Source organism: Botrytis cinerea, chromosome 12 (genome assembly GCF_000143535.2).
Source record: "Botrytis cinerea B05.10 chromosome 12, complete sequence".
Classification (NCBI taxonomy): Eukaryota; Fungi; Ascomycota; class Leotiomycetes; order Helotiales; family Sclerotiniaceae; genus Botrytis; species Botrytis cinerea.
In genome coordinates this window covers 823,487-938,014 of record NC_037321.1, presented here as the reverse complement: position 1 = coordinate 938,014, position 114,528 = coordinate 823,487, and the positions used below count along the sequence as shown (strand labels likewise).

General features: G+C 42.4%; 38 protein-coding genes across 43 annotated transcripts; 18 read left to right on the top strand and 20 right to left on the bottom strand.

Annotated features, from left to right (window-relative positions):
- Positions 1-3,908: 3,908 nt before the first annotated feature.
- Bcjen1 lies at positions 3,909-6,191 on the top strand. The gene is made up of 4 exons (XM_024696332.1): positions 3,909-4,286; positions 4,356-4,574; positions 4,630-5,283; positions 5,348-6,191. The coding sequence occupies exons 2-4, from the start codon at positions 4,371-4,373 to the stop codon at positions 6,038-6,040; spliced, it is 1,551 nt and encodes a 516-aa protein (XP_024552140.1). The 5' UTR covers positions 3,909-4,286; positions 4,356-4,370; the 3' UTR covers positions 6,041-6,191.
- Positions 6,192-6,595: 404 nt separating this feature from the next.
- Positions 6,596-7,855, bottom strand: Bcaim7. Its single transcript, XM_024696331.1, has 4 exons — positions 7,727-7,855; positions 7,567-7,669; positions 7,215-7,348; positions 6,596-7,162 (listed from the first exon to the last, which is right to left on the bottom strand). The coding sequence occupies exons 1-4, from the start codon at positions 7,727-7,729 to the stop codon at positions 6,968-6,970; spliced, it is 435 nt and encodes a 144-aa protein (XP_024552139.1). The 5' UTR covers positions 7,730-7,855; the 3' UTR covers positions 6,596-6,967.
- Positions 7,856-9,770: 1,915 nt separating this feature from the next.
- BCIN_12g02660 (hypothetical protein) lies at positions 9,771-11,059 on the top strand. Its single transcript, XM_001558076.2, has one exon. It carries the CDS (start codon positions 10,041-10,043, stop codon positions 10,890-10,892), a length of 852 nt encoding a protein of 283 aa, XP_001558126.2. The 5' UTR covers positions 9,771-10,040; the 3' UTR covers positions 10,893-11,059.
- A 335-nt stretch (positions 11,060-11,394) lies between these two features.
- Positions 11,395-12,418, bottom strand: BCIN_12g02650 (hypothetical protein). Its single transcript, XM_001558075.2, has 2 exons — positions 11,820-12,418; positions 11,395-11,713 (listed from the first exon to the last, which is right to left on the bottom strand). The coding sequence occupies exons 1-2, from the start codon at positions 12,130-12,132 to the stop codon at positions 11,541-11,543; spliced, it is 486 nt and encodes a 161-aa protein (XP_001558125.1). The 5' UTR covers positions 12,133-12,418; the 3' UTR covers positions 11,395-11,540.
- Positions 12,419-14,490: 2,072 nt separating this feature from the next.
- Positions 14,491-17,537, bottom strand: Bcapl1. Its single transcript, XM_024696330.1, has 5 exons — positions 17,208-17,537; positions 16,770-16,954; positions 16,638-16,713; positions 16,221-16,585; positions 14,491-16,171 (listed from the first exon to the last, which is right to left on the bottom strand). The coding sequence occupies exons 1-5, from the start codon at positions 17,244-17,246 to the stop codon at positions 14,719-14,721; spliced, it is 2,118 nt and encodes a 705-aa protein (XP_024552138.1). The 5' UTR covers positions 17,247-17,537; the 3' UTR covers positions 14,491-14,718.
- A 78-nt stretch (positions 17,538-17,615) lies between these two features.
- Positions 17,616-18,814, top strand: Bcemc4. The gene is made up of 3 exons (XM_024696329.1): positions 17,616-17,932; positions 17,990-18,336; positions 18,387-18,814. Exons 1-3 carry the CDS (start codon positions 17,795-17,797, stop codon positions 18,457-18,459), a joined length of 558 nt encoding a protein of 185 aa, XP_024552137.1. The 5' UTR covers positions 17,616-17,794; the 3' UTR covers positions 18,460-18,814.
- A 284-nt stretch (positions 18,815-19,098) lies between these two features.
- BCIN_12g02620 (hypothetical protein) lies at positions 19,099-19,773 on the bottom strand. Its single transcript, XM_024696328.1, has 2 exons — positions 19,461-19,773; positions 19,099-19,401 (listed from the first exon to the last, which is right to left on the bottom strand). Exons 1-2 carry the CDS (start codon positions 19,530-19,532, stop codon positions 19,207-19,209), a joined length of 267 nt encoding a protein of 88 aa, XP_024552136.1. The 5' UTR covers positions 19,533-19,773; the 3' UTR covers positions 19,099-19,206.
- Positions 19,774-21,837: 2,064 nt separating this feature from the next.
- BCIN_12g02610 (hypothetical protein) lies at positions 21,838-23,304 on the bottom strand. The gene is made up of 3 exons (XM_001558070.2): positions 23,066-23,304; positions 22,819-22,946; positions 21,838-22,750 (listed from the first exon to the last, which is right to left on the bottom strand). The coding sequence occupies exons 1-3, from the start codon at positions 23,111-23,113 to the stop codon at positions 22,678-22,680; spliced, it is 249 nt and encodes an 82-aa protein (XP_001558120.1). The 5' UTR covers positions 23,114-23,304; the 3' UTR covers positions 21,838-22,677.
- A 27-nt stretch (positions 23,305-23,331) lies between these two features.
- On the top strand, positions 23,332-24,854 carry BCIN_12g02600 (hypothetical protein). The gene is made up of 4 exons (XM_001558069.2): positions 23,332-23,826; positions 23,931-23,992; positions 24,048-24,395; positions 24,483-24,854. Exons 1-4 carry the CDS (start codon positions 23,684-23,686, stop codon positions 24,767-24,769), a joined length of 840 nt encoding a protein of 279 aa, XP_001558119.2. The 5' UTR covers positions 23,332-23,683; the 3' UTR covers positions 24,770-24,854.
- Positions 24,855-25,205: 351 nt separating this feature from the next.
- BCIN_12g02590 (hypothetical protein) lies at positions 25,206-26,642 on the top strand. Its single transcript, XM_001558068.2, has 4 exons — positions 25,206-25,407; positions 25,467-25,709; positions 25,762-26,018; positions 26,103-26,642. The coding sequence occupies exons 1-4, from the start codon at positions 25,304-25,306 to the stop codon at positions 26,189-26,191; spliced, it is 693 nt and encodes a 230-aa protein (XP_001558118.2). The 5' UTR covers positions 25,206-25,303; the 3' UTR covers positions 26,192-26,642.
- Positions 26,643-26,890: 248 nt separating this feature from the next.
- Positions 26,891-27,925, top strand: BCIN_12g02580 (hypothetical protein). Its single transcript, XM_024696327.1, has 2 exons — positions 26,891-27,010; positions 27,069-27,925. The coding sequence occupies exons 1-2, from the start codon at positions 26,955-26,957 to the stop codon at positions 27,700-27,702; spliced, it is 690 nt and encodes a 229-aa protein (XP_024552135.1). The 5' UTR covers positions 26,891-26,954; the 3' UTR covers positions 27,703-27,925.
- Positions 27,926-28,725: 800 nt separating this feature from the next.
- Positions 28,726-30,316, top strand: BCIN_12g02570 (hypothetical protein). Its single transcript, XM_024696326.1, has 2 exons — positions 28,726-29,566; positions 29,681-30,316. Exons 1-2 carry the CDS (start codon positions 28,785-28,787, stop codon positions 30,204-30,206), a joined length of 1,308 nt encoding a protein of 435 aa, XP_024552134.1. The 5' UTR covers positions 28,726-28,784; the 3' UTR covers positions 30,207-30,316.
- Positions 30,317-30,785: 469 nt separating this feature from the next.
- BCIN_12g02560 (hypothetical protein) lies at positions 30,786-32,498 on the bottom strand. The gene is made up of 3 exons (XM_001558066.2): positions 31,715-32,498; positions 31,123-31,652; positions 30,786-31,075 (listed from the first exon to the last, which is right to left on the bottom strand). The coding sequence occupies exons 1-3, from the start codon at positions 31,971-31,973 to the stop codon at positions 31,001-31,003; spliced, it is 864 nt and encodes a 287-aa protein (XP_001558116.1). The 5' UTR covers positions 31,974-32,498; the 3' UTR covers positions 30,786-31,000.
- A 156-nt stretch (positions 32,499-32,654) lies between these two features.
- On the top strand, positions 32,655-34,115 carry Bccdc21. The gene is made up of 2 exons (XM_001558065.2): positions 32,655-32,912; positions 32,986-34,115. The coding sequence occupies exons 1-2, from the start codon at positions 32,734-32,736 to the stop codon at positions 33,875-33,877; spliced, it is 1,071 nt and encodes a 356-aa protein (XP_001558115.1). The 5' UTR covers positions 32,655-32,733; the 3' UTR covers positions 33,878-34,115.
- Positions 34,116-35,927: 1,812 nt separating this feature from the next.
- BCIN_12g02540 (hypothetical protein) lies at positions 35,928-39,027 on the bottom strand. The gene has a single exon (XM_024696325.1). The coding sequence runs from the start codon at positions 38,226-38,228 to the stop codon at positions 37,068-37,070; it is 1,161 nt and encodes a 386-aa protein (XP_024552133.1). The 5' UTR covers positions 38,229-39,027; the 3' UTR covers positions 35,928-37,067.
- Positions 39,028-39,212: 185 nt separating this feature from the next.
- Positions 39,213-42,655, bottom strand: BcBem1. Its single transcript, XM_024696324.1, has 4 exons — positions 41,927-42,655; positions 41,730-41,828; positions 40,882-41,655; positions 39,213-40,832 (listed from the first exon to the last, which is right to left on the bottom strand). The coding sequence occupies exons 1-4, from the start codon at positions 41,930-41,932 to the stop codon at positions 39,834-39,836; spliced, it is 1,878 nt and encodes a 625-aa protein (XP_024552132.1). The 5' UTR covers positions 41,933-42,655; the 3' UTR covers positions 39,213-39,833.
- A 6,457-nt stretch (positions 42,656-49,112) lies between these two features.
- On the bottom strand, positions 49,113-51,649 carry Bcthp3. The gene is made up of 3 exons (XM_024696323.1): positions 51,386-51,649; positions 50,033-51,311; positions 49,113-49,981 (listed from the first exon to the last, which is right to left on the bottom strand). Exons 1-3 carry the CDS (start codon positions 51,465-51,467, stop codon positions 49,768-49,770), a joined length of 1,575 nt encoding a protein of 524 aa, XP_024552131.1. The 5' UTR covers positions 51,468-51,649; the 3' UTR covers positions 49,113-49,767.
- Positions 51,650-51,738: 89 nt separating this feature from the next.
- On the top strand, positions 51,739-54,025 carry Bcvps36. The gene is made up of 3 exons (XM_001558059.2): positions 51,739-52,047; positions 52,110-52,245; positions 52,299-54,025. Exons 1-3 carry the CDS (start codon positions 51,947-51,949, stop codon positions 53,970-53,972), a joined length of 1,911 nt encoding a protein of 636 aa, XP_001558109.1. The 5' UTR covers positions 51,739-51,946; the 3' UTR covers positions 53,973-54,025.
- Positions 54,026-55,954: 1,929 nt separating this feature from the next.
- BCIN_12g02500 (hypothetical protein) lies at positions 55,955-56,842 on the top strand. The gene is made up of 2 exons (XM_024696322.1): positions 55,955-56,127; positions 56,180-56,842. The coding sequence occupies exons 1-2, from the start codon at positions 56,065-56,067 to the stop codon at positions 56,798-56,800; spliced, it is 684 nt and encodes a 227-aa protein (XP_024552130.1). The 5' UTR covers positions 55,955-56,064; the 3' UTR covers positions 56,801-56,842.
- A 486-nt stretch (positions 56,843-57,328) lies between these two features.
- On the bottom strand, positions 57,329-59,636 carry BCIN_12g02490 (hypothetical protein). Its single transcript, XM_024696321.1, has 4 exons — positions 59,343-59,636; positions 59,117-59,259; positions 57,825-59,032; positions 57,329-57,663 (listed from the first exon to the last, which is right to left on the bottom strand). Exon 3 carries the CDS (start codon positions 58,706-58,708, stop codon positions 57,854-57,856), a length of 855 nt encoding a protein of 284 aa, XP_024552129.1. The 5' UTR covers positions 58,709-59,032; positions 59,117-59,259; positions 59,343-59,636; the 3' UTR covers positions 57,329-57,663; positions 57,825-57,853.
- A 926-nt stretch (positions 59,637-60,562) lies between these two features.
- On the bottom strand, positions 60,563-62,077 carry BCIN_12g02480 (hypothetical protein). The gene has a single exon (XM_024696320.1). The coding sequence runs from the start codon at positions 61,832-61,834 to the stop codon at positions 61,172-61,174; it is 663 nt and encodes a 220-aa protein (XP_024552128.1). The 5' UTR covers positions 61,835-62,077; the 3' UTR covers positions 60,563-61,171.
- Positions 62,078-62,393: 316 nt separating this feature from the next.
- On the bottom strand, positions 62,394-62,865 carry BCIN_12g02470 (hypothetical protein). The gene is made up of 2 exons (XM_001558054.2): positions 62,674-62,865; positions 62,394-62,608 (listed from the first exon to the last, which is right to left on the bottom strand). The coding sequence occupies exons 1-2, from the start codon at positions 62,787-62,789 to the stop codon at positions 62,497-62,499; spliced, it is 228 nt and encodes a 75-aa protein (XP_001558104.1). The 5' UTR covers positions 62,790-62,865; the 3' UTR covers positions 62,394-62,496.
- Positions 62,866-63,669: 804 nt separating this feature from the next.
- On the top strand, positions 63,670-65,616 carry BCIN_12g02460 (hypothetical protein). The gene is made up of 4 exons (XM_024696319.1): positions 63,670-64,273; positions 64,341-64,431; positions 64,493-64,888; positions 64,942-65,616. The coding sequence occupies exons 1-4, from the start codon at positions 64,076-64,078 to the stop codon at positions 65,331-65,333; spliced, it is 1,077 nt and encodes a 358-aa protein (XP_024552127.1). The 5' UTR covers positions 63,670-64,075; the 3' UTR covers positions 65,334-65,616.
- Positions 65,617-66,285: 669 nt separating this feature from the next.
- Bcbio2 lies at positions 66,286-68,340 on the bottom strand. The gene is made up of 2 exons (XM_024696318.1): positions 67,632-68,340; positions 66,286-67,486 (listed from the first exon to the last, which is right to left on the bottom strand). Exons 1-2 carry the CDS (start codon positions 67,997-67,999, stop codon positions 66,610-66,612), a joined length of 1,245 nt encoding a protein of 414 aa, XP_024552126.1. The 5' UTR covers positions 68,000-68,340; the 3' UTR covers positions 66,286-66,609.
- An 82-nt stretch (positions 68,341-68,422) lies between these two features.
- Positions 68,423-70,726, bottom strand: BCIN_12g02440 (hypothetical protein). Of its 2 annotated transcripts, none has more exons than XM_024696316.1 (2): positions 69,701-70,726; positions 68,423-69,612 (listed from the first exon to the last, which is right to left on the bottom strand). In XM_024696316.1, the coding sequence occupies exons 1-2, from the start codon at positions 70,533-70,535 to the stop codon at positions 68,996-68,998; spliced, it is 1,452 nt and encodes a 483-aa protein (XP_024552124.1). In that variant the 5' UTR covers positions 70,536-70,726; the 3' UTR covers positions 68,423-68,995. The 2 variants fall into 2 exon arrangements, with proteins under 2 accessions (XP_024552124.1, XP_024552125.1); XM_024696317.1 differs by having other exon boundaries at positions 69,704-70,726.
- A 207-nt stretch (positions 70,727-70,933) lies between these two features.
- Positions 70,934-73,794, top strand: BCIN_12g02430 (hypothetical protein). Its single transcript, XM_001558049.2, has 4 exons — positions 70,934-71,273; positions 71,434-71,668; positions 71,753-72,854; positions 72,907-73,794. Exons 1-4 carry the CDS (start codon positions 70,995-70,997, stop codon positions 73,721-73,723), a joined length of 2,433 nt encoding a protein of 810 aa, XP_001558099.2. The 5' UTR covers positions 70,934-70,994; the 3' UTR covers positions 73,724-73,794.
- A 458-nt stretch (positions 73,795-74,252) lies between these two features.
- On the bottom strand, positions 74,253-75,753 carry BCIN_12g02420 (hypothetical protein). Its single transcript, XM_024696315.1, has 4 exons — positions 75,610-75,753; positions 75,392-75,534; positions 74,919-75,332; positions 74,253-74,865 (listed from the first exon to the last, which is right to left on the bottom strand). The coding sequence occupies exons 1-4, from the start codon at positions 75,735-75,737 to the stop codon at positions 74,447-74,449; spliced, it is 1,104 nt and encodes a 367-aa protein (XP_024552123.1). The 5' UTR covers positions 75,738-75,753; the 3' UTR covers positions 74,253-74,446.
- A 637-nt stretch (positions 75,754-76,390) lies between these two features.
- Positions 76,391-78,781, bottom strand: BCIN_12g02410 (hypothetical protein). Of its 2 annotated transcripts, XM_024696313.1 has the most exons (3): positions 78,480-78,781; positions 77,555-78,394; positions 76,391-77,501 (listed from the first exon to the last, which is right to left on the bottom strand). In XM_024696313.1, the coding sequence occupies exons 1-3, from the start codon at positions 78,641-78,643 to the stop codon at positions 76,547-76,549; spliced, it is 1,959 nt and encodes a 652-aa protein (XP_024552122.1). In that variant the 5' UTR covers positions 78,644-78,781; the 3' UTR covers positions 76,391-76,546. The 2 variants fall into 2 exon arrangements, with proteins under 2 accessions (XP_024552122.1, XP_024552121.1); XM_024696314.1 differs by lacking the exon at positions 76,391-77,501 and having other exon boundaries at positions 78,043-78,394; positions 78,466-78,781.
- A 66-nt stretch (positions 78,782-78,847) lies between these two features.
- BCIN_12g02400 (hypothetical protein) lies at positions 78,848-81,098 on the bottom strand. 4 transcript variants are annotated; one of them, XM_024696310.1, is made up of 3 exons: positions 80,549-81,098; positions 79,288-80,495; positions 78,848-79,005 (listed from the first exon to the last, which is right to left on the bottom strand). In XM_024696310.1, exon 2 carries the CDS (start codon positions 80,218-80,220, stop codon positions 79,366-79,368), a length of 855 nt encoding a protein of 284 aa, XP_024552120.1. In that variant the 5' UTR covers positions 80,221-80,495; positions 80,549-81,098; the 3' UTR covers positions 78,848-79,005; positions 79,288-79,365. The 4 variants fall into 4 exon arrangements, with proteins under 4 accessions (XP_024552120.1, XP_024552118.1, XP_024552117.1 ...); XM_024696312.1 differs by lacking the exon at positions 78,848-79,005 and having other exon boundaries at positions 79,081-80,130; positions 80,178-80,495; XM_024696309.1 differs by lacking the exon at positions 78,848-79,005 and having other exon boundaries at positions 79,081-80,495.
- A 565-nt stretch (positions 81,099-81,663) lies between these two features.
- On the top strand, positions 81,664-84,016 carry BCIN_12g02390 (hypothetical protein). The gene is made up of 6 exons (XM_001558045.2): positions 81,664-81,878; positions 81,934-82,056; positions 82,109-82,322; positions 82,371-82,460; positions 82,510-82,956; positions 83,004-84,016. The coding sequence occupies exons 1-6, from the start codon at positions 81,826-81,828 to the stop codon at positions 83,868-83,870; spliced, it is 1,794 nt and encodes a 597-aa protein (XP_001558095.1). The 5' UTR covers positions 81,664-81,825; the 3' UTR covers positions 83,871-84,016.
- A 60-nt stretch (positions 84,017-84,076) lies between these two features.
- On the top strand, positions 84,077-86,442 carry BCIN_12g02380 (hypothetical protein). Its single transcript, XM_024696308.1, has 3 exons — positions 84,077-85,473; positions 85,522-85,914; positions 85,973-86,442. The coding sequence occupies exons 1-3, from the start codon at positions 84,259-84,261 to the stop codon at positions 86,006-86,008; spliced, it is 1,644 nt and encodes a 547-aa protein (XP_024552116.1). The 5' UTR covers positions 84,077-84,258; the 3' UTR covers positions 86,009-86,442.
- Positions 86,443-86,489: 47 nt separating this feature from the next.
- Positions 86,490-88,225, top strand: BCIN_12g02370 (hypothetical protein). The gene is made up of 5 exons (XM_024696307.1): positions 86,490-86,898; positions 86,948-86,967; positions 87,021-87,122; positions 87,170-87,555; positions 87,606-88,225. The coding sequence occupies exons 1-5, from the start codon at positions 86,688-86,690 to the stop codon at positions 88,153-88,155; spliced, it is 1,269 nt and encodes a 422-aa protein (XP_024552115.1). The 5' UTR covers positions 86,490-86,687; the 3' UTR covers positions 88,156-88,225.
- A 993-nt stretch (positions 88,226-89,218) lies between these two features.
- Positions 89,219-91,090, bottom strand: BCIN_12g02360 (hypothetical protein). The gene is made up of 6 exons (XM_024696306.1): positions 90,859-91,090; positions 90,685-90,800; positions 90,557-90,636; positions 90,107-90,489; positions 89,949-90,044; positions 89,219-89,890 (listed from the first exon to the last, which is right to left on the bottom strand). Exons 4-6 carry the CDS (start codon positions 90,460-90,462, stop codon positions 89,578-89,580), a joined length of 765 nt encoding a protein of 254 aa, XP_024552114.1. The 5' UTR covers positions 90,463-90,489; positions 90,557-90,636; positions 90,685-90,800; positions 90,859-91,090; the 3' UTR covers positions 89,219-89,577.
- Positions 91,091-91,969: 879 nt separating this feature from the next.
- On the bottom strand, positions 91,970-94,735 carry BCIN_12g02350 (hypothetical protein). Its single transcript, XM_024696305.1, has 3 exons — positions 94,155-94,735; positions 92,642-94,101; positions 91,970-92,594 (listed from the first exon to the last, which is right to left on the bottom strand). Exons 1-3 carry the CDS (start codon positions 94,620-94,622, stop codon positions 92,330-92,332), a joined length of 2,193 nt encoding a protein of 730 aa, XP_024552113.1. The 5' UTR covers positions 94,623-94,735; the 3' UTR covers positions 91,970-92,329.
- A 76-nt stretch (positions 94,736-94,811) lies between these two features.
- On the top strand, positions 94,812-97,362 carry Bccds1. The gene is made up of 5 exons (XM_024696304.1): positions 94,812-95,576; positions 95,635-96,004; positions 96,054-96,400; positions 96,451-96,897; positions 96,946-97,362. Exons 1-5 carry the CDS (start codon positions 95,418-95,420, stop codon positions 96,982-96,984), a joined length of 1,362 nt encoding a protein of 453 aa, XP_024552112.1. The 5' UTR covers positions 94,812-95,417; the 3' UTR covers positions 96,985-97,362.
- A 659-nt stretch (positions 97,363-98,021) lies between these two features.
- On the bottom strand, positions 98,022-100,341 carry BCIN_12g02330 (hypothetical protein). Its single transcript, XM_001558038.2, has 7 exons — positions 100,088-100,341; positions 99,922-100,026; positions 99,267-99,831; positions 99,068-99,200; positions 98,857-99,003; positions 98,292-98,616; positions 98,022-98,222 (listed from the first exon to the last, which is right to left on the bottom strand). The coding sequence occupies exons 1-7, from the start codon at positions 100,145-100,147 to the stop codon at positions 98,121-98,123; spliced, it is 1,437 nt and encodes a 478-aa protein (XP_001558088.1). The 5' UTR covers positions 100,148-100,341; the 3' UTR covers positions 98,022-98,120.
- Positions 100,342-100,631: 290 nt separating this feature from the next.
- BCIN_12g02320 (hypothetical protein) lies at positions 100,632-103,052 on the top strand. Its single transcript, XM_024696303.1, has 5 exons — positions 100,632-100,859; positions 100,911-101,085; positions 101,142-101,730; positions 101,777-101,859; positions 101,913-103,052. The coding sequence occupies exons 1-5, from the start codon at positions 100,801-100,803 to the stop codon at positions 102,888-102,890; spliced, it is 1,884 nt and encodes a 627-aa protein (XP_024552111.1). The 5' UTR covers positions 100,632-100,800; the 3' UTR covers positions 102,891-103,052.
- Positions 103,053-104,486: 1,434 nt separating this feature from the next.
- BCIN_12g02310 (hypothetical protein) lies at positions 104,487-109,367 on the top strand. Its single transcript, XM_001558036.2, has 4 exons — positions 104,487-104,964; positions 105,014-105,107; positions 105,166-107,379; positions 107,434-109,367. The coding sequence occupies exons 1-4, from the start codon at positions 104,682-104,684 to the stop codon at positions 109,181-109,183; spliced, it is 4,341 nt and encodes a 1,446-aa protein (XP_001558086.1). The 5' UTR covers positions 104,487-104,681; the 3' UTR covers positions 109,184-109,367.
- The last annotated feature ends 5,161 nt before the right edge of the window (positions 109,368-114,528 follow it).

Genomic DNA, 114,528 nt, shown 5'->3' with positions numbered 1-114,528 from the left:
ACGATAATTGCTTCAATGTTGCCTTTTTGAGAGATTGTTTATTGAGCTTCAATATTTCCGTATCTTTTCAGTAATTTACATTATCATTGATAATTGTAATGGCATGATATTCGATGAACAATCGAACACATTGAAATGCAGAATTGAAATTATAACATGCTTTACTATCAGCTGTTCAATATAGTGAGGTGTATATAAAAAACGTCGTACACTTCCCCAAGTATCAGGCCTAACAGCGAAATCGAAAAAAGAGTCACCTCTAGGCACGAAATAGAAGAGTATAGGCCGAGAGTTTCTTATGAGTAAAGTACCGTGCTTGGAGGTAGACATGATAGTTTATCATGCGCACCTTACCGTAGAGTTGTGCAACAACTATTATGTTGAATCACACTATTTTATTATAGCAGTCACCAAACTTCTTATATAGAAATTGTTACATCAACGATAACAATATGGTACTTTGCATAAACCTCATCTTAAGTATCCATATTTACATAACTCATCTTATCCAAAGTCAGTTTGAACTTATCAGCATTCAAACGAGGCAGTTCTGAGGCCTCAGAGCCCTACGATTCTCTAGCTGGCGTCGAGAGATTAGCTCTATCAAGTCAGATGATTTTACATTATTGATAGATCTAATTTATAACATCTATCTTGAGCATACGTAGCTCTGATTGTCCCCATTTTGAACAAGAGACATAGATTATTGCGTTTCGTGGGTAGGATAGAACATCTTGAGCGTCTGAATTCACTTGATTGATCGACCGTTCCTGTTCTTTGCTCCCTTACATAGCATTTGTGCTGTATTTGACTTATTTGATGCTTCGGTAGAAATAAAAAGTACATAAAAGCTTGGCCAAATTTTTGCCAAACTGATTACCCAAATTCTATGAACATTGCGGTGTATGGGGTTGCACTCCTGAAGTTATTATGGGAGAAACTAGAGTTAGAATGCATAAGAAAAACCGCCGAGTTCAAACTTTATTGAATCACAGTCTAAATGTTCAAGTAAGGATGCAGGCTCGCGATGTAAATTCAAAGAACAAAAGGTGCAAGAAATATTTATTATCTGTCCATTGTCTCAAGCAAATCATTGAGACTTGTCAATTGATCTAAGCTTTAGTAGCTGGAACCGACTCAATATTAAGATAAGGTTTATCAATGACAAGGCCTGTATGGCGGTTCACAAGAAACAGTCTTAAAGCTCAGACTGCTGAACTTATGCTTGTAGCTCTACTTATTTTGGGAGAAAACATACACCCATCTGCAGTCTTTGCTGACCGAGTTTTTCAATCACTCAGAGATCGAGAAATTGAAGATCAACAATACATTGCAGAGACACTCAAGTATGATGAGTTTCCATGTTTTCTTCCTCGATTCGTATTCATGTTCATGAGCGTGGCCTTGACTTTAGTCAAACTTTGAATACGGCCCTGTAGATGCAAATTTTCCCGTCCTCGATATGATTGAGAAGTTAAAGAAACGGCTTTCATCATAATTCGCGCAGGTGGTATGGCATGGAGCTTCCCATTACCGGGTCAATGATTGGAAACAATGGGTAGATATGTTTTTGGTTCTAGACCACGTAAAGGTGTGCGCAGAAATTTTTCGAACAAGAAATATGACGTTAGCTGTGGTAGAAACGCAAATTGGTAATCTCTGAGGCAAAAAAAAAAAACTCAAATTTGATTCAACTGCAGGTAACTTCCCGAAATGGCGTTCTAGATGTGGACGGTTCTAGTAACACCTACCCATCGATTTCGGAAAGGAGTAACCAGCCTTACACACTAATCGGGTAGGAGCTTTAAGTTCAATAGAAGGAGTGCTTGCCCGGATGGACGTCGATTTTGGATCATGTAGAAAAACATGATAAGCTAGACCCCAGACAGCGACATTCCGGTGCAGTATCTGTGACTACATGGGTGATCTACAATCTCCATAGTTCCGGAATTCATTTGGGCAACACAAAGTCCACAACTCCAGACTGATATCCGAACAAAGCAAATCCAGATTGGGGAGAGTGATTGTAAAACTTCAGTACTTACCGCTTGTACTCGATTCCAGAATTGATCCAAGCACAGTCTCGTGTTCTAAGATCACGTGACTTTACGGAAAAACTACATGATCGCGTGCTGGTTTCGTCTTATCTTATCTGGAAGGTAGCCAGCGAGCCAGCCCTATTCGCTTGAAGTTACTTGAAATGAAGGGGAAATCGGATGACATTTACGCACGCGTACACTGGTGCAAAATGGGGGATCTAATCGTACAATTAACTTTTATATCTAGAACCTAATTGACGTGAGTACCACGTTACAATATCCATACGTGTGGTAATATTGTGATGACACTGTTGTTGTTCAACTTTGATACTTGTGATCAAATTTCGATATAGTTTCAAAAATTCCTTTGAAGTTCGAATATTGAGCCAAGAAAGAAGAAACACTGCTGGAATTATGAAGTTGGCTCTCTCGGGTCCCAAGACACCGCTAGAGTATCCCCAGACTCTCAGAGTCTCCACGACCCACGCCGAGATTCTTGACCGAAATCTTTACCCCGAGCCCCTCTGCCCCAGCTTTTTGCCCAGCAAATACCAAGACGCCAGAAGAGAATGAATAAGAACGCAAAAAACGTGTCAAACACACTCTCTGAAAGATCATCCTTTACCCCTCTACCCCAGATTTTTGCCCAGAATTTACCAAGACGCCAGAGAAGAAACTGAAAATGAACGCAACAACATATCAAACAATACCCAAGAGGATCGACCTCTGTCCATCTTACTTTTAGTACTAAACTGACATGACATTTTGACACATTTTGACACTCGGAAATTAAGAAGCTATCAAACTTTGGCAGGCAGTGTATTCCGACGTCGGCCCAAGACTTGTTTAATTTCCCAAAGATCTTTTAAGGAGTTCTTGGTTCGTCGAGCAGTAAAACCCTTCCTGAACCACTTCCAAAGCCTTCCGTCTTGGTGATAAAAGCTTGAAACAATTCCAAGATACCAAGGTGAATTGAATCATGAAGTACCGAAACTATTCAGCTTTCTCTCGCTCACACCGCAACGCCAATGCTGACTGGGTGTTGAGGACGGACGCCATCAATAGCAGGGGTGTCACCGGATTCACAATATCACCCAGTACAGTACGACAGCGAGGTCGAAAGGCGTTTGCCAAAGAAGTGTGCACTCCGCCGTTCCATTAGACCGTCGGCATCCCAATTTTATATACTGGAGAAGAATTTGGAATCTTCAACCTATTTGTAATTCCGAGGTTGTATTGTTTTCACTCCGTATTAGGCGTTCTCGGTAGACTTGCCTTGTGTGTACGGTACCTACCTAATAAGTACAGAGTGAGCGCGGATGCATCGTTCCATTCGGATCGGACAATTAAGACTTGAGGTAGCTCTTGGAAAATTTGCGGCATATTGTTTTTAGTCTCCTAAGTAAGCCTCAAGCCAGGGCAGTGGCCAGTTGAATCCCCACACTTACACAGATAAAATGTCAGTAAAACGACACCATTTTAGAGAATTGGTCGTTAGAGATAAAGTCTAGACATATTTCTATTAGTCAATAACTTCAAAATCTGGTGTACAGAGTGGGAGACTTGGTCTGTGTCTACATTGTCGCCGTTTCGATCATGCTCGCCATGCAATGCTATGATACTGATCATCGCAGGAGTCCATGCCATATGTCAAAAAAAATACCCTAGTCAGAAGAAAAGAAGATATTGACACCCAACTAGCATATGGCAAGCCCGCATTCAGCCGAGGAATAGCAACCAAACCAGGACCAAACAAGCTCATTCACTGGATTACGTTCCACTTTTCCCCCATTCTCCATGCGGGGAGCGCTAGGATTTCCTATTGATAATGACTGCGCTAAGAACAAATCAAACATTTTCGAACGCTAAGATCATCAGCTGATGAATCAGAGTCCTAGAGGAGATGATGGAGGCATGCATGTATCCATGGTTAGCAGATGGAAGATCGTAAAAAAAGTTGGTGTCTAACTATCGCTGGAACGTTTCCTTGTGCTACTTGTGCGGTATCAATGAGAGACAGATAAGTAGGTAGCTCCCCGCCTCTTATTTCTGAAATAATCTCATCAGCTCATCCTCATTCTTCATTTATTTCAAGTCCAGCTTCGTGTTGACACGTGCTATCACTCCTCTGTTGGAGTGATTACTGAACATTGTAACTCTACTTTCCAATTGGCAACGACCCCAATCACTTAATTGCTTGGATACCTTATCTTAAGACTCGAACCAAGAAAATAAGGGAATCGACAGGTACGAACATAAATTATCCTGCTAATCGCAGCAGGAATTTCACATCAAAAGCTAACAACTCTGTGGCAGATATCAAAGCTCAACATGGCAGACCAATACGGTGCTGCAGGCTATGATGGCCGGACAGACGAATCTGAATCTCCCCAGAAGATGTCCATTGGGGAGTATTGCAGGACCCGAGTTTCCACACTCAAGCCCCCTATGCACAAGGCTCCTAACCCATTCAAACTTCTGGCTATGTTGAATGGAAAACAATGGCTATTCTTCCTTGTGGCGTTTGTTGCTTGGGTATGTTCTGAACTATTGACACCATTAGCTTCCTCCCGCTAACTATTCTGCCTAGACTTGGGATGCATTCGATTTCTTTACAGTTAGTCTTACTGTTTCGGACCTCGCAGAGGAGTTTGATAAGACTACTACGGACATCACATGGGGTATTACATTGGTTCTCATGTTGAGATCTGTTGGTTCTATTATCTTTGGACTCGCAGCAGATAGATATGGTCGAAAATGGCCCTTCATTGTCAACAACCTTCTATTCATCGCCCTCGAACTCGGTACCGGTTTCTGTCAAACCTACAAGCAGTTCCTTGCGTGTAGAGCCCTCTTCGGTATTGCGATGGGTGGATTGTATGGAAATGCTGCCGCTACAGCACTTGAAGATTGCCCCGAAGAAGCTCGTGGTTTGATGTCTGGTATACTTCAACAAGGATACGCTTTTGGATATCTCCTCGCAACAGCTTTTGCTAGAGGATTAGTAAATACTACTAGTCATGGATGGAGACCTTTGTTCTGGTTCGGTGCAGGCCCACCTGTTCTCATCATCATATTCCGTCTCTGCCTTCCAGAAACAGATGCGTACAAGGAGCGTGTTCTCGTTCGAAACGAGCGAGGTAATATCGGAGCTACCTTCATTGCTGAAGGAAAGGTAGCATTGAGGGAGCATTGGCTCTTGTTGATTTACTTGGTACTTCTCATGGCTGGTTTTAACTTCATGGTAAGCTCTCTCCTCACCACTGATCGCAAGACACTTTACAGTATTCATACTAACTCAAATCCAGTCTCATGGTTCCCAAGATCTCTACCCAACCATGCTTAAAAATCAATACAATTTCTCCGCAAACGCTGTAACCGTCATTCAAGTTGTCGCCAATCTCGGTGCTATGACCGGTGGTACTTTGGTCGGTTACTGTTCCCAAATATTTGGTCGTCGCTTCTCCATAATTGTCATATCCATCCTCGGCGGTGCTCTCCTCTACCCCTACACATACACCTCCTCCAGCGCCATCATCGCCGCAGCCTTCTTCGAACAATTCTGCGTCCAAGGGGCCTGGGGTGTTATCCCCATCCATCTCATGGAACTTTCTCCCGGCTCTTTCCGAACCTTCGTTGTCGGTACCTCATACCAACTTGGGAATCTCGTTTCCTCCGCTAGTTCGACTATCGAGGCCCAATTGGGAGAAAAATTCCCTCTTCCACCTAAAGGCAAAACAGCTCGTTTTGAATACGGAAAGGTAATTTGTATTTTCATGGGCTGTGTGTATGCCTATGTGATCTTATTGACATTTTTGGGACCGGAGTATCTAAAAAGGAGCTTTGATGTTCAACACGATAGTGATTTGGCAGCGGCAGCAGGCCATGATACAATTGAGAAGAGCATGAAGAAGATGAGGGGAAACGGGGGCGTGGAGAATGAATCAATTGAGGATATGGATGCAGGGTTGGAGAAGGGAACTGCGCGGAACATTGATTGAAGAAAGATCTGGAGGGAAACGACGGGTGAAGTGGAACGTACGAAAGGGATGAATTGCTTTGGACACAGTTTTTGAATTATTGTACAGGTATATGTCAATAAATAGCTCCACTACAGGATAAATGAATTATGACATAATGAACTATATCTTACTACTTGTAACGTGCCAATTTCCATCTTCTCTGCCCATCATGGCTTGCAGTGCATTTATATATCTTCTACCACCCTTTACAGACACAACTTGAGTGAAGACTATCGCGGTGAGTTGCCGGGTGGGGTCTGAAAAGCTGACTGGGAGGAGTCTGGCTCGAAAAGAGTTATAGTATATAATTACTAGGTGTACACTTGACCAACTCTACCTGGTGGTCGTTATCGAGGAGTTTGACAGGGTGAGGAAGAACCCTTTGCCCAAATAGTTCAGTGCCGAAAATGTTAGTCTCATTGTCGAATCATCATATTCTTCAGAGTGGTCTTGGTGAAAAGAGTGATTCGTACTAATGGTCAAACTTGGCCTGATGAATATAGAAAGAAAAGGTGTAATGTCAACAGTTGAGAGTGATGGCATGTGTGTTATTCATTACGTAAATGTTGTATTTATAGTTGGATCTTGAGATCTCTTTAACCCCCCTTTCCCCCCAAATTGACAAAATGGTATATTATGTCTTGCAGGTCTCACCCGCACTCCATCATGTATTCCCTGCCTTGGGGAATTCCAGATGCGAACTACTCACAAAAGGTCCTTAACCTAGTAAACACAAGGTTGGACAATAAAAGTATCCAATATCGAGGCTCCACTGATACAGCTCGAACTGATACAGCACGAACTGCCGAATCATTTGGTCTCCGAATCATTCCAGGAGTCCTTACTCGTCCAAGATTCATCACTATCCATTATCACCCGTTTCATTTCCTATCCAAAATTCATCCTTTATCTCTCATCACCCTTCAATTTACCAGGTATTTCTTCTAAATCTTCCACACTCTCAATTTCCAGGACTTTCGAAACCTCCGCAGTATTCCTCATCAGCTCCTTGGCCCCAGCATATAACATTCGCTGCTCGGCATTGACTGTAGGTGGGAGGTAGAAGATGAGGACATATGGGACGGAGAGACGGCCGGAGGGCTAGGGTAGGTTAGCTTTTGATAGGTAGAAGAGAAGGAAAGGGATGATATACCAGTGTGCAAGGATAGCTTAGGAGGATAAACCGAGGTGAATGATCTGGGAGGTCATCGCCTATAGATTCGAGATCTTTATATACAGTTCCATCTTCATCCTGTTTTATTTCGAGATTGCTTTTATCAATAAAGTCTAAGGGATAAGAGGGAATCAGCAGACGTTCCATATCGCGTAATCCTGTAGCAGTTTGATGATATGGTTTATCCCATACTCATTTAAATAATGTCAAAGTTGTTTCTCAGCAATAACCCGAGGGCTATATGAAGGTGGTGGTGCAACTGGTGTGTAATCATTGTAGGGTTTGGTTGGAGGAACATGCAAACATTTTGAAAGAAGAGAGGGAGACAAACATATAACAGCTTGAGGATCGCTTGCGCGCGAAGTCCCGAGTCTAAATTTACGTAGATGTGCCTTCGTCTCGGTGCTGAACGTATAGAGGCGCGATTCTGACGACTAGATAGATCGAATGGTTAATCGCGCGTTTTGAGGAGTAGGAAGAAGGTATGTTACCATTATGAAGTTGCCGATGTATCACATATACGTGTCTGGTAGGAGTGCAAAGGAGAGAGTTGTGGTCGAGGTTCGAGTAAGGGCTGGGTATTTCCTTGTCTGTCGAGGTATGAAATAGACGGTCAGACCAGGAAATTACAAGTTATGGGTGACGAGAGGTGGGCTGTTTAGCTTCATTTCTCGGATAAAACTCGGATACGTAAGCAAAACACGAACGAACAACACCAAAAAACCAACACATTTGGAAGATATGCAACAAAATGTCAAATTTGCGTATGCTGGTCACATGAACCAAGACTGATTGGACCAAGCAATATCATGTATGGTGATAGCAATTCAACATTGAGGTACTAGCTGAGAAATACAAATTGCTACCCGTTTCCATCACTGGGCAGTCAGACTATCTATCAGGCCCAGTATTCCGGATCGGCCTTTATGGCCATGGCTGGAGTGTCAATGTATTTGCGTGATGTTGCACGCAGTTAGTTCTGTGTAATCGTCAAATTCAAGGAGAACCTCTATGATTTTCAGTCCAATATCGCTCGGTGACAGACTCTCACATCAGCATCATGGTGGTTGTGACTGTGGCCGGATGTAATGGCACGATGAGCAAATTGGTAGTCCAAAAATTGATTCCGTCCAAAAATGATGAATTTTTGACTCCACACGGGATCAGGAAAAAGTCTGATTCTTTTGCTTGCATTGACCAGCGAATGATCTACCGTCGCCATCTTGCCAGCTACTCTTTTGAAATTTTAGAAGATCGGAATCTCGAAATGCTTACAGGTTGGATCTGTTTGTGTTGACAGTTCCAGATTCTATCGATGTGAAGAGAATTTTGTGGAGTATGCCTGCTCCATTCCAAAGCTAATATTTCATATGTCTCTATTCACAAGTCTCATGCGACGATACCCACCTTCCATATCATCAACGACGCCCGCAGTATCGATGCAACAAAACCCCATTAACGCCTTTCTCGGACATACTATCCAGCATTTTATTCATTGAGATACAAGATTAATCATTCTCTCCACAACTCCGTTCTTTCATTTTCAGGCGAATTATGTTATCTCTTTCATCATTCACTGAAAAATCTCCAGTATATATGTCCATGTAGATTTTCTTATGGGAAAAGTCTCCATTCCCAAGAAACCAGAATACCGGACCAATTTTAAACTAATTCTACGTTTCTCTTGGTTACGCTTTAACTAACATCATTACAGGCACTCATCACAGCATGTCTCACAACAGACATCGCACGTCAACCAGTGGCTATCATTGAACTTTCCTTATGACCTCGACAATTGGCAATCATCGGATCAGAAATCAGTTGTGTAGATTTCAGACTAACACTCGAACGTGCTACGGATAGAGGTTGGGATAGCTGTACGAGTCATTGAGGAATTGTAGAAGAGGGAAGCTATGGTGCCAGATAGTAATTGGAAACTAGGTAATGTAGTATGCTTGGCCGCTAAGAACGGGGGATTTGATCCTAGAATGGCCAGGTGCGGAGTCTGTTGAAGCAGGAGGAATTTTCGGTTGAGGGGGCCATCGGGTGGGCTAGAAGACTTTTCAAAAGGGAGATATGGAAGATAAGAATTTTAATATCCTTTCAGCTACTCTTATGATCGAAACCGTGAGTGATCCCTAATTCTATCCCACAATACTACGTTCACTTCTGGGTTTAAAAAGAACTCTTGAATTGTGAGTGTGTGTGTACCCACAGGTCTTTAAGTACTGACAATTGGATAATTCGAAATGTGGAGTGCAATGCGAGGTCTCTTCTCCCTCAGTAGCATTCAATCGTCCTTGCCTGTACCGATATTGAAATGAATCTAGAACATCGCGATCCAATCATCTGAAAAGATAAGCCCAGGAGTGTATCCCCTCCATTTACCACGTGACCGGGACAATTTCAGCTCACGCAGCTAACTCCGTACGGAGTCGGGGGAATGTTACGCACAGCCACGGCAATTCCACCACTCAGTCTTACCTCTCTGACCCACTCTTAGAGGGTTTTGAGTAAAACCTCCTTTTGACGTAAGGAATTCGCTTCCTCTGCGCGCGTAATATACGGCTGGTTTACGTGCGTAACAATGTGCCTCACGACGTCGTCCTAGAATCTGACCTGATCAGCGATATGTCTAATTATAAAACTGTACACGACACTAAATTAATTGAGTATAAAGTGAGGTATGTTCCTTTCATTGAATTTCGATATCATCACTTCATTTCACAGTTCAACTACAAGAATCTCAAGCTTGTTTCTTCACATCACCCGGTCTTCATTTCATAAACCCCAAATAAGATTCTTATGTCAAACATGTCTATCACTACAGCCCAAGTTAACCCCTCAATCGCCCTTTTTGGTGCGACGGGCGGCACGGGGCTTGCAATACTCAACGAAATCCTCTCTTCTTCATCTACCACTCATCTCAATGTCCTGTGTCGTACCCCGTCAAAACTCTCTCAATTTTCCAATAAAACTATCTACCCCAACCTTCACATCATTCAAGGTGACATCCGCGATGCCACCGCCTTGAAATCCGCACTTATCGACCCAGCCACCCATCTCCCCGTCGATATCGTCGTCTCTTCTCTAGGCATGACTCTCATCCGTTCCTCGACTTTCTCAATGAAATGGTCAGATCCAACTCTCTGTCAGGATGGTGTCAAAAATATCTTGAGCACATTGGATTCCCTAGAAGTAGAACATGGGCCAAAGAACGTGAAGACAAAGGTGATCGTGGTGAGCACGACAGGAATCAGTAGGAAAGGAAGAGATATCCCTTGCAAGATGAGACCGCTGTATAGTCTTGGAAAAACTCCTTTTGAGGACAAGATACGAATGGAGGAGGAAATTGTGAGGTGGGCGGGAGAGGGAGAGGGAAAGAGGTGGATGGCGGTTAGGCCGAGTTTGTTGATCAATGGCGAAGCGAAGAGAACAGTGGTTAAGATTGGATGGGAGTTCCCTGGGGCTGCGGATAGAAAGAGCGAAGACGAGCGAGAGAATGATGTGGTAGAGAAGACGGAGGAAGGGGAAGATAAGTTGGAGATTGGCTATCAGATAACTCGAGGAGGAGTTGGAAAGTGGATTTATGAAGAAGGCATTAGAAATGGAGGGAGGAGTGAATGGGAAGGAAGGTTTATGAGTTTGACATATTGATATTCTTGGGGTTCTTTCTTGCGGGCGTTGTTTCTTAGCTTCCTTACTCTAAATACCCTGTTTCTCGGCGAGATTCGACGTTATAGCTGTGTAGTTTAGAATACTCTCTTTTCGAATTTATGAGTTTCTTTCAAAGCCATAGTTTGCTCTTCAGCTCCAATTTCTCATGAATTTCACTATTAAAAGAGATGTGTGAAACGTCTATAAACATAGGAGCCATTCTACTTCCATTTCTGACAGTACTCGGACACGTAGATTTCGGCACCCGATTTTAAACTGGGTATAGATTTTCCTTCATGGACAAATCTAAGATAAATCTTCATATTTATAAGCTGAAAATCTACTGATTGAGCATTGCTAACAGTTTTTTTTATTTAAAGACCTGGCTAGAGTTGTAGAACTAGCAAGCTCTAAAGGTATTGCTTCATCGCGGTTGTTCAAAATGACTCGACTGCATCTGAGTAATCACTTGCCTGAATGGCACAAAACTTTGACTTGAATCTGAAGTAATAATTCAAACATACCTCACTACTATTTCCTCATCTACACAAGGCTCATTGAAACTATCCGCGTCGACCATCTCATGATAACTTACAGCCACTTAATCGACTCCTCTACCATAAATTCTTGTCTTTTCAGATTTGCCTCTCAGCAATAAAATTGAATAATCACCATAGCCAAGACCAAAACAGCGATCCCAATAACAACACCGTTAATTATCACCAGCCCATAACCTGCCATACCAGCGCTTTGCAAAGCCGCGAATACACTACCAGCAGCAACGTTCCCGAAGATCGATTGAGTAAGCGAGGCTATAGATCCTATTGTACGCATGCGTTAGTCGATCATCTCAAACGAAGGGACAGTTTGCAAAAGCCAATTAAGAGGGACACGATGGAAGCGTTAGAAGATTTTGAAGTTAATTACCAGCAACAGGGCCTAGAACCATAAAACCCAAGAGAGCAAGAAATGGTGCGGTAACAATGCCAGGCCAGATAATCACGATGATGCTCAGAAGTCCAAGGGCTATTGAAAGTGGGTGGTTGTAGATGAACTGAACAACGGGTGATGCGAATGGACGCACATGAATAGAGTAGAGACGGTTGATTGCGGAAATGATGCCCTGGAGTGCTGGCCTAACTTCACGACGGAACCATTTTCTGAAGGTGGAACGGACGGAAGTCAAGGAGGTAAAAAGTGCTTTACAGCCACCTCGAAATATTGAGAGAAAACCGGCCATTTGAATGGTGATTGATTGGTTGGCTTATTTGAAGAAACTATTCTCAGCATGCAAGTTGATCGAGAGTGAACGAGGCACAATTCACGTTGTGCTTATAAAAACTCGAGTCGAGAACTTGAGATTAGATCTTTATAGATATCCCTGTGGTGGCAGAATCCGCGATTGACGAAGTGGCCGCTTTGTCAGCCCCAGAAAATATTCAATATTTTTATAATGTATTGAAAAAAGCGTTTTTCAATTATTGATTAGGGGGCTTTTTCTTTCGTAAATGATTAGAAAACTTTACTTAAAAGGGATTTAATGAAATTCTTGAATTCTAGTTTGAGATGATCAATACTTTATTCATATTGAATTCGATTAGTAATTGAATTGAATATGAATATATAGATTAGAGCTAAGTAGAAAATGCATATAAACAGTACATTCTGTATGGCATGGTATAGTAATAAAGCTTCTGATTGAAGAAGAAATTGAGAGTGAAGTAAGTGAGTGATTTACCCCTCACTTCCCCTCCCCTTTAAGCTTTCGGCTAATGCCTTTCACCCACTTCATAGCTCTTACGCTCGCTCCCCCCCCTCCTCCTAGCTCTTACGCTCACTCCCCCCTTCCTCCTAGCTCTTACGCTCGCTCCCCTTCCGTCCACCTTTCCTCCAACTCTTTTACTCATTGAATTCTGAAAGCTCTAAGGCTCTTCAGGATCCCCATTTTCTTTTTTTCTATTAAAAATCAATACTAAACGAATCCCATTTAAAGTAGCGAATATTCATTAATAATAAAAGAACTATTTCATTATTAACAAAAAGAATATATTATAAATGTAATATATATATTAAAATTTGTATGGGGATTTATATTGAATTTCTTTTCGTCGAAAGTATTAACTTGGCCACCACAGGGTATATAGGGCTTTCTAGAGCTTGAGAGAATACCATGACTTTCTGGACGGATCAGACTGTTTCCTAATGTTATCACAAGTATTGAGGATCCGCAACCTTTGTGGTTATGTATGCTTCCGCTCCCAACATCTAAGCAAGTTTTACAATGTAACATTCCGTAAAAAGTAAACATTTGCAGATTTCAAGGATGTTATGCCATGGCTACTTCTGTTTGTTACGGGAAACTACTTTTGGAAAATGTGTGTTTGTATCAAAGGTCGACTACCTCTCAGGGAATACACGCACACACTCTACGGAAAATAAAATTCTATTAGCTTTAATCGAGTTGAAGACTGCATGCCCTCTATGTTGAGGTATCTTTCATAATGCACAGTTCCGTTCCGAGTTTCTGTATCGGAAAGCTGCATCACATACCAGAGTTGCGCGTTTGAAAATTGCAGTTTAGAGACCAAATTAGTTCCACTCCTCCAAATCCTTTGTTCAAGCCCTCGCAGAACTTATTGAATACCTATCATAGCGTTTTCTGATTGTATAGGGACCGCAGAGCGATCAATTGAAAAAGCAGGCAGGGCTCTAAATATCAAGATAGGATATCGGGGCATTTTACCGTCGTCATTGAAATCGCTGTCCGGGGTTTCATTGTTTCCAACTCGCTCCCCTTAAGACAAGGTATTAGAAAATACATGCCCTGGAACCTCAAATCCCTTACTAAGAGGCAAAGAATTCAAACAAGCGCAAGATGAGCCGAAGTCCTGGATGAAGAACTTCTAGAACTGGTCATAGGAAAGACGGAAACTTCGCCATCAAACATTGCTAATGGCTCTAGAGACTCAGCCACGCGTTCACAAGTCGCTATTGGAAGGGACAGAGTCGTAATATTAGGTAGATAGACTGCCGGAAGAGTCGATGGTGGAAAATCCGCGTTGCTTGTTGCAAACTCGCGAATGTACAGTTTTGCAGAAGAATCGCAATTCGCACGTGGCACGACTACAATTAAAAATGGTATCCGCGCATGGGGTGAGTGCTGAGAGGAATTAGAGGAGTGGGTATATCATGACTACGGTCGCTGCAAAAGCTTTTGAAGTCGGGTCCCAAATAGGAAACTAATGCAGGTTAATGAGCTGAGTGAAAAGTGATAGAAATTCCATGCGTTAAAGTCGGCTCTAGTGACGGAAACTACTGTGATCAACGCCAAAGCTATGCATCCATGAAACTTGGAAGGATGATGTGGCGGATGCTGGTGGCACTGAGACCTCCTGTGAGAGGATGAAAGGGTTCAGCTCGGTTAAGGAGAACGCTTGGCCAAGAATAACAGTTACACACGTTACACACGTTACCAAATACCCCGGTCAAGAAGCTTCTTGTTGCATATCGCAGGTTTCGTGGTTCCGCGGGGTACTGACTGCACAAGTATTATGAAACTTCCATTCAGACGTGGAGCATTGAATACCTTGATCACATTTCTTCGTTTTTCATTATCGCTCACAACCATAACAATCTGACTATTGATACCGATCCTAAGTGTGCTACTCGGTTAATTATTCGAAATTATTTTATCCTAAATGTTAAGAACAGTAATTGAAGAAAAAAGAAGATTCCCATTTATTTAGTATAACATATCGAGTACAAATATGTTTGGCCTTAAAACCCTTCCCCGAATACCATGGCAGAAACAAGTCGCTAAAAACTTTCAATTAAACATAAGTAAATCACCGTTGGAACCCTGTCCTACTGCAGGTTGATAAACCTGCTCGGGTGCGTTCTGATTAACCACATATTGCATCTCGCCTCTGCCAACGGTAGGGCTACCACCAAATCCTTCATCCTGTCCATTCAAGTTCATGCTTGCCATTTGCTGACCAACTCCGGCAAAGAACGCATCTGCTGCATCGACTGCTGCAGCGAGATCACCTTGTCCACCGGGTTTCATCATAGGTTGAGAGTTTCCAAATGCAGAAAGTGATTTCTGCGCGTCTAAATCCCCATTCGGAAGATGCTGCTTTTGTAGAGCGGGTGAGTCTGTAAGGCGACGCGGACGAGCGGAACGGAAAACTTGTTGGACGGGTTTAAGGTAAACAGTAGCGAGAGTTCCAACGTTAAGGCACATTTCCTCAAGAGTGGCAGGGTCGAGTTTCTCCGATTCAGCTGTGATCGGAGGCTTTTCACCCATAACAATAGCTTTGGCTGTAGCCATATCTGAAGATAGCAGACGCCAGTACATGTAACCTCTATCCCGCAAATCTGGGTTATCTGTGTCTTCTGTGGCCCATTTCAACACTTTAGGAACAAGTTCTTGTCCCTTTGTTGGCCTTTGAATGAACAGTTTAACGGTCGCGGTGAGAAGAGCAAGTTGAACTTCCACTGGCTCATCCGCGAATGAAAAGAGAAAATCTTCAAGTAAGACATCAGAGTTTTCTATCCGAGAGGCGTATTGCCCAATAACCCAAATCATGGCAGCCTTAGCTTCCGGTTCATCTAGCGAATCCAGATTCTCGCAGAGTGTACCGATTATAGACTCGTACTGGTTAGGGTACTTTCTGAAAATATTTCGAATTACCACTGTTGCTTCTTGCACAATATATGTGACCTTTGTGGCCACTAGCTCCAGTAATGTATTAATACACTGTCTAGCCGCAGGCTCGATTTTGATAGCAAGCTTTCCGATTGCTCGGACTGATTTGCGGACGAAGTGGACATCAATTTCTGTGGCGTATTCTCTCAATTCGGTAAGCACCTCTTGAATATTCTTTTCGTTCGCCAACATGAAGATCAACTCCAGCTTGGTAACTTTAACATAAATTGGGTCATTATATTTGCAGAAGAATACTCGAATATCGTTGCGTAGAACTTCTGGCCTTCTTTGTAATATTAATAATGCATTCCGTAATGCGAGATATTGAACCTCTGGACCCTTCGCCAATAGAGTGACTAAAGGAGGCGAAAGCTTCCGGCATAATGCCGATATTTGCTTTTGGTCATTAATGTAGTTCATTAGGTACAAAACTACTCTTATGCAGGTAAGAACGACTGCAGAATTTGAATGTGATAAACGTGGAGATATGCGCTCCGCTAGCAATAAAGCCTCCGAGCAGTCTTGTGGAACATATGACATTAAGGCTTCCAAGATATATGTTTGGCCCCACCTAGTACTGTTAGGTCGCTCAATGGGAAATTGGAGAAAAGGATGCTTACTCAGAACAGTCTGGGAGAATTTGAACCATCTTTGAGGCATTCCCGTAGTCAATAGTCAACTTAATAGCATCACTCCTTTCCCAGATATCCATCAAGCTGGCCAATGCACTAGCCACAACCGTTGGGTTATCGTCCCTCAACATCGAATTCAACCTGTCAATTAGATCTGAACCTTCAACCAAATGCCTATCGTGGTCGTATAGTTTTGCAACACAGAAAGCGGCCGTCTTGCGAACATATGGGTCTGCGTCTCGAAGGAGTTGCTTTGTAGGTGGTACTGTAGCCTCGACAAAATCTCGGACATGAATATATGACATCGTGCGCAAGGCAAGAGCTCTGACAAGAGGATTCGAGTCATTCATATCCTAATGCGCAATGATTAGTCTTTAGTAGGGCAGTGTGGGATTTGGAACTTGCCTCTTGCAAAGTAGGTAAAGCCTTGATAGCGACATCTGGTTTCATTCGAGCATAATTCACCAGAAACAGGAAGCACCTATGTTTGCGTCAGTTATCCATTCGCGCGGCTGTCAATATAATTAATAAACCCACATCTTCTTGATCTCCAAGCTGGGTATTTGCATACACCCAACAATATCTGGAAACAGAGCGACCATATCATTGTTGCTCATGGTCATGTTGGCTACAATCTTCTTCAGGGCGATCTTCTTCGCGGCATGGTTCTTGTCTTTCTTTCCACCACTATTCAATTCCAATCTTAGTTCCGCGACTTTGCCCTGTGGAGAACGATTATAAAGTGAGCCAACTGATCCATATCCGGTTGGTGGTATGTGGGAAGGTAGAAACATAATAGCAGGGTGCGCTTTCATTGTGAACTCCGAGATGATTGAAATCTTGCAGACTATAAGATCCCAAGCATCTCAGGTGCTACAAACATGCAACAGATCGGGCAGGCACATGAAAGGAAGACGAGGCGCAAACGATATTATAAACTGTGAAATTGTATGGTAATTGACCCAAGTGACATACCCTTGCAAAGAGCTTCGCATCTCCCCCGCCTGAGCTCATGATGTGCGAGCCTCAATCCCTTCGTGTGTATGGTGACTTTATCGCTGTATCCTCGATCGCACACGAAACCCCTCCCAGTTCAATCTTGTAAGAAATTCGTCGACCACTGAGATCGTTTGTTTCCCAAGCCGGCACCACAGGGTAAATCGACAATGCGCCACAATCACCGCCAGTATAATACTTGAGTTTGTCGCAGATATCTCTCCATCGACTTGGGGAATCGTCAATTTCGCAGATATAATTTCATCAAATGTAAATGCAATGTTGGTAATCCGTGGAGTTCAAACGGACTTTGAGAACGACGTGAAAGTAAAGATCACCTAAAGGGGTGGCTCTAGTAAGCTCGGGATCGCGGATTTAAGCTAGCGTGGGAAGCTTGTTCCATGGGCAGTGTACCGCCTTCCTTGCTACGCTACCTACTAGGGAGGCATTATTGTTTGTAGTTTCTGCCTTGATACCTGATTTGACACGACGTGCGACGACGACAATCCAAAAAGAATACGGAGTTATTCGACTATCCTCGAACCACCGAATCGTAATTTATCAAAATGGCGGAGCTCGCGGTGTCACCACCTCCCCCTCCCCCTCAATGGGTTGTAGATCTTAATACTCCACCATTATCGAAGCCGAAATCAGCAGGCATTCCAGATCCTCCAGGATACACAGCTTCCTCTTCTTCAGGCCGAGTATGTCATTTCCAACCCATATGCTATTGACCGTCTGCTTAAAATCATGTGCACCAGAAACAACCCACCAAAACCCCCCGACAACCTCCAACTCCCGCCGAAATGGATACACTGAAGCTCAAGAAAGCATGGGAAGTGGCTCTGGCCCCCGTCAAACAACTTCCAATGACGGCGATTATGATGTACATGTCAGGAAATTCTCTTCAGATATTTTCCATTATGATGGTGGTTATGGCATTCAAAAATCCCCTGATGGGGCTCATGGCTACAAATCAAGCATTTGAACGTTTTGAGAGCGAAGGAACAAGAGGGAAATTAGGTGTAGTTAAACTGGCATATGTTGCATGTCAAGTGATAGCTTTGGCGCTGGGAATATGGAAGGTTAATGGAATGGGATTACTACCGTAAGTTGCCTGTACAAATGGCTCAGGGTAAAATGCTAATGACACCGCAGTACTACAAGGTCGGATTGGTTGGCTTGGGAGACAGTAAGGGATCCTCTAGAACGAGCTATCCCGGCTTTCTGAGGTATTTGGCTTGCGATGAATGGACGTTATGGCGTTAGGATATCATGGAACCATGAACAAATAGAGCATGGCTCAGGGCGTATATGTCGCGCTGATGCAACAAAAGTCCCGTAAGCGATTGTCAAACGACATAGTACAAATTTCAAACAAAACACAGCAGAGAGACTACCCGCAACATACGTGCGCAGTGTTGGAAAGTGAAAGCCTTATGTTGCACCATCTGGAATATCGAACATGCACTCATTCGAGGTACGCCACTGTACAAAACTCCATACTAGTGCATCCTGATCCCACCCTCTAACTTTTGAGGCATCTATTGTGTCCTCACATACAAATGTCGAGTTCGAATGATGCAATGTTGCACGTCAATATATCCATCAAACTTCGTGATTTTCCAATCATCCTCACAACACTTGTTATTGCACCCATGCCATGCTGTGCTTATCCTACATTCACCCCGAACCCGATGTCAGATGGTAGTCTTGAAACTCTAGATGAGATTGTATTCATGTCATAGATCTATCTGCAAGTGCAGGCACAGATTCCCTTCCACACATCGCACTGATTGTCCTTAAAACTTATCTCCATCTTTCGACCAATTAAATGGGACTAGTTCTCGTTGCAATTTCTTACTGTTCCTGCCTCTAGATTCTTTGAGAATATAATCTGACATTTTGAATGCCTTCAATCTTGCTGGAAACCTCACAAAATCCAATCCCGCAAAATATCGGTCGGCCAGCACTGCCCTTAAATAGCATTTACTTTTTCCTTAGATCTTCCTCTCGGAGTTTCCTTTAATTGCGACTCCAACGCTTCCTTTACTTTATCGGTGTCTATGAAGTCCTCCACCAACATCTGCAATTTCGTTACCCTGCACTTATCGCATTTTTTGTGAGAACATTTGTTACATTTGTCCAGCGTCATCTTGTTACGCTCGCCGCACTTGAATCGCATGTTAGCACAATATTAACCTCTTGTATTCTTTCTAGGAACGAACTCACCCCTTGATTATCCCTCGATGCGTTATTACAGCACATCCACATTGTGTCGCTGATGCTTGAAAAATAAGGCATTTTTTTTATAGAAAGTATTATACTAGTTACTAGCTGTGATATGTCGTGTAAAGATTATCATCAATCTGATAGATCTGCCGTCGTCGTGAAATGTTTGCAGAGTGATACTTTAAAGGAGTCCAGATTAATGTTCTTCAGAATTTATATATGTTGCATTATGAGGTGATGGTGGGGAGCTAGAGGGGGCTAGTTCATCTAGCCTACGGTTAGGTCGTAAATCAAGTGTTGATTGAACATGTCCAGTACGGCCGTGAATAACTCAAACTTTGAATCTATAATTTGTACAAAGGTCATTCACCAATTGATTCTATATAACGCAGTGGGAATCAATACGTGTTGGATGATGGCATCGATAGGATAGTCAAAGCAATACTAGGACCTAGATTCAGCACCTATCAAATTTCAATTCGTTTAAACTCCAACCGCCCTAATGTATCAAGAGCCATCTTGTAAGTTTCAACTGATCAAAGTAGTCTAGATGAAACCCGAGGTCAGCAATAATACTGTCTAATAAATTTTACTGTTTATTATGATGCTTCCCAGAAGCGCTTTTGTGTAAGTCCCGCCCCTGAAAGCATCAAGCGACCGTTATTTCCTTGGCATTTGTGGTTTCCTAATTCTTTTCTTTAATAAGAAAACTTGGGGATTTCTTTTGAAATCTAATTTGTGAACATAACTTTAGTTTTCGTCGACCTTGCCGTTCACACACTCCATCTTTTATTCCCTCTATCCCTCCCTCCGTCCATCCCTCCGAATTTCAATCTGGACCGAGAATGTTCCTTCGATTTTGGATTGAAAGTACTACAGTGAGAGCCTAACTTCCTTCTTTTACAAACCCGTCGTTTCGCTTCATGGTCATTTTTGAATGACAAAACAACTTCACCGACGAGCCCCCAAAGACAGCTCTCATATACTGTCAAGGATAATTTATTTGAATGTGGTCGGATTCAAATTTCGATGGTTTAAATGCATATAGAGCAGACTAGATGGGCTCACAAAATCCTTCACTCACATCGCTACCTTCTCGGGTAGATTCTTGGGCAACGCTCAAAATATTCTGTTTCATGAGCTGGGTCTGGAGACCTCCGAGTAAAGTTGCGGGTTGGAGTTTCTTGGGGTGCAAACGACCAAGTCGTAGTTATGACACAGGATAGTAATACTTTTTTTTTTTTGACATAGACGGCTGGCGACAGAGGCGGAGAGCTTGATAAGATATGAGGGCCATAATGAAATCTTGCTTCCCCATATGTAATTAGTTATCCTGTCAAACAATGAATGATATTTGAGCCTATATAAATCCCTGCTATGATCTTCTATTCAAGCTCAACTTTAGCCTGGTACAGCCAGGACTCAAGAGCATAAAAAAAACATCGTTTCATTAGGCCCCGTCCAACAAAAATGCCTCACAATGTCTACCTTCCCCTTGAACCACCCAGCAAACGGTGGCGCTCCTCATTCTGTCCTTTGCTCGACTCTCCAGATTTTTTGTATTTCTTATCCTTCTCCTTGTCAATCTTCTTCTCTTCTTTCTGTTGCTTCTTTTCTGCCCTTTTCTTTCCCGCTCTTTCCTCTTCCTCTTCCCTTCTCTCAGCTTGCCCTTCTTCAGTATCATTCTATGAAGATAGTTCTACCCAGTGATAGCGGTGTTGTGCATATTTTTCCGCATTCTTGGAGCCCCGGTACTCCTGTGGGGTTTGATTAGTTTTGTTGTGTGTGGGAAGAAATTCATTTGGGAAGAGTGTGTGAGAAGTGGGGGTGACATACTGGTGCATTGCGATCTGGAGGAGGAATTCGATATGGGTAGTCGATCTTGCTTGCTGGTTTATGGTGGCATGTTATAGGTGGTGAAACAAAGGAGATTCTAGGAAAGACACTTCCGGGCTAAATGGGTTTATGACGAGAATAGTGTATACTACGGAAGTTGAATATGAGTGTAAAGTAAAGTGTTGATTGATAGCTTGGTATTGAACTAAACTTTGGTGATGAATTGCGGTTCTTTTATACAACTACAGATCTACTTCAGGATAAGAAACGAGGGTTCATGTGATTCCCAATAGTCAATCTAGAACATGCATATCGACAGAAAATATATTTCAGCCACAGGACATGTTCATCAACAGGCTTGTTTAGACCTCATATCCACAGATCTCTAGTCTCGTTGTATGATTGGTTGATCCCGAGTACTCACAATTGGATTGAGGGAAGCTTCTCTCGTCAGTCTTAAAGGATGGTATGATGCCAACAGACCAATTTTTTTATCTGAACCTAAAATCAACCTTGATTCTACTTGACAAAGGTTGGTGGTTGGTTGAAGTTATTTGGACCGTGCTTTTGACCTTGCTGTTTGACATGATTTCATTGCTGAGGCTGCATAGTGCTTGGCAACTGGACGGGAAAGGTTTACTAGGGTCTAATATTAATCTAGAGTAGCCTTTGAAGTTTGTAGACCGTAGGAAAAGACTTGGTAGTTGTTAATTGATGGAAATGCTGAGTACAGTAAAAGTTAAGCGGAGGGGTTGGGTGGGGTGAGTAGAACCATTTTCGTATTTCTCATCGCTCTGTGAATCAAGCAAGGAAATAGAAAAAGAAATTTGATTTTTCGAATGTCTGATTTTCTAACAAATGAATCAAGAATCCGGTATTCGGCATGGATTTGGAGGGAATACTGAAAACATCTCAAATAAAGATTCATCATCAATAGGATCGAGAGTATAAGAGACTATCCTATCGAGTGGATAACAGAATCCACAAACAAGCAACTCTTATAAAATAGCTTGAGAAGCTGACTGTAAACAAAAGCTGACAAGGCACTAACCGTGAACTGAAGTGAAAAACAGTAAATCATGAACCTGCGAATAATGCCTATTAATGGCTGCGGGAATGTAAGCCCTTTGATCACAACACCGATATTTCTTTCCAATCAATGCAAGTACATATCAAGTCCTCTTGAAACTCATTTACGGGTAATTGGTATGAAGATGGGGGTAGGGAATGTCAGGAAGAACATGGGATTCGGATCTTAACATGGTATCTGCATGTCTGCTCGGTTTGATGGGTTTGTGACCGCGTTCTATATTTACACCCGAACCTGCGAAGTCGATTGGCAAGAAAGTTCAGCCGCTCATTTTCAATTCATGATATATCCTTAATGTCCCGCATCCTTCTTCGAGTCTGCGTTGTTTCCATTCTTGCTTCCCTCGATGCTTGCCATGAAGTCCCTAGTAGATGTTAGAGCATGCAAATGATATATGCCCGTGAGATCAAAAGATCCTTTCATTGAACCTACTTAATGTATTTCTCCTCATCTGGGCTTTTGGCGTTAATTGGTGGAGTTGACTCCTTCTTTGCAGCAGATCCACCACGAGTGGACAAAGTGACGAGTCCAGCCATCGAACCGAGAACTGCCATAGCTAACTAGTATCGCAATTCCTGTTAGTACTACTCCTTGACTTCTGCTCGATGCGTAGCCTCTACAATTGCATGCAGGAAAAATCAAAGATTGTGAGTAGAGAACTTCGGAATAGGCCACCTACGTAGTGGGAGCCAACTTGCTTTCCGGCGATTTGGTAGTAGGAAACCATTTTGACGAGTTCGAAGATTTGACTAAATCGATAGTTGTTCGAATATGCTTGCGGTGACGGAGTGAAGGTTCGTGATAGTATTGATCCGGTACAGATTGATTGAATTGGAGCCATACAAATTTCCAAGCTAGGCGATTTAAGCGCCAAGCGCGTACCGAAAGATTCCGAAATGCCGATTGTCTTCCCGTCCCGCTTTGAGGGACAGAACAAAGCAAGGAGGCAAGCAAAAGAGCTCCGCTTCCAGCTTTCCACTCCACCTTTTTAGTGTCTAGGAACTGGAGGAGTACCAGGAACAATCAATCCCCCACTCGTGGGTATCGTCATTTCCCCATGCCAGAACCAGACGAGAACACCGGTTAACACTTGACGAGTTCTTCCGTCCGAGGCCATAGAAAAGGAACGCGACAGAAGACATCAGTCTTGGAATCTTTCAAACGTACAACGTATCCTCTTTTCACAACTAAAACAACTAATTCGATCTTCAGAGCTAGCTGATACACCGTTTGCTGTTCACCGTTCACTGTTCACTCTTCACTATTTTCTACTTCAATCTCATTATAAGATCGAAAAATGGCCGGAAAGGATAGCAGTAACTCTCGAGGTCCACCCCCTACTGGTCTCCCGGGCGTGGAAAAGCTTCCTGATGGATTGCAAAAAATCGTAGATAAAGCAGATACCGAGGATAACTTCTATGATGAGCTTTATGATGGATAGTATGTACCCATGCGACTCCTGTCCTAGCTAGCCTCTTTCACTCGGGATTCACATGAACTCGCGAAGCACTTTTAATCACAAAATGCTAATTGACATGCGACAGCGCTCCTCAGACCACCGAAAGCAATATTAGATACGCGGCATATGCTACTCGCATTCGAACAGGTCAGTCATTTCATACGGCATGCAGTCCTAGAATTATGGCTAAGATTTCTGATAGCCCTATTATCTGCGCAACGATATGTAGCTTATACATCAGACATCGGGGAGTCGTTTCGACCGGTAGCTCATCCAAACTGGGTTCGAGCAGCTTATGGCGTTTCATGGGCCTATCTCATTGGCGATGTCACACATGAGGGATACAAGGCATACTGTAGGAATCAGGAAGTTTTGCATCCGGAACTTCCACGAGAGGCTATGCACGATCGATACAATGATGCAAAAACCGATCTTAAGATAGTCGCCAATGAGAGCGGGGTGTCACTAAAACCTCGTCAAGTTGCACCACTAGAAGACTATAGGACAGTAATGGCACAGCGTGCCCTATTCCAAGGAATTGCTTCAATGGGTAGGTGCATTGATTTTTCTTTTTCGTATTCCTACCAATATTGATTTTAGAAGAGTTCCGCCAAGGATCCATCACTAACGCAACCAGGTCTACCTGCCTTTACCATTCATTCCATTGTGCGGTATTCCGGTAAATACATGAAGAATGTCAAGAATGTAAGGATTAGAACATGGGGACCCATAGGTTTGGGGCTGGCTGCTGTACCCGCTTTACCTTTCTTGTTTGACAAGCCTGTCGAGGAAGCAGTTGAATTTGTATTCCATAAAGGCTTCGAGACCTTCGGCGGTAAGCCTGCCGTAGGTAACGCACCTGTCACGGGTCGGGAGCATTTGTTAGAGCGACCCGAGAAGGCGAAGAAAGAAAAAGAATTGTGACGAATAGTTATCTTTAAAATTCGGAGCATGGCGTTTAGGGGACATCCATCTCTATTGGTATTGGGTCAGCAAAATATCAACTCTATTTCGAATTCTGATGATTTCTTTTTCCGTTATGTTAAGTTTCTCACACACAAAAGGTTGGTCACACTCAAGTATAATTCTGTTTCTAAAGTGTTGTACAAGGAAATTTCCTGGCTTCATGATTCACGATTCATGATTCCACTAAATTCTATGTTCAATTACGAAAAAGGAACGAAATGTTCTACGCTAAGTGGTTGTATTCTCTCAGCTCTTTCAATGTCAAATGACCCAGTTGGTATTCCGACATTGGTTCACAAACACTATTTTCCTTACCAACTTAAAATCTGAATGTTAGATATACTGGCTCTCAACCTTCCTTATTGAATTATCACGCCATATCAATCTGAGGTACGGTAGAGGAATGTGATTAACTTGATTTCTCTGCAGTGCCTTCATAAACCTTGAAAATGTCTTTTGTTTTTCTACTTAGCTTTAAGAGGGAACAGCATCATGGCGGCCGTAAGATTCAACCAAGAATTGATAAAAATGGTCGAAAGTGCCGACATTCCGAAGCCTATGTGTGATGAGTTCAAGAGGATGATTTCAGGAATGAAGTCAGTACCTCTTGACTCAACAATACGTTAATGTAACCACTAACTCTTGTGGCTTCTAGTTTCAAGGCATGTCTAGCCGATTGTACGCCAAAATTTAAGTTGAACGTTCGTCGGCATCTACTTAAGTTTAACGACAACTCCATAAACGATGATGATACTCTTGACGACCTCAAAAATCGTCGAATGGCCGTAGCCAAGACCTTGTTAGGCAAACTTGGTCTGGATACCAACATCGAGGCTCCATTATTCTGTACCTGGGGCTGCAACACCTTTATTGGTAAAAATGTCTACATCAACAGGGAGTATGTAACATGCTGTTATCCTGCCAAGATTCTACTAAGCATGGTATTACAGTGTTTCGATTTTTGATAGCGCACCCGTTCAAATTGGCGACCGTGTTCTCATTGGGCCTGGTGTCTGTATATGCACCGATGCGCATGAAGTTGACCCTGTGTCGAGGAAACAAAGCCAAATAGGATCTTATGCAAAACCAATAGTTATTGGCGATGATTGTTGGATTGGGGGAAGAGTAGTTATAGTTGCAGGGGTTACTATTGGTAATGGATCGACGGTTGCAGCTGGGGCTGTTGTCGTCAAGGATGTTGAAGCAAGTAAGTACTGCGTCTATTTCAATTGGGTCTTTCAGCCTTGTCGGGCTGGGGAATCGGTTCACTGAAATATTGATGCGTGTACAGATTGTCTTGTTGGTGGTGTGTACCTGCCAAGATCATTAGGAGGCTTGATAATGGAGCCATGTTGCCAAAGTAACATTCTTCGACTTTGATACTTCTTTCCATCTGGGTGACATATCATTTTTGGGCTTTAGGGGGTGTGGAGGGTATTTGCGGTCAGGTAAATACCTACATATGTAATATTGTTACCTCGATGGTTCTTCATCGTTGATATTTTCGGGCTTCTTTCTATAGTTGCATCTAGTCTGCACATATAGTCAAGAATGACGTTGAAAGGCAAGAAGGTTTGTGGTATCGCAATATCTGAAAGCCATTTATTTACGGATTGCCGCAGCGATTGGATATTTAAGACAGTATTGAAAATCCAATTACTCTTGTACGATGTTTATTTCGTAGATAACCTGGATTTTTGGATTTGCTGTGCTTATATGTGAGGAGGGGATTTATTAAATCTCGGTTCTTGCGTATTCTTCATGCTCCCAAAGGAGAATATCCTATCTTGAACATAAGAAAAATTATTTAAAAGAAAACAATTTCACTCCATCTCGTGTCATTCACTCCCTTCCATGGCTTCACCTTCCAGACACATGCCGTTCATGATACGAAAAGTATGATTTCAAAAATACTCATCAATAGGAGTTGTGTGTATGAGTTGAGCATGGTGAGTCTACCGACTCGGGAGATGAATCACGAATAGGAGCCAACTATGACCTTGATAAGGATTGAAGGTTTTCCTTCCTTTCCTCTTCTTTTTTGCTTACATCAATTACTACTCAAAGATATCGAGACCTGACAACAATATTTTTCATACATACAATAATTTTGTCGAATTTGGAATACCTGGTTTCACCAAACATGACGAGAATTCTCAGAAATGAGCAGTCCCTGCATACAATCACAACAGCTAGAGAGTAGAATCTCCAGAATCCGTTTAGCTAGCAGTTCTAGTTTGCTAATCTTTTCCTATAGACGTCAGTTGGCCTTGAATTCGCCCAACAACATTTCCACAGGAATATTATTTGGTGATAACATCATTCTTAACTCAGGCAGTGCTGTCGACCATATAATAAGACCTATTAAAATCCGCGCTGGATGCGAACTTGGATCTAAATTGCATATAAAAGCAAATGTCTGCCTTGGGGACAATGTAAAACTCGACCATTACACGCAAGTTGAAGAGAACGTGAGTATCTTGCAAAACACTAAGATCAAATCTGATGTGAAGGTTGGGAAATCGATTATCATTGGTGAAGCAACTTCGATAGGTGAAAAGTCGAAAATTGGCGCTGGAGTGATAATTGGAGCATATTGTATTATTGGGGCGAATGTATCCATCGAAGCCGGTGCACTCATACAGAGTGAGGTGCATGTTGGAGATGGAACACGAATTGGCAAAGGCTCGTGGGTTCTCAATGGAGCGAAGCTCGGTCGGACGGTTGTGATCAAGGGGGATGCCAAAGTTCGGCAAGATGCAAAAATTGGAAATAGAGCTTACATAGACAGAAACGCTGATGTGCTTAGAGGGGTACAGATAGGTATAGGAATCACTGTAGATGAAGGTGAGATAGTTGAGAAAATTCCTGATGTTCGTGGTGCACATTAGTATAGCAGGCATGAAAAAATACTTGCTGCTATACTTTTCAGTCTCGTTATTCCATAGCTAGACATACATTAATAAACTTGCGTAGTTGCTCAAAGATATACTCAACTTCTGGTGATTTGAAGCATGAAAGTGGGCAGAGTTCATCTATCACCTACTAAAATTAAACTTTTAATCGTAATGTCCTGGAATGTTTCGCTTGCAGAAATCAATATGAAAGCCCCCACTCGTTATATCCTAAGATAACTGCAAAGCTCAAACTTTTACTATGAAAGAATTTAGTCGACATTTCTTAAGATGACTAACATTCGCGTACAGTTGGTATAGAAGCCCTCGCTTGTTGCGTATAGTGCCCAGTAATACAGACTGGCAGACTGAATCAACATCCTAGGTGTTCTACAGCGGTATGACATGCAAATTGAGGCAAGTATCTCCATTCATGTGAATGATCTTATCGAATTCAAAAGAAGAAGGTGTTTTTCTGCTAAACAGCAATCCAGACTAATGCAAAGCCTGCATTTGAAGTTTCTTGAAACGGCTACAAATCATAACATTCGAGAGTTCTCGGTTGTGACTTCTTGAATGAGTGAACATCACAAACTACAAATCAATAACTTGGTCTCTGTTTCCCAAAATAATAATCCGCTGGTATCAAAGCTGTGCACGATCCATCTGTACTCTTCAATCATTCATCGAAAGACAAAAACAGTATTCGTATCAATAGGAAAATCAACAATGGCATATTTACCACCAAATATCAATTTTGCCAAGCATGGGCGGTGTGTGAACGAAGTGAATAACTTCAATTCAATTACCACTGTAATATAGCAACTGTAATAAAGCCCTAAGCGAATGCGAAAGAGACTAGCTCTTTTAGTAAGCCTTTATAAGGCTTACTACTTTCAATACGTAGCTAGCTCTTTAAACAGAATACAATTAAATATAAAGGACCTACGAGATTCATAGGTACTACATCTTCCGTATCCTTCTCATACCAACACTAATTAGTGATATCACAAATTAATCGATTTATTATTTTCTTTCATAACTTCACAAACTTCTCGCAAAGTTAACACTACCAATTTATGAATACCCCATTCTCCCCATCGCCAATCATATCGAAGAGATCCACCGCATACGAAAAGGGAGAAAGTTCCAAGCCATTAGAGAGACTAAAGACCCCCAGTGCATACAAATCATCGATACTAGCCAGCCACAACGATGCATTCGTAGAAAGTGATTCTAAAGATGAGTTAGGAGAAAGAACCCCAACCCCAATCAAAAGCGTTCCTATCGTCGAACCCCCATCTTTCACGTTCCCGAAAGACCTGTTGAAAGTTAGGAAGATATACGACGGGTTTAAACCTTGTGAAGGTTACGAGAAATACGTCGATACCTTCTTTCAATACAAGATCGCTGAGTACGAAAACGACGGATTTACAGATGCTGATCTACAAGAGCTTGTTTATGACGATTTCATTAACATCGGTAAGGAACACCTAAGATATGTACAAAAGAGAACACTACTTCGTTTTCGCAAATCATTTCGTCGATATGGTGTGTATGTCAATACCAAGACAGATATCGAAACTGCAGTCTTAGAAGTTGTCTCTCGCAATCGATATCACGAATGGACACACCATCAACTTAGAGAATATCAAAAAGACAGAATACAATTAGACATAAAGGACCTACGAGATTCGTGGGTGCTACGTCTTCCGTATCCTTCTCGTACCAACAGGCGGGAAGCTATGGTTGACTTCCAAGGCCAAAACGTCTATAGTAGCACTACTGACGCTTTGGTCTGCGCCAATTTACAAATTTATAACAGAGAAGCTGCAACCAGACTGGCTGCCACCAATAAAATGTTCACTATACATCCTACTGTGGCGGCAGATATATGCTGCCACAGGCTTCAGAAAGCAACTTAACGTGTAGCTAATGTCTGAAACGAAGACCGTACTGACAGCTCTACTTGTAGTATCAAGATTACCGGCGCATCTAATATTATTATCTGCGAACCTGGCATTATTGGTTCTAAGGTTCATCTCAACGCCATTCACGAAAAAACCATCCTGAAACCATTGTGTATGATTTTTGACCATGTTTACATTGGTCCTGGTGTAGTGATTGAAAAAGGTGCACGCATCAGCGATCATGTCATAATCTGTGGCGAAACAGAGATTGTCATTTTGGCAACGGTGGCAATCGGCGTGCAGATTGGCTGGAATGTACGCATTGGCGCATTGGCATCGATTGGATCAGATGTCATAATCGGAAGGAATGTTGTAATTGGAGGATCGGCAACTATTGAAGCGGGTGCTGTAATTGAGGATAATGTACACATTGGAATCAGGGCAAGCATCTGCACGCTGGCGAGAGTTCGGGCTGGCACAAGAGTTGAAAATAGCACGAGATTTCAAAATGGCATGAGAGCTGAAAACTCTGCTGCATTGCCAGGGGCGTGGTATTTTAAAAGAAACATTGTCCAGTCGACAATTAGATAGAGACACAGCTGTGGGAACTTCGAAGGCTTTCTTTCGTCAAGATAGAAAGGTGCTTTAGTCAAACAGCGTCGAGGTTCATAAATTTGCCCTCTTAAGAGAATAGAAATAGCAAATATCACTTCAAAACTTTTGAGCTATCAATTGTTGGCCTTAGACTAAGTGAGTCTCATAATCATTCACAATAAGTTTTCGTAATGAATATCTCAAATAATCAAGACATCTCACTCTGAAATACTGTCTCTCAAAAGTCCAAAGGTATACTCTCCAAATGATTTTAGGCAAGCTCTGCATATGATTCCAATGTAGCCAGCTAAGCTAATTAGTCACCCGAGTCAATCTGATGAGCGACAAAGAGAGGCGCAGACATTTAGTCTGGTTGCGAGACCTAATCATCACTCAGTGGGAACTTTCCCAAATCGAGTAATGAGTAATGGCCAGAAATTCTAATGAAATCATTTCTGATAGGGATTAGAGTTTCCATGCTGAAGAACACTACAGCACCAATTTCTCGCTAGATGAGGGGTGATAACATGGATTTCATAAGATAAAAATTCTGTGTCTTGATCACAACCCCGCAGCTCAATTCATCCATAATTGATTTCTGATTTTTTATAAGAGTGCTATATAGAGATTACTGATAATGCTTTATGCAAGCAATTAAGAATTAGGGAGCGGTAAACAACCGAAGTATGTGGGAAGGAAGAGGACAGAGCGGTATAATTTCCCAAAATTTCCATCAGATCATCGAACAACGCCTAACACCTAAAACAAAACAGTAGCTCAATTATTACAACCTATCCCTGTTTTTTCGCCACCGAAATTCTCTTCTTTACCTCTGGTATACTCCATCGTGAGGGTAGTAACAAATCCTATTGCTTATTAGTATCATCAATCACTCAGAAGATTCGATACGTACCCAAATAGTATGCGGAAAGAAGGTCGAGGCGAACCAAACCGGCCAAGCATCTCCACCAGTCCATTGATGTGTCTGTGGTTTCTTCTTCAAAGCGTTCTTCACTACCTTTTTGGCATAGACGTCGACATCCTCTCCAGTACTCGATATGACGTGTCCCGCCGCAGCATGTTCAACAATATCTCTTGCCGGCGCGTATGGCGAGTCATCTGGTAATGTGACCGATGGTTGGTTATCGAAAAACTTGGTTTTTATCGCACCAGTGACCACGAGAATGGCTTTAACTCCAAGGGGCTCAAGCTCAAGACGGAGTTGATCTGTAATTAAGTTTACTGCTGCTTTACTTGCATTGTAATACCCTTGCCAATATCCGGGGCTAACGCCAGCGATTGAGCCGATGTTGATGATTGTGCCTTTGGAGAAAATAAGAAGTGGTGAAAATGCCTGTGTAACCGCTACAAGAGCGAAGACATTGATATCGAACATCTTCTGAGCAACTGATACCTCAGAATCTAGCAGTGGCATGGCGTAACCTAAATTTTGTCAGTTTTTATTCTGAAATGCTGGTCCAGCCATACGAATTCTTCAAACATACCAGCCCCGGAATTGTTAACGAGAAAATCCAATTTCCCTCCAGTTTTTAATGCTACGGCATCAACAGCCTCCTTGATGGATCTTGAATCTGTGACATCTAGTGGAAGAATATCAAGTCCTAAATTCTTGAGATGTTCGACTTTAGCAAGATTTCGAGCTGTAGCGAAAACTCGAAGACCTTGTTGATGAAAAGCTTTTGCGAGAGCATCTCCAATACCCCCCTCACTGCAACCAGTGATCAAAACTGTTTTCTGGGCCATATTATATGTGGATAGATGTGGTGTTTGAAATTCCCAACGAAGTCGTCTTTGTATTGTCTGAATATATGTGTGTATAGATTGCAAACGGGAGATATGAATGATATGAGACGATTGATTTACCAGAGAACCTACTCAACGAACTATTTTATTTATATACTTTCCCAAGATTCTAGCCAACTGCTCGGATTCAGTTTGAATTTCCTTGTCTCCCCTCTAGACTGTATACACATGACATATTGGTAATTCGGAAACAAAGTTGCTCCGCACCGCAACATTACAAGCCCACGTTTCCGCTTGCATATTGACGATGTGAGTTTGCACTAAAATGACTTCTTGGTCTTTGAGATGATTACTGATCAAGCCGAAACTAGCGGCTGCATTTTGCAAATTAATCCAAAGGAGGGCAACTGGATCGTGTGACGATAGGAGAGCAGCCTTGATGATTGTTAGGAAGGGTTGAATTGAGAATTGACAATGAGAGTGGACTGATAAACTTTGTTCTTGCAAATTGCAGAGATGAACGGCTTGTGTGATGATTTGAAAAATAGTCATCTCTTCTGCATTGCATTGTCGGCCAATATAATTGAACATTTATGGCCTCAGGCATGAATCTCGCATCTAGCGCCAAAATACCACTTTACGCGTCCAAACGCGTCTCACCACCATTTTCCATTTCACTTTGATTTCACAAATCGTTTTGGAACAACAATACAAGTTCTTTGCATCGCTCAGTAAATTCAAGAACCCAGCAATAATCAAAATGTCTCCATCGCTTGAAGAAGAACTCTCTACTCTTCCTCACGAAATTCCTGCTACAAAGGAATCCACAGAACCAATACCATCTCCAAGTTCAACTTCTGCCCCCAAGAAACATGAAGAATATCAGTATCTAGACTTGATTCGCGAAATTCTGGAAACTGGTGAACATCGTCCTGATCGGTAGCTTGCCTCTTTCATTATATATATATCGGATTTCCCAGAAGAGTACATAACTGACAAAACAATCAAATAGAACAGGAACCGGCACCATCTCACTCTTCGCACCCGCACCTTTAAAGTTCTCCCTCACATCCCCTACGGGTACCCCGATTCTTCCCCTCCTCACAACAAAACGCGTATTTCTCCGCGCTGTTCTAACTGAACTCCTCTGGTTCATATCTGGTTCCACTTCTTCTCTACCCCTCTCCGCTGCTGGAATAAAAATTTGGGATGGAAATGGATCTCGTGCATACCTAGACTCCATCGGTCTTTCTCACCGTGCCGAAGGAGACTTGGGCCCCGTCTATGGATTTCAATGGCGACATTTCGGCGCTAAGTATATCGATGCCGAGACAGATTACACAGGACAAGGTGTTGATCAATTAGCAGAAATTGTATGGAAGCTCAAGAATAATCCATGGGATAGGAGAATCATTTTAAGTGCATGGAATGTGGCAGATATTAAGTTGATGGCATTACCACCTTGTCATATGTTTGCGCAATTTTATGTTTCCTTCCCGAAAAGTTCTACAGCTTCTTCAACTTCCGAACAAAACACAAACCCCTCGAATCCAGATTCGAAGCCAAAAGGCATTCTTCATTGCCAGCTCTACCAACGATCCTGTGATATGGGACTTGGTGTCCCGTTCAACATCGCTTCTTACGCTCTTTTAACACATATCCTAGCTCATGCATGCGATCTTACACCCGGTACATTTACACACACAATGGGAGATGCACATGTTTATGTTGATCATGTCGATGCATTAAAGGTACAACTTGAGCGAGAACCCAGAGAATTTCCTGAATTGGGAATTTTGAGGGAGGATCAAGGTAGTGGAGTGGTAGATGGATGGAAGCCAGAGGAATTTGAGGTTAGAGGATATAAGCCACATGGGAAGATTGATATGAAGATGAGTGTTTAAGGAGTGGGAATGGAGTTTTGGAAGAGGGAAATTTCACTTGGGATAAGGGAGGAGAGGGGGATAAATGGAGACTTAACTGTGTATAGATAGATAGGTATTTATTGGATGGACATGAATTATTGAGTTATGGTATTCACGGAGCATGATCACAAAAAGAAGTTGTTTGGTACTGATCATTCAAGCCTAAAGTTATAGATAGATAGTATGAATAGTATAAATAAAGAACTACTTCCAGACACAGCAATATAATTCGGATCAGAAATACGTTTATATATATACACTCACTACACATACATATTATCCACATACATACACACATATACATACAAGCAACATCATACATAAATAACATCATACACCCATCCATCCATCCATCCATCCCCAACAAGACAAAAAACCAGTCTCTCCAATTCCCAATCCCATCCCATCCCACCTCTCAAAAAGCAAAAAGCAAAAGAGTAATTTCTCAGGGCCTAATCCGGGATCGAACCGGAGACCTCTTACAATTCAGATTACAGCAACCCAAAGCAAGAATTCTACCACTGAACTATCAGGCCTATTGATATATACCGGCGCCGAGATTTGGTACTATAAATCAAAAAAATTGAAAATTGAAATCTCTGTGATGGATACCTAGGTAGTGGAGATGGATATCTTTTTTTTTTTTTTTTTTTTTTCCCTCGCGTAGTGGAGATGAATGAGTGGGTACAGTAGGGGGTGATTAACGTTGGGTAGGCTGAGTTAAGCGAAGCGAGGGGATAGGGGATAATAGGGGGTAGGAGAGATTTGAATGTGGGTGTGTGTGTGGATGTGGGGATGTATATGTATATATATATATATTTAGATAGATGGGTAGATAGGTTTATTAATCATTGATACTGTTTAATTTATTTGTTGGTATTGATGCACGTGGGGAGGGATAGATTTTTATCCTTTTTATATTTATTTTTCTTCTCTCCTCGTAAATAAGAGTTTAGATCTCAGGCAGACTGAGTAGTTATCATTACAAACAAGTTTGAATTATTAGGAGAGAGAGAGTGTGTGTGTGTGTGTGAGTGAGTGAGTGAGTAGTTAGACAACGACCATCTATCTATCAATCAATCTATTGATTATAATCCCTATAAGTTATTCAGAAATATTGAAATCGATCTGTGCCTATACTAACTAACTAACTAACTATACGACGTACTCATTCATTCTCCTATATCTAATAAAGACAATTAATTCCATTCATATATTATTATCGGGATCTCTTTCGAAGATGGTTATATAGTCTTGAACTGTTTATTAGTTCGAGGACTCGATATCCTGGATGTATGTATGTATAGTACTTACCTATTAATAGATCTATCTATCTATTTATAACCTTCCACTCGCATCTCTTGATCTTCTCTTAGATTGTTTAATACTATACTCTTCCAAACAATATCCTATTACATATAACGGATTAGTAACCGACTGAAGAATCACAAGTAGGTATATAGACTATAGCTAGTAGTTATAAGAATTGCAATTAGTTACCTATCATCTTATCAAATTCCCATTTGAAGTTTAGTTTAAACCACCTCGAGAGATCTCTAGTCACTTCCACATGACTCTAATAAAGACAGCTCCTGTAATATATTCCTATCGATATACTACTACCTATGTATTAATAGAATTTCCATTTTTCATGTTCAACTATTGAAATCTCAACTTTCCAAATCCCTCAAGTCAGAATTTTCTTTTCCATTCTAGTGTATCTAGAGACATATTTCTTTCTTTTTTTTATTATACATCCATTAGCTATTTCTCATCTATCATCTATCACCTAATATCTTCTATATGTCCCCCTTTCTATCCCTCTTTCTATTCCCCTTTTTATTCCCCTCATCACCTCACCAACTCACCATCTCCAATCTCCAATCTCCAATCTCATATATTCAAATTCCCAATTATCTTTCTTTTAATCAATCAACAAATCAACAAATCAACAAATCGTATATCAATTCATTCATTCATTCATTCAACAAACAAACAAACAAATACTAAGATTAATATTATCCTTCAATATCTTCTATTTTATTCTTCTTTATTTCATTACATCTCACTATATCTCACTTCTACCTATTCATTTATTCATTCTACCCATCTCACCTCATCTCAGCATATCCCATCCATCCACCCATCCATCCAACTTCCAACCTCTACTCAAATCTCCAACGCCCAATTAAAAATAAATCAACATCCATTCAATCCCTCTCTCATTCACATTCCACATCAGAACACCATACATACTTATTAATCATTCACATAAAGCACATAAAACATACAGACATACAAACACCTACCTACATACCACTCACTCACTCACTCACTCTCTCCCCATCCCATCCCATCCCAAGATTCCAAAACAAGCAAAATCCCAAAAACCATATATTCAACAACTACGCAACTACTCATAAAAAGGGTATAATATAAAACCAACAATCAAAATGCCTACGCTTCTTCAGATCAACACATAACCATCCTCAAGTTCCTTCATACCTATCCGCACGCCCATCAGTATCCATCTCCATCTCCATCTCCATTTTCATTCCCATCCATCTCAACCACCGACACCAAACCCCGCCAAAACTACCAATTTCACAGCCCGCGACCCCAATCGCACTTTCATCTATCCTTCCCTAATACCTCATAATTGTAATCAATCAAAGATCAGAGATTCAAGACATTTCGTATGAAATGAATTTTACATCCCGTCCTATCCCATCCCATTCCATCCAATTTCACCCCACGGCAATAAGACTTCTTATTCATTAGGACTTTGATAGAAAAGTCCCAGTGTCTGGGACCAATATTCAGGACCAACGCCCAAGAACATCATCCTTTCTCTCCAATAATACTCTATCTATCTACAGACGAGAAACAGACCGACTGAACCACCTGCCTTCAAAGAACCCCAGATCTCAGTAAATCCTGCGTTCAAAGCCGACTGAACAGCGTGAAATATTCTCAAATCCGATCATTTCAAACATATCATCTAAACCTAATATCCAAGTAGCATACCGACCCAGACAATCTCCAAACAATCCCAAACCATCCCATCCCTTTTCCTAAAAACAGGACGACATTGAAATATCTCATATCTCATATCTCCTATCCCAACACATATCCTCTTTCCTCACATAATCCACCCATCCTCGTATTCTCAAACCACAACATGCATACTCATATGCTCTACCGCATCCTTAATACTCCTCATCCATCTCTGATTAATACAATACGGACACCTTATCGGTTGTTCCCCTACTTGCATCAATGCACTTTCATTCTGTTCCGGGATTACCGGTGTTACAATTCGTTGTGCGGTATGTAGTATAAAGGATTGTTGAGGACTTCCACTACTACCCGCTCGATTTGTACTTGGGGGTATGGGAGTCTCGACTCTATTTGCGTTTGGATTTGGAGGCGCTCCGTTATTCATGGGTGTGGGTACCTTGTTATTTGTTCCATTTCCATGACTATTCATATCTGAGAATAGAACCTGGTTTTGCGGTATTTTATTGCTTCCTTGCAAACCATTGCCATTATTTTCACTTCCACCCCCATTGCCATTCCCAGATCCATTCCCAGAGATCGTTCCATCACTCCCCAATCCATCACCTTGTCCTCCACTACTTTCATCTCGACTGCCTGCTTTCTTCAAAATCTCCGTCTTTGCTCTTCTACATTGCTGTAAATGTACTTCGGCTCCAAATTCCCTCATCATACGATCTCGAATTTCTACTGGTGCTGTATCTTTCGTAATCGTCATTAATTTTGGCAAAATTCCCATGAGAAATGGTAATCGACTAGCGCTATTCCTCTGTACTTTCGGTAGAACAGGTAGAACTTGCCCTGAAATTGCCATTCCACTACCTCCTCCATTGTGTTCAATAACTCTCGCTCCGGGTATCATATGTCCATTTTCCCCTTCTCCAGTTCCAACCACCATACCAGGTGGTATCCCCATCCCAACTCCCCCCATCCCTACCGACATCCCCCCAACATTCCCATCCCACCCCCCATTAACCTGTCCCCTCACAACTCCCCCCGCACCCGGATGTCCAACACTAACCAAATCATCCAAACAAGTATGTCTCTCCCTCAACACCGTAACCCTAGCCAGCGGTTCTCTCCCTCCCCTCCTCTCCCAATTACACCTCACCACAAAAGGACATCCCGGATCCCTCTTACATCCCACCCTCACTCTCCCAGTATCACTTTTTAAGATCCTCGGTTCGAAATGTGCTTCAATCGCCCAGGCATGCAGCGCTTCCTTGAAAGCTTTTAGAGAGGGAAATTCTTGTCGTAGTTGTAAAGGTGGCATTTGCGACGTAAAAAGAATGCTTCCGATCTTGCGCGGAATGGAATAAAAATCTCGAGAACCAAACAATCCAAACCAAACCGCACTCCTCCAAATTCCGATCCCAACCACGTATTCCCACCAATTCCTGTACTTGTAACCTCTCCAATTGAGCCCACAAATCGCGATTGCAATCCCCTGCGCGCTATCACCAAACGCAGAACCTCAACTCTAAAGTAGCTACCCAGTACCCAGTACCCAGTACCCAGTACCCTCAATCGCAAACCCCTTCTCTCTACCAAGCTCAATCCAGCAACTCAAACTCAAACTCAAACTCGCACGCAAACGCAAACGCTTCTCGACGAAGTCCGAAACTCTTACGGCCAGCCAAAAAGTACCAAACAATTCCAGCGTCTGCGGTGCGGGGTATCGATCAGCGTTGCCGTTGCCTATGCCTCCGTATGCGCAGTGGAGGAGGATTCGCGATCGACGTCAAGGTCAAGTAAGTTAGTTCAAGCTCGAGCTCGCCCTGGAACAAACAAATCAAACCCCGAGCATCAAACAAACAAACAATCAATCAATCAATCGGCGCAAGTTTTCCCCAAAGCCACAAAAAAGCCCATAAATATATCGAGATCGTATTTGCTCGCAAATTATCCTTCGTCTCGTTCGTCTCATTCGTCGCGTTTGATAGATAAGAAGCTGGGTGGAGAAAGTTAAATAGTTCGGGGTAATGAAGATGAGAGGAGAGGGGTGTTTGGGGATGGAGGATACTCGGAAGAAGATAAAGTGGCACGATCATTCATCTCTTAGGTAAGATCTCGCAGGGGTTATGTTAATTTACGAATCTTGGAGTATCAGCTGGCTTGTGAACATGGAAGCTCACCGGGTGCTCTACGAGTAGTTTGCTCACAATTTACTTCATCTTGACGAACCGTCGTGCCAATGACAGACTTCGATATCAATATGATACCACACCATGAGCATCACAATACACATTCAAAATTCTACAAACTCTCCAGTTCATTCGATTGGATATTTAAATGCTCGCTGCTGAGGTATTCATGCACACACGCTAAAGAAGAACTTGGTCGTCGCTATCATCATCTCTTTTTATTTTCTTCCTCCCCCGCTCCCTCGTCCCCATTCCCATCTGCATTCCTCCTAACTGAAAAATCGATTGGTAACTAAATTCCTCCAACAAATGAAATGTCCATGGTATGTCCGTCATGCAGCCCAAAATGTTAAAAAGAGAAAAACAAGGGGTGACAAGGAGAAAGCGCCATAATGATAACGCCCAGTGCCTCCCTAATATTCTTATCCCCGATAGAATGTGTACGAAAAGGTAAGAAGAATGGTATTGTTAAAGAAAAGGAAAAAAAAAAAAGAAAGAAAGAAAGAAAGAAAAAAGGTGGTGATCTGCGTCAAAATGAGTGTGGTTTCGACTGCCAAAAAGTGTACCAGCAGCTATTACCAACCCTTACAAAAGAATTGTCTGTACATCTGAAGCAGATTAAGAAAGTGGAAGCGCAAAAGAAAAAGTAGCGATAGAACATGTCGTTCATGGAAGAGACGCTGTTGCCAGTGCAGTACCAGATACATGTTGATATAAATTTATGATCAATAATACTATTGATATTCGACGTAAATAATAAGCTTATCGTTCCGTTGTAGAGCAATGTCTAAATCATTGTCGCTCATCAGGTTGGGCTTTTCTCCGCTAGGCTCGTCTTTGTAGTATAGTGCAATTTCATCTCCTTGTGGAATCTTCAAGCGATCACTGATCTTCTCATAAAGCTGTTGGAACTGAATATCGGTAGGTACTCGAATGGCTATCAAATCATCCCCGAAATAGATTTTGACCTTCATAGCAGATGGAGATAGTTGCTGCCCGTTAACGTTGACTCCCGGAGATAATGAGTTGGTAGATGGCTGAGAGAGAGATGAGGTCTGACGTGTTGGACCTTGACCATTACTGACTGATAACGACGATTGACCTCTTTGATGACCTGGAGCGGCAGTTAAGCCAGTAGGTGCCCCACTCGAATAGTTTTCACCGTTCAAATCACCTCTCGAAGATTGCCTAGATGCTGCTTGTGTTCTTGAATCGTTTGATGACTGTTGTGAACCACCCGATAGACGATATTCTTCTTCAACTGCGTTTGGATCCATCTCATAATCCCCTTCGCGAGGTGCAAAGAATTGCTTAACAAGAGTGCATCTTGAGATGTATGGTGGCTGGGTTAAGAGGCTCTTGACATAGGCATCAAGATTATGTTGTCTTCCTTCGGTAATCGCGTCTGTAACATAGTTGACAGGTCCTGGCATATATGGCAAGCTTCTTTTCTGCGTACCAGTGTTTCCTGCCTCCGCTGGGAACTCTGTCAAGAGGGCAATCTGAAAATCGTAAAAGTCTTCGTAATATCTCGAAAGCTCCCAATATCTCCCATCTTCCAGAGAAGCCTCGATAACGAACCAGTATTTATCTTCAGCAAAACAGTATCGTGGTATCCGCGCTGACATTGGAGCGTACAATTGGGAAGTAGATTTGGAAGGCGTAGAATATGGATTTTGCGGAACTTGTTGGACGGGTTGAGCAGCTTTCGCTTGTTGTGATTGCCGTTGGTCCTGATACTGTGTTAGTTTTGAACTTCCAACTTCGCGTCCCGTTACATACATAGCTTTGACCATTCTGCTGACTCTGCCTGGAGGTTTGCTGTTGCAGACTCATTCTTTCCATGCTCTGCTGCATTTGTTGCTGCTGCTGCTGCTGTTGTTGTGAAGAACCATTAGGCACTTCGAATTTGCCCAAGGTAATACTACTGTTCTTGTAATCGGCGGCCATTCGCTTCCATTCTTCCACTTTTGGCACACCAGCCCTCTGAACTGCCTCTTGCGCATTTGGCACAGCTTTTCCAGTGCCCATATCACGTATCTCGATGAAATCGACCGGTATTAGTCCTGGACCCCCAAGTCGTCCAATTGGTTTCGCGACAAACCATTCTGGGTTCGATTGAGCAATCACGATGATTGCTTCTCCCGCCTTGGCTTCTAATTCATCGGGCCTTTCCGCCGCAAAATCGTACATAACCACTCCGTAAACCATCGCGCCGGTGCCTTTCATTGTCTTTGAAAATCTCTGACCTCCACCGCTCTCTGATGGACTCGCCAGTGTCCCTGAACCGGACATGTCGGAATAACCCGAATCATGATCCACCTTCATACCCATAGGCGACTTATCTGATAGAGATTGACCACTGTCCCGCTCAGTCTTTCCTAACGCTTGAAAGTATGCAACAGGTACCAAACCCCTCGCATCTGGAACTGCAGGATTACATGCTTCATACCAATCCGTATCGTTTTCTCGTCCTATAACATGAAAAAAGTCGCCCCTCGTGAAACCCAATTCTTGATTTGATCGTGCCTCATAATCGTGCAATGCGCGGATCACCTATAATAATTGCAGCTCGTTAGGAAATGCGAAATGGATGCGGTTGCGACTCATGCACGCGAAATTCGGCATACCTTTTTTGGAGGGACAATTGCGACGGCAGATTTGGGCGTTAAGGAAATATGTTGAAGTTTTGAATCAGGCTTTTCGCCTTTAATCGACCTACGAAGAGCCTGATAGACAAACATAGTCTGTTAGCGATGACTCCTCCCAAGTTGGAATTTTTGAGATCCTCAGATGAAGTAACAAACTGATTTGGGTGGTTATTGACCTTCATTCTTCAGATTGGTTTATCGTTATGTCGTACTCCTCGAGAGTGCCAGCCAGGTAGGCAAATGAGAGAAAGGGTGATTGAATGAAAGAATGAATGGACAGTCAATAGAAGGAAGGGAAAGTAAGAAAAGCCTTTGGATTTTGCGATGGTTGATGTCGAGGGCAGCAGTTATGATTGTCGACGAGAGTGGATGTAAATAATATTATGGATAGATATCGTCGATTGCTCTTGCTTCTTTTTCTTCTTCTTCTCCTACTTCTTCTTCTCCTGCTGCTGCTTCTGCTTCCTCTGCTGGTTTCTTGAATAGCTTTCCGTGACTTTTCCTTTTCCTTTTCTCGATGCAACCCTTCCAACTTTCTTTATGGCGGCGATAAAACCCCAAGCGCTACTCCGAGTCCACTACTGTACACTACGAAATAGCTAGCCTCGAGCTAGCATCCACGAAGGGGGGACTGATAAGGTGGGGTGATTGAGCAGGTGTGAATCCTGCAGAGGAGAAAAGAGTGTCGAATGAAGGTTTGTGGTTATGTTATGTGTAGTATAATACGAGATTGAGGATAGATGGGGTGACGGGCGGGAAAAAAAAGCTATAGTATGTATTGCGCGCGTCGTATGTGATGATCTGACAAAAGTTGGTGGGAAGCGTGTGTGAACAGAATGGGATGAAGGCTGGCCGGCCGGCTTGTTTGCTTGCTTGCTTGCTTGCTTGCTTGCTTGCTTGCTTGCAATCAAAGAGGGAGGGGTGGTATCAAAGATCAAAGAGTAATAGGCTAGTTTCAAAATGAGGTATATTTCTGCTTTTTTTTGAGGAAATGATTTTCTAGTATCGCTTTGAAACAGGCTGATAGAGTCTTTGGAGCACAGGATGGATAAGGATACAAACGGTTATGGAGCCGTTTCTACTGTTGAATATGGCCAGGATCGGATTCAATGTATTTTGAGCATCGAGATTTGATAATGCATTGAGCGTCAGAGTCTCGATATCGATAAACGCCGTAAGTGGCGGGCGGACATTAACTTGGACACAGACACACCAGCGTTTGATTTTCTCGAGGAAGAAGTTTGCGACGGTGAAAAAGTTTGCGACGGTGAAAGATGGATTATGATGACAATCATCCTCATCGTCCGAATCAATTGGCCAGAGGGAAGAAAAGGGACTGTTCTCCGGCCTTTTCTTTGTTGGATCAAAGAATATCTATCTTGGGTCTAGAGAGGAGGAGAGGGGCAAGGGACTACTTCCACCAAAGGATTTGAGGATGCTTGGCTTGCAGTGAGGAAGGGAGTGTGCATTGTATCTGTTTTTATATAAATATGTATGTGTGTGAGCATGTATGCGAGTATATGTGTGAGTGAGTATATATATATATATATATATGTGTGTGTGAGTATATGTATGAATATATATGTATGTATACCATACATCCACACACCCACAACAACCCAAATCTAGTCTGCCTCCACGGCAGTGGCTCCCAGAGGGCCAGCGGAGCGTCTTTTCATTTAATGATCCATCATATCAATGCATCCATCATCTTGGGCGATAAAGTGCAAGTGTCGATTCACCACACCACCTTACCTGCTCGTATCCAGAACACCGGGCCCAACTCATTCTAGAATTCTCTCTTCTCTCTCTCTCTCCCTTTCCCAAAGCAACGATCTCTCCGGCAGGTTACTCAATCCATCTAGACTTTCGCGTTCCCTTCTGTCCATCTTCATTTGGGGATGCTGGACGGATATCCACAATTACCGTTACTAGAGGTTTGATATACACTCTCCTAAGTCGGGGCTAACTGGCACTAGGAACTTTTCTTTGATTTAGATGCCGCTTTTGGGCCTTGTTCGTTTGGGATTGGGGGACGGACTGGGGGGGGGGGGGGATGGAAGATAGATGGGAGATGGGAGATGGGAGATGGGAGATGGAATGATTTTAGACTTTGATCTAGGGGAGAGTGTTAAAGTTTGGTATCACTTGTGACTTGAATGATTGAATCTTGTTGGGGGAGGGAAGGGAAGGGAAGGGAAGGGAAGGGAGTAGAATGAGAAGTAGTAGATTGAGAAGTAGTAGATTGAGAAGTAGTAGATTGAGAAGTAGTAGAATCCCAAATCCTAAAATCCCAAACATGAACCCCTTCCCCAAGGTTTATTTACACAGGTCATGAAGAAGTCTTTCCATCTGTCAATAATTACTTTCTCGAGACACCCGCCGCGAAAGTATAATAACAATTCCCTGTCCAGGAACCACACCATACCACATCTGCCCATCGCAAGTACATTTCCAACTCTCCCCCAAATGAACCTACGCGGCTGTTTATCCATCCATCCATCCCTCCATCCATCCATTCTCTTTTCTTCTCTTGGGGAGAAAAGTTCTTATCGATATCGATCCGTGCCGCCACTCGTCATGCGTTCCTCGCTCCTCGTGCTTTGCCATTGCTCAAGGTTGACACGGACACGGACAATTAATTCCATTGCGAGTGCGAGGAGACTCCATGTGCACCGTACATCGTACATCATACATTATACATCATACATTATACATCATACATCATACATCATACATCATACATCATACACCACCCACCACGATAAATAACGCACAAGTCTACTCTACTCGTATCCAACACTCACTCCCATTCCAGGTTTTGCATTTGATGCATCCTTCATGATACTTACTGTATATACGAGTACAATCCGATGAAATCCAGATCCGATCAGATCCGATCAAAAATCCTGCATCCATCCATCCATCCATCCATCCATCCATCCATCCATCCATCCATCCATCCATCCATCTATCCATCCATCCCTTCCTCCCTCCCTCCATCCCTCCACCATCCTTCCCCTTCTCTCCCCTCCCATTCGTCTTCACACCCCCAACCCACCCTTGAAAAAATTCCCGCATCAGGCTTCAAATACATGACCAATTTCCCACGCCAAACCAATGAGCTCTGCACTCCTTCCCTTCCACATTCTGACCCAGGCTCCTTCCCAGGCGCAGTCCGTCTGAACAAAACCCAGACCAGGGGGGGGCTCGGAGAAGCAAGCAACCAGATTCCTTTCAAACCGCACGCAAACTTTCACAATTCACACTTTTCACCCAGAGACAGCTAATAAGGTACCTTCTCGGCTTAACACATTTTTCATCTATTATGCTTTCACATCTCAACCCTATATTTCGTAATAGACTACCAGAGTCGTCGTCATCGTGATCTCCATGGTCGATAGAGTTGTGTCGAGGGATGTCGTGATGAGGGTTTGACAAGACACTTATTAGAAATTCAAGATAACGTTCTATTATTATTGATCGTTTTTGCTCACGCCATTGATTAGGATTCAGTCCGTGTTCTCATCTCATCTCGTGTATACTGTATATATATCATACTACACGATACATAACGATTGCATATATTACATGTGTATGTGTGCATATAGAATACAAAAAGGAATCTCCTCGCGAAATATAGTCAATACATCTATGGTGTATAACATACTTATTACTCACTTGTATCTTATCTCTCTCTCTACCAACCCAATCTATTCCATTCTATTTCATTAATATTATATATCCAAGGTATAACTATACATATATACATACACATATACACATCTAATAATACAATACCTCCAAATCAAATCACAAACACAATCCATATACACCCACTCACCCATCCCCTCTCCCCCCCCCAAAACAAAAACAAAAAAAACAAAAAAAACAAAAAAAAACATTCCAAAGACCCAGACCAGCCCGGGACCTGCATCATCCCCCCATCCAGCATGTCTCAAACCTCCCCCTTCACCATCCAACCACAATCCCATCTTCTCCTCCCTCCCCCACCACCCACACCATCAAAATCCCTCAACGGCGGCACGTTTGATTCACGAGGCAGAAAGTGGAAAGTGGGAATGTGGGAATGTGATGTGATGTGATGTGTGGAATGATTGAATGGGCTAGATAGGAACGGGTTCCATTATTTCAGGGCTGAGCGGAATATTATTCGATGATTTGGTTGGTTGGTTGGTTGGTTGGTTGTTTTGGTTGTATGTATATATATATATATATATGATTTAGGAACTGGATTATATTGTTTGGTATGTAATTATATATAATATATAATATGTAATATACAGTGATGCTTTTTATATAACTTATATATATGATGATAACGAGTATCTTGAGAATTTAGTAATGAAGATATAATAAATAGATTTTATTCCTTTTGATTTCTATACTAGATACTAAGTGCTAATTGATTGAAGATTTGAGGTTCTTTTAAAAGGAGTAAAAGTAGTATTGTATTAATGTTGAGATATATCTATTTATATATATATTCATTCTGCTATATATCTCAATCTTTTCATCTCCTTCTTTTTCCTTTTTTCAAATTTGTAATATACATAGGTACACACCTATATCTACACCTGCATATACATATATACATACATACATACATACATACATACATACATACATATATACAACCTCACCACAACATCAATACCCTCAATTCCCACATCGCGTCTCCAATAAAGTAATTCCAAATTACTTTTTCCATCTTAAACTCCTCCCCACTTCCTTTCGCTTCTGCTTCTGCTTCTGCTTCTGCTTCTGCTTCTGCTTCTGGATGGAGTACGGAGTACGGAGTATGGAGTATATATGTATGCATAGGTAAATATATGTATATAGGTAGAATCACAAAGCCACCTCCTGCACCATGCCTTATATGTATGTATGTGTGTATGTATGTATATAGGTCTAGATGCATTACCGGTAATACAAAACTGGTTTTTTTCCTGCGTCTAGATTTCACATTGACATGAATAGATAGATAGATAGATAGCTGGACTTTACTTTCTTTCCTTTTCTTTCCTGCTGAGTTGAATATTGAGCTGAGCTTCAAGAGTAACCTTATCGCAAGGTAAATCTCATATGATGTATACAAATTCTCTATACCATAATTCGATTCACGCTCGCAAATCACAATATCCAATAACGGTTGATACTTCCAAAATTCGCTTGTCGTGTTTTGATTGAGCGATTTTCTATCTTTTTATATATACACATATGCACATATCTATCTATCTATCTTCTACCCCGGTTCTAGAAGCAAGCAAGCAAGCAAGCAAGCAAGCAAGCAAGCAAGTAAATGAGTAAATGAGTAAATAAGTAAATGAGTAAGAAAACAGGTACAGAGGTATACTAAGCTACAGTATGATATGATATGATATAATATGATATAATATGATATGATATGATATGCAGCATATGCAGCCAGCATATGCAATATAAAGTGGAGCCCCCTCCCGAACTCCTTCCTTCCATTCAGATCTAGATTTGGACAATGTAACTAATAACTTATTACATCGCACATACGCACGAGCGAGGTATTTGTTAGCCCGAGGGTTGAAACGCATCAAGGGGGTCCGGGGCCTGTAATGTAACGGATATTTTGTTTTGTTTTGTTTTGTTTTGTTTTATATAAAAAGGAAGAAAGGAAGGGGAATAAAGGAATCAAGGAGTATAATAATAATATATGTATTAATTATAGGAGTAATGAAAGATTTCGAATTTTGTTATGGTTATGAATGGTTATGGCTATGACTATGATAATGTATGTGATGACTAGGTAGTAATGATTGATTAAGTAAGCTTTTTGTATATACAGATTGATATATATATATATATATATATTCAAATGCTTATTCATTTGTATTATACTGATATTAATACTTCTTCCTATAGAATCTTATCTTTCAGACTTGGATTCAATGATGTAATAAATTTACGAATCTCTTGTTTTATTATTATATATATAGTTTTGTTCAAGATATCAATCTGTCAATCTATCTAATCATCTACTCATTCATTCATCCCACCTCACCTCCTCCATCACTTCATTGTACACCCCCAATCCAATAATAATAAACTCTCTTTATCTCTCTCTAGTTATCACTACAACTTACTTATATACTTCTTCTCAATCATACCTCTTCTATCATTTTTCTCCTTCCTCTAAACCCACACAATCCTAATCAAATCAAATCAATCTATCAACTATCTACCAACTACCAACTACAAATCTTCAAAATCCAAATCTTCTACAACATTTTTTCCCCTAAAACTCTCTCACTCTTACTATACTAAATACTCTTTCAGTCCATTAACAAACCTATTCATTAACTAACTAATCAATTCATTACTCAGCTAAATACACACACACACACACACACACACACACATATATATATCTTTCAAACTCACCAACAAATCACAAACTACAATGTAATTCTAAAAGTAGATAGGTATCTATATCTAACTAACTGATATTGGATATACATATACACACACATATATCAATCCAATCCAATCCAATCCAATCCAATCCAATCCAATCATCTTTTACCCATTCATTCTCTATTAGGTATTCAAATCATCCATCTTCACTAGCAATAACACATTCCCCCCTCTCCTCTCTTCCATTTCCCCTCCCTAAACCCCAAACACTAAACCCTCAATCCTCAATCCTCAATTCCCAATCCCACACTTCCCTCAAATCACTACAATCAAACCACTGCATACTCCCATACTCCCATCCTCCCGTCCTCCCATCCTCACATCCTCTCCTCAACCCGCCAATCCCCCAATCCCCAAGCACAAAATATGAGCTCCTCACCATCCACCATCCACCATCCACCATCCACAAAAAACAAGAACATGTGATAATAACATTGACATTGACATTGACATTGACATTGACACCAACAATACCATCAACGTCCAAGCAACTCTTCTTTTCGCCTTCTTCTCGCCTTCTCTCCACCTTCTTCCCAAGCTTCTCTCAAGCTTCTCCCAAGCTTCCCTCTACCTTCTAGCCTTCCAAGGTTCTCCCGTGACCCCTCACCACATAGACGCTACTTCCAACTAAAAGCTCTATCTGAAACGAACTATTTTGTGAAAATGACTAGGTACTGTTAGTAGTCAAGGCAATCTGCTCTTTGAATTAAAGCAGCTCTGCTTTTACACACATGGCATAATGGTCCGGGAAAAGAATCTTTTCAGCATGAAGAAATGCTTTCTCTAATATAGTGAGGGCCATCGTTGTGAAGTCTAGAACCATCAAAAAGTCGTACGATGATGTCAGAAATATACATGCACATCTGAAATTCAATTGAAAAGACAGTAGAATGGTTTTTGGTTAATTTTCGATTTTCATGAGATTTTCTATCCATCCATTGCCCCAAACTTTTGTCAGTACTACTTGATATAAACCCTCGCCTCAAGTTGCAGTATGTACAGAGCTACGGGGGTTCTATAAGCCAACGTGATACATAAAAGGCGGTACAAACCGCCTTGAGCACAGTTTCGTGCAACGCCATGTAATATCGTATCAAACGCTCCTCCCACTGACACCATGCAAAGGTACAAAAGAACTTTGAACTCCTGGTCCCAATGTGCTTACCATTAACGGCTAGCACCCCACTCCATCACTATACGCCAAAACCACAAACTCCACCTAGATATTCACCATGCATCAAAGAAGAGAAAGAAAGTGACAGTGCAAAGGGGTTATCCCATTCGAACTCGAAGAAGGGGGAAAAGAAAACTCGAGTATGTTCTTGGTCGACTCGAAAATCCATTCTGCGAAAGGACGAGCGGGTGAAGACGTAACGCGCAGTCATCTAGACCCACATCTCGTTCTATGAGGGGAGGCCAATCAAGAAGATTAAATCATATAGATTTAAAGGTGAAAGGCGTCTTTGAATAACCATGGAGAGAAAAAAAACGACGAAATGGGTGAAAAGATGGCAATATATGAACCAATTCCGAAAGTACGAAAGTGTTAGATTTGGCCTTTGATATCAATCGCGCGGAAGGCTTCAGCTTTTGCAGTTTCAAAAATCTGACCGGCCTGGCCAGAAAGAAATCGAAGGTCGCCATCTTTCTCTACTAGCAAGGCCTGTCCATTGTGGTCACAAATGAATTGAGCAGCATCGCCGTCGGATTCGAATCCTAATTCTTCCGTGACGAACCTTAATTTGACCTCGGGTTTGTAACTACGATGTGTTAGTTGACCCTATAGAGTGATTAGAATTGGATTGACTTACGTTCTGCAAATTTTCGACAAAGCAGCCAAACGTTCTCGGGCGACAAACATATCCATAAGATATGCTCCCATATTCGGAGTATCGAGGTAAAGTCTAAAGAATTTGTGATAATTGCCCAATGCTAGTGCTGAACGTACACTCAATGCGTGAATTACCGCTTCGGATTCCTTCTCTACTTTTGTTAGATCCGCAATGACATCATTTAATGCCGTGCGGTTAGCTGTATGAATAAAATATAAAATACGATATGCCTTGAACTCCACTGGATTACCACCAATCTTCTGGGCATAAAGAGCCCGAAGTTGAGTCTGGCATTGATTATACTCACCGAGATCCCCCTTCTCCAATGCAATACGCGCGTGAATTTCGTAGACAGTAACAGTAAATTCATTTTTGATACGCTGAACCGTAAGGTCCTGACGCATAGACTTGAATTGATCGCAGATGTAAGAATAGTTTCCTTCCTTTTTCCACTTCTTTTTCAACAGATCTAGCGTTTCCCGTAAGATGTACTCAGGGCGAACCTGTGAAGCAACGGGTGCAGTAGTCAAACGAAAGTACTCTTTCTCTAACGTTGTGTTCGTACCAATTAAGGGACCCATCATTGGCTCCGGTGTGGGCGTCTTAGACTTATAGGTAGATTTATAGCCACCGTCAAATCGCTTTTGTCGCTTCTCTAGGTTTTTCTGAAACTTACTTGTACCTTTGTGGGAGAGATCGTCTTGGAATGGTTGTTGTCGTTTATCAAATCGTTGTTTGGAGGGCGTCAAATTGGCACGATCATCATTTCCCGTGCGGTTGTTAGCACGCCATGGCGGCATTGCGGCGAGGTTCTCATCACTGTTTCCTTCTATAGATTTCCTCTTCTTGGCCGAATTCGCGAGACCGGTGGTAGCTAGTTGAAAATTTAAGGATTCCTGCTGCCATGCAGCGGCTGCCTTTGATCGCTCGCTTTGTATTAATTGTTGAGGAAGTGGGTAATTATCCCAATCACGGGAGAAGAGTGTATCGGTATCGGATGCCTCGGTGATGGTCTTTTTCAACATGTTTTCCATGTCTGGACGCTCAATACCGGCGATGGCATGCGCGACATCAAAGGAACGTTGAACGTAATTACGGACTGACTGTGGCCAGTCTCTCTTCTTTTGGACAGGAGGTGGTATCGACTGAGGGGTTGATTGCTGGGGGATTACTGCTGGGTTATACATTATGGGTGGGGCTTGATTAAATGATTGTCGGACTTGCACTGGATGATAAGCTGGGGCAACTATCGGCGCGACTGTAGAGTTTTGGTTAGAAGACATTATCCATATTTCGCAACAGAGAAGTATTGCTGGGCTGTGGACTACTCACCTTGCTGATAGCCATATGAGCCTGCCGTACCTGGAGGCGGTGGAATATTAGAGTTCCATGGTGAGGCCATCGTATTGTACATGTAGGACTTATGCTTTTACGCTCTTAGATATTAGTGGTGCGATACAAGAAACGCGACAAGGGCTTGGACAAGAAAGATTCTTGAGAAGATGGTGTGTAGAATGTGTCTGACTTCTTCAGAATAGTTGTCGAGGTTGTGAATGTGAAGTTGATGGAATGTTTTGTAAGAATGGCTGGTTTGCCTGGGGTTGAAATGGACAATTAACCGAATGAGTTGGCGTAGAACCTTAATTGATCAGTCACGCGTTCGAAGCTGCAGAGAAACTTGCTACGGTAGCCCGAGTAGTCAGGATTGTTCGCTTTGCAACAGGAACGATTGCATCACGATAAGGAAGTGATAGCGAATATGAATTGTCGTACCCTTCCACAAGGACCTGCAGATGCTGCAATCGTTTGTCCTCATCATTCCCAGCAGATGTGCACTGCATTGCCCTTAGAAAAACACCAGAATAATCCTCAGTACATGTCTTGCGTGGACGAATGTTTTTAAAACATCTAGACCTCACAACTGCTTTGAGGCCTTCCTATTTGCCCGATGAGGTCAACCTCTTTGTCCAAGACAATGTTGGGCTTTATGAGGGGTAAGTGTTTGCTCAAGCAAGAAATACAAAAAAAGAGAGTTGCTTACCTGGATTGGAAACAGGAAATACAAAATTCCAGATCACCAGAATGGCCAGGTCTACTTGACATCTCATCGAATATGTTATGTCGACAATGACGACCCAAGAAGGAATTCTACAGCAATAGAGCTCAAAGACGTTGATCGTTATGAATTTTATGTAAGAGCTACTGCCCATATTCCCAAGGCGATACATACTTAATAACATTGCAGGCTGGTTTTTTGAAATCATCCGCCAAGATCACTCTTGTCCCTAAACCTTCGAAACGACCCTCAGTCCAAAATCGGGCTCTAGCAAGTCTACATTCTCCATCCAGAAGTGCGACATCATCTCCGCTATCACGAACCGATAGTCCATTCCATCTGCCAGCTTCCGAGCCTGCGCCGGCAAGCAGTGCCACATGGATCTGTCCTATCTGTTCTTTCTCGAATCCTGTTCCATCGAATTTCGATCCAGTCACATCTAATGCCAACACCCCCTTGCCTCCATGCTTAGCATGTGGTATCAAACCTCCGTTTGCTCATATTCTTAAGGCAGCTATATCTAGCGCGGGCAACAGGCAGGCTCCTACTACAACCCCAGTTAAAACACCCTTAGCAGTGAGAGGCCGTCCAGATGCCCCTCGTCCGCAATCTGATTCTTGGGATACACATTCAAGTCATTTTGGAGTTGATCAGGATGAATCTCCTTTAGGTGGGGCTAACGAGGCGTCCTTTGCTTGTCCTAGATGTACGTTCTTAAATCATCCTTCACTTATGGCATGTGAGCTTTGTGGGGCCCCACTACTGTCACAAGATCTCCCAACTGGATTAAGTCCCTCACAACGACGTAAAGTGTCCCCGGGCCCTACATTGAACAATCTGCCAGCGCCTGGCACGGAAACTAATGAAAGCATCAAATTATCATTTCGAGGTGGTGGCGAAAAAGTGTTCCTCGAACGTCTCAAAGCATCTATGACACAACGCAAATGGCTTCTTCAAAATGCTCCCCCGATACCTAAAACCAATCGTCATGTTAGGACAGATAGTGGATCAGGCTCGGGCAGTTCTACACCAAGTGGCGAGCGGACGAAAACGGTCGGAATCGCAGGCCTGGAACAAAGACGTCTTGAAGTCCGTAAGAATAATGAGCTTGTCATAGGAAATGCTTTTGAGGATCTTGACGCATTGATGGCGTCGGCCAAAGAGATCATTGCTCTTGCCGAGTCATTCGCCAGCAGTAATAACGCAAATGGAAACACTGAATCTAATGCAGTTGCAAGTGCGCTTGGTTTGGTAACGACAAAAGATATGCTTGGTGGTGGGAGCAATTCCGAGTCATTGTATATTTCAGAGTTGTCAAGGAATCTTGCGGAATTTCTTACAGATGATGCTAGAGGAATCCTGCGCAAGACTGGGGGTATTATTAGTCTGGTTGATCTGTGGGCTACTTTTAACCGTGCTCGAGGCGGTGTTGAACTCGTAAGTCCATTGGACTTCGAAAAGGCTGCAAGATTGTGGGAGAAGCTGAAGCTTCCTGTACGATTGAGACAGTTTCGTAGCGGAGTATTAGTGGTTCAAGGCAGTGATAGGACTGACGAAAAAACCATCAAAGCTCTGCTAGCATGGTTAAGAGATTTGCACGTATTTCCACCGGAGAAAGAAGTGCCATGGAACTGGCAAGAATTCGGGCAGGGCGTTACATCACAAGATGCCGCAGAACACTTTGGATGGAGCATAGGAGTAGCTGAAGAAGAGCTTGAAATGGCTGAGGAACGAGGTGCTTTATGCAGGGAAGTAAGTATAGAAGGTGTGAAGTTTTGGGAGAACTGGATCGACTCAGCGCAGTCACCAGCACCCAATCTACAGCTAGCCGATGTTGGCAATCTTGCTGCCAGCTACATATAATTTACATGAATCACATATTATGAATGATGAATATTTCAAGCAAAACGGTGAGAAGTTTCTGTACAGCTTTTCGATTCAAAGCATAAATTCTTTTGAACTGATTGAGTTGAGTATGAGATATCTTCCTCTGTTATTCCTAGTGGTAAAACTTTCCAGATACTCATCTTTCATGTGTCTGTTTTTCTAAAAATTTCAGCCATAATGTGGATTCATCAATGTTCTCTTACATCAATTCGTGTTTATTGTCGACAGCCGGAAGACTCAGATTACCGCACGGTTAGAACAGATAAAATAAGAGTTTCTATCACCATGTTGCATAGGTACCAAAATTCCAGATTCAAGTCTCCTTTACAAAACGGGAACACTGCCAGCTAACAAAGCTGCGAACGTGGAGTTCCAGAATTATGTGACGAGATCTATTTGAATCAGAATTGATATGTCATCGGGGAATATATGAGTGGGCATACTCCGGTCGGTATTAAAATTCTCAGATAATGTAGAAAGGAGAAGTGGAAAGCAAGGAATGATAAGCGAGGGCTACATAGAAGGTATGGCAGGGAGGGTAATAGATATTATCTATTGATAGTACAGCACTTATATGGCATCGAAGTTAAATAGCTTTGCTAGTTGGTTACTCTTCCTGTGAGAATTTCGTATTGCACTACGGTACTGAGTTCGTACGATCGTCCACTCTTTGTTGCTGTCGAGTTGATACTGTGAAGGTAGCTAGGTACGGCGAGTATAGTCATCATATCATGTATGTTTCCGTAAAGCTCTGTCTTATTCTATCTATATAATGATCCGGTTCTGGTCTTCTTCATGTTCAAAATATCATACAATATCTTCACATATCAAATCTCCAAAAGTCCAAAAAATTAATTGTCACAACTTACATTGTCTTCCATCTTCTCTCCACTTTCAAAATATCAATCAATCAACTTCTCTCTGTCCTAAATTACACCCATACAAACAAAATGGACGCAGAAATGACCATGTCACTCGCCTCCTCACTACAAATGGCACCAGATCCAAGTAAATTGTACCAAATTCCCTCAGATTGCTTCCCGTCAAGATCTCCGTCCTCAATTTCTCAACCACGATCCCAAGTTCCATTACTCTTATACGGGTAAAATTCTCTGACCCCTGAAAAGGAACGCAAGAGCGATAGAGTCATGAAAGGAGTCACTGGACTCAATCTTCGCCCAGGAGTGGAAATTGAAAATAGGGATAGGAATTTAACTTCTGCACCGAGTGTGAGGACGAGTTCGATCTCTGGTCCAACAAATTTGACTCTGAGCTCGAATTGTCTTTATGGATTCTATTGGACTTGTTATAATAAGATAGTCGAGAAAGCGAAAGCTTTAGGTAGTTTGAAAGGTACGATGGAAAAAGCTGTGAAAAGCCCGGTGAGTTAGACTTTTTTTTTTTTTGTTTCTGTGTGGTTATGAATGGCGTGAAGCTGCGAGCTTTTGCTAACTATGATTTGGTAGTGTAAGAAAAAGAATTCACTTGTGGAGAATAAGTGTGAAGAGTGTGGGCACTTGGCTTGTGGAGACTGTGAAAAGACTGCTGAGTGCGAATAGGTGGGCTGTAAATGAGGAGTGCAACATGTATTGCACATTTTTGTATAGGAAATAGAGTGCCGGAGGGAATGAAAGGGGGGGAGGGGCAACTGATGAACGGTAATTGATCATCAATAAGATAGAAAATTTTCAGCCCTACATTTATATGGGGTTACAGTAGTGATTCGTGATGAAGTCAGATCGAAATTGATATATTGTGAACACAATGTTTATTCCTACTGAAAGATTTGAACTGTTCTCTGACTCGAATACAACTTTCTTGCTAGATGAATATGTGCTAGGATGGATATTCAGATTGAGTCAGCGATGAATAAAGTCTTGGACTGCTTCCCTAATCATTTATGAATCCGCTAGATTAGATGTACGAACCAGAACCAACTTGTTGATTTCTTTACCCTAGCCCAGCCCATTCTGAAAACCATATCGAACATCAAACCTCAAACAGCAACCTTGCTAGGCCAGACTTAAAACTAAGACCCAAGACAATAATTTAATACATAGCGATCAAGATGTCAACCATGGATATCCCTCAGGACGAAAGATTTGAATGCTCTCGAGGACATCTTCACGAGGTAAGTAATCTTTTCCATTTCCGTACATATGTCACTAAAATTCATTTAACAGGGAGTAGAGGCTTACGATGTCTACTGTATTCGTGGCTGCCCTGACCATTGCGGATGCTACCAGTATAACTCTAAGAGTGGTCGCAAAATACAACAGCTTGCACGGCGAGAAAGAAGAGTGTCCGAAAAGGAAAAATGGCTGTCTGAAGAGGAAGCTCGACTTGATAACATGAGCCTGTTGCTTGAAGCTCGGAACAGTGTGGTCTCAATAAGAGAGGCAGCAGTTAGAATATCAGAAGAAGGATTCGAGAGAAAGAAAAATGAGCTCCTTGCGACTGAAAGTCGGTTTGATACAATCCAAGATTGGTGCGAAAATACATCGACTTGTGCTCAAGATGGCTCATCGTCTGGTTCTTATGAAAGGGGGTCCCGTTCTGATAGTAATGGCTCGTTTCAACCTACCCGTGAGCTAGTTTTGGGACAGATACCCCGTCGTCGCCGTTCATTCCATAGTGACCATTCAATGCGGCGACATAACGCGCCAAATTGTAGAAGGATATCCGGTTCTGTCAGTCAAGGTTACCGTCATCGTCAAGATTCGAATCAACCTACTATACGGATAATACCTCTAGATGCTGATCTGCACTCAGTACCAAATGACTCGGGTAATTATTATGAGTAATAAATTCCACTCAATAAGGTTTCCTCGCCGTAATAACCCTCATTATTTTGTCACTCTTAAGTGATGTTTTCGGGTTTAAACTTTTTATATGGAGGATATGAAGGATATGATATTAGAGCTTTGTAGTACATGTACTAAGATTAGCAATATGCGAGATTTTATCAATACATCTAAAGAAATTATTCGAGAGTGATTATTATGCGGATAAGTGTATAAATACTTTTATGAATGCATTCAGTTGTTTTAAATCTTGACTTCAGATACACTACAAACAATGATGTATGCCGAGCCACACGGGACTCAAAAATTAGATGATAAATTGGTGATTGAATTTATGCGGTTCTCAAAAGGTCGGTCGGTGACTGTAAATGACTAGTCATTCTGACCAAATATGAAGAGCGTGAACAGTCAGAAGCTACTTTATTATTGAATTGATAGTCAAGAACTCTACGTTTCTGTATTCTTACACCCTTTCCGTGCTTCTTCCCTTGCTCCTGCCCAGATTGGATTGAAATCAGAATTCAGACATACTTTCAGAGAGGATTCAAGTCACAGCGGAGAAGGAAAAAGATGACGTGGTGAACATGCCATTTAACCACTTACGGAGGTAAAATTACAATGTCAAGAATTGTAGAGATTGTCAATTCTTAAATGATAGTAGTTGCCAAGCAAAAAGAATGAAGACATGCGCGGGTTTAGTTGAGGCCACTTTGAAGATAGCACTCCAATTATTTTTTTACTAAGATGGAAACATGACTCTTAGATTCGGGAAACATTGATAATTCATTAGTCGTTTGTGATTAGCGAAGGAATATACACCGGTCATGCCAGGGGTTCATTGTCTGAAGCTGGATGACCCAGCACTAAACGGGTCAGTTTCATTTCACTTTAAGCATGCACATTGGTCGAAAGTAATTGTTACATAGAATGCAGGAAAGTAGATTTTTGGCGTTTTTCTGTTACGTATTTTTTGAAGAAAGACTTTAGAGAGACGACGAGAAACAATGAAAGAAACTTCACTCACCATGAGTAGTCAGGTGGATCCTATATATTTCAAAACTTACCACCTGCCAGGATTCTCAACTTCTTGTCGTTATATTTCTTGGACTTAAGCCACTGCCAGTTGTGGCGGTAAACAGACTGTGACTCAAGACAATTATTGCAAACTGTTGCACTTATGGCACCAGGCAAAATTACAACTCTTGGAATTTTGAATGTAAAACCTCCCCTTACAGCTGCAAATTCATTATGACATCTCTCCACTTTGAACATCTTGAGAAGATACTTCCTCCAGCCATCTTGATACGCCTGCCAACTAGACTTGTGGTATAGCAAGCAGTCAACATCTTGAATAATGAACTCATCGAGGTCTTGAAAAATGAAGTTCTTGAAAATGATAGGCTCCATGCTAGAAATGTCATCTTTCCTAAAATCGTTGACAAGCCACGACCAGAAAGCTGATTGGGGTGTTATTCTAGCCCTCTTGACAGCCCAAGGGCGGATAATCAGGGCCCCAACTTCTTCATTGTATGTAATACGCCGCCAAGGTAACACCTCTGAAGGAAAAGGTGTATTGAACAGAAGAAAATTACGTTCCGGTTGGTGAAACATACTATCTGCGGTGGTGTATAAGAGCTCATCGAAATCGAAGATGTCTTCATCTGGATTGAAAGGGACGGATGGTTCCAAAGGACGCGAAGGCGACTCCGTGAGAAGTTTCTTGAAGCTGAAGGTCGCCTGTTCTATGCAGTAATAATCAGAGATGCTTGAGGGCTCAGACTTCTCAAAGAAGCTTGCTGGCAAATACCAGGGGTAAAGATTGACGTCTTCAGATACAAAAGCGATGTTTTGATAATACCTAGCGACTTCGTTTCTACTCTCGAAACAGGTCCAGAACGTAGCAGGCATGCTATGATATGGTACAATATTAAGAGGGCAAAGGGGTCGTGGGATTGATGGTTCAAATTAGTCATATCCATTTCTCCCAGGCAGTCTACAATTCCTTAATTGAATTACGCGTGGAAGAACAGTGAACCCCCAGATCATTCGTCTAAGCTGCAGTGGAAGCTTGGGGAATAAGTGAAATTCTGTGAGAGCTTGAGATTGTTCCGGGGCGTGGCTTTCAGTCTTGACTTCGAACTCCATTTCTATATTTGCTAAACCTCTCCAGGCTTTCATAAATAGCTTATGATTATTCTTCTCACGTCTGCGATTAACTTGGAGTGGATCCATCTTGTGTAATTAGCTTTGATTTTGTTGAGGTGGATGTGTCGTAAAACACGAACTGTAGTCTTTCTTTGGGTTGAATGAGCTTACAGTGAACTGTGTGCCTGAGTGAATTTATATGGCCATGATTTACATAAAAAGAACTTGCTTTTATATCTCGTCCAGATATCTGTAGCATTGTTGTTTTAGAGGTGTGCGATCTCTGTATCGGTCTATTTGCGCTTAACTTTGTCCTATATTTGGTCAGGGACGAGAGGACAAAGCCGTTGGACAAGGTATAGTGGTGATTCTAAAGAAAAAAGAAAGAAGTACTCACAACAAATACAGAACAAGAGCGCAGAGCAGTGAATTTCCAATAGCTGTTCTCTTTCTTTGTTGATTGTACTATGTTCCAAGAATATCATTGAGAATTGAAACTAGGCGAGACACAAAGCGGCTGACCCGTCAGCTGATTGACTATCAGCTAGCTTTCGACTCTTAGTCAACTCGTTGGAAAAGAACCATCACCTTTGCCCACTCTCACGGATTAGCTGCCAGCTAATCAGAAACCTGAATGTTAATTAGTGGTGAAATTGCCGGACAATGAAAATAGAATTCTGTTTCCCCCGCCTTTTCAAGAATTATTTTCGTGACTTCTTCTGCGGAATAGCACTTTGAAAACAAAAATTTCCGCTTCCGTATCTCTTAAACGCACACAATCTTTCAGATTTCTGAAGTGGTCGGTTAGCTGCTAACTTGTACATGGTCCGACCTACTAGTGATTTTAGATGAAGACTTTGCCTGCTGGCCTAGGTCGGAAGATGCCCCCCAACGCTCACTGATAAATTGCTCTTGCAATAAGAAAAGGTATGATAGGGCTAGCGGAGATGATGACAATGAATCAACAAAGGATCAACAAAGAAAGTCAACTTCGCGAAGTAGGTAGAATTCGAAGGCATGCCTAATAAAATGAGTTTCAGAAATGCGTTGAGATCCCTCCAAAAAGAGAGGTTAGAAAAGCGTTGATTGAGTGGTAGGTAAAGTTTTGGTTCAAACTTCAGTCTAATCTCATTCGGGCGTTGAGGGGACAATGCTGAGCATCGTTTAGACTGTATGAGAAGAGATATGTAACTTTCCTGCAGAAACAGGATCGAATTTGGTAGATCATGACGAAAGAGGCGTGTAATGGTTAGCGTGTACAGATCCTTTTCATCTCCTCAGATTGAAGAGAAGATGAAGTCGTCGAACTTATAAAAGAGAAGAGAGAACAGTGAATGAAGACAGATAGAAGATAAAAAACTCTAAGCTGATCAAGACGGTAATTAAGCGGGAACAAAAATTGGACCATTGTGTAGTAATATCGGATTGACTTCAGATGATATTATTTATTCTCGAAATTGAATTCGCAATAAAACGTCTTCCACTTCCATCAGGAAGGGGAAAGATAGGAACTTAGGTCACTTTTGGAAGGAGAGAGTAGAGGAGAAGAGTTTCGAAACCCAGGTAGGAATTGAGTCGAGTAAGTTGAGGGAATTGGAAAATTGAATTGTGATGTATTGGGTTCTGCGCGGATTTCAATCAGATATGCTTTTATTATCTTCAAGCCGGCTCTTCAATTTATTGGAATGAACCATAACACATGTTCCGAATCAGTAATGATGCTCAAGGGAATGATGATGTACTCAGATAATCATTAGAATTAAGACCTTGCAAAGAGACCGATTTGGAGTGAAGTTTCTTTTTGATCGGTTATCTGACAGGATTTGTGAGTGGACGCATGTTATGGCGAAGCCTTCGCGCCCCTTAAGCTGTTTTGAGTTGTTGTTTTCTGCATGTTATTCACATCTTACAACGGGGCTTCAACTTAGGCACAGTATCAGCATCACTTCATATCAAGGTCACTATGTTTTGATATACAGGAGAAGAAAGTCGGAGGAAAAATCAAGGGCACAGAAAAGATTGTAATGATGGAAAAGGAAATGAATTGTGACTCAAAGAAGGCAAGGGAATAGTAACAAAGGTTGCTCGGAGCCAAGGAAAGAGTAAGGAAAGATAATGGGAGCCTATGAAATAGTAAGGAAAGATGCTCAAGGCTGAAACACAGGCTGATAGATCGGGGATTTGAAATGCGAGACACAGTCAGAAGATGGAACTGCCCTCTTCTAACTAATGTCCTAACAATCGTCCTAGCCGTCTTCGTCTGATTTCTGCAATGCAATCGCTGCATCTGCCAGTTCCTGTTTTCTGGGAGTAAGCAATCACTCTGGGAATCCTGACTTCAGGGTGTCGTCGATTTTCTTCTCGAAAAAATTCTACGACTTGTTGACGTACATATGTACAATAATCAGATGAGAACAATCTATGGCCTGTGGATGCGGGGATACAAGAAGGATCTTCGATAATGCAGTGTGTCAGCTTATGAAAAGGAAAGGGTTCCTCGTGCTCTTGATGCCATTCTCTGAGGTATTGCAGGAGGGCCATGCTAGGTCGTGTACCCTGATCGAAACCTGGAATGATTCTGGATGGCATTGTAATGGATTCAATTTGGTGTATGTTCTCACCAAGAGCCTCGACTGTATAGGTTGGATATCTTGCGTAAAGGCTGAAATCGAAATCATCTGTCGATCCTTCAGTTTCTGGTGCCAGAATCTCACTGTAGATCGAATGTTGAATATCCTCGTTTTGGGTGACGAAGAGACTCGTCTCTCCTTCGCCGACCTTGTTGACTTGATTTTCATCTTGGCGTTGTAGTGAAGTTCTGAACAAGTCTTGGAACAAATCTGTAGTGATTTTCTCCTCTTCCCGCTCTTGTAGTATTCTGGAAGACATTTTGTGCTTATTCTAGGTTGGTACTATTTTTGGTAAATTGCTATCTGAATGTAGAAATTTAGCCTCAGTGTACTCTTGAATTGAATTCTCAAGTATCTGCTTGATATCTTAGAAGTCAAACCCGAAAGCTGGGGGTGCGGTATCTATAGTCCTTGGGCGAGTGTTGTTAGTTACATGTTCAGAAAACGATATCGTGCCTGCCCTCGATTCGGACAAAGAATCTCTTTTGTGCACACTTTCAACAGCATTATCCACCATTTCAAAGTCCGCCGACTCCCAATTGTTCTGTATTACCTTGGCCTATTCAAGACTGATGAGTGTCCCTGTGTCATTCCCTCAACTATCAAATGACAGGTATTCCAATTGAAGCCAAATAATCAAAGTCTCACGAAATAGCATCTAAACAGAGCTTACTTTTGATGCTACTGGCTCATCTACTATAATGAGATGCATCCATTACGTCGTTCTGACGAATGTCCGCAGGTCTTGCTTATGGAAAAGCAGATATTTCTTTGCGATATATCAAACAAATCAAAAAGTAAGAGGGTGCATTTCTTCATGTCTGGATGATTTCGATCGGCTTAGTGGCTAGTTTGAGTCCTATCCTGTATACCTGCTAGACCATATCTGCCAATAAATTGAAGCCTGTTCTTATGTATTGATTATGTGTTCTGCAAGCTGATCATGTAAAGAACAACGACTTTTCCCATACATAAATACAATGCGTCTGGAAGCAACCCAATTTTTCTTTCCCAGAACATCGCTTTGAACATACTACAGAAAAGAAAAGATTAACCCATCAATAATGTCATATAAATTTGCATCAGATATGGACTCACTGTGTGAAGCTTTCGGAAAGTTGACGATAGGTGACACGTTCAGCAACTTCTCGATGCTCCCAGAAGAACTTCAGCTTCTTATCTGGAAAGAGGCCATTGCAGACCCTGTTGTCCATGATGTAACTTGGAAACTGTTCCACGAAGACGAGATTGAGATTTCCAAGGTACTACTTGGTATTAACTGGCTGAGCCATAACGAAGCCAAGAAAGTCTACAAGAGGTTGACGCGCCCTTATGATCATGTGATATTCTTCAACACCCAACAGGACTCGGTATTGTTTAAGGACTTTTTCGACTTATTTATGGCATCGTTGTCCACGGACAAAGAAATTGTAAATTCTATCCAATGCTCTGCCAGGATTTGCGAAATTAGACCACCCTTGGTCGATATAGATAGATACTTGGAACTTCATCACGGCAATAGATTGCCTTTTCCATTCTGTGATGTGCAGACATTCATAGTCCAAGACCTACAATGTTCTCGAAAGCATCGATTGCAGGACATCACGGAACGAGTGCTCTGTAAAGAAGGACTCAGGCGATATTTCGTAAGACAAAATCGTAAAGATCGTAGAACCATGATTCCCGAGATCATAATCAGAGTTCCTCAACAGGGGGATGAGTTATGCTTCGAATGCAGGAGGTTAGATGAGTGGTTGGCCTTGGACCAACCGTCAAGAAACGAAATGGCTGTAAACATCATTGAAGGGAGAATGCGGCGTCCAACAGCGAGTTCTGTATGATATGCGAGGCCAGTCAAGATCAATCAGATGAATAGGTAGCCAAGCCAAAGTAACTGTATAACAGCTAAGAAATGAAGGAGAATGCCCAAAGAATCCATTGACTATATTGTAAAGCGAGTGCATCGTGATACTAGTGACTCTGAGTAAACGCTGATTGATAGATTTCTGTGGCTTACCTAATCAACAAACATGTGACTGTTGCTCTCTCTTCAGACTGTCGACATCAGATAGCAACTCTTGATACATGAATTCCGAGTTACATGACTTCCAACTTCTAACTTCCAACTTCGAACTTGCCTTCCAGTTTTAACCAACGTGTGCTCCATTCCGTAAGGATCTAGAGCACCGCGATTGAATTCAACACATGCCGGATTACTAATATTCAGGGTCCTCAACCACAGCGCTCGCACCACCGCACCACAAGCTTAACCTACGCGAAATTTCGGCCCGCCAGTCTGAGCTTCCCTCTTGGCACCGTTTCTTCGATCCTTAATTGTTATCTCGTTGTTCCTTACAGACGCAACAAACCTAACCACCCACCCAAACCATCTCAATTGCAGGAGGATAGATTGAGGACAGGATTTCATGGGGCAGTCCTGTACTATGAGTGTGACACCAACTATCCATCGAAGAAGAAGAACATATCCCGCGGAAAACCGATGACGATGAATGGCTATTCGAAGGGCAAAGAAAAGGAGAAGGATCGATATTTACCTGCGAGGAGAAGGGGGGGAGAATCGGGAAAATGGATCGATGTGGTGGCATACGGAAGTTTTAGTGCCCTGCTGGCTTTAATTCTGAAATATGCTGTCTCAGGTCAATACTGGAATTTGAACTTCTTCTTATTGGCGCTTCAGGTATGTTGATTTAACAAAAGCTTTGTGCCTTGGGATGGTGCGCAAACTGACATTGGGGTCTCAATAGTCAGGAACTGCTCTCGCAGTGATATGGTTATTGAAAAGGGGCGGATATCTTACGGAATTAGCAGGGCTAGAGTTCCAAAAATTGAAGACTTGTATGCGTTGCGCGATCTGAACGAATCGGAAATTGCAGATGCTAACTCGAATTCTATACAGGGCTTCCTCTTGCTGTGTTACTCCTCGTCTCAAATTACATATCTTACAAAGCGCTTCAATGTCTATCATTACCTACGTACATCCTTCTTTCTACTACGACCATTTTCACAGTCCCCTATGTCGACAGCATACTGTTCGGAACACCGATCCCTCCGTTCGCATTTAAATCTTATCTCCTAATATTCTCCGGCATAATAATATCAGTCATTGTGGAAAACGCACATGCAGAAGCAAGCTATGGAGACCGCCGACTTGAACAAACATTAGAACCTCAAGACCCTGTCATGATATTATTTCTTGGATATATTTTCATGGTCATACATCTTCTATTGTACAGCACGTATGAAGCATGGAAGGCAAAGATTGTGCCAAATCTCAAATTTGGTCAATGGGATAGTATGACTTCTCTCCTTGTAAGAACTCGGGGATGGCTGACTGACATTTTTTAGTTTTCCTATATAACCATATGCTTATATTTATCATCGCATCAGCGCTTTCCTTCATCATCGAGGATTTCTCCGACGAGAACATGAATGATTGTTTCCCATCTTCCATACGAACATCGACTATCTGGGCCATAATTTATACCTGCTTTGGAGTCTTCCCTGTATTATTCTATTCAAATGCAATTGTTCGAAAATCATCGTCAAGTTTCCATTCGATCGTTGAAGCTTCGAGTAAAATGGCAATAGCCTTGCTAGGAATGTATATGTATTCAAATCTGATAAACATGGGCAGTGTATCCGCTATCGTGATAGGATGCTCAGGCGGTATTCTAGGGGCGTGGTTAGAAGGAAAACAGCAGCAGGATGCGAAGGGGAAACGGGTGCTACCTGTTTGATGAGTAACTTTTTGAAATAGACCGTTGTACAAGAATTAGTTTTGACAAAATGGGAGGGGAAGCCAGGCGTTAGGGCACGGTGTTGGGTGCAACTTGCATATTTTCAGTACAAAACCACTGACCGTATTACTTACGTATTGTATAGAAACCACAAATAGAGATGATTGGAAACGGCCCTGGATACTCATATCCCCATTGCTATGTGAAAACATAAGTATACAGGTGGAAGAATTGGAAGTATTAACTAGCTTTTTATTCTGTACGGAAATCAAAGTATATTTCATACCTACCATCCATATACAATACATGGCCTTTTTCCGAGACAAGTGGACAAATTATTCTTAGGGCTGATTGGGAGACAAATCACGAAGTTCCAGAAAAGAGAAGAATACTGGATTGCATTTGTTGTTTGTCCATATATATAAGAACATAACTCTTAGTTGGACACTTAGTAGAGGTCTTACTTGAGTAGGTGTATAAAGCACCTCCTCGGTTACTCTTCCTCTTCAGCATTCATGTCACATAATCACCGGTATCTCACCGGGAGTGTTCTCGGGTCGATGAAGTTAGATTTTGAGCTAACGATTTGCAAGTAATGGGATTATCAGAACCGGCTTGAGAGATATGTCGTTTATCTCTTCTCTTATTTGACGAGGGGTTTCGATTACACAGATTGATTCTGGAAACTCGGTTTGGGATTTGAAGGTTAGCATCTACTTCTCTGATGTTATTTGGTGATGTTGAAGACTACGATCAGGAAAGGACTACCGGGAGAGTTTGTGCCTTTCGTTGGTAGTTTCGCTTTAAGTGTGTTCGATCCACATAGCCAGCCTTTGAGAAGCTTGCAATTTTACTTCTATATACTTTTAATTTGGTATGCAGTATACTCGTAGGTTCTTTCCAAGTGAAGGACGAGTTGGCGAAATTCTTGAGGTACCGGGCCGTCATTCTATGCTACCTCGTAATTGTGATCGTATTCACGGTTTCAAGGAACTGATCTTCTGTTAACCACAGATGTATATATATTCTTCTTATCTATATAACCGTCCCATCACTTCAAACACAACCAAAATGAAGAAACAAATCAACGCTGAATCCCACGAGACGACAACACACGATAGCGCAAAACATTTTCGCGGTATAGTCGATCTCAGTCCAATACGCCGATCCCAATGGTGGCGTAACAGCACTTCCATTGTTCGAATACTATCTCCTTAGATAAAATCGATGTGATGAGCGCACCAAACGCCATGGGGTATCCAAATCAAACAATCAATCATGCAACAGTCCCAGGCATTTCTGCCTTACTTTCCTCCACCGGGATCTCTGTAGTCGAGACCGCAGCTGGCTTGTCGTTTTTCAAAGCATCAACTTCGAAACTTTCCATGGGGCGTAAGCCCCATCTGTTGAAAACGACGGAGTCAACTCCCCATCCAACGGCAGGAGTTGTTAACATCTTCTCGCCGGTGAATACAGCGTTGGCACCGGCCATGAAGCATAGAACTTGCTGTTCTTCGCTCAATTCTCCTCTTCCGGCTGCCAATCGTACGATGGTTTTTGGCATGACGATTCGAGCTGTGGCTACCATTCTCAACATGTTCTCAAATTCCACCTTTTTGTTTCCTTCCAGTGGAGTTCCTTTGATGGCTACCAACATGTTCACAGGAAAAGATTCCGGATGCGAAGGTAACGTAGCCACCGTCTCCAAGAGTCCGATATGATCACTCTTATTTTCACCCAGCCCCAAAATTCCTCCAGTACAAACATTAATGCCTGCATCCCTAACGTTCTTAATCGTGTTCAATCTTTCATCATAACTCCTCGTTGTAATGACCTTTGGATAAAAATCTCTAGAAGTATCCACGTTATGATTATAAGCAGTCAAACCTGCTTCCTTGAGTTCCTGAGCTTGCTCCGCATCAATCATTCCAAGAGTAACGCATACTTCCATGCCCATGCCACGGATTTCGCTAACCATTGTTTTAACATTTTTGAGATTGGTTTTACGACCACGCATATCGCGCCAGGCGGCTCCCATACAGAAACGGGTGCTGCCATTGTCCTTAGCGATACGGGCAGCGGCGAGGACGGATTCAACGGATATCATTTTGGAAGCTTTGAGACCGGTTTGATAGCGTGATGACTGGGCGCAGCTAGGGTTTGGAAGTCAGCATTATGGTCTAATAAATAGCGGACAAATACGAGACGAAATTAAGAGATTCGTTCATTCACATGAATATAGCGTAAATGAAAATGACAGTGATAACGCATATAAAACAACATTGAAAAAAAACTCACTAAGAACAGTCCTCTGAGCAACCACCCGTTTTAATGTTTAACAAAGTACACATCTGAATAGCTCCAGGTATGTGAAATTTCCTATGCAAGCTACCTGCCCCCCAACATAACTCCATCAATGGTTTATCATAAATTGTCTTGATTTCTTCTCGCGTCCAGTTCGTGCGAGGCTCAGTTGCATTGAGAGCTTCTTGGTAAACATCTTTTTGGGATGTAACAGTGTTCTCTGTAGCTTGGGGAGGAACAGATGATACAGTGCCGTAGCTTTTAGAGTTCAGGACTTGGAAACGGAGAGGAAGGGAGATAGATGGGAGTTTGTGGGTGTTGGAGCGGAGGGGACGCAATAGGGTGGTCCTGAGGGTGGCCATGATTTTGGAGTGAAATAGGGATTTGACGGAGGTAAACACACTCTTCACCTTCGATGAATCAAGTGAAGTAACACAGATTAAAGAAAAGAAACCAAAGTCTGAAAGATATCTACAACTTCCAACTCAAGCTACTGTCCAATGATTTCTCTCTCATTACTACCTAACATCCAGCTAGACCAAATCGTGACTCAACAAGACAAACGGGAAGGAGACAAGCCAAACGTCAAAACCAAGCTAAGTGAGGGGTTTATTTACACAACTCATTCATGTAACCCCAGATGATCCGGCGGGGCACCTCAACAAATTATATATCCGGGAATTGTCCTTTTGAAAATTATCCCAGATGATTGGCGGGGCAAAGCGAGAAATTCCCCGCTGTCACGGCATGAAGGTGGATCGGCCCGTGCAGAAGCTTGGGCTGAATGATCCTTGGCATTGCCGAGGTAAGAAGTAGTCAAGATCTTCCGGATATCGCATCGGCGTTTGGAGTAGCACCGAGATATTTGGACTCTGATAGATTGTTGGGAATCTGTTGGATTGCGGTGGTTGATTGATAGATGCTTCTTTAAATAGACGCTGGAAAAGTAAAGATTTCAGAGACGAGATTACCTGTGAGAAAATGCTAAGCGAGATTTGAGTAGCAATAATCATATAGGTACGTGTGAGGTCCGACGCTAAAATTCTTGGTTGCTACATTGGCCCGTAGACCCGAGTGACAACTACTGGAACTTTAATTATCCATTTGTCCGCATTATTAAGCGCCCCGTTGAAGAAGCTCGCAGGTTTCTTGGAATGTTTTAGATCTCAAGGTATTTTCCGCTCTAGGCTCGTGTTATTTGCTAGTTTTGTTTCGGAAAATGATACCTGGTTTGATAGCTGGCTCCAGATGATACTTGGCTACATTCTTGGCTTTTCTTACTTTGCTCTATCGTAATTTTGTGTTGTTGTGTGAAGATTTTAAGTTTGACCAAGATGTGGCTTCTTCACGCGGTAGACCTATAGCTTTGCTTTCTCTATTGGAGTTTTCCCTTGAAAGCTTGCACCTAAATCGGCGCCGTTGCTTCCTTGAACATCCACCGTCGAAGTAGAGATCGGTGGAGGGAAAGTCTCCAAAGTCCCATCCACTTGGCTCTTCACTCTCTTTTCCATTACCTCAATCCACTCTTTAACACACTGTACCAATCCCTCAATTTCCTCGAAAGAATTTCCAGCATGTAAACAAACTCTCACCCTTTCGCTTCCCTTCTTGACTGTCGGACTCATTATTGGCCTTACGTTATAACCCGATTTTTGACAAAAAGCGGCTAGATCTCTGGGTTCAGGTGTTTGAAGAGAAAATATGGGTGTCCAATTTAGATCCTCCGTGTATGGTTTGGGGTTTTGGCGTTGTGGTTTGAGGTAGAGGGAATGAGGAAGTTGGGAAAGTAAGTACGTGAAATGATGTGAGAGAGAACGAACATGAGATTGGAGGGGGCCTGTGGAGGAGGATAGAAGAAGAGAGTAAGCTGAGGCGATTAGAAGGAGAGAGGGCGTGGAGAGAGAAGTGCTGTAAATGAGGGGTCGTGCGTAGTTGAGGAGGTAATGACGTGTTAATGGGGTAGTTAGAATAATAGCTATTTTTTCTTTAGTATATTCATCATTAGGTGGCGAGATTGAGTGTACAGTGGGAAATCCATTGAAAAGGAGAGGTGAATAACATACCACCATTTCCTGCAAGTGCCTTTCCAAAAGTATGTAGCCTCGCGAATATCTTTTTCTCCAGCCCTAGTTCAGAAACGAGTCCTCGACCGCTTGGTCCATAAACACCAGTCGAATGTGCTTCATCTACCACAATATATCCTCTTCCTCTTTCAGTAATTCCCCCCAACCCAAAAATATCCTCGACAGTGTCGACCACAGAGCGTAGCGGACATAGATCTCCATCCATACTATATAAACTCTCCACCGCCACGAATACATTTCTCTTCCCCCCTTCTAGATTTAGAATATCCAGAATCCTCCGCAAATCGCATACGTTGTTATGTTCAAAGGCAATGAACTTGCTAGAACGTGACCCTCTCATTCCTTCATGCACACTAGCATGAATTTGTTCATCGTAGACGATGACATCTTCTTTTTGAGGAACACAAGCAAAAAATGCAGAATTGGCATCAAAACCTGAGTTGAAAAGAAGAGCACCAGAACCGAGATATGGAGAGCGATGAAAGGTAGAAATTTGGGATTCGAGGTCAAGTGCGAGGGGAGAATTGCCGGTTAAGAGACGAGACCCTGTACTACCTAAAGTTGGCGGGGTTGGTTTCGAAGATGACGAGGACTCCACGCATGTTGTAGATGATAAATGAGATTGGAGAAGTGAGAGATATTCATTATGTAGAAGTGTGGATGTTGAGAGTGAGAGAAAATCGTTAGATGAGAAGTCGATTGGTGTAACACCAGATGTAGTTTGTATGGTAGATGGCAATGATAGATTTCTGAGCGAGGATTTCAGAGCTCGGCGTTTGAGTGCCGAGGTCATGGATTCTTCCAGTGTAGGCATTTTTGGTTTGCTATGAGATAAATGTGTGTGTGTGTGATTAGAACTGTGGTAACATTGTACAGCTGGATACAGGTAAAGAGATGATATGATTTGATACGTGAGTCATTATTTCTCGACTCGGGTCCGTTCTTTAAGAATTGTTGAAGTTTGCCGAGAGTTCATTTTGCATTAGCTGGTGACAAGCTGTACCCATAACCGATACATTCACAGAATTGATGAATACGTGCCAGCATGGATATTTCCCGCAGATCATATTAGCATGGTTTGAAGCTATTGTGGAGATAGCTCAGGGGTAAATGCTAAGATTAGCCAATTGGATAAACAATTATTAGTCATTCATGCAAGCGACCCCACCATGCTTTACTCACCCCTCATTGTTCGAATTTGAACCAGCAATTGACTCAACTCCGAGCTTCTTTTCACTTGTTCGACTGTTCTCTTCCTCTCCCTTTTGTCAAAATGTATAAACCACCACCCTCTCTCCTTTCACGCTCGCTTCCTGTCTACCATCTAACGGCATCCAACACATCTTTAGGAAAGACTATCTTTTCGACACTTCTCTGTCGACAACTTCTCGCCAAAAAGCAAACCCCATATTATTTGAAGCCTGTTTCGACAGGACCATTGAGTGAAGCTGATGATATACATATTGAGAAATTTGCAAAGGGGTCGAAAATAGCATGCCTATTCAGATATGGGGAAGCTGTTAGTCCGCATATCGCGGCAAGGGGTGTGAAGGTGTGTTTGGTGAATTTTTCTTAAATCCCGGAGAGATTAAATATTAGTTCCATTTCCTGAATGTTGGTTTTCTATTTCTAAATGGTGCCGCTTGGTTTTGATGGTTGAAAAGAATGAATGATCGAGGAATCTCCCTTCGCTAACTTGAAAACACGTGCAGCCTCCAAATGATCACGAGATTGTCACAGCAATCTCAGATCAAGTTCAGAAATGGACAAAAAGTAGTGAAAAGAAAGGAAAAGGAATGGTCATAGTAGAAGGTGCTGGTGGTGTACATTCACCAACACCTTCTGGTACGAGTCAAGTAGATGCATTAAGACCTTTGAGAATGCCAGTTTTTCTGGTCGGTGATCCGAAATTAGGCGGGATCTCTGCAACGATTAGTGCTTGGGAAAGTAAGTGAACGTTCCTGCCCAGACAAATTTGAAGGAAACCCTAAAATCACTCTTGAAGATTGTACTGGTCTAATGATGATATAGGTTTGCATCTCCGAGGTTATGACGTAGACTCCGTCTTGATATTCCAGGAAGAGAAGTACGGAAATTATGCATATCTATCCAAATACTTTCAAGAAAAGGGTGTAAACACAACAATTATCCCGCCTCCACCAGAACAAATACCAAATCTCCAGGAAGATGAAGAATCCATGGCATCTTACTACTCGAGCGTTGCTCAATCCGGTGAGATCGAAGCTTTACTGGAAGCTTCCAGTCAACGAAATATAGCACGAATTGAAGATTTGGAACAAATGGCCACAAAAGCTCACGAAAAGATATGGTATCCATTCACTCAAATGAAGCATCTGTCAGCGAAAACAATTCTCCCTATAGATTCCGCATATGGAGATTACTTCCAAACTCTGTCAACCCAACACGAATCCAGAGCTCAAGAGCCAGCCCGAGGAAATCTCCTTACGCCCACATTAGATGGTTCAGGATCCTGGTGGACCCAAGGTTTAGGCCACGGAAATCCTGCTCTGTCCCTAGCCGCAGCCTATGCATCAGGTCGTTATGGACACTGCATCTTCGCATCCACCATCCATGCACCCTCTCTCAAACTCGCTGGGCATCTCCTCACTAATCTCAAAAATCCTCGTCTTTCTCGAGTTTTTTACTCTGACAACGGTAGCACCGGCATGGAAGTTGCTGTTAAAATGGCTCTGACTGCTGCTAGTAAGCATTACAGTTGGGGAAACAATCCCGAGACGAGTAGACAGGTTGGAATCATCGGGTTGAAAGGCAGTTACCATGGAGATACTATTGGAGCTATGGATTTAAGTGAAGGAAGCGTATATAACGAAAAGGTGCATTGGTACAAAGGAAGAGGGTTATGGTTCGATGTACCAAAAGCCTGGATGAAAGATGGGAAATGGGTAGTTTATGATGGATCCGGCCAGAACACTGAGGAGACATATGATGATTTGGGAAGTGTGTTCAGTTCGCAGAGAGATAGTAGCAAGCTCAAGAAGAAGTATGAACAAATTATTCTGGCCGAACTTCGAAAGGCAAATGAACAGGGGATGAGATTTGGTGCTTTGGTTTTGGAGCCAATTATCCTTGGGGCAGGTGGTATGCTATTCTGGTAAGTCATATGTCTAATTCTCTCCCAAGCTCCTTTCTGACAAAGACTACAGCGACCCCCTTTTCCAACGCACCTTAACAAACGTCATCCGCAACATTCCTGAGCAACTACTCGGTGAAGCCAACCCTCCTCCTGAAGGTCATGAGCCCTCCTCAACCCAATGGAGCGGACTTCCCGTCATCCACGACGAGGTATTCACAGGTCTTTACCGTCTTGGACACTTTAGTCCATCTACACTTCTACACACTCACCCAGATATCTCAGTTCACGCAAAATTATTAACCGGGGGTCTATTACCCCTTTGCACAACCGTCGCTAGCGAGAGTATCTACGAAGCATTCCTCGGCGACGAAAAAAGCGAAGCACTTCTACACGGACATAGTTACACCGGCCATGCTGTTGGCTGCGAAGTCGCACGGGCAGGTCTGGAAACTATGGAAAAATTGGATAGCGATAAAACTGGCGCGTGGGAGGGATTTAGAAATGACTGGAATCCAGAAGCAGGAAAACTCGTTTCTAAATCTCCAACACGGGTGGATGACGCATATGAAAATAACCAGGTCTGGAGTATATGGAGTAAATCGTTTGTCACCTCAATCTCTCATCTGGAGTCGGTAGATGGAGTGATTGCTTTGGGTAGTGTGTTAGCTATCACTTTCAAGGATGAGCAAGGAGGAGGCTACACGTCAAGAGTCACAGAAACAGTGAGAGAAAATCTGTTAGATGGCAAGGTTGCGGGAACAGATGGAGGATGGAATATTCATGCGAGAATACTCGGGAATGTGGTGTATCTCATGGGAAGTCAAGTCATGACAGCAGAGCAGGTTAAGAGCATTCAAGATAGATTGGGGAGTATTATGGGGTTATGAGTTGATGAGGAGCAAGATTAAAAAGGTATAATCTACCCGAGTTAGCGATAAAATCAACACTATAAACTTCAGATATATTGGAAAGTCTGGTTGGTGAGATATATGTGAAACATGAAACTTCAGAGCTCAGCAGAATACTGTGCCAAAATCATCACTAACGAACAACGCAATCCTTGAATCATATAGCACGAGCCGAATCTTGGAATAATGTACGGGGTGCTTGCGCAAGCAAGACTGAATGAATGACTATATGAGTCGATTTACAATATTTTAATCATGTAGACTGTAGTGGACGTTAATCTTGGAAACACCGCACTTGAATGCTAGAAGCGAACAAATGTTGTTGAAATAACCAAAGGATATCAGTGATAATTGATGAAAATAGAAACTACGCCACGGCTCAAATGTGCTACATCTAACATTCATTATCAATTCGACAAACAATATCTAGATGCTTTTAGGAACCATAATCGAGACAGAACGATAGTAAGAGCATCCAATCTTCCCTCGGATATATTCAGAGGTCGTTTGTAAAAGGGGGAAACGTGAATATTTAAGACTTTCATACATATTGTATGTGCCCAATCTGGAGAAGCTACTTACTTAAGTCTGCTCTTCTAATAGTCAGATTAACTTCTGGTGATGCAAATGCTTGTTCGGGATTTGAGGCTTGAAGTTTTAATCTATGTACAATAACATCATAATCTCCCCGGTTATATCATGTCAATGTCCGAGTATCGAGTATAACATCGTCTTCAAGAGGCCTCGATCGCAAACAAAGCGTGTATCAAGCTCGATGCTCACTACGGTGCCCAAGTCCTCACATAAATCATCTTTCACACCGTCACTTATGACTTTGAATTTGGCGACTTGACTGGTATCCATTCGGAAGGCAATCATCGCAGCATCAACTGCCGCTTGTGCGTGAAGTGATTTTTTTCCTACCTCGACTTGATACATCAAGTCCAGCGAGTCCCAGCCCTGCAGATAAACGAAAGCAGATAAAGCGAGGTTTCTATCGTGGTAAGTGTTGTCATAGGAAAATTTTCTGCACTCATCTGCTGAAGTGACAAAGCACTCAGGAATACTTCTCATTAATGAGATCAGCGTGGGCGTTTGAATTGACGCGGTATTTTGGAGCGCTGTTCGACCATTAGTCATTATACCACAAATTTTACCTCGCTATGACTCTCACCTTCCATTATGGCGTACATCTGACGACCTCCAAGCCAAGGAGGCTGTGAACCGATTAGTTCCAAACTATCATTGCACGACCGGTCTGGGCAACACTTCGCCCACCAGTCTAATCTGATCTTTGTATGCAATGGATTCGTCACTCCTGGCTCGCAAAAATTACTGACGCTAGCAGCGAATAGACCTCCAAACATTGCGATTTGTAAATAGGGCAACATGGCTGTATATTCGGAATACACTGTGCGATTATTTCTTTTCGAATGAATCAAAACAAGGGATCTGAGAATGGACTTTCGATCAACCAGGCTGCGAATCTCTTCGACGGTCATCTCTCCTCTTTTCTTGCAAAGCTCAAATAATCCAAAAATTCCTTCTGTTTTGAAGGATTCATGAAACTCAGTACGATTCTCAGATGCTGTGGAACAAACATAGAGTCAGTACAGACTTTCGAGTAAACAGCTTCGAATTACATACTCTCAATAGCCCATTCGCCAATTTGACGGGCGACACCAGAGATGAGAAAATGAGGCTTAGGCTCAAAAATCTCCAGAGAAGAAGCAGCAGCGAGCTCAAAAACCAATCCAGGTAATGGCGTATGTTCGGTGTAGATATCGTACCTACACATAATAGAATTCAGTCTTCGTGATCGTTCATCTGCAATAAATATCAGATATATCTCTGGGGAAACTCACAAAGTTTTGCAAGTGGACGAAAGGTGAATGAAATCTTCGATGGTGTCAAGATATTGTGGAAGAAGCAATAAAAGGTCGATAGAGCCCTTCAAGAGCGGAAAAGAGTTTGCTTTATTCAAATTTGTCATTATTGCTGAGACTTCCGGGGAAGGTTTTGAAGAGTTATTTGTTGGTTGTAAAGAATAAGAGGAAGAGGAAGGATCTGCAGTAAGGTTTCTGTTAATCTTATCACTCTTTTGTTTGTTAAGGAGTAGTGAATTTTATTGACAAGGTAGAACCAGAGTGAATTTGGATTAGTCCAAGACCGGAGCATCTCATTGGCATTAAAATTTACTGGATTAGCCACTAAAATATGTATTGCCATATAGAAAATTTTCTACTTTCTTCTTGAGAGCCAGAGAACTTCCATGTCAATAAGATTACTACTAAACTTCTCAGCATGGAACCGCCATAGAGGATTTTCGAGTCCAAAACTCAAACTATGTGAACAGATTCATGCAAATCCTAATCTAAAATACCACTACTCTGACGGTACAGTTTTCCAAACCAATCATCTCACCCTCACCTAAACAATTTAGCAGAATTTATGTTTAGTCAAATAGGTAAGGCCATAATATGACGCCCAAAAATTTCTTAGAGTATCGATTGCACAAGGTTCGCTTGCCAGGCCTAACAAGTGGAACATAGAGTCAAATTTAGAACAACTTATTCAATGAAGACGATGTTGGAAAAACCATCCTGAGGCTTAATCAAGCTCAAAATATAATGAATTTCAATGTACCGCTAACTCATTATGAGATATATTCGCTTTGTCACACAAGCGACCATGAAAATCAGAACTCTGTAGCCTCTTAGCCGATGTATCTCAATCAGTTTTTTGCTCACCCAAACACACATCAAGAATAATCACCAAAAACACCAAAAGCATCCAAACTTCTCATAGCTCCGGCCAATGACACGCATCCGTTACCTTCTTCTGTTCCACTCTCATACTCCTCCTTACCACAGCCATCAACCCCAACGGCACCAGAAGATCCTCTCCCAACCCTGGTTCCATCACTGTAACCCCATCAGTAGTCCACTCATATTCTCTCCTCCTCACACAAACTTCCAGTCCATCATTTCCTCCATACCCAAAACTCGCAGTTCTCATGACTTCCTCCCTATTACTAACTCTGCTCCAAGTACTCCAAGTTTTCCGACTATCCTCAGTTGGCTTTCGGAAAACCCTCATGAGACTTTGATATACACAATGTTTCTCGAAGAGTCCCCACAAGGGAATATGTAAATCCAACTCGGGAAGTACAAGCTCCATGTTCTCAGAATCGGTAGCTGTCCATGTTCCATTGCGTACATCCCGAAGATTTTGAATTGCGATCTCGAAATTGGGAATTAGATGGGCGGTTTTGTTTGAGTCATAGATTTCTCCTGGCTTGAGGCGGTCAAATAAAGCTCCTCCTTTGTAGAAAGAAGAACTGGGATCTTCAGAGTCGATTACTATGATTCCTTCTTTCAGACGCCAAGAGCGATGCAAGAGATCAAAATCCTTATGTATGGGTTTGTCGCCGAATTTCCCCATGATGCGCCAGAATTGATCGAATGGTTCACTGCTTGATGATTTTTGGTTGTGTAGAATTGTATTGTTTATTCTGGTGATATTGAAGAGATCAGTACCAGATTTGTATGATTCATAATCTTTCCAGGAGGCATAACGGTATGTACCAGGCGTTTGAGTGTAAAAATAGTCAAGGGGAAATCTTGTGTCTTTTGTTGTTCTGTTATGAAGGCCGAAGTAATCGACAGATGGGTCAGAGAGTTTGACACGTGTGTCGAAGCTATCGCATGTGCCACTCGTTTGAACCATCCAGTAGCGGCCTGGTCCAAAGAATAATCTGCGAGTACGTCAGTTGTAGAGAAGGGAGAGGGATCAAAAAGAAATACCTACACCGCTGGAACACAAAAGACAAAAATAATGAATATAGCACCCAAGATAGTAAAAACCACCTTGGCAGTGATGACTTTCGTCTTTCTCCATGAGATATAAGAAGGTGTCGGCAATTGTCTCGATGCACTGAAACCTAGACAGATCCTCAAACACCGATTAATGCCGCGCAAAGCTGTGCCCCAGAGAGAAAATTTAATCGGAAAGAGAGCAGCAGCAGCTACGAAACAGAAACTTTGCTCTTGCGTACGCAGGTTCCCTTCCGTGAATTTTTGATTTTCGAGCGGTTTTGTAAATCGCCGAACACGATTTACGGCCCAGAAAATTTCAAAAGAACCAAAAACTAAGGCGAAAAGTATGAGAGACCAAAGATTTTTTAAGGGAAAGCCAATTGAATCAAGAAATTGTTCCCGAATGTCATTTGATCTGTCGTCTAAAGCTGTTCGGTGTGGACTTGCAAGGTCTTGAGGAATCTCCTGTCCGCAGTTATCTGTGCATTCATTTTTGACGCATGGTCCAGGATGACATATTGCTGAGCATATATACGTGGGGCAGTTGAGACGAGTACCACAACGCTTTTTTTGTGAACAAGATTGACCACAGCTACCTGCGTGAATCCTCATAGTTTTGGAATTATGTTTTCTACACCAGCAAGACGGAAGCGGGAGGCTGCTATGTTCAAGCATGCATGTGGGACAATTCCAGCAGTTATTTCGTGATTGGGCCGATCTCATGGCCCAGGGAATAACACAGCCAGGATGATAGGCGTAATAGCAGCGATGACAGTGCCAGATCTCCGCTATGTCAGCTCTAAAATTATTGTGGCAGAAGGGACACATATATCTAACAATTCAGTTTAGCTAATGAATGGTTGAAGAAGGGAGACGACTTTGAAGTCCAGAATGACGTCATACAAAGAGATACATACACTCCAGTCTCAATCTCATGCAAAATTTGATTGGCCCTTGGAGGAGTCAAGGGTACCCCGTTGGCATCTACTACGTTAAGTTCTATTGATTGTCTTGAAGACTGTCGAACTTGTGGTGTTTTTCGAAAGTAACTAGTAATGTATTCTGCAAGTCCTTTTGCCATCTTGAGGTGTTGCGATTTGATACGTTTAATCGATAATGCGAAGAATTTCCTATTAATTAGTATCCAAATATGCAACAATTAATTATTTATACATGAATATTAATGACCGATACAACGATCGTAAACAAATAAGTGGTCATGAGTCGGATTCAGGAAAAGACAAAACAAAAGAATAGGGATGAAAAGGTGGTTAAGCGAGGAAAGTGCGAGGATCTAGAATTGATGACTGAAAACAGCAAGTGTTTATGAGTTGACAGCCATGTATTAGCAGGCTGGTAGGTCATGGTCATACGAAATTTCAAACTGTCTTTCTACATTTCTGAGGTTATACAGTTACATGCTCGCCCTTTCCGTGTTTATCCCTAATGATGGATGGGTTAGAGATGGAATAAGCTAACGATAGTGTGATATATCAGTATGAAAATGGAAAGAGGGATTGATTTTAGGTTAATTTTTAATTTTTTATGTACGATAGCGATACTATTTGGATGATATTTGTGAAGAATAACGAATCTTGTTATTAGTGCAAAGTTTTTTGCGTCACGAGAAAGAAAGGATCATTTGAAAGCGAAAAGAAGCGAAGGTTGTTTGGGTGAAATTATTGATGATATAAAATTAGAAGCAGAAGAAGAGAAATTGCTTACTGGTTAATGTGAAATTAATAAGAAGGGTGAAGCCATAGGATGATAGGGAGAAACCCGTCATCTTGACGCACTTCCACCTCAAAAAACCAATGATCCCGATTCTAATGTATCCATGCTACTGCTGCTAGTGCTATCACCGTCGCTGCTGTCGTCAATCATTTTCCCTGCAGCCCTGGCTGCATCTCTAGCCTTCTTCTCCTCAGCCTTTCTCTTTTTGGTCGCCTTCTTTCTCTCAGCTTCCTTCTCCTCAATAGGTCGTAACTTTTCAACTTTCACTCTGTAGAATTCAACGGTTGATTGTGGGAAACCAATCTCCTTGAAGAGGTCTTCTATCGACGAATCTTTGGAATCAATGTGTTGCGAAAGAAAGATTTTTAAATCTTGACGTTTGATCCTGTGAGCCCAGCTCACCAACTCAACAACAAAACTAACCCAGTTCAAGACGGTCTCTGAATCCATACTTCCTTCATGTACTCGGAACTCTATAGTTCTCTTAACGGGATGCGCGAAAGGTTGGAGAAGATTTTGAAGTTGGAAACCCATGCGGGTGAAATAGTCATATCCATTGAACATAGCCACAACTTCGTTGATCTCAGATGTACCGAGAAGGACATCGAGTAAATTCCCTTCGAATCCGAAAACACCAAGATGGGAGTGCTTACGTAGGGATCTACAATGGAAACCATTGTTCCTTGACTTCCGAAGAAGGGTGAGAATCTGAGACTCAAAAATCCAAATAGTTGCCATGAGGTATTGGAACGGTTGAAAAGACAATCCTTCAATTCCGTTGCCAACATGAACGTGAAGACCACATGAGTGGTTGACAATAACATCGAAATGCTTCTTGAGAGCAGTTAGGATTTTGTGGATATCCTTCAAGGCTTTCGCACCGAATTTCATGACTGGTGTTATCAACTCAAGCTCGACGAACATTGAAGAACTGTCTGCCTTTTCTTCCACCTCAAAATGTACAGTGGAATCCGAGCCAAGGGCCCATGTATTGAATAAGTCTGCTTGGTATATCTTATTTGGATCTTTATTCGGGTTGAAAAAATCGGGAGAATCCTGGTCAATCTCTGCTTCTGTCAAATGCTTAAGCCCAGTTTCAGCAACTAAAGTCTCTTTGATTAGAGCATAAATCTTAGCTAGGCCAAGCTTCGTGTATTCGGGAGATAGTTCTTCTTTAAAGCGAACGCCAAACTCAAATTCTACTCCAAAGGTGAAATCGGTAGAGAGACGTGGTGTAGGCATGTTGACTAACCTTTTGATATGATATGCCGCTATTAAGTGGTAGGCTTACTACTGTAGTTCGCTTGATTGTGATTTACTGGTAGCCGATGGAATGCTGCACGTCTGTGAATAGAGACTCGAGAGGGGTTATCTTTGGATAATAGGTTTGTTCTGTCCTTGTATTGACTCTCCATTTTGTATGCTCGATTCTCCGTTTGTCAAAATTTAAGAGAACAAGCAAAATCGTCTTCAAGAACCTATCAGATGCACGACGTTAAAAGATGGAAACAAAGAAATCCTGTTGTGCTGTTGTTTGCCAACAATGCCTTTGTAGCGAGTGCCCATTCAGACTGATAATAGTCAAATCGAACACCTCAATGTAGGTGTATGATTGAAAACCTAGTCGTCATCATCGACTCGTCGCGGTAAGGTTAATCTCAAGATGACGAGTTCAGACAGCCCCAAATCCAAAAATTCTGTTGTGCTATTGTCATTCCAACAACGTCCATGTATCAAATGCGTCATCTCTCGTCAGAATCGAGGCTTGACGTGTATGACTAGTAGCCGATAGGAGGCTCCTCGACGTTGAAGCTGTTTGGTAGTTTGGTGGTGGTTGTTGTGCAATCAGCAATAATTCAAGAGCGGTCATAATTCCGTGAGGTTAGAAGCATGTGCCGGGAGATTTCCGTTGCACGGATCTCGCGAAAAACCCCGCATCTGCCCCACGGGGCGAAGATTCTTTACTATTTTCTAAATACTGAGACACCATCTCACACAGTCAACTCCTTCTTTACTTGGAAGAATTGATGTCGATGATTGGCAATTGAGCTGCGTACAAGAGCGGAATGATTGCGCGCAGAGACATGCTCACCACGCTCAGCTGCTTATCCGATTGTTAATAGATTTCGATGATTCCCATGTATCAGGACTCGAAGGATTTGTTTTGGCATAAGAAATAGCCAAGCCAAAACGCACAGCCGGGAATCTACATGCATAGTGCAGTGGTTACTCCTCATAAGTTTTGGTTGGCCGAAAGGACTGAGCCCGTGGTATTACATGCATAGTATTGATTTAGCACACGGCTGAAGAATCAATAGAGGATCATCAATTCTATTAAGGGTTAGCGGGCTTAACTATCAACTACAAGAGCCTACTCGTATTACTGTTCTAGATTCAAATTCAAAATTGTTCATATAATATCGAGGACGGTGCCTCTTTTCCGAGTTCTTTGGTTCAAACCTTGATCTTTGATAATCTCATCTTGTTGTGCATCATTTCTTATAATAACTTCTAACCTTGAACTTCATCATGGTTGTCACGGTAAAGCCTCAGAGTGCCGAATATGACTACATTATATGCGGGTATGCTTTAGCTCTCTACTTGAACCAATGGAAACATCTGATTAAAGTTCTATAGAGGCGGGACGTCAGGGGCCGTCGTCGCAGCAAGATTGGCAGAAGACCCCAACAATTCTGTTCTAGTCATCGAAGCAGGAGAGCATAATTCCCTCCTTGAAAACACTATTATGGTTGGTGGATGGTAAGAGCCTCTCTCTTCGTCCTATGAAATCAAGCTTAGACAAAATAAATAGGTCACAAAACTTTGACACGGAAGCGGACTGGAATATTTCTACGGAGCCAAATACTGGTATTAATAATCGTCAAATCAAAGCCAGTCGTGGCAAGTTTCTTGGTGGATCGAGTGGAGTAAATGGTACACTGTGTATCAGAGGCACGCCACAAGATTACGATGACTGGGAAATGCCAGGATGGGGTGGAGAGGAAGTTTTTGGATACATGAAGAAGGTAGGATCATAGTTCACTCGATTGTGCCCCATAATAACAGTCACGCAGGCAGAGAACTTCCATAACAAAGACTGGTTTGAAGCAAATGACTCGGTACACGGTCGTGATGGTTTGCTAGATGTTGAGCCTCATGACCTGGTAAGTGGCTTCACAAGCGATTGTTGATACAACAAACTGACTTTTTTAGGCCCCTATATCCAATATGATTCTGGATTCAATGGCTGATCAAGGTCTCCCACTTCATCCCGATATGTTTTCAACTGGCGAGACTCCAAATGGCTGTGGCCATGCACCAAGGACTGTGTATAAAGGAGATAGAACGACCTCAGCAAATTATTTTACCAACAAAGGTCCAAACCTTGCGATCAAAACTAGCACAATTGTCGATAAGGTGATTCTCGAAAGCCACGAATTCCCTCATGAGCTGAAAGCTGCAGCTGTAAAAGTAATTGAGAAAGATGGAACGGAAATAGAGATCAGAGCCAAAAAAGAGATTATCATTAGCGGGGGAGCTTATTGCTCTCCAACCATTCTTATGCGATCAGGGATTGGAGCAAAGTCCGAGCTTGAATCTCATGGTATTGATTGTCAAGTTGACCTCCCTGGAGTTGGAAAAAATCTTATGGATCACATGGTAATTTCTCACTATTCTTCGAAGTTACATCGCTAACAAAATCCTAGATTGTGTTCATATTTTATGAAACAACTAAGCCAAATATAACCAATGATTACCTCTTATATCGTCCAAATGCTTTAGGCGAAGCTTATAGGCAATGGAAAGAAGAAAAGCGTGGACCCCTCTCTACTTTTCCTTTCGGTGCATTCGCATATTCTCGACTTGATGAGCGTCTTGCTTCGGAACCAGCTTGGAATTCAGCACCACGAAAACCGGGCCGAGATCCAATGGGGTTAACCAAATCACAACCAAATGTTGAGTTTTTTTCCACAGAATGCTACGGGGGCCCAAAACAATACGGTCGATTCCCAGACGGAGAGAAATCCCATGCATTTTCTATAATTGCTGAATTATTCGCACCTAAGAGTAGAGGTACCGTCACTTTGAAGTCCAAAGATCCCAAAGATAACCCGGTTGTCGATCACAATTACTTGAATGAAGAGCTAGATATTGTGGTTCTCAGTGAGGCGTGTAGATACGCGAATGAGATCATCATGAAAGGGAAAGGTACCAAGGATATAGTTGAGGGAAGTTGGCCTAAAGACTTAACACATCATGCATACACATCAAGGGAGCAATGGGTCCCCTATATTAAAGATAACGCTACAACCTGTTATCACCCTGGAGGAACAGTCAAAATGGGCAAGGCGTCTGACCCAATGGCAGTTCTCGATGAAGAACTGAGAGTTAGAGGAGTCAGAAATCTTAGGGTTGCCGATACAAGTGTTATGCCACTTCTTAATCAAGGACATACTCAAATGCCTGCATATGCGATCGGTGAGAAGGCAGCAGATTTGATAAGGGGTGTCGATAGTTTAGAATTGGCGGCATTGAAGTTAGAGAGGTATGACTCAAAGGTCGATACCAATTGATTGCAAGACGGTGTGAGATTGGTAAATTTAGCGAAGAGCGTGTATGAATTATGATCGTTGACGGCTTCGGCACCTTGGAGTTTTATATATTTGGCACAATTTACTACAATATCCTCTTCCATCCAATGCTCTCCGTGGCTGTGTTACGCGGTTTACTTTACTTTTCCTTGAGCAGTCTCCTTGGTTCATTCATACGTGGCACTCAAGTCTGTAATCGCAATCAAGAGAACGTTCTTTCCGCGTGAGACGATTTTACTAACGCATGTTTGAGTTTTCTCGTGAATTTCACTTTCCCGATTCTATTTCTTGCATGACTTTTTCAATTTCACTTTACTCATCCTGTCTCTTACAACTTACCCACACCATAAATTCAACAAAGACCCCAACCATGTATATCTCAGATTTCCGTCTCTCAACTATCCTCCTCCTCATCATCCATTTTACAAGCTTCACAGTTGCCACACTTCCCCCACTGCACTACACCATCACTCGCCGCGGCGGCTCATTTCCCGCTCCCGATACTGCTAATCTCACCTTCCTTCAATCTACACTTGCAGATATCAATTCAAGATTCACAAATTCCGAAAGAATATTGAAAGGGAATAAAGTTGTTAGAGTGCCCAAAAGATGGCACGATGGCCAGATCACCAATACCACAAATCCAAAACCACGATCCGGAACATATATCCAACCAGGAACTACTCTTCTCGGTGAAGTCGGGAAGGCTGGGTCCTGGTTTACGTCTATGAAAATTGGCGAGCCGTACCAGAATGTGGATCTGGATCTTAATATGTTGACGGCGGATTTTGCGATTGTTAGCACGCCGAGTGGAAAGGGAAGTTTTTATCTCGAAGAGAGAAGTGGGACGTATAGTGTTAGTAATGATAATGATGAGGGTAAGGGGATGAACTTTCCGGGTTGTAGGTGTGGGAAGGATGTTGTGGGACTACCATTGGGATTTGATATGTTTGCTGGTTTTAAAGGAGAGAGGTATATACCTGTTAGTTTTGCACATTGTAGACCACAGAAACAGTGGGTTGGTAGTCTGGGGAAAAGTGGTGCAAGTCTGGGGTTGGCTGTAGGAGAAGGGTTGGGACAAGTTGGGGGTTGGAAGGGAGGATTGTTGGGGCAGATTGTTAAGAGTGGAGTTGTTGATACTGGCGTCTGGAGTTTGATGCTGATTAATGGATATGAAGGGGTGTTTAGTGTGGGAGGATCTTCAGTCGAGGCAGTGAGAGTGGTAGAGGAAAGTATCAAGAAGGAATTGAAGAAACTCGAGGCAGCTGAGGCAAGTGAATTTCAACCTCAAAATTATGAATGGGAGACGCCTAATGTAGATGAATTGCAATCGGGAAACGACAAAAAGATGGACGGACTGGGAATGCAGTCCCAACATGATGAAATCAAGAGAAATTCAGAGTTAGGATTGATGAAGAGGGACGAATTTGCATTGGATGATAATGACTTGACTCGGAAGTCGAATGATGAAAGTGTTTGGGAATGGAGCAAAGTTCGAGGTGCAGATGGATGGTGGGAAATTCTCATGAAAGGAATTTGGGTTGATGGAAATAAAGTTATACAGAATCAGCCGATAGTCTTGGATGTAGGCCTACCCCATTCAGCATTCTCCACAAGCCGCTAACTTGCTAAGGTCAATACTCCCTTCATCATTGGTCCTTCACATCTAGTCCGCAGCCTTTACTCTTCCATTTCTGGCTCTCGTCAACTCCCTCCACCATATGATCAGTTCCATGCCTACCCTTGTTTCAATCCACCTCATTTACTTCTCGAGTTTGGTAATCTGAGAGTCAAGGTATTGAATGGCAAGAGGGATGAAGGAAGCTTTTCGCCAGGAGAAAGATTCAGCTTGGGGAGGATGGAGAGGGGTAGTGGTTACTGTGTGGGAATTGTAGTAGAAGGCAGGTTTGGTAACATGGATGGCCAAAGGGGAACAGTTGGCAACGGTGGTGTGGAAGGAAATGGAATGGAAGATATGTGGATTTTCGGAGAACCATTCTTCAGAGATGTACAGGTGGCTTTTGATGTAAGTTTCTTGAGTGCGTGCTTCTCTTATCCGTTTGATACTGACATTTTGTATATAGTGGAAAGAGAAGAGAGTTGGCATGCAACGGCTTTGAGTCTTGCTTTGACGTTGAAATGCTACTCGATTCTAGTCAGGTTCTAAACAATGTTTATCTCTAGTAAAACATTTACTCGGCATGCTTTCTTCACATAGGAGATATTTCATATTTTTATCAAGCAGTAGTAGAGATTTTGGAAGGTCGTCAACGGAATGGACCACTCGTTATCACGAGAATGCCACGTGATATGCATTATTGTCCCACATTTCTTCATCTGCGACAGCATAGGTAGTTCAATATGATGTCTTCAACGTCGAGAAAGACATGATTCATATCAGTTCAAGCTTTACGAATTGCACAATATAGGAGTTACATAAGTCTTTCCTCGGCAAACGTGCTCTTGAAACGTTACAACGTGAATATTTCAGGCAGCTGAACAGTACTCGAGCTAGGAGTCGAGGTAGGGCTGAATTGTAAGTGCATGCGAGCCAAGAGACGTGAACTAGTGTGGTGGAATATCTACCAATCAACCTTTTTTGGGAAGGATGTATTTTTTCCTCCTTACACAATGCTTTTGAAAGGTGCACAGCCTTTCTCTTCAAGTCCGGTCATGACCGGGCTGATGTCAGACGAATACAACATATTATCAGGAGCTTATGTGCCAGTCTTCACATAAGTTTTCATTTGCGATTCTTGAATTGACTTCTTATTCCCTTTTGCTAGTGCCGAATCTATTATGATAGGAATGTCGCAATCTCAGATTGAGCTATTGCAAGGACCGGCTTTGACTCCTCCACCTGGTGTTACCTCGAATTTTGATAATCCTTATAGCCTTCGGCCGGCAGCTGATGCGGTCAAGATAGTGACTACTATTCTAGCCACTTTGGCTATTTTCATACGTGTTTATACTAAATGGAGGATCATTCGAGAGGTGCATTTGGAAGATTGTAGGTGTCATGACATATGGTTGTTGGAACTTGGTGCTGACTTGCTTAGATATTGCGGTTGTAGCATGGGTACTTAAATCTTTCTCCAAATACCCCGTCAGATGCTGAGTATTAAACTACAGTGTGGTTATGTTATATTTATCGTGACAACCGGGTTTGATCCTAATGTCTTTGGACGACATCAATGGGATATCAGATTGGAGGATTACCAAATCTTCCTCTACGTATGTGTAATATATCTTGCAGTTTAATAGTAGCTCATAGTGACTAGGGTACCTACATTACATCCATATCCTTCGGTCTTGCGATAATGTCAATCAAGATCTCGATATTGCTACAATACATTCGACTCTTCACAGCAGGAACACGGGATCTAATGTTTTGGAGCTGCCATGCCCTCATGTGGATAACTATTGTATTCTATACGATTCTGCTATTCATGACAATTTTCATTTGCACCCCCATACCAAAGTTTTGGAGCGTACTGGAGACCACGGGTCACTGCCTCGACGTGAATTACTTGTTCCTAGCGACTGGGACGGCGAACACCATAACCGACTTTCTTATTATATTGCTTCCGCAACCGATCATTTGGAAGCTACAGATGAGTTTCAAGGAGCATATTGGTGTCTCCGCCGTTTTCTCAACGGGACTTCTGTAAGTACATATTGGAACATGTATAACTCAATTTATTGATTTGTCTGCAGGGCTTGCATAGCATCCATGGCGCGACTGTTCGTTTCATTGAAACTTTTGAAAAATCCCGATGCTTCCTGGTATACGAGTATCATGTGTATTCCTTCATATGTTGAGCTCGGAGCCGGGATCATTACAAGCTGTCTTCCAACATTACCGAAATTCTTCAAAACGACGTCGCAGATACCTCGGGTGTCAAAAATGTGTAATTTTGTCTCTTCGCTCTCCAAGTCTTCGAATTCGTCTGGCGAGTCTAAGGAGGAGGAAGAGAGGAGTAGTAGTTCTTCATGGAATCAACATCGTAGGATGCCATCGATGTCAAGGGGTGAGGGGAGAGGTTTAGAAAGCTACGATGTTTTGGAGGAGTGGGAGGGACATAATGCTGCTTTTTCGACGGTTAGTTTGGGGAATACGACGACGGCTACGGGAATGAGAATCGAAGGAGATGGTTTGGAGATGAAGCATGTTGACGAGGAACGCGGAATTTTAAGATCGGTGCAGATTTCGATTGTTCGTCAGGGTCCATTGAGTAGCGAAGAGAGGAATGCTCATATGGTTTGAACTATGTTATGAAAGGCGTTTGGACGGAAAATGGCAGGGGATTGACACTGCAAAAGTGATTTCTGGGACATGAGTTTCTGCACAGATACCATGCCAGACATGGGACATGTCTGCCGTGGGATTTCTAGAATAAAACTTTTACAGGTAAAAGTAGTTTATTGTTAAGAAACGAATTATGTCATGATTTCTTTATTTCCAGACAATACACATATCTCATATAGAACGTGAATGTAGGCATTTCAGAAAGGAAATCAGGCACTGGGTGCTTTAAAGTAACTATTAAGTCATCGCTAACTATTCACCAAATTTTAACTCCGATTTCACCGAAAGAGAAACAGGAACAAAGATAGAAAAATGGTTTTGGATGTAGACGACAATTATTCCGTGAGGGATGTGAGATTCTCTGATCTAGAAGTTGGCAGTACTTGACAGGGTCTTGAGGTAAGAATGTGATTGTAAAACGGATACTAGTGACACCTAGCCATGAGATAGTGAATAGGAGTCATCTTTATATTATCCAGCTCGCGGAAAAATTAAGGAACAATTTTGAGCACAACTTCCCGGGAATTCATGAAGAGGGGAAATCCGGGACAGCTTCAAGTAGTTGTAAACGACTTTGTAAAATGGTACTTCGATATCCTAAAAGAACTAGTCTTTTCGTTTCATTCATAACATCCCGATAGATACTAGATGCTGATCATGAAGCAAAAAAGTTTAGATACCCCTCGAGCATAAAAGCAAACAGCTGTTGATCTGATATCTCTAAAATGATATAAATCTTTGTTTGTATTGCTTGGCTCTCGTTCTTTGTGAGAGTATCAATAGATACCGCATATTTCTTCCTTCTCTCTTGGTTTTCATGTCTATGAAATATATTTGTTATATCCTTGAGTGGCGGAGCACGCCAGTTCAAGATTTGGATGATACCTCACGAAATAGACTCATTTCGAAGTGCGGCGCTAGAATTTGTCTGAGTGCATTCTCCGTTGCTAGATTATGATGAAACCACTAGAACTCAAATCGTGATGCCTATAATTAGTAGTGCAAGCTTGCGGCTTTTATATGTCCACGTAAAAAGTAATATTGGTTTTCGTACAAATCACTGTCGTGCTTCAAAATCCTCCGAAGGCACAAATGTTCGAAACAAACTTTTATGTATACCTCATCTTAAAACTCGAGAAATCCAGGCTGGAGTTCAAGGTATCAATGAAGAGGTGTTCAAGATCCACAGAACACTGTGTAAGGAAATTCCTGAGCTTCCCAAAATCCCACAGAGTTGCCTCCTGCGACTTCTGCGCCATTAGAGATTAACCAGTGCAATTTTTGCCAAAGCAGAAGAAGAAATTATGACACTATTATCCATTTATATTGCTCCATGACAGCAGTATTACCAACAAAAGATACGCGAATATGTAGGATCTATCAAGCGGCGATCGCATCTAGTCCGATCCTATTCTCCATCCGTTTTTCCAAGGCGGTACGTTCAATATCTCCAGGTATTGTCAGGAAGTCAAGATTGGGATAAAGATTCAGGTCACCAGCCGGTGTTAGTTCGGAAGGATAACTTGAGTACTGAGAATCCTTGACTGTTGTATTTGACTTCCTGTATCGGGTGCAACACAAGCAAGATGATATTGCCGCACCCATTTTGGCAAATTTTTCGTCATTTCTGCGGAAAAAAAGGAGTAAGGACGGGAAACAACATATTATAACGCCACTAAACAATTCGAGCAATCTGTTTTGTCGTCAGCCTTTCTGAATCAAGGGTGGAACACTCCGAAGGTTCGACGCACATTGCAATAACAACTGAGGAACCTTTCCACGACTTATCATCACTCCGAACCAAAATCACCCGATATATAAGACTTAAAAGGGAACCAAGGCAAGCGCTATCAGAAGACTGTCAGCAAAAGTAGGGCTTTCGTATTGATTCGAAGTTGTTCAGACTTACATCAGTCCTACAGTAAATCCTACCATCACAAGTATCTTCTTTTTTGTTGGTATACGCAGACTTTTCACCGCAATCAATGGTAATATAAACAGGTAAATGTCGATTCCCAGCGAAATTGCAGCCATTGGAACACCTACACGCAAGAACATGATTTGCCGGTGCGAGAATACCATCGTTGCCAACGTTTCACTGCCAAAAGGCGTTGAAAGGTAAAACAAGAGGACCGTGCCAGCTAAGTAGAAAGCGGAGCAGAATGTTGCACCAATGTAAACGCAAATTTTCATCCAGCGTAAAGCCTCAAATATCTCAAGGTACATAAGAAATATAGAGAGCTTTACAAAGCCAAAGGCAGGCATGATGATAATGGCAAGTATGTATCGTCCCTAATTGAATAAGCAAAGATTACCGATGGAGATTCGTGCATAGAAAGTAAAGTAAAATAAGACTTGCCGCTATGTTTCTTTTACGCAGTAAATCAAATAATGAAATATCCCAACCATGCGCCGCAACGGTACCACCCGGACTAACCACTATGCAAGCATTAGTAATTTGTTTACCAAGCAGGAATAGTACTGGACCTATTATTGCCGCGATATATAATGTTACAACAAGAAGCTATGAGCAAGTAAGTTTTTAGATGGTTGTATGGAACTTATTGGTCGAATTTCACCTACGAAGCCGATTAGTAGAAAGACTATGATTCAATCAGTTCTTCAAATGTTAATTAACAGGTCGAGTAAGTATTGACTAACAATCGCTCCAAGTGAGCCGTCGTCGAATTACCAAGCTCGTATACATCCGGATGGCAAAACATATTGTCATTACAATGGTTAAGATAGCATTGACAGTTATGAGAACGTAACCACGGCCTTCTGGATTATCAGAAAGGGCTGTTATCCCGGCTGGTGCAGCCTCAGTCGGAATAGTTGCCAGAGCTTCAGGAGGTAAGCTCAAAACGGTAGAAGCATTCATATTGGCGTTTGCAAAGAATTTAAAGTTTTGATTAATTGATAGCAAAATTAAAAAGAAGCTGAGTTATTTTAGTGAGACGAACGGAGGATACCTCTACTTAGATACCAAAAATACTACAAGAGTAGAAGTTTAATAGATACGAACAAAGCTTGGTACACGGCAAATACCACAACAATCACTTCAAAGATGAAATCCATACCATTATGACAAGATTATCTGGAAGCAACGAGGGACCTATGGGCATCTCTGCGACTGACACACTCCCCGAAAACTTTCGACCGGCGGCTGATGCAACGAATTCCATAACTTCACAGCAAAACCTCTTACAAAAAGTGATGGCCCCACGGAGATCTCCATAACCAAACACGCCAGATAACTTTAACATCCACGACTAGCATAGGCCAAGCATGTCACTCAACCGAAAGCTTAATATTTTCTCCAAAAGAAAAAATGCTAAAAAAAATCTCCTCTTTGTTCTCATGACCTCCTTCTCCAACTTAGATATGCGGGACTAGCCGTGGTATTTTCTATATCATTACCAAATCAAAACTTGGATACAATGCACAGAGATAATTTCGAGCAAATCTGATTCAGTCCATCATCTGATGCGAATGTCTGAAAAGCTCCAAACTTCCCACCTAGATGTCTGTTTTGGCTTGATCCCCATTCCATAACTACACGCCGCAGCTCGCGACACCACCTATAAAACCGACTTGGCTCTTTGTCTCTCTCCAGTATATTTCCACTTCTCCAAAGTCCTCAAATCATCAAAATTCCAACAAGAACTCGATAACTCCAACCCCCCAATCCAAATCTCTCGCCACACCTCAAACAGCATACAAATACGCAAACACCACAAAGTGAATGATATTTTCGCACTCAAATGCAAGATAGAATCAAGCTTCATTAGTGTATGACTAGCGCTAGCGTAAATATAACACGTGTTTCTAACAATGACATTGAAAATCCTCGACGGTGATTCCCGTCCTCGAAGTTGATTCTAATAATTCTTCCCCTAGAATCGTTTACATTACCCTCGTCATCAATCAAAGTGTATTAGTGATGATGAAACCTTTTATAATTGCATTACTTGAAGATGGTATATCCTCAATCAAATCACCAACAGCGAGTGCCAGATCAAAGGAAAAGTAGTCCATAGCGCCTCGCTGAACCCAAATCTGTTATAACCAGAAATTCCAACTCCAACCTGAATACTATCATACATGCCTTAGAAATACAACTGAGTAGCGATTATCCATTTGACAAGGCTTCTTGTATAGCTTCCCCTTCCTCGGGCGTAACGACCATCTCCAACATTTCTAATGCGCATCCAGGGATATCTGGGTCAATACCTGACTCGAAAACTAGATCATCCTCTGAAAAGTTTAGTCTAGCCAGACAAAGAAGGTATTTTTGTGACCCGCCGCGAATGACTGATAACTTCTTTTGCATATCGAATTCGTATCTAGTGACCAAATGAAATAGAAGACGAGTTGCAAGACTAATGAGACGGGCACTGGGAATTGTTAGTGATCTAGCCTCAAAAATCGAAGAATCTCGTACCTATCCTCACGACCTGATTTATGATCATATAAGCCATCTAACTCATCACTTATTAAACTGATAAGTCTACCAATCGCAGTTGGATGGGAAGCAAGTGCGTTTCCAGCATAAGGCGATCGAGTCATACCAGTCATTAAAGATACAATCTCAAGACGTAACTTAAGGACAACATCAGGATCAACTTTAGCCACACTCATAGGTAGGCAAGGTACCTCAAATAGTGGGTATGTTAGACGTTCTATAATATGGCCAGCGTTTGTGGACGCTCTAAACTTTGGATTATCATCTGGATTGCTACCAAAACTATCTTTCAAAACACCGGTAGAAAGAATACGCAGCATCCACTCAAAATCTGCCACTGGCTGATTTTGACTTAGCATAAGGAGAACAAAGTCCCATCTCATCAATTTCCAAAATCTGGTTATATGTTCTTGTTCCGGAACGCAGCCTAGTGCAGCGAGGTGAGTGAGAGCTAGACAAGCGGACACATTAATGTCTTTATCATAAGGATCGCAAGGCTCGCTTTTGAAACGCGGAATTGCGACAAGATCAGCTGTTTTCTGCACCAGGGGAATGAGTTGATCAATGATGTGCGGTACAATCGAGAGCGTTTTTGACTCGAGCGCAAAGGTGAGAATATCAACAAATAAGTAAATGGGAGTGTAACATCTTTCATCCATGCACTTGGACCACAATTGTATTAGGAACAAGCAAAACTCAGCCGGCACTTCGGATATAGGCTTTTTCATACCGATCCTTGGCATTTCTCCAAGAATCAAGGATGAAAAGGATTCATTTGGGGATGATGGTAGAGAATGCTTGCCGAGTGCTTCTAGAGTCCTCAAGTGATCACGGTTAGGTCGGTGATCTAGCATGGCCGCAAGAAAATCCGATCGATCATCCTGCAGAACAAGTCTCTCTAATATTGATTCATCCAATAATGGAGTCTTCTGTGGTTGTGAAAGTATATCTGGAACAGGCAGCATATCTAAAGCACTAGCTGAAGGACTGTCATTAGCTTTGCGTTTCCGCTTTGCTGCTCTCGAAGGCGTGCCAGGTTGCCGTTTTTGAAATTTCGATGGGGACATCTTGCTCGGAGAAAGAAGCTCGATCTCATCATCATCAAACCCGTCCCTAAATGGCATTGGCTTCGTCTTTTTCGGGGTCATAACCAGGGCATCCTTAAAAATTTTGGCTTTATTTAACCTTTTGACTCTTTCGGTCTCTTCGAATAAATCTTGCTTGGTGAAATCACGCTCGATTGTAGCATTTCTTGCGGCAGTTTCAGCCGCTTCCCTATCTTTTTGTAATTTTGCCAACTGCTCTGCGTGTAACTTTTCTTTCGCTGCTTGTGTGCGTTCATATTCCTTTTCTGATTTGTCTATTCTCCCACGTAGAATTGAGATTTCGCCATTTTTCGATAGAGTCTCCTGCTCGAGAACCTTGTTTTTTTCTTGCAACTGAAGAGTAGTCAGTAACCTTGTTCAAGGTGTTAATTGATGGCCAGAAATACCTCCTGCACTAATTTTCTAAGTGCTTCATTGTCATCTCCCGCTACTAATTGAGTCGCCTGCCGAGAAAGGTTCGAGTTCTCTCGAGAAACTGGGTTTGAAAAGGGCTGCGGTAAGTGATCTGATTGTCGAGGACGAGCAGGCCCAATGTAATCTCTTGGTCTATTCACAATATCGGCATCTTCATAATTTTGCTGTTGAAATTGTTCTTGTCGAACAGCTTGATTGAGATTGTTTCGAGGTACATATGGCACAACCGCAGGGGCGCTCCTGGCCTCATCTACCACGACCGTATCATCCAAATCATCGTCGTCAAACTCATCCCCATAATCAGACGAAGGAGGGGCTTTAATCTGGGCCTGCGTGAATGCTATCGCATTATTCTCGAGCTCGTCTAGGGCATCTGCTGGTATATCGTTGAGAAAATCATCGTCGGAGAAGTTATTCTCTCCATCTTCGTGAGGTGCCATTCCATGCCTATGATTATCGAAATAATTGAAAACATTGATGTGGCAATTGCTTGTAGGTATTCAATAAATCCATCCATGTTGATTTCGAACTATTAGTTGCTTTGACTACAGCCACAGCCTTGCGACTTTCTGCCACCGTCCACCGCCTCTCGGAGATCGGAAGTGAATTATCCATCTGCGCACTTAATTGTGGAGAAGGAGCAATTTCTTTGAGATGCTGCTTTTCTATTTTGCTAGTCCGAGTATCACACTCGCAGATCAACAATAAAAGTCCCTGGTAATAGCACGAGTGTTGATAGGTGTGCTATCAAGTTAGATGTTTGCATGAAGTGAATCTCCGTTGAAAATTTGAATTTCCTAGAATAAACCACTGTCGTCCTTCCATTGTGAGATTTTTGAACTTTATTTTTCTTGCTTCACTTCACTCGAAACAGGCTTCGATTGACGCGAATATCACAAGCAAGCAACTCTGATTTTCCAGGGTTTTTTGGCTGACGTAGGAGCGAAGAGGAGCCACAACTTCCTATCATTCCCCAAAAAAGTACGCCCACTTCAGGACCACCCACCCCATTCTCAACTAATTTTGCGAAATTCGCCATATTATTTGATTCTGCTTCCGGTGCAGTCCTAGTTCAAGCATAACTTATCCTTCTGAGTGTGGAGTGGTGGAACTAGAAGACACTCTTGACGCATCCGGGATTTGGCGACACGGAGAATTGAAAGGACGAAGAGGAAAATCGCACCGCCAAGACCTCTTTAGAATTTGCAAACTCGCACTCATTGAGCGCTGCAAGAATGACAAAACCAAGGGGAATCAAGTTCAACCATCGAAACGGCCGCGCCGGTAGCGATGGTCGCAGAAGTAGTTTCTCAGATATCAGCGAGGCCGCCTCGGAGCCAGGCTCTCCAAAGATCTCGAAGACAGATGGCGCAAGCGATGAGAAAAAGCAGGAGGTGAGATATGCGTTTACACCACTATTTTGGAGCCCTGGCTAATGACTTTGGGCCGCAGAGTAATGTAGTTGTGCCGTCAGAATACGAGAAGAAGAAGCAGACATTTATTACACGATCGATATGGACCTTTGTGATGATAGGGGGGTTCTTTGCATCTATGTTCATGGGGCACATATACATCATTGCGATTGTCACCGCAGTACAAATAATATCGTTCAAGGAAGTCATTGCGATTGCAAACGTTCCCAGCAGAGCTCGTCGATTGCGTTTCACCAAGGCGTTGAATTGGTATTGGCTGGCGACGACGATGTACTTCTTATATGGCGAGAGTGTGATTTACTACTTCAAGCACATTGTGTTGGTTGATAAAGTTTTACTGCCCTTTGCGACACATCACAGATTCATCAGCTTTATGCTCTATACCATTGGTAGGGAAAATATTTCAAAAAGAATTCGGGCAATGCTAACTGTATGAAGGGTTTGTATTTTTCGTCGCTTCTCTTCAAGCGGGACATTACAAGTTTCAGTTCACGCAATTTGCCTGGACTCACATGGCCCTCTACCTTATTGTGGTTCAAGCCCATTTCATTATGAACAATGTTTTTGAGGGAATGATTTGGTTCTTCCTACCAGTATCTCTTGTCATCTGCAATGATATTTTTGCTTACATCTGTGGTATCACATTCGGTCGAACACAACTCATCAAGCTCTCACCCAAGAAAACCGTGGAAGGGTTTGTCGGCGCATGGATTTTGACAGTCATTTTCGGTGTCGGTATGACTAATGTCCTCATGCGATACAAATACTTCATTTGTCCAGTAAATGTAAGTTGTGTCTTCAATCAGAACCGCATGCAGCAACTAACACTCTATAGGATCTTGGTGCCAACCTCTGGACTGGTCTTGAGTGCACTCCAAACCCAGTTTTCTTGCCTCATACCTATCAACTTCCTATCTGGTTTCCTGTTTGGAAATCCTTCTCCATGGCACCAATGCAGGGACACATCCTTGTCTTTGGTACCTTTGCATCCCTCATTGCACCATTTGGCGGATTCTTTGCTTCTGGGCTCAAAAGGACTTTCAAAATTAAGGATTTCGGTGACTCGATACCTGGACACGGTGGAATTACTGATCGCATGGATTGTCAATTTATCATGGGTTTCTTCGCCTACGTCTATTTTCACAGCTTCATTGCTATCTACAAAGTCTCACTTGGGGGTGTCATTGAAACGGTGATCAACGGTTTGACACCAGAAGAACAAATGGAGCTAGTTAAAGGAATTAGCAAGCATCTTTACAACCAAGGAGTCATTGCCGAGGGGGTAAGTTCATCAAAACTTTATCACGCTACATTTACTGACATATTACAGGTATTGGATTGCCTTAACGTGGTTGTGAGCAAGATATAACGTGCTTCACAAATTATGAACTTCCTTCGATAGAAATTCCTTTCTTCCATTACGAATGATGAGTTTTAACAAAGTTTTACCAAGGTGCATGGAGAATCTTCACACGTGTATAATATCCTTTTAATTCTCGGTGCATACATACCCATGTTTTGGATTCTCTATTTGGTGTATACGAACGATGGTTCATGGTTGTAGGGATTCGGTAGGAATGGTGGGCCCAGCTCTTCCTGTGTTATTATGAGATGGGGAAGGTACTTAATCTGTTGAAATTGACAAATAAGCCGAAGGGCATAGCGTTGGTTATAAAAGTGTTTATGTGGATGGAATGAATGAGTGTGTTGAAATACAGTTTTCACTAGCGAGAATGATACCTTTTCAAACATGATTTCTGGAGTGTTGACATGTGATAATCCCATGGATTTTGTGATGATTATTCCTCCAAAAAGAACTCCCGATCAAGTGAATCGGGGAAATGTAAATAAATTGTGGCCATTTCGTTGACCCCAGAAGTTTCGTGGTGCAATTTCAGAATAAGTTGGTTGAGACTTTTTGATATGATAGAGAGTAGCCTCATTAAATTCCTCTAACGAACCGACGGAGAGTCATTGACTGAAGTCTAGCTGATGATGTGGAGCTTCAACGTTAAGTTCTCACGACTGTCCCAAATTTGGCCAATAAAAAGTTCCCGAGTTCAGCATGAGCACAACGAATAGTCTCTAATTGAGCTTGCAAGTCGTTTTCCTGTCTCAATGACGTACAATCCAATCTCAGTTGTTTCCTCCCCCTCAACATATTTCGCAGATCATGAGTGGTGGTGTTGTTGTTTCAGTTGACTATGCCACACAAAGCCAGCTTCATTATGTGACGATAGTCAAGCACCGATAAACACAGCATCTACATGCCACATGGGATTTCGAATGCATTAAGAAATTCAGTTAGCATTTCCACAGAGTGGAAGTTTTCACAGGAATGACCTAAAATTTGGTACCTTTAGCCTGAATCATGGCTTTTACAGTGATTCATGCCATCAATAGCTCTGGTTCCGCTCTTGATTAAGCTTTCACGTATACCCTCTCAGATATCTTTGGGTTGGGTAATAAAAGTAATTATATATGTATATATATATGCGTTTGATATCATAATCTAGCGTCTCGACTTTCTCGATCATTATTAGCCTCAATCTCCATCTTAGTTTCATCCTCAGCCTGTTCTCTGAAAGGAATCCACAGTTTTTCTACCTAAAATAGTTTATTAATCTTTCATACCATTATTCTAACTGAGATAAAGTCAAATTCAAAGCCACTCACCTCATCCGAAACCCGGTATCCCAACAACCATGGCGCAAACCCCTTATCTCTCCATGCCAAGGCTTCTCCATCTTCTTGCTCTCGCATCTTCCGATCTCTTTCAATTTGTTCCGGACCATCTGAAAGATGGTAGAGATATTGTTGAGTATTTCCTCGCTCAACGACGATTTGAGTACGTGGTGCGCGTAGGGCTTGATAGATGGGAAGGGTATGCTGGAGGAAAGAGGATTTGAGGTTCGATGTAGCAGAGAGAGTGGAGGAAGACTTGGGATATCGAGAGAGAAGCTCGCCGAGAACAGCAGCGTCTTCAAGTGACATTCCTGCGCTGTCGAGGGGGTTAGATTTTTGATAGCGGTAGAAAATGAGACAGAATGACGAATCATCGATTGAGTTTTTGAAGTTCAGGTCATGCATGGAAAAATTCTTGTGGGGAAGGTCGGATGAGTTTCCCAACTGAGAGGCCCAATAATTCAAGTGACCATTGCAAATTGACTAAAGATGCAAGAACACAATTCCGAAAAGTCATGGCAATATTGAGAATTGAAAAAGGGAAAATTGGAAATACCCAGAAGCAAGATAAGGAAGAGTAGCATGGACTGCATCTCCAAGAAGAGTGAAATGGCCAGAGGGATGACTCCAGTTATCGAGACCAGGGCGAGTGCAAAGACGCCATTTATACACAGACTCACACATGCCGAGCAATTTCGGAATTCTGAGCCAAAGTCAATACATGAAGCATCCGCGGGGGCAATCTCCTGGGAGAAGCGAGTAATTACCTTGGATCCCAATCCTTGAATAGTGCACGCATCTCTTCCACATTGCCTTCCAAGGTTGTGGCACCAGCCGGCATATCATCTGGGACGAGAAGAACCATATTGAACAATTCACCCCCTCGAAGGACATAGTTCACTAGTACTCATGTCAATTTAATGGCGTCTCAGCAACATCCGATATGGAAAAGGAGAGTGTGTTTACCAGCATGCATATCTGGACCCATCCAATAATTCACTTGCGGGTTCTTTACAAAATCCGCCAGTTCTTCGTCGGCTAGCATATCTTTAGTGGACAACAACAACCTGTAAGCCAAGTCTCCTGTCAAATGTGGCTCGTCTTCTCGCTCTAACATCACTTCTCTCAATTTACTGAATATTCCATCCGCACCAACCACTAAATCCGCCGTGAGATCTCCCTCCTCTTCCTCCTCCCTCTCTTCTCTTCTACCCTTTTCAACAACAACCCTGGCCCCCTTCTCTAGAATCTCCACGTCTACAACTCTCATTCCTACTTTCACCTTAGCTCCTAATTCTAACGCCCGCTCATACAATCCTCTATGGAGATTCGCGCGATGAAAATCCCAATACACGGAACCCGGATATTGTGCCGCACTCTCTTTAAAGTCCATTGACGAAATTAATTTTCCTTTCCACGAAATCATGTTGACTTGTGATGGAGAGGTGCTGTGAGAAGAGAGGTAAGGGAGCAGTCCCCAGTCATGGAGAATGAGAGATGTAGGAGGGAGAACTTGGATGCCAGCACCCACCTGTGAGCTCCGAGTTGGAAGTTAGTTGATTGATGGTTTATTTGGGCCACGGGATGTTTATTTTTGGGACGGAGGAAATTGGAATTGTACTTCTCCGATTTCGTGGGCAGATTCGAGGACGGTAACTGAATGACCGGCGAGAGATATGGCAATTGCAGCGCCTAAGCCACCGAGACCAGCACCAACTACTATCACCTTGCTTCATGTTTAGTGCTGTTTGCAGAGATTATAATACAGGAGTCAGGATCGAAGTTACCTTAAGTTTATTTTCTTCATCGCGGATGATTTTCTCTTTCACTGGAGTTGAGGTAGACATAATGGTTCTTGAAATATATAAATCCAATTCTGTGATGTATACAAAACAATAATAAAACTACTCAAGAAGGATCTAATTATTGAATATCATATAAGTGATCTAGTATCAAAGGAAGGACGCTCAACGTCCCTCAACACAATTACAAGATCAAGTAGCTAGCAATTGTAAGATAAGCTTCGCGATATACCATCATCAGAATATGCACGACGAATTCACCGATAAGTGACATCGTAGCACAAGCTCACCAATGATCAGGGCATCTGTACCCCGCCTATTTGATCGCCACAGGTCACATGAAAAACGCCGAGTTCACTAGTGGCGTTGCCCCTCACACGCGCAGGACCTCCCTTGATTGGGCAAGAACACCGGAAATACCATGTGTTGGCATTACATGATGCACAATGCCGAAGCTTGACTCTTGAAATATTGATAGGGAGATAGGTAATAAAAGACTTCGCGCTAGATTAGGCAAGTTTCTTAGCTTGCGAACTTGTCAAGAATTTGATTTCGATGTACTAACCTTGCGCCGTCATTTGCTATTCTTTTTGGAATCTATAGCTAATGAAAGGATTTCGATTAAGTTGAATTTTCCGACTCGAATATTGTAAAAGATACTTCTGAATAGGAGCTCTATACGGACGTTGTTGAGTATCATGGAAAATGTAAATCAGGTGACTGTTATTGGGGCAGGCCCAGCAGGTCTTATGTTAGCGTGAGAGAGTCCGATACTCTCCCCTATTTACATCTCACTGACAGTACAAAGTTGCACTCTTGCGCGCTACGGAATTCAGGTCACTATTCTCGATGACAGGCCTTCTTCAACTGCAACTGGCCGAGCAGATGGCCTCCAACCTAAAACCATTGAGACGCTCAAACAACTCGGTCTTGCAGATTCTTTGCTTGAGAGAGGTGTCAAGGTGTATGATATCTGTTACTGGGCAAGTACTTTACGGCTAAATTTTTGCTTGCGCAAAGGAAGATTAACAATGAGCAGAAATCCACAGCGGACGAAAAACTTCATCGTACGGCCAGAGAAATTCATTACCCAAAAGATATAGTCGATTTGTTGGATCCGAATCTTTTACTTATACATCAAGGAATGATTGAAGATGTATTTATCCAGGATCTCAAAGTCCGAGGAGTCGAGGTACAAAGAAATTCTTCTTTCGTTGGACTCGTACAGCCGACATCTGAAAATGAAGATATAGTCGTAAAGTACAAAGATGTCCAAACAGGTGAAGATAAGTTTTTGAAAACAAAATATCTTGTAGGTTGCGATGGAGCGCATTCGAATGTAAGGAAATGCATCGATGGTGCAGAGATGGAAGGAGATCAGAGTGGAAGTGTGTGGGGCATCTTGGATGCAGTGATCGAAACGAAATTTCCGGACTTATGGAGTAAGGCTATTGTTCAATCAGAGAAAGGAGCGATTCTTTCCATTCCAAGGGAGCGAAATATGACGAGGCTTTATATCGAGTTGCAGGACACAGCAGAAGAGAACTCCAAAGAGGTTGTTCAAGACTTTGTGATGAAGAGAGCCGAGGAAATTTTCAGTCCATATAAGTTGACATGGAAGCGTATTGGTAAGAGAGCTTTACCGAACGGCTGTGGAAATTACTGACCTTCCAGAATGGTTTGCTGTATATAGATTCGGTCAGCGAGCAGCCAAGCGCTTCTCAGATAATACGCAGCGCGTTTTCATTGTTGGAGATGTAAGTGATCACGCACTACCTTAAGTGTTCATCCAAGTTTAATAACAAAACAGGCTGCACACAACCACTCCCCAAAAGCCGCGCAGGGCATGAATGTATCGATGCATGACTCATTCAATCTTTCATGGAAATTGGCCCTTACCATCAAATCTGTTGCGCTTCCTTGTCTTTTGGAGACATATACACAAGAACGACAGGCTGTTGCTCAAGATCTCTTAGCGTTTGATTTCGAACATGCCAATGCTTACTCTGCTGGAGACCCAATAGCGCTTGCCGAGAACTTTGCGCAAAACATTAGATTTATTTCTGGGCTTGCGGAGTATGGCAAGAATGTTTTGAACCCAGAAGCTGCTAATGAAATAACAAAACCCAAAGAATCTAAAATAGGATTAAGCGGCGGAACACGTAGTGGAGTATTGCGACCTGGTGCGCTGCTACCACCCGCTAAGGTGACCAGATATATTGATGCAAACCCTGTCGATTTACAGCTTGATATTCCTCTGCTTGGGCAATTTCGCATCTTTTTCTTCATACCAGACGTTCATCGATGGTCTAGTTGTCTGGAGTATATTTTCCAAAGATTTTCTAATCTTACAAAAGCCCTCGACCGCACTTCTGTGGCCGCAAATTCCTTTACTCAACAAGAGACTGAATTGGATGAATACAATCAACCTACCAGGTATATAGGCGTAAGTAAGCTTTTTACATACGCATTGGTGACGGGGATGGATAAAGAAAAGTTCGAGATCGCAGATCTGCCAATAAGCTTGCAAGAAAGCAGCTGGACAATATATGTGGACGATATTCCTCAAAATGTTGGGGATTCTCACTTGTCCAAAGAAAGCTATACGCACAAATGGGTCGGCGACGTCAAAGATGATGAGATCGTTGTGTTGAATGTTAGACCAGATGGATACGTTGGTTCCCTCAAGATGTTTCGTATGCCTAGTGGCGGAAGTGAAGATGTTGGTGCCGAAGTCGCAAAGTGGTTGGAGGACTATTATGGTGAATTCTTAAAACGTCAATTGTGAGGCAACTTGTTTATATAAGAAAAATATTTTCCATGCAGAAGCAACAGAATATTTTAAATAGGTCTAAATATTAACGATCGAAAAGCAAGAAAAATTCGAAACAAAAATTCAGAACAAAAAGAATAGCTGCTATCTTAAGAATGAATAGAATCGAATACGCCAAAAGTAACAGAACATCTACGTTTGTATCTGAAGATGCCCTTCATACCATGTTTTTTGCGGCCCAAGCAACTAACTTTGCAAGACTAAGTTTCGGGGCTATTGTGCAGTGTGAGAACGTAAAATGAATGATTGATCAAGCTCTCACGATCACTAGAGATATCTCGATAGTGTATTATGTTCTGTGTTCATTCGTTTCTATATAGTGAGTAAAGATGGATGACTATTGGTTGAGTGGCTCACTCTTTCATGAAAGGAAGATAGCTGGAAGATACCGCGAATAGATTCTCCGGTATCAAAGTTGAACACTCTTTATCTACAGACCATAATTATGCCCTGCCCGACTACAGTGGTATTTCTCGACTGGAAAAACAAAAGCCGGCCAAAGAAATGCTTCGGCTTACCGGAATCGAGTCTGCAAGGGCGCCGGAACATCGCAATCGTGGAAATTCATTTACATTCGCTAGCAAATGCACTACAAGTGGCATGTACCTCGTGTTGAATTATCTTGCAATGTTCAAAGCATCGAAGTCCTCTTGCACTCGAGTCCATGCTCGAAGAAGAAAATGTGGAGACTGCACGCGATAAGTCTCAAAACACGTAGGTAGACCTCGTGGAGTCTGCCAAACGACTCGCGATGTGAGCTGCACGCGAAAGGAAAAGTAAAGCGTCGAAGATAAAATAAAGATAGTGCAGTACAAGGACTATGGCAGATTGTGGAGAAATTTGAGATTGATAAGCTGCCTCTCATCTAAAAAGCAAGCACCAGACGTGTTCCTTCCCATTTTCCTCCGAATTGTGGACACTCGACCACTCCTTGAACGGTAACACCGGACTACAAAAGGCAATCTGATAGCATTGGACTCGAGAAGAACCATTATTATGGAACTTGCAGCTAGCACTCGTGCTGCGAGAAAGTATGCGACCCCGCCGCTAAGATATGATAGTTGCTCCTCTTGCAGTTTGCCATCTTGTGGTATGTGCATCATCTAGCTTCGGAGCTAGATGCTTTCTGGGCGCACTAATATCTTCTGGCAGCTTTCAAGTAAGAAAAGATACCTCCAACGTGCGTTGCACACGACATGATAAGTGTGGAATGGCCCCTCGTAGCTTTCCAAGGGCGTCCAGACTCTTTTCCCATGCAGAATAGACCAGCTCACCCTACGTACCATCTTCAAAGAAGCTTTTCGGAAATTCGAGTCAGTGTACAATCAAGCTAACGTAGTCCTGCATTCACGAATGCGCGTTGATGATAAAACGATCGTTTGTGGTTGGATATTAGATGGAGTGGACTGCGGAGTGGTTTGGTCGTGTTGATATGGCTTTCCTCTTCTGACAGGGGAGCGAGTAGCTTGTGCTTATGTGATAGCCTATCGGATTGGCACCAATCTTATCGTTCTCTGCCCAATAATCTTGCCACCACCAATACATCGCCCTGCATGCACAACACGCTCCATTTTGAAGACATGATCATCCATCGCCATTGCTCAACAACTTGGGTAGCCAATCCGAACTTATCAGCTGTGCAATGCTTGACTTGGTATCAAGCCACTCGAGCAATATGGCTTTCCGGACAAAATTCTCTCAGTGTTCTGGCTCATCGTTGCACTGGACTCTCTATATTCATCAACTATGGGAATCCTACCATTAAAATCAGAAATTCAATCGATTTTCCAAGATTCTGTTTTAGAATTCTATCTAAACGGAACAAGAATAAAACTTCATAACCCAAATCCTCAATGGACACTTCTGGATTTCATCAGGTCCCAGGACGATCTCAAGGGCACAAAGCTTGGATGTGGTGAAGGAGGATGCGGAGCGTGTACAGTTGTGCTTCAAACTTCTAATAAGTTTTCCGAAAGTCGGAGGATAAAGCACATTGCCGTAAACGCTTGTCTGTTTCCATTGATAGGAGGTAACTATTCATGAATGTGCATCGATGTTCCAAAGTTAATGAATTAAAGCCGTTGGGAAGCATGTTATCACTATCGAAGGCATTGGAAATGCAGAAAATCCTCATCCATTACAAGAACGTATAGCAAAACTACACGGGTCGCAGTAAGATACTTTACTACCACAGGGTAATCTGCAAATTAAACTGATTACAATTCTCTAGATGCGGTTTTTGCACTCCTGGTATTGTCATGTCATTGTATGCCTTAATCAGGAATTCTTACGATCCTCTGTCAAAGTCATTTCAACTATCGGCAAATGATATAGAGCTAGAAGGCCATCTAGATGGTAATCTTTGCAGGTGTACCGGATATAAACCCATCTTACAGGCTGCGAGAACTTTCATCACTGAGGACCTCAAAGGAAAGCTATCCATTCCTAAATCAGATACTGTCGATGAGGATGCGTCCGAAGCAAATCTTCCTGATGTTCCATTACATTCGTATCTTAATCCCGTCGATACAGGAAATAGCATTTCTTGTGGAAGAATTGGTGGGTGCTGTAAAGATTCACCAAGTAATGGATCATGCGGATCTCGAACCAGTTCTCCAGGAAACTCTTCAGAGGAAAGCCCCACCCGTTCTTCTCAAAGCTCAGAGAGCTCGAACAATGACAAGAACATGGCCCCTGATAGCTCGCATCCTTCTGATCCGAAAGATATCCAACATTCCTTTATCCCTTACCGTGCTCAGACCGAACTTATATTTCCACCAGCTCTCTATAACTTTAACAAAAAGCCGTTGTGTTATGGAAATGATACAAATGCCTGGCTCTTACCAACAACGCTTCAGGAACTTCTTCTAATAAAAGAGTTCTATCCCACAGCTAAATTAGTCTGCGGAGCTAGCGAAACTCAGGTGGAAGTTCGATTCAAATACTCTTCATTTCCAGTCTCAATTTATGTTTCAGATATTGAGGAGCTTCGAAATATCAATGTTCCTGGTGATGATGATCATCTTCAATCGTGTTCAGAAATCGTCTTTGGCGCAAATGCATCTCTAACTGATGTAGAGGATACTTGCCGAAATCTCTCTCGACGGCTTGGTGAGAGAGGCTCGGTTTTCGAGGCAATTAGAAAGCAACTCCGTTACTTCGCCGGAAGACAAATTCGCAATGTTGCTTCCTTTGCCGGGAATATCGTTACTGCTTCTCCTATATCTGACATCAATCCTGTGCTTATGGCAGCAGGTGCTGTCTTGACAATTCAAAGCAAATCTCAAGGGATTAAAGCTTTACCTATGTCCGACTTCTTCGTATCATATCGTAACACGAAGCTTCCAATTGATGCGGTGATAGTTGATGTTCGAGTTCCCTTCCCACCACCGAATGAGAAAGAAATCACCAAGGCATACAAGCAAGCCAAGAGGAAAGATGATGACATTGCAATTGTGACGGCTGCATTCCGTGTGAGACTTGAAAAGGATGGTACTGTTTCAGAAGTATCATTAGTCTATGGGGGAATGGCACCAACAACTATTATCGCCCCAAAAACTATGAAGTGCTTACTTGGCAAAACATGGTACAGTTCCACCACTCTCAATGAATCGATGAAGAGCTTAGCCGAAGAATTTCATCTGGCATACGACGTTCCTGGTGGAATGGCATCATATCGTCGAACATTGGCTATATCTCTATTCTTCAGATTCTGGCATGAAGTTGTTTCGGACTTTGGATTGGGGAGTGTGGATCCTGATCTTATCAACGAAATACATCGAGAGATTTCCTCGGGTACTAGAGATAACTATAACCCGTATGAGCAACGCGTTGTAGGGAAGCAAATACCACATTTATCATCTCTTAAACAGACAACAGGAGAAGCAGAATACATTGATGATATGCCTAGACAGCATCGAGAATTATTCGGTGCCATGGTTTTATCTAGTCGTGCGCATGCAAAATTGTTAGAGGTAGATTGGGCACCTGCGATCGAATCCAGACTTGCTCTAGGCTACGTTGACATTAACGATATCCCAATAGATTTGAATCTGTGGGGATCTATTGTAAAAGATGAACCACTATTTGCTGACGGGAAAGTGTTCTCTCATGGTCAGCCTATAGGTTTGGTTTTTGCAGAAACCGCTTTACAAGCACAGGCTGCTGCTAGAGCCGTTCGAATTCAGTACGAAGATCTTCCAGTCATATTGGCTATTGATGAAGCAATCAAGGCGAATAGTTATTTTCCTTATGGAAAGATGTTGAAGAAAGGAGCTGCGCTTGAGGACAAAATGAATGACATCTGGGCATCGTGCGACAGGATATTCGAAGGGACTACAAGAATAGGCGGTCAAGAACATTTCTACCTTGAAACTAACGCCGCAATGGTGATTCCGAACAAAGAAGATGGAACTTATGAAGTATGGTCCTCAACGCAGAATAGGTAAGCTAAGCCAAGTGTTCTCCCAGTTCAAATAATTTCTAAGAACCGTCACAGCATGGAAACTCAAGAATTCGTAGCCCAAGTAACCAGCGTACCAAGCTCTCGTGTCAATGCTCGAGTAAAACGTATGGGAGGAGCTTTTGGTGGTAAAGAATCCCGTAGCGTTCAGCTTGCATGCCTCCTTGCTGTCGCAGCTAAGAAAACCAAACGCCCCGTTCGATGCATGTTAAATCGCGACGAAGATATGATGACGAGTGGCCAACGTCATCCAATACAAGCTCGGTGGAAAGTTGGTGTTCAATCCAATGGGAATCTGATTGCACTTGAAGCGGATGTGTACAACAATGCTGGATTCTCACAAGATATGTCAGCTGCAGTTATGGGACGATGTTTAACGCACTTTGAAAATTGTTACGAGATCCCTAACGTGTTGCTACGGGGCCATGTGTGCAAAACTAATACACATAGTAACACAGCATTTCGAGGGTTTGGGGGGCCGCAAGCTATGTTTTTCGCTGAAACATACATGACTGCCATATCCGAAGGACTAAACATTCCCATTGATGAGCTTCGAGTTATGAATCTATATAAACAAGGAGATCATACACCATTCCTACAGACTATTGATCAAGACTGGAATGTCCCACTTCTTTTAGAAAAAATCAAGCACGAAACACAATACTCCCAACGTCTCCTTGAGGTTGAGAAATACAACAAAGAGCACAAGTACCGTAAGCGAGGCATATCACTTCTTCCAACCAAATTCGGTCTTTCTTTTGCCACAGCGCTTCATCTGAACCAAGCGTCCGCGTCCTTGAAAATATACGCCGATGGCTCCGTTCTCCTTAACCATGGAGGGACAGAGATGGGCCAAGGTTTATACACTAAAATGACTCAAATATGTGCACAAGAATTGGGTGTTCCAGTGTCATCAGTATTCACACAAGATACGTCAAGTTACCAGACCGCAAATGCAAGTCCTACCGCTGCCAGTTCGGGAAGTGATTTGAATGGTATGGCAATTATGGATGCTTGCAAACAGTTAAACGAACGGTTGGCGCCGTATCGAGAAAAGATGGGAAAAGACACGAGTATGAAAGATTTAGCACACGCTGCATACAGAGACCGAGTTCACCTAAGTGCGAGTGGATTTTGGAAGATGCCACGGATTGGATACGAATGGGGAGTCTATGATAAAGACAAAGTCAAAGATATGTACTACTATTTTACTCAAGGAGTAGCTGCCACGGAGGTTGAACTCGATGTACTCACGGGTCATCATACAATCTTAAGGACAGATATTTTGATGGATATTGGGAGATCCATTAATCCGGCAATTGATTATGGTCAGATCGAAGGGGCTTATGTACAAGGATTGGGCTTGTTTACCATGGAAGAAAGTCTTTGGACGAAGGAAGGCCAATTATTCACGAAGGGACCGGGAACTTATAAGATACCTGGGTTTGCGGATATCCCACAGATTTTCAATGTTTCCTTTCTGAAAGATGAAGAGGGGAAAGAGAAAATGTGGCAGGGGTTGAAAAGTGTACAGAGTAGTAAAGGGGTGGGTGAACCACCATTGTTTTTGGGAGCGGGCGCATTCTTTGCGCTAAGAATGGCGGTGAGGAGTGCAAGAGAAGATAACGGTTTGGGAACAAAGTCTGAAGATGGAAAAAGAGGATGGAATTTGGATAGTCCGGCTACGGTGGAGAGATTGAGAATGGCGGTTGGTGATGAGATTAGTGAAATGGGCAAGGTGGAGAGAAAAGAGGGGCAGAGTAACTTCTTCGTCTCTGTTGCTTGATTTTGGTATTTCCATGGCGGAAAAGGAAGGGACATGATATATAGGTATTTGGCAAATTGAAAATTTAGGAATCAAATTTGTGGAGTCTCTTTGATATCACAGTTCACTATTTCTCACCGGAAACACTTTCACCATTTTCTATAAGAGTCAAGCCTGTGATATATATTATCCTTTCAATCACATAGTTTTGGTGTGAACAAAGTGAATGACTTTAGTTCAATTACTACGGTAGTAAGGCTACTGTAACAAAGCCTTAAGTCAATAAAGAAGAGACGAGCTCTTTCAGTAGGTCTATATAAGGCCTACTATCTCTTGTACATAGCTAGCTCTTTAGACAGAGTAAAATATCGCTTTCCAAAAACTCAAGTTATCTTTCAAATTGCAAGACCAAACTGCAACAATCAACTTATTAAGAAGACAGAGCGGAAAGAGGAAATGCGAGAGAGAGAGAGAGTATTTGTTCCATGGTGAGATATTTTACTCAACACTTCTAGACAGATTCCAAGGTCAACGATGTTACATAAGTTAAGATTTCTTGAAACTTTTTGAAAGCAAGTGATGATAAAATCGCTCTGAAATGACAACAACGCTGGCTTCTACTCGACAACAAAAAAATTAAGAAGAAATTCGTCCACCTTACCGTCGTTGAGACTTTACGAACTAGTGGTTTAGTTTTTGGGTTTCAAATGGCCTAATAGTTGCTCTTTCAGACTTGTAGATTCCAGGGAATGAAACAATCTGCACCTACGAGCAAAGCAAATGGTATTGAGGGAAGAGCTTTAAGAGGTATTACTCCAGAGCGCTGAAAAGTAAAGAAGAAAAGGAAAAATATCTCAATTCTTGAACTAAAACCTCTCATAGTGAAGAATGAGAATATGAATTGTTACACCTACTAAGCTTGGATCTGTGGCTCGCTCAACACTGTGTGGGCACAGCCAACGAGGTTTGAGTATGTCTAGGAAGTTGGTGCTGCCTATATTCCGAAAGTGTATTTATAGCTTGAGAACATTCGAATGAATGATGTAGCAATCTAATCCACAATTCATCTTCGAATCCAATAGGGAATCTCAAGGGACGTTGAAAGAGTATGATATCACACTAACCATAGTTCCCCCCTCCCAATGTGAAAACAGGAAACTCGGCATCTCCGCTCGTAATATACTCCCCACGCATCACACTGCGAAAATCATTCGTCTGCCAAGGTATGAATTGGTCGTATATCAACACAATGCAACTGGAACGCCGACTCTTTGCGTTCATATGGCATGTGGAAGGTGACCGTTTGATATATGAATACCAGAGTACTTTGTTCCCTCACGTAAATCCTCCTTGCGTCATTCGCGCTGCATTGCGAACATATTAAACCGAGTATACAGAAAGCACTGCCGCCTCTCCATAAGCATCTGTCGAAGTGCAGTACAATACTACACGAGTCTTCCCGGTCATCCAGTCGAATGTGATGTAGACTCTGTACTGCAACCACAAGATAACATCAATAAATTGAAACACTTTTGCGGCCATATCATACCGTAGATCCGTTGTACTTTTGCTTGTCTGTTGATCTTTATCTCGTTTCCTATTCTTCTTCGCATCTTCCGGAACACCTGTGTACACCGCGCCGTGATTCTCGTACGTCCGGACCTTTCGCAACGTTACTGTCCTCTACCCGGATGCGACACGGCTGAAATCGGAAGATAGATAGATAGGGACATAGTCAAAGTCGTGCCATTGATGCTGTGCTTCTTTGATTGCGACAATGCGATACTCGGTCAAAAGAAAGAAGTAAGCAAGCCAGCAGTACCTAGTTTGCATGTGAAGAGTTCAAATCGATGAAGAATAATTGAGCTGATCGGATCAGTAAGTTGAATAGCAACTCGCCTACCTCACTTACCTGCCATCGTACTCCCGATTTATCGCGACTTTGCGTAGATCCCCATAATTTGTTGAGAATTGAAAAAGGAGACCGAGAAGACATTGGGATATTCTGGATCGTATTTCAGTCTTGAGAAAGAAAGCCCTTTCTACTTCAAGCTTTTCCCGCGACTAATAGATATCGCAACTGTCTTTCCGAGTCCCGACATCCACCTCGACCAAGGAAAATAATCGGTTGAGTACGTAAACCAATATAATATCCGCAGGTGATAGCCAGAGGCGCCACGCCACCAGATGAAGGGGCATATTTTGAATCGAAGCTTGAAGCTTCTTTTGGATCCCCTGGGTCCCACGTCTGAGTTTTCTCCCCATCCGTTGTCGTGTGCCGACATTGGTGTGGATTCATTTGATTCATTGATTCAAAGCTCCAACTCTAGAACTCGCGACATTTCAAAGCGAACACAGATTTGTGGCTGGTAAGGGGGAAGGGAAGATTGTATATCCGGAGAACACTTGCATTTTGTAAGACGAGAAAGCCCAACTGTCCAATCGGCGTTGCTGCGGTGAACGGGAACTGGAACATGTGTGCCGCTGGATGCAGAGGATGGACGAGCATGTATGGCGGTAAGGTTGAACCAAATCCAAGGTACCGTCAGCACAGACGGCGGTTTACAAACAGCCCGAACGGTGCAGAGGAATAAGATGGCATGATTTTATATCGGTTCGTATCAAGTGATCTCTAGGCTTCAGCTTAGAGGCGCCCATGAGTGAGCGACACCGTCATCGAGCCTCATATCATCAATCATCAATCATCAGTCATCAGTCATCAGTCATCAGTCATCAGTCGCCATTCGGTCCATTCATTCAGCTCGCCCGTCTCGTAACACACTCGTGAAAGCTGATACATGCTCGATCGCGTACGGATGCAATCAGCCTCTGTCTCGTGACATATTACCAACTCTCAGCCAGAGGTGGGGCGGAGGGGCTTGGCCGACGATAGCACCAGTTTACATAGAAGAAACGAATGTTTTGAGGTGCTCGTGGTAGGGAAAAGTGGAAAGTTGGGGGACAGGGGAAGGAATAGTGGAGAAACTAAGAATACGGTCTGGAGATTTAGAAGTGGACACGACAGATTCTGACGGGGCCCTGGGGTTATTGAAAATTTGAACCAAGTATGTTATAAAGGGCCGATTACCTCCATATGCTTATGCGGAAATGCGGATATCTCCTTTGCTTTAAAGTAGGAATGCTGTCTACGGAGTATGGGTTGTATTGCATTTTGCGAGGAAAGCGGGGAGTGGGGAACCTGGGGGTTCTCATTCCTCTCCCTTTCGTCCCTCTGGAGTGTTTGGACTCTGGAGTAAATTGTGGGAAAGCAGGAAAGAGCACGCACCTAGTGGCTCCCACCTGCACCGGAGATGATTCGGATGAATGGGTGGGTTTTGGATGCCAGAAGCGAAGGAAAGGAGGGAAGGAAACGCGAGGAGGGAAATTGGATCGAGATGGAATAGGTGGAAAAATGGCGAGAAAGGTGGAAACAAACAGATGGCAACATAGTTGTTCTCTTGACTCTCCACTGAATAAAGTACCCTTGATTGGGATTGATGATTGATGGGATATATGGAAGGATGACTAACGTGACATGCACTCTAATTCATCTACATCTACATCTACATCTACATCTTCACACTCCAACGACATCAATACGGAAGGCTAAAATCTACAATCTAAAATCATATGACTTCAAACATGTGAATAGACGCCCTTCACACATGGACATCTTCGTAATATCAATATCTGACACTATCCCAGCGCCGTAACCAGGAAGCCCGTCCTCCCTCGGCGTTTAACATTGCAGCCAAGCAGTTTACAAGCCCGGGGGTCGACATGCCAAGAGCCACAACACGTTTTTTTTTTTTTAAGCTGGTACACCCGAGCCCGCAAGTAAACAATGGGTGAGAAAGTCCAATCACCAACGGCCTCGTTCAAAGTTGGACGTGGCCGTGGACGTGGTCACTGGTGGCCAGTGACTGGATGATCACCAGGGCATTTGGTAGAATTACGGTTATATTGTGCCGGAATTGGGATATTCTTCGGGCTATTCTTTTTTTCTTTTCACATTCGTATTTCGTGGCCAACTCATATTTGGGGTTCCTTGACAGCGTAATCTTATCGACGGGCAAGATGTTGAGAAAGGGTTTTCATCTAGGGATAATTAAATCACGAGAGAGTGTGTGTACTTGCTACGATCTCCAGAATCCACCATCCCGTCCGTCCACCGCCCAGAGTCCAGAGTCTGGACTCCAGACATATCAGACTGTTTTGCATTCACATGATACTCGATCTAAAACGTGAAGCCTCTATTAGTAGACGATTTGCTAATATTGGAATATGGAAAGATTCCAGAACAAGTGAACGGATTTGCCCGTGAAATCCAGACTGTAAACTATTCCTCGGGCACTAAAATGCTTTACAAATCCCATAGAACAGAAAAAATGGTTCTCCATCAAATAAGTTTATTATTCTAGTTCGAACACTAAATTCTGGAGCAATGTGGCTCAGGTCCTACAAAGTTAATACTAATGCACTCAAAATGAGACTAATAGCCGACGCCGCTACTTGCTTGACACTTTTCAGTCTCCCACACTCCATCAAAAAATATCAAATCCCATGAAGCCGTAAAGGCCTACCGGTACCTCGCCCCAGAAGCTTGGATTTAAAAATGAATTGGTCATTTGATTCGAAGGCGCTCGTAATGGGCTTGTATCAGAGTTCAGACTGTATTCGTAATAACGTGGTTTTCTGTACTGATCAATTACGAGGACGTACCCAGCTCGAAGGTAGATAAGATGGGTAACTCTATCCAAGGTATTGTTTGCCCCAGTCGTTAGGTTGAAGTATGTAGGGACAACAACTAATGGTGCTAAGCCGATTCCATTTCATACATAACGATTGATCACGTCGATGGCTTGAATTACATTGCCTCTGAAGTCTTGAACATGGGGGGTTGATGCATGAAATGATCCTCGACTAGGATATCCGAGATATTTATGAAATTCGGTCAATTATGTACGTACTTTGCCTCCAGTGTGCATATCTTTATTGCTGTTGTGATGTTCTTCGACAACGTTACAGCCAGCATTGTTGAAGATTCATAGCCTGGTGTGAGAAACATCTGACTCCGAATTGCCACGACGAGGCTCGAGACTCGAGAGATCTCAAGTGCATCCAACTTTCAAGAGTCAAGGTTTGTGGAGGGTCAATATGATCCTCGTTAAGAATCTATCGGCCACACCGTTGAGAGAACCTGGAGATTGGGATTCAGCAACCCTCATTGTAATTGCATTGATCGTTACAATCAAATTCCCAATTATCAATTATTCTCAGTTAAAGCCAACTAGACTCGTGATCTCCCTTCCATGAGTGTGTTAGGTTGTGTGGTACGAACCACACGATTGGATCAACCCAACACC

What these genes read in the sequence shown, in the direction of transcription:
- BCIN_12g02470 (XM_001558054.2), bottom strand. Translation starts at nt 62,789, where the DNA reads ATGGACAACAGGGTCTGCAATGGCCTCTTTCCAGATAAGAAGCTGAAG. An exon ending in CTTTCCGAAAGCTTCACACA is followed by an intron (nt 62,609 to 62,673) that starts GTGAGTCCATAT and finishes TCTTTTCTGTAG; the next exon opens with TATGTTCAAAGCGATGTTCT.
- BCIN_12g02380 (XM_024696308.1), top strand. Translation starts at nt 84,259, where the DNA reads ATGTATATCTCAGATTTCCGTCTCTCAACTATCCTCCTCCTCATCATC. An exon ending in ATCAGCCGATAGTCTTGGAT is followed by an intron (nt 85,474 to 85,521) that starts GTAGGCCTACCC and finishes TAACTTGCTAAG; the next exon opens with GTCAATACTCCCTTCATCAT. An exon ending in ATGTACAGGTGGCTTTTGAT is followed by an intron (nt 85,915 to 85,972) that starts GTAAGTTTCTTG and finishes TTTTGTATATAG; the next exon opens with TGGAAAGAGAAGAGAGTTGG.
- BCIN_12g02590 (XM_001558068.2), top strand. Translation starts at nt 25,304, where the DNA reads ATGGCGGCCGTAAGATTCAACCAAGAATTGATAAAAATGGTCGAAAGT. An exon ending in AGGATGATTTCAGGAATGAA is followed by an intron (nt 25,408 to 25,466) that starts GTCAGTACCTCT and finishes TGTGGCTTCTAG; the next exon opens with TTTCAAGGCATGTCTAGCCG. An exon ending in CGTCAAGGATGTTGAAGCAA is followed by an intron (nt 26,019 to 26,102) that starts GTAAGTACTGCG and finishes ATGCGTGTACAG; the next exon opens with ATTGTCTTGTTGGTGGTGTG.
- Bcemc4 (XM_024696329.1), top strand. Translation starts at nt 17,795, where the DNA reads ATGGCGGAGCTCGCGGTGTCACCACCTCCCCCTCCCCCTCAATGGGTT. An exon ending in CTTCCTCTTCTTCAGGCCGA is followed by an intron (nt 17,933 to 17,989) that starts GTATGTCATTTC and finishes CATGTGCACCAG; the next exon opens with AAACAACCCACCAAAACCCC. An exon ending in AATGGAATGGGATTACTACC is followed by an intron (nt 18,337 to 18,386) that starts GTAAGTTGCCTG and finishes ATGACACCGCAG; the next exon opens with TACTACAAGGTCGGATTGGT.
- BCIN_12g02600 (XM_001558069.2), top strand. Translation starts at nt 23,684, where the DNA reads ATGGCCGGAAAGGATAGCAGTAACTCTCGAGGTCCACCCCCTACTGGT. An exon ending in GATGAGCTTTATGATGGATA is followed by an intron (nt 23,827 to 23,930) that starts GTATGTACCCAT and finishes GACATGCGACAG; the next exon opens with CGCTCCTCAGACCACCGAAA. An exon ending in TGCTACTCGCATTCGAACAG is followed by an intron (nt 23,993 to 24,047) that starts GTCAGTCATTTC and finishes GATTTCTGATAG; the next exon opens with CCCTATTATCTGCGCAACGA.
- Bcjen1 (XM_024696332.1), top strand. Translation starts at nt 4,371, where the DNA reads ATGGCAGACCAATACGGTGCTGCAGGCTATGATGGCCGGACAGACGAA. An exon ending in TTGTGGCGTTTGTTGCTTGG is followed by an intron (nt 4,575 to 4,629) that starts GTATGTTCTGAA and finishes TATTCTGCCTAG; the next exon opens with ACTTGGGATGCATTCGATTT. An exon ending in TGGCTGGTTTTAACTTCATG is followed by an intron (nt 5,284 to 5,347) that starts GTAAGCTCTCTC and finishes ACTCAAATCCAG; the next exon opens with TCTCATGGTTCCCAAGATCT.
- BCIN_12g02490 (XM_024696321.1), bottom strand. Translation starts at nt 58,708, where the DNA reads ATGCCTGCTACGTTCTGGACCTGTTTCGAGAGTAGAAACGAAGTCGCT.
- BCIN_12g02360 (XM_024696306.1), bottom strand. Translation starts at nt 90,462, where the DNA reads ATGCCTGCCTTTGGCTTTGTAAAGCTCTCTATATTTCTTATGTACCTT. An exon ending in GGATTTACTGTAGGACTGAT is followed by an intron (nt 90,045 to 90,106) that starts GTAAGTCTGAAC and finishes GTCTTCTGATAG; the next exon opens with CGCTTGCCTTGGTTCCCTTT. An exon ending in TCCTCAGTTGTTATTGCAAT is followed by an intron (nt 89,891 to 89,948) that starts GTGCGTCGAACC and finishes ACGACAAAACAG; the next exon opens with ATTGCTCGAATTGTTTAGTG.
- BCIN_12g02580 (XM_024696327.1), top strand. Translation starts at nt 26,955, where the DNA reads ATGACGAGAATTCTCAGAAATGAGCAGTCCCTGCATACAATCACAACA. An exon ending in ACAATCACAACAGCTAGAGA is followed by an intron (nt 27,011 to 27,068) that starts GTAGAATCTCCA and finishes CTTTTCCTATAG; the next exon opens with ACGTCAGTTGGCCTTGAATT.
- Bccds1 (XM_024696304.1), top strand. Translation starts at nt 95,418, where the DNA reads ATGACAAAACCAAGGGGAATCAAGTTCAACCATCGAAACGGCCGCGCC. An exon ending in CTTTATGCTCTATACCATTG is followed by an intron (nt 96,005 to 96,053) that starts GTAGGGAAAATA and finishes AACTGTATGAAG; the next exon opens with GGTTTGTATTTTTCGTCGCT. An exon ending in ACTTCATTTGTCCAGTAAAT is followed by an intron (nt 96,401 to 96,450) that starts GTAAGTTGTGTC and finishes AACACTCTATAG; the next exon opens with GATCTTGGTGCCAACCTCTG.
- BCIN_12g02370 (XM_024696307.1), top strand. Translation starts at nt 86,688, where the DNA reads ATGATAGGAATGTCGCAATCTCAGATTGAGCTATTGCAAGGACCGGCT. An exon ending in AGAGGTGCATTTGGAAGATT is followed by an intron (nt 86,899 to 86,947) that starts GTAGGTGTCATG and finishes TGACTTGCTTAG; the next exon opens with ATATTGCGGTTGTAGCATGG. An exon ending in ATATTGCGGTTGTAGCATGG is followed by an intron (nt 86,968 to 87,020) that starts GTACTTAAATCT and finishes ATTAAACTACAG; the next exon opens with TGTGGTTATGTTATATTTAT.
- BCIN_12g02330 (XM_001558038.2), bottom strand. Translation starts at nt 100,147, where the DNA reads ATGTCTACCTCAACTCCAGTGAAAGAGAAAATCATCCGCGATGAAGAA. An exon ending in ATGAAGAAAATAAACTTAAG is followed by an intron (nt 100,027 to 100,087) that starts GTAACTTCGATC and finishes ACATGAAGCAAG; the next exon opens with GTGATAGTAGTTGGTGCTGG. An exon ending in GGGTCCAGATATGCATGCTG is followed by an intron (nt 99,201 to 99,266) that starts GTAAACACACTC and finishes CATGAGTACTAG; the next exon opens with TGAACTATGTCCTTCGAGGG.
- BCIN_12g02320 (XM_024696303.1), top strand. Translation starts at nt 100,801, where the DNA reads ATGGAAAATGTAAATCAGGTGACTGTTATTGGGGCAGGCCCAGCAGGT. An exon ending in TGTATGATATCTGTTACTGG is followed by an intron (nt 101,086 to 101,141) that starts GCAAGTACTTTA and finishes AACAATGAGCAG; the next exon opens with AAATCCACAGCGGACGAAAA. An exon ending in GCGTTTTCATTGTTGGAGAT is followed by an intron (nt 101,860 to 101,912) that starts GTAAGTGATCAC and finishes ATAACAAAACAG; the next exon opens with GCTGCACACAACCACTCCCC.
- Bcvps36 (XM_001558059.2), top strand. Translation starts at nt 51,947, where the DNA reads ATGTTTTTAAAACATCTAGACCTCACAACTGCTTTGAGGCCTTCCTAT. An exon ending in AATGTTGGGCTTTATGAGGG is followed by an intron (nt 52,048 to 52,109) that starts GTAAGTGTTTGC and finishes GATTGGAAACAG; the next exon opens with GAAATACAAAATTCCAGATC. An exon ending in TTGATCGTTATGAATTTTAT is followed by an intron (nt 52,246 to 52,298) that starts GTAAGAGCTACT and finishes ATAACATTGCAG; the next exon opens with GCTGGTTTTTTGAAATCATC.
- BCIN_12g02540 (XM_024696325.1), bottom strand. Translation starts at nt 38,228, where the DNA reads ATGCCACCTTTACAACTACGACAAGAATTTCCCTCTCTAAAAGCTTTC.
- BCIN_12g02650 (XM_001558075.2), bottom strand. Translation starts at nt 12,132, where the DNA reads ATGGCCGGTTTTCTCTCAATATTTCGAGGTGGCTGTAAAGCACTTTTT. An exon ending in GGTTCTAGGCCCTGTTGCTG is followed by an intron (nt 11,714 to 11,819) that starts GTAATTAACTTC and finishes TGCGTACAATAG; the next exon opens with GATCTATAGCCTCGCTTACT.
- BCIN_12g02390 (XM_001558045.2), top strand. Translation starts at nt 81,826, where the DNA reads ATGGTTGTCACGGTAAAGCCTCAGAGTGCCGAATATGACTACATTATA. An exon ending in TATGACTACATTATATGCGG is followed by an intron (nt 81,879 to 81,933) that starts GTATGCTTTAGC and finishes AAAGTTCTATAG; the next exon opens with AGGCGGGACGTCAGGGGCCG. An exon ending in ACTATTATGGTTGGTGGATG is followed by an intron (nt 82,057 to 82,108) that starts GTAAGAGCCTCT and finishes CAAAATAAATAG; the next exon opens with GTCACAAAACTTTGACACGG.
- BCIN_12g02560 (XM_001558066.2), bottom strand. Translation starts at nt 31,973, where the DNA reads ATGGCCCAGAAAACAGTTTTGATCACTGGTTGCAGTGAGGGGGGTATT. An exon ending in CGTTAACAATTCCGGGGCTG is followed by an intron (nt 31,653 to 31,714) that starts GTATGTTTGAAG and finishes GACAAAATTTAG; the next exon opens with GTTACGCCATGCCACTGCTA. An exon ending in TCTTTCCGCATACTATTTGG is followed by an intron (nt 31,076 to 31,122) that starts GTACGTATCGAA and finishes AATAAGCAATAG; the next exon opens with GATTTGTTACTACCCTCACG.
- BCIN_12g02620 (XM_024696328.1), bottom strand. Translation starts at nt 19,532, where the DNA reads ATGCCTTATTTTTCAAGCATCAGCGACACAATGTGGATGTGCTGTAAT. An exon ending in CATCGAGGGATAATCAAGGG is followed by an intron (nt 19,402 to 19,460) that starts GTGAGTTCGTTC and finishes ATGCGATTCAAG; the next exon opens with TGCGGCGAGCGTAACAAGAT.
- Bccdc21 (XM_001558065.2), top strand. Translation starts at nt 32,734, where the DNA reads ATGTCTCCATCGCTTGAAGAAGAACTCTCTACTCTTCCTCACGAAATT. An exon ending in GGTGAACATCGTCCTGATCG is followed by an intron (nt 32,913 to 32,985) that starts GTAGCTTGCCTC and finishes ACAATCAAATAG; the next exon opens with AACAGGAACCGGCACCATCT.
- BCIN_12g02420 (XM_024696315.1), bottom strand. Translation starts at nt 75,737, where the DNA reads ATGACAAATTTGAATAAAGCAAACTCTTTTCCGCTCTTGAAGGGCTCT. An exon ending in TGGCGAATGGGCTATTGAGA is followed by an intron (nt 75,333 to 75,391) that starts GTATGTAATTCG and finishes TTTGTTCCACAG; the next exon opens with CATCTGAGAATCGTACTGAG. An exon ending in GATGTACGCCATAATGGAAG is followed by an intron (nt 74,866 to 74,918) that starts GTGAGAGTCATA and finishes ATGGTCGAACAG; the next exon opens with CGCTCCAAAATACCGCGTCA.
- BCIN_12g02430 (XM_001558049.2), top strand. Translation starts at nt 70,995, where the DNA reads ATGTATAAACCACCACCCTCTCTCCTTTCACGCTCGCTTCCTGTCTAC. An exon ending in AACGATTAGTGCTTGGGAAA is followed by an intron (nt 71,669 to 71,752) that starts GTAAGTGAACGT and finishes ATGATGATATAG; the next exon opens with GTTTGCATCTCCGAGGTTAT. An exon ending in GCAGGTGGTATGCTATTCTG is followed by an intron (nt 72,855 to 72,906) that starts GTAAGTCATATG and finishes CAAAGACTACAG; the next exon opens with CGACCCCCTTTTCCAACGCA.
- BCIN_12g02400 (XM_024696310.1), bottom strand. Translation starts at nt 80,220, where the DNA reads ATGTTCGTCGAGCTTGAGTTGATAACACCAGTCATGAAATTCGGTGCG.
- BCIN_12g02660 (XM_001558076.2), top strand. Translation starts at nt 10,041, where the DNA reads ATGTCAAACATGTCTATCACTACAGCCCAAGTTAACCCCTCAATCGCC.
- BCIN_12g02440 (XM_024696316.1), bottom strand. Translation starts at nt 70,535, where the DNA reads ATGCCTACACTGGAAGAATCCATGACCTCGGCACTCAAACGCCGAGCT. An exon ending in GGCACTTGCAGGAAATGGTG is followed by an intron (nt 69,613 to 69,700) that starts GTATGTTATTCA and finishes AAGAAAAAATAG; the next exon opens with CTATTATTCTAACTACCCCA.
- Bcapl1 (XM_024696330.1), bottom strand. Translation starts at nt 17,246, where the DNA reads ATGAGCTCAGGCGGGGGAGATGCGAAGCTCTTTGCAAGG. An exon ending in AGCTTGGAGATCAAGAAGAT is followed by an intron (nt 16,714 to 16,769) that starts GTGGGTTTATTA and finishes ACGCAAACATAG; the next exon opens with GTGCTTCCTGTTTCTGGTGA. An exon ending in CTTTACCTACTTTGCAAGAG is followed by an intron (nt 16,586 to 16,637) that starts GCAAGTTCCAAA and finishes ATTGCGCATTAG; the next exon opens with GATATGAATGACTCGAATCC.
- BCIN_12g02570 (XM_024696326.1), top strand. Translation starts at nt 28,785, where the DNA reads ATGAATACCCCATTCTCCCCATCGCCAATCATATCGAAGAGATCCACC. An exon ending in CTGGCTGCCACCAATAAAAT is followed by an intron (nt 29,567 to 29,680) that starts GTTCACTATACA and finishes CTCTACTTGTAG; the next exon opens with TATCAAGATTACCGGCGCAT.
- BCIN_12g02500 (XM_024696322.1), top strand. Translation starts at nt 56,065, where the DNA reads ATGTCAACCATGGATATCCCTCAGGACGAAAGATTTGAATGCTCTCGA. An exon ending in CTCGAGGACATCTTCACGAG is followed by an intron (nt 56,128 to 56,179) that starts GTAAGTAATCTT and finishes TTCATTTAACAG; the next exon opens with GGAGTAGAGGCTTACGATGT.
- Bcthp3 (XM_024696323.1), bottom strand. Translation starts at nt 51,467, where the DNA reads ATGTACAATACGATGGCCTCACCATGGAACTCTAATATTCCACCGCCT. An exon ending in CTCATATGGCTATCAGCAAG is followed by an intron (nt 51,312 to 51,385) that starts GTGAGTAGTCCA and finishes AAAACTCTACAG; the next exon opens with TCGCGCCGATAGTTGCCCCA. An exon ending in TTGTCGAAAATTTGCAGAAC is followed by an intron (nt 49,982 to 50,032) that starts GTAAGTCAATCC and finishes AACACATCGTAG; the next exon opens with TTACAAACCCGAGGTCAAAT.
- BCIN_12g02480 (XM_024696320.1), bottom strand. Translation starts at nt 61,834, where the DNA reads ATGTCTTCCAGAATACTACAAGAGCGGGAAGAGGAGAAAATCACTACA.
- Bcbio2 (XM_024696318.1), bottom strand. Translation starts at nt 67,999, where the DNA reads ATGGCCACCCTCAGGACCACCCTATTGCGTCCCCTCCGCTCCAACACC. An exon ending in TGCTCAGAGGACTGTTCTTA is followed by an intron (nt 67,487 to 67,631) that starts GTGAGTTTTTTT and finishes TCCAAACCCTAG; the next exon opens with CTGCGCCCAGTCATCACGCT.
- BCIN_12g02350 (XM_024696305.1), bottom strand. Translation starts at nt 94,622, where the DNA reads ATGGCACCTCACGAAGATGGAGAGAATAACTTCTCCGACGATGATTTT. An exon ending in TTAGAAAATTAGTGCAGGAG is followed by an intron (nt 94,102 to 94,154) that starts GTATTTCTGGCC and finishes ACTACTCTTCAG; the next exon opens with TTGCAAGAAAAAAACAAGGT. An exon ending in AAATCAGGTCGTGAGGATAG is followed by an intron (nt 92,595 to 92,641) that starts GTACGAGATTCT and finishes AACAATTCCCAG; the next exon opens with TGCCCGTCTCATTAGTCTTG.
- BCIN_12g02310 (XM_001558036.2), top strand. Translation starts at nt 104,682, where the DNA reads ATGGGAATCCTACCATTAAAATCAGAAATTCAATCGATTTTCCAAGAT. An exon ending in GCAAAACTACACGGGTCGCA is followed by an intron (nt 105,108 to 105,165) that starts GTAAGATACTTT and finishes ACAATTCTCTAG; the next exon opens with ATGCGGTTTTTGCACTCCTG. An exon ending in TGGTCCTCAACGCAGAATAG is followed by an intron (nt 107,380 to 107,433) that starts GTAAGCTAAGCC and finishes GAACCGTCACAG; the next exon opens with CATGGAAACTCAAGAATTCG.
- BCIN_12g02460 (XM_024696319.1), top strand. Translation starts at nt 64,076, where the DNA reads ATGACGATGAATGGCTATTCGAAGGGCAAAGAAAAGGAGAAGGATCGA. An exon ending in TCTTCTTATTGGCGCTTCAG is followed by an intron (nt 64,274 to 64,340) that starts GTATGTTGATTT and finishes GGGTCTCAATAG; the next exon opens with TCAGGAACTGCTCTCGCAGT. An exon ending in GTTCCAAAAATTGAAGACTT is followed by an intron (nt 64,432 to 64,492) that starts GTATGCGTTGCG and finishes AATTCTATACAG; the next exon opens with GGCTTCCTCTTGCTGTGTTA.
- Bcaim7 (XM_024696331.1), bottom strand. An exon ending in CGATCCTCAAGCTGTTATAT is followed by an intron (nt 7,349 to 7,566) that starts GTTTGTCTCCCT and finishes CTTATCCCTTAG; the next exon opens with ACTTTATTGATAAAAGCAAT. An exon ending in TAAGCTATCCTTGCACACTG is followed by an intron (nt 7,163 to 7,214) that starts GTATATCATCCC and finishes AACCTACCCTAG; the next exon opens with CCCTCCGGCCGTCTCTCCGT.
- BCIN_12g02410 (XM_024696313.1), bottom strand. Translation starts at nt 78,643, where the DNA reads ATGGCAAAAGGACTTGCAGAATACATTACTAGTTACTTTCGAAAAACA. An exon ending in CATGAGATTGAGACTGGAGT is followed by an intron (nt 78,395 to 78,479) that starts GTATGTATCTCT and finishes CTGAATTGTTAG; the next exon opens with ATATATGTGTCCCTTCTGCC. An exon ending in GTCTTTTGTGTTCCAGCGGT is followed by an intron (nt 77,502 to 77,554) that starts GTAGGTATTTCT and finishes ACGTACTCGCAG; the next exon opens with ATTATTCTTTGGACCAGGCC.
- BCIN_12g02610 (XM_001558070.2), bottom strand. Translation starts at nt 23,113, where the DNA reads ATGGTTTCCTACTACCAAATCGCCGGAAAGCAAGTTGGCTCCCACTAC. An exon ending in AGCAAGTTGGCTCCCACTAC is followed by an intron (nt 22,947 to 23,065) that starts GTAGGTGGCCTA and finishes TTGCGATACTAG; the next exon opens with TTAGCTATGGCAGTTCTCGG. An exon ending in GATGAGGAGAAATACATTAA is followed by an intron (nt 22,751 to 22,818) that starts GTAGGTTCAATG and finishes AACATCTACTAG; the next exon opens with GGACTTCATGGCAAGCATCG.
- BcBem1 (XM_024696324.1), bottom strand. An exon ending in CAATTGTCCCTCCAAAAAAG is followed by an intron (nt 41,656 to 41,729) that starts GTATGCCGAATT and finishes CAATTATTATAG; the next exon opens with GTGATCCGCGCATTGCACGA. An exon ending in AGCAGAATGGTCAAAGCTAT is followed by an intron (nt 40,833 to 40,881) that starts GTATGTAACGGG and finishes ACACAGTATCAG; the next exon opens with GACCAACGGCAATCACAACA.